Genomic DNA, 144,179 nt, shown 5'->3' on the forward strand with positions numbered 1-144,179 from the left:
CTTCTACAACTTAACTGAGACTTGGTGAGTTGAGGAAGCTCTGATGTCTGAGTATAATAATAGAAAGACTGCCGGCCGCTGTGGCCGAGCGGTTCTAGCTAATAGTCTTAGGCATAGTATAGGAGATGTTAAAAACAAGATGCTTTCTGTTGTGTCTAGGCAAGACAGCCTAGACACAATGAGAGGAAGCCGAAAGGCACGCGCTTAAACTCACGCAGGCTGGCGTGAGGTCTGAAACAGGATACGTAATGAATGCTATAAAGAAAAGTACGTAGCTGCTGGAATACTTAACTTTAATCCATAATTGTAGAACATCGCTCTTGATGATACATGCTTCATAATATTAAGTAGCAATTGAATACGGCGCCTTGCTAGGTCGTAGCAAATGTAGCTAAAGGCTAGGCTAACTATCGTCTCGGCAATTGAGAGCGTAATTGTCAGTGATCCCCTTCTGGCAAAGTCGTCTGTACAACTGGGGCGAGTGCCAGTACGTCTCTCTAGACCTGCCCTGTGGTGGCGCTCGGTCTGCTATCACTGACAGTGGCGACACGCGGGTCCGGCGTATACTAACGGACCGCGGCCGATTTAAAGGCTACCACCTAGCAAGTGTGGTGTCTTGCGGTGACACCACACTTCCTAAATCAGGAATTTATAAATTGACTTGTAAAGACTGTAGCAAAATTTACATCGGGCAAACAGGGAGAAGTTTTAATACCAGATTTAAAGAACATACTACTGGAACAGCACGTAATAAATCACTCTTTGGACAGAATTTAGATATGGAAAAACATGCAGAAATCAATATAAGGGATAATCTGAAGATACTGCATGTAACTCAAAAAGGACCTATGAAGGATATTCTAAAGAGCCTGGAAATTTTTATACATAATAAACGGAATCCGGCAGCGATGCTGAATGAAAAAATAGAGTCACGATAAAAAAGTTTCGAGCTATTCGAGAATAGTATTTGTACACAATGATGCTACTTTTCCTTTTATTATTTCAATAATTTAATTCCTTTGATGGGTACTACAAACGTGTCATAAACTTTTAGCCTATCTTTAGATTTTTTAGGTTATCCTTGATTGTCGATATTTCCATAATCTCAAATAGGTGACAACTTCTCTGTGAATGAAGAGCCATGACATACCTCTACCACGGCAACGGACACCGTGACCAGGGCGAAGATAACACCATATACTCGTCTGCACACCCGCTGCTACCATGACGACGGCGTCCTCGCTGCACAGACTAGAGGGCGCCTGATATACGCTTTGTAATCCATGGCAACGGCGTCCTCACCACAAGGAGTAGAGGGCGTTGTAGTCCATCCGTATTAGCCGTTTTAGTAATTGACTCAAATGTTTTCTACGCACATCTACGAATAGATATATTATAATACAAGACGATACCAGTTTTTGTGTGACACAAATTGTTTTACTTTATATTATGGCACATAATGTAATATACTTTTACGAATTTTACGAGTTGACTTCTGAACATATGTTATTATTTTATGATTAACAGTATAATTGTAACTCTTTTTAAATGTAATGGTTCCGTTTTCTGTTATTTACTGTCACTTAAATGTATGTTAGACCAAGGTGACTAGTATTTACATATAATAAACTGTATTAAATGCAGTTGGTGCTACCAGCTATTCACGTCATCTCAGCACGCTATTAAAGCCCATACGAAGGGTTAGTCTCGCATAGTTTCCTCAATTATGTAGACAGGAGTGACACCACCAGCAGTCGACCAATGGGTAACATGTTTAAAATTTACGTAATTTCAGCTGTTGTATAATGGAGTCTTTCTGGCGGACATCTATAATTTCACGGTGTAGACGCCCAGAAGATGACCCCTACGTATCGGCTTGAAACCGGTTGGCGATATAATAATAATAAAAATAGTAATAAATGCGATTAAGACTGTTTCTGAATAATTGCTTCAGTCTGGAATCGCGCGACCGCTACGGTCGCAGGTTCGAATCCTGCCTCGGGCATGGATGTGTGTGATCTCCTTAGGTTAGTTAGGTTTCACTAATTTTAAGTTCTAGGGGATTGATGACTCAGATGTTAAGTCCCATAGTACCCAGAGCCATTTGAACCATTTTGAATAGAAAGACTGCAGGTCTGATAAATCTGGAAGGTAGTCTGAGGCCTGCTGATACATTTCAGCTGGAGTTTGTTACCCTGCTGAAGAAAGACATAGCTATAATCGAATATATTTGGTTTTTGGCCCATCCCTGATGATAGCACTTCGCAACGTTCTTTTCACTACTGTATACAGACCTGAAACGATCCTTAATGGGGCGAGAGCAGTGTGGCGGAGGGGAATGGAGGGGGACTGGGGTGGGGAGGGAAGGGAAGGGTGAGCGCACGTCTGCTGTAATACGACACCGGAAGAAAAGTACTGACAGATCCTGAGGCAGCGATTTGGCTCGCAGTCCACAGTGATTAAGTGCTAAGGTGCCTGAGTACAGTCTGTTAACGAATGGACGAGCGTATACAATAGATTTCTAGATATGTGAGTGGTAGAAAAATTTCTTAATAACAGAACCTCTTACATTGCACTCGAGAGAGCTTGGCGTGCTGCAGAACATAATCTGACAGACAGTATGAGCTGATGATGGTGTAGTGTACGGGGAGATGTAATTCTTGAGTGACTGTGGGACGGTACAAGTTGACTTACACAAAATTTGTAGATGGTGAGATGAATGGTAGTTGGATCTAAACGTAGAAATACTGGAATACAGCATTAGCAGTCACATCGATGAAATATCTCTGTGTAAGGTTGCAAAGCGATATGAAATGGAATGAGCATTTAAGAATGGAGCAGAGAAGGTGAATGCACGACTTCGAGTGGGAGAATTTTAGGAAACATAGGGTTAATCTGTAGAAGACAGAATATAGGACAATAGTACACCCATTCTTCAGTGCTGTTTGAGTGTTTTGGATCCGCACCAGGTCCTATTAAAGAAAGACATCGAAGCAATTGAGAGGTGTGCAGCTAGATTTGTTACCTGTAGATTCGAACAACACTCACGTGTTGTAGAGATGGTTTGTGAACCCAAATAGGGACCCGTGTAAAGTAGACAATGTTATTTTCGAGGAACACTGCAGAAAAAATTTGGAGAACCGATATTCGTAGCTGACTGCAGAATGATTTCACGGGCATCAACGTCCATTTGGCGCAAGAAGCACTAATACAGAGAAATTATGGTGTCTGTGGGGGCAAATATACAGTCGTTTTTCCCTTGCCGTATTTAATAGCGTAACAGGAGAGGAAATGACTAGTAGTGGTGAAAGGCAGCTTCCGCCATGCACCCTATTGTGACTTCTTGCGAGTATAGGGAGATGTTCATGTACATTTACAACAATGCTCAGCATGCCAGCAAGCGGTGTGTGACGGAGCGTGCTTCCAGCACCCCTAGCTGACAGTCTCTTTAGTGGACTTGTAGCATCTTCTAGGTGCCCTGCAAACAAAACACAGACTTTGGCTCGTCTTCCACTGAAGATTTTCTGCTTGATCGTTCCTATTAAAGTTGGCCCTAATTCTAATCCCTTGGCATTAGCTGAAATGGCTCCCTTTGAATTTGTGTCACTCATCGAGCAAAAGAAATATTACGGAGTCCTTCTAGTTCGTATGTGGGTGACACAAGACTTTTCATTGTTTAAAATCAGCTGCCATGCCGCGCGGGGTTGCTGCACGGTCTGTGGCATCTTGTCACGGTTCGCGCGGCTCCCCCTGTCGGAGGTTCGAGTCCTCCCTCGGGCATTGGTGTGTGTGTTGTCCTTATCATAAGTTAGTTTAAGTTGGGTTAAGTAGTTTGTAAACTTAGGGACCGATCACATCAGCAGTTTGATCGCATAAGCTCTTACCACAAATTTAATTAAAAAAAATTAATGTTCAACTGCCTCTTTGTGTACCGCACCGATAAATTTTCTAAATCATTTTGTTATTGCTTTGATCTTCTGATGACTTTACTAGATGGTAAAAGACAGCATCATCTGCAAACAATGGCTGCTCAGATTGCCTCCTAAATCGTTTTTGTAGATTAGGAACAGCAGAATGCCTACAACACTTCCTTGGGGAAGGGCAGATACCACTTTCGTTTTACTCGATGACTTTTGTGAACTGCTACCAGGCAAACAGGAATACGGGTGTGACCCGGATGAGAGGCGTCACGCCACGCTTCCCGTGGTTTGGCCGTCCTGCGGCAGACTTCCGCTGCGCCCGCCGTCATATTGAGCGCGCGCTCCCTGCGACGCGCACTGCTTCTGTTTGCTCCCCAGTGTCGACAGCGGACAATGCAGCCGGCGGCCGTAATTGCCACAGTGGCAGCTCTGCTTGCAGCAAACGGGACCTACTCGGTGCTGGATTGCGTCTGCTGGCACCTCAACAATGTTACTGACTCTGAACTCAGTTACGTTGAAGATATGTTGCAATGGTTCTACTGTGATGATGAAGGTAAGTGCTTTTTCGTGCAGTACAGACTGACAAGACGTTATCCACAGTGCAGTTTTCACTCACGCACAGGCGCCTTGGCTTTCAAAATGCTCTTATCAAAGGTTATACGTTTTCTCCCTGACAGTGAAGGACTGCCTTGGGGACAAACTGCACTTCATTCTCACCCTTTTCGGTCAATGTACTTTGTAATAACCTTTTGCATGTGAAAAATATCATAAAGTACGATTTGGAAAGACGGTAAATTAAGCATCTATATTTGCGAATTGAGCCCAAAACGTTTTTCATATGTGTGAGAATAGAGAGAAGTAAGATGTTGAGAAATACAACGAGTAGATTCTTTAAAACCAAAGCACCTTCTTGCATAATTTCTGCCGTACCTCGTCATAATAGCACCCTTTACGCATTTTACATAGTTCTGTATTCTACATAATCGTGGACATTGATACTACAATAAAAAACAATTCACAAGGAATATAGTGATGTCAAACGGGTCTTACCTACTTAACGTACAGCGATACATCGATAAGAAAGAGAATGAAATACAAACTAAGAAAACAATTTCGTTCGTTGCTAAGCACAATGAGGAGTGGAAAGTTCCGAGTGACAAGAGAAAATGGTGGGCTGCATTCTGCGCTTCAGAAATTAACATTCGCCGTTGTGTCATCGCTGTGCAGAGGACGTATCCTTAGCGGTACAGCACAGATATCGGTGGCTGATGCCTGACGTGGCTGGGACGGAGTTCACTACCTTGACTGCACTGTTTAATTTCCTAAACTAAGTAAAATATTTTTGTAGTTCTAAAATTACCTTAGAATGAGCCTGACAACGTTCGTAGGGCTGAATCGCCTGTAGACGTAAAGAAAAAGACCATCCTCCTTTCCTTTTTCGTGATGGATCTATGACTCTGTCGTTGAAATTTGGAAACCTGTGAATCGTTTTCTTTGCAATAGATAGCATGGCAAGATGAGACAGCGTATCTTCATCTCTGGTACTACTAAGAAACTGTTTGATCCGCGACAACGTGCGGAAACACGTCTCTGCTTCACAGCTTCTCATGGGACAGCAGCCGCTGATTTCAGCAAATTCCTGACGTCGCCAAAAGGTTCTTGCAGATTATTTTCATTGACAAACTTTATAAGGGCTCCTGCGGTTGAAACCTATTTCGAGAATAAATGGTCTGTAGCTCTGTTTTTAACTGAGCTTTACTTAAAACATTGATAGGACTGCGTAAGAGCAGATAGATCATTTTCAGGACACTAATTTTTCAATGAAAGAAAGAAGCGGTGTTTGAGTAAATTAGAGGGCAACAAGTGGCTGCAGAATTCAAACCTCTGTTTCTTCTGTGATATCATTAACATTGTCTCTAATTTTAAAAATTTCGTTTCGGAATAATGCTGCTGCTTGCTTTATTGAGGCGCGACCAGTGGTATATTTTTGAAATTGGCTGTACTAGATGTTCACGTTGGGCATACATACATATTATAAAAATGGATATATGTATGTATGTGTGTGTGTGTGTCTGTGTGTGTGTGTGTGTGTGTGTGTGTGTGTGTGTGTGTGTGTGTGTGTGTGGTTTGCAGATGTTCCACATCCCCTCCTGAACCGATTTCAACCAAACTTGCTACACACATACCTTACTGCCAGCAATGAATTGCTGTGGGGGTAATAACTACTCACCTATCATAGTTCAGGACACATAACGTCATAAACAGTGAGATGCGCGACAAATTGCCTCATAGTGCATGACGTCTAAATTTACTGCTTCTTCCCTACCACCTCTGTTCGCAGCACATTCTGCACACAGTACCGATGTACACCAGGGAATGTACCTGCAAAGTCGTGTCATTGCATGACGCAAGGACCAGGAGATGTCGCGTCATGAGTGATGAGCTGTGTGAAGAAATGCCGCGTCATGTATGAATTTTTAATACATTTATTCGTTAGAGCTGAGACACACACAGAGTCGAGTCCACTTAAGAGAAATCCCCGATACCTGGCAAAGCTTTCATCATCTTTCAGCTGCGAAGCGCAAATGGCTGTAGGCGAAAACATTAGCCACCTGTAGGGCTGCGAAGAGTCTATGCAGGCGTTTACAGAATCGCGGTCTAGACATGAGAATAAGCTGCGCTTACACTTCTGGAAATTATGCATATTTCGTTTCGTAATTTTAAGTGTTTTCATGAATACATATAAATGAAATTTTTTCGATATTACAGAAAAACACAGTTCAATTTTTGTTTTCATTTCTCATAGCAAATTGCCAAATGAATACCTGTACATTGCTGGGTTTGTCAGCTAGTTATTTTTATAAAATATCCCTAGCCGAAAGGAAATTTTTGTGTGATAGAGTTTTATGCTTAGACCACATGTTTGATTTACATTTGTTGTCTGGCTGCTGATATCTTCAATGTGTTTAAGACATTCTGGAGTGTCCTCTCTATTCACATTAACTGTGAGCACTTTTCACGATTTAAAGTTCCATGTAATGGCTGATCCGTGTGGGATTCTTTGTTTCACAACTGCATCTGGGACAGCCACTTTTCGAGGTGAATGACATAAAAGTATTGCTACCTCCGCAGTAGTTCTGAAAAACGGTTTCATTTGTTTGTTTCGACTTGTCGCTTGGGCAAAAATTAAGTTCAGTGAGTGTTCATAACAATGTACGTAGTACACGAAATGAAATGAAATGTCTTGTGACGAGGGCCTCCCGTCGGGTAGACCGTTCGTCTGGTGCAAGTCTTTCGATTTGACGCCACTTCGGCGACTTGCGCGTCGATGGGGATGAAATGATGATGATTAGGACAACCCAAGTCCCTGAGCGGAGAAAATCTCCGACCCAGCCGGGAATCGAACCCGGGCCCTTTGAATTGACAGTCTGTCGCGCTGACCACTCAGCTACCGGGGGCGGACATACACGAAATTATGCCCTTATATTACAGTTGATTGGATTTCTGTATGATGGTCACGCATGACGCTGGCGCCATCATAAATTTGAGATATTACGTTTTCTTTTGTTTCTTGGACAACATGGGCGAGTACATCTTTAATTGAATCAGCCAAGGAGGTACCACTGATAAGCGATTGATTTGAAAACATGCAAAATCTTTCAACCGGCTCTTCAGCAGATAACAGAAAACGAAATACTACCAGTAACTGAAATTTAGAAGCTACATCAGATGTTTCATCTGCTAACAGAGACACAAAATCTGTATTCGCTAGTTCTGCATTATCTTCGTCCTGACACACATGTAACGTACAGTCCAATAAATTCTTCTGTATACCACTGAGTGCACCTAAAAGACAGCAGAATTGTTCACGTGCTCTTTCACATCCGCAGCTGACGCGGAAGTGAAATTTACCCGTTCCCTAAGTATTCTAGGACTGTTAGATTGTACTGTTTCATCATGTACACGTAGCGCAAGTTCAGACTCACTGCAGAACTTTATCTTGGAAAGAACATTGCGAGTTTGTCTTATATCGCCGTTCTGTCTTTCTGTATTTTGCCTGAAAGCTAAGATGTTGCATAATTTCTGTTTTTCCGAGGAGTGATAAAGCTAAAAAAGTATTCTTATGTCCAATAGATTCCCCACGCTTCTTAAACGTCTCTGTTAGATGACTTACAAGGAAACTGTTAAGTGCGACGTCGCAGGAACAGTCTTTAGTAAGGCTTATTCGAAAGTGAAAATTATGGCCAGAAAAATATTAACTGGTGATGACACACCATATCCACGGAAAACGAGAGTCTGGGATGCGCAGAGATCAACCTTCTGTGGGGTGCATGTATTACACCTCACAAAATGGACATCGTCGACATCCAAGAAATGTTAGAAACAAACCATTAACTAGGACCATGGAAACCGAATGAAAATGGCGCGTCTCAGTGATCACAAAGGTTCGCACCATCGAGATCAAAGACGAGCTCCTTGGTAGCTACGAAGCGTGCAAGGCATCCAGTCTTGAAGAATGCATACAGAAATCACATTGGAGTAACAGGGTGACGAGAACTGATGGAAAGTGATGGCGTGCAACCGAATGCGAAACAGCATGTCGTGGAGCGTATCGTGAAACTGGCTGTCCTTTAAGGCGTTGATGCAGATAGCGCAATAATATGTTTTATACGCACAGAAAAGACAAACATGTGGAGGTTGAATTCATCTGGTGGTTCCAGGTGGTATGAACTGCAATGTCACACACTTTCCAGGCGCGATAGTTTGTTCTTTAGGAGTATGACTTTTATACGCAGACTACGAATGAAACAAAAGCAACTTATTTTGACGAGCTATTAGCCAATGTTCATACCATAGTTGAAGTTATCTAACGCCCGTTCTCCCACTCTTGCTTGCTATGATGTAAATATCCCCTACTGCCCTTGCCAAAATCACTCACATGAGAAAGAATGAAGGGGCGCAAAGCACCTCTTAGTTCCTGCAGAGCAATGAATAGCGTTCCAGCATATTTACCATCCGGTTAAAGAGTCAGTTAATTGCATACGAACTGATATTCCATGATCTTGATAGAATTCTCTTGATACCTTTAATTTCCAGGGTCCCTTTCATATGTGTTTCCTCTTCAAACGCAGATTGGTTGCAGTTGAAAACAAATTCCTTACTCTACGATAAGATAAGTTTGAATATCTCCCCTACAAATTTCTGGGCCGATTCCGTAGTGTGCTGTGCATCGTCAAGCTTCGTTTGAAATTTCATTATCCTACAATTCTGTAGCACAGTTTGACGTTAAGCAAGCATCCACCGGTTCTCTTGAAATCACTATATGTATGTCGCGCGCAGTTTGATGTGGATAACGTAGTAGGTCACCAGCATCTACATCCTGTAAATTGTATCGAACATCCTCGAAACGCGAAAACATTAGTTTTTGTGACAAGTGCGTCTTGTCTGTTCCATAACCGTAGTTTTTCTTATGCACTAACGGTCATATTTCTGCGAACTTCTTCAAAATACACTACTGGCCATTAAAATTGCTACACCGCGAAGATGACGTGCTACAGACGTGAAATTTAACCGACAGGAAGAAGATGCTGTGATATGCTAATGATTAGCTTTTCAGAGCATTCACACAAGGTTGGCGCCGGTGGCGACACCTACAACGTGCTGACATGAGGATAGATTTCAACCGATTTTCATAGACAAACAGCAGTTGACCGGCGTTGCCTGGTGAAACGTTGTTGTGATGCCTCGTGTAAGGAGGAGAAATGCGTACCATCACGTTTCCAACTTTGATAAAGGTCGGATTGTAGCCTATCGCAATTGCGGTTTATCGTATCGCGACATTGTTGCTCGCGATGGTAGAGATCCAATGACTGTTAACAGAATATGGAATCGGTGGGTTCCGGAGGGTTATACGGAACGCCGTGCTGGATCCCAACGGCCTCGTATCACTAGCAGTCGAGATGACAGGCATGGCTGTAACGGATCGTGCAGCCACGTCTCGATCCCTGAGTCAACAGGTGGGGACGTTTGCAATACAACAACCATCTGCACGAACAGATCGACGACGTTTGCAGCAGCATGGCAAAACTTCATTTTTTCGGATGAATCCAGGTTCTGTTTACAGCATCATGATGGTCGCACACGTGTTTGGCGACATCGCACTGAACGCACATTGGAAGTGTGTATTCGTCATCGCCACACTGGCGTATCACCTGGCGTGATGGAATGGGCTGCCATTGGTTACACGTCTCGGTCACCTCTTGTTCGCATTGACGGCACTTTGAAGAGTGGACGTTACATTTCAGATGTGTTAGTACCAGTGGCTCTGCCCTTCATTCGATGCCTGCGAAACTCTACATTTCAGCAGGATAATGCACGACCGTATGTTGCAGGTCCCATATGGGCCATTCTGGATACAGAAAATGTTCGACTGCTGCCCTGGCCAGCACATTCTCCAGATCTCTCACCAACTGAAAACCTCTGGTCAATGGTGGCCGAGCAACTGGCTCGTCACAATAAGCCAGTCACTACTCTTGATGAACTGTGGTATCGTGTTGAAGCTGCATGGGCAGCTGTACCTGTACACGCCTTCCACGCTCTATTTGACTCGATGCCCAGGCGTATCAAGGCCGTTATTACGGCCAGAGGTGGTTTTTCTGGGTACTGATTTTTCAGGATCTATGCACAGAAATTCCGTGAAAATGTAATCACTGTCAGTTCGAGTATAATCTATTTGTCCAATGAATACCCGTTTATCATCTGCATTTCTTCTTGGTGTAGTAATTTTAATGGCCAGTAGTGTATATTCGTAATTGTTGTTTTCCTACGCCACGGATGATTTTCAAATACAAAATTACGTTTAGTACCAACTCCTAGGACAACGACTGTCCTTCAGTACGTTTCACTGGAAACGGGAACTGGGGTCCCTGTCCGACAGTGTCGATTAACTACACCACACCTGTCTCAGTAAAACTTTCTTTCTATTGCCGTGCACGTATCATCACCACTATACGCCTTTTGTACATTGTTCGCACGACACCACCCATTCCACTGACTCATTTGCAGAAAGGCTAATCCTTCATCCGCCACTTCTTTCTCACTCAGCGAAATTTCTTGGGATTCTTTCTGACGGAATCTCAAATTCGGCTACTGTTACTGAAGATATAACGCAATGTTTGCTTTGTTTATCGTTGCCATTGCTCTGCTTTGTATCAACACCATTAGCACTGTAGCACTATCGTGAGTTACTCGTCGACTAAGCAGTTCAGCTACGCTCCGTAGCCTCGTGCTGTCGACAGCATTTGATACCTTCAGTCCCACCCCCTGTTGGCATCTGCAGCCAGTGTTGTGTTAGCACAGTAGGCAAAATGTGGGTCGTCGAATGACGTTAGATCTGACATGCCAAGGCATATACAGCTTGTGCCTTTACTCTTAGCTAACAGCAAACACGGAAAACTAAATGGGCTATTGGTAGGAGTGAAGCAGGAAATACAAATGTTGCTTTTACGTCCATTTACATTAACACACCTGGAGGATGCCTTTCCTCGGCTTGTTTACGCTTGCCTTAACTCGAGCTGAGGCGGCGGCCTCTGAATTTCATAGTTCCCTTCGAAGCTTTAAGGTGTTTCATCTAGAGAGATAATTTTTGTGTGTCCAGAGACCATGCCGCAAAGTTTCTGGCAGATGAGAACAGATAAGCACTTTTTAGTGCAAAGCCACTCTCTGCCACTCAGTGCCTTCATTGCTGCTTTATTTACGGCGAGGAACCGTATGTCAACCGCACTTGCACATCGGTCGACAATTTCAGTTCGATTATTTCTAAAATGATCTGAACATTTGATGAGTACTTAGCTATTACATTTGTTTTCTCCCTGCTCCGTAAGCGCTGAACGTTCCCACACAAGTACAAAGGGACAGAAGTGCAACTACTGCCTCGGAAGTGTACAGAACAACGAATGGCTGCTACTTACCTAACGAGATACCCTGGGTAAACACGGCTACAGCTAAGAGGAAAATACAGCTCAGAGGCGGATCCCAGAGATTAAAGCGAGAGGAGAGTGGTATGCCGACTACATCATTGGGAATTCCAGCTTTTCAGGCTGCGGTTACTTGACTGTGACGCAGTACTTGGCAGGTAGACTGTGATGAGACAGGCTAAGTGTGCGGCGCTCCAGGAGATGAGAGTACAGAATGCCCGGGGTCGTCATTCACCGCCCAGCCTGGACTGGAGATCTGAAGTCACCAGGAAAGGCTCCCACCGGCTGCCGCTCCAGTCTGGAGCGCCCTGCCGCCTGCAGCCCAGCTGCCTCTCGGCCAGCCTGGAGTCTCCTCTCCAGCCCCGCACTGCCAGCTCTGACACCAACGTAAGACTGTATCTGCTCCGCCGTTCTGCAAAGGTTTATGAGCACGGGTCCATATGTCTTATTCCCAATCTCGCCAATCAAACCAGTTAACGATAAGTGTGATTTTCACTTAAATATTACTGTCTGCGCCTAGCCAGGTACATGGCACGTTCCTGTGGTAGCGGTGCTAACTCTGTCAAGCTGGGGCAGAACAGCATGGCTGACATGCGACATTAATTTATTTTGTTGAAAGGATGTCGAAAATATCGCAAGCGAGCTGTCTCAAGGACTCAGAAATGTAACAGCTGCGATCAGTGTAACCAATTACGTATGGTATACCGAGTGGCTCCCCGTGAGATGGGCGAGAGTGCAACGTGGCATTCTCCGCTCTGCTCAGGGCCTCGATGCACGGATCTTCCACACCGATGCTGCAGACAGAACTTCGGCTCATACGGAATGACGGCACAGTGTCCAGTGTTGTACTGTCGGCGCAGCTCTTCCCGCTTCCTCGTCAAGGGGAGCCGCAGCAGTGGCCGCCGTGCTGACAGTCGGCTGACTTGTTGACCTTTTGCTTGTAAAAGTGTGCAGCACACCTCACGCCGTGTCCATTATCGTTCGCTGCAGCTCTCTTAGTGTTTCACTTTCAGTAGCTGCTGGTACTGATGTGCATATGAGTAGCCCGTGGAAGCTCGTGAGTCAGAGTGCAGACCTCGAGGTGACTGACGAACGTTTTGCAGCTTGGTCACCGGGGATCGCAAAGTGCGACAGCCTGGAGCAGCCGTCCCCCGCGTGGTCAGCTGCGCAGCGCCTGGCAGACCGCCTCTGGCACTCCGAACTGCCGCCGCCGCCAGCAGGTGGAGCGGAGGAGGGAGGGGGGTGCGCCGGCGCCCTGGCGCAGCTCCGCCGCCTCTCGTGGCCCGAATCCGTGGATATCCTCGAGGAGCTCGACTGCCGGATCGCTGACGACTGTATCGACTCCCGCTGTGTACCGAGGTATGTAGACCACTCGACGCCATTACTACTAACCGTACAACTAACTCTTTCTCCTATCCTTAAATTTATTCTCAATACTGTCACCTACTTTTCCTATTTTGCGATACTAACTATCAGCCAATAAGCGCACATTTGTGAGACCCAAAGAGAAAGCGCGCTAATACCTTCTGCCGCCGCCTATTCTGTTGACACTTTCCACCGAGCAGTCAATGGAATGTGCCTCGTGGCATACGTCTCTCTCCGCTCGTTGTCTCCTCATATCGCTACAGCAGACAGTAAATCATCTGATGATGACAGTCAAAGACTGAAAGCGGTAACTAACAATAAAAGCCTTTCATCCAGACTGCTTGCCTTACTAAAATTGAATTTATATTCCTATTTCCCAACCGTATTATCAAAAATCAATAAAAGTACAGCGTCGTTTGAGTTGACAACAGCTGTAGCTCGATATCGTTGTTAGTTGTAAATTAGTTCAAAAGTAAACAATAAACACTGCAAGTGGCTAAATTAATTACTTTTCGAAAGAAGCAATTATAGAGTCAACACCCTGCACCACCAGATTACAGTAATACTCCACAACATTTTCTGTATATACGTAATTAAAATCTCTAACATGGCAGCAGTCAGCAACAGTAAAATTATGGAAGCCATAGGAATCGTACAGCCAACCAGTGGCACGTCAGATGTTTATTCACACTTTTACCTTGCTTTACTGTTCATTAAGCCATGTGGCTATACCTTAGCATTTATATGGTATATGGGTCATTTTAGTGTTGACTGAGCTTTATGACCTGTTTTCTCTTTTCACACAATAAATTTACACACGTTACTACTTCTTCCAAGAAAGAAAGGTTTATATCTGTTTAAAACTAGGTAAGGATTCGAATAAACTTGTGAAGTACAACTAGCTGGTGCATGATTCCCATTCTTTCCATACATCATTAACTTATAGTAAGACAGTCACATTCAAGCCAACTTTTGCTTCAAGGATCATGAAATGGCATTACGGTATTACCGCCTCTAGCCTCGAAGACTTCGTCAACTCGGCGGGGAAGAGAGTTCCGAAAGTTTCTTCAGATACGCAGCATCTGACCGAGGCCTCCCAGTGACGCATCAGATCCCACAGAGCTACCAGTGTGTGGGGACGTCGGCTGCCACGTCTCGGCTGATGTTCCAGACAGTACCGTGCAACGTCTGCGGCTCTGAGACCAGGTAGTCTAGTGGTCGCATCGATGTGCTGTAGCGCGCCTGAGTGTTCGTGAAACCGGGAGTGTATGCACGCAGCCCCGGGAACACGACTGTGTGTGTCATCTTCAACAACGCAAGTGTCCTGAGAATAGGGCAACACTTCGTCACCGACAATGTTGAAATAAACGTGCTGGTTCAGGTTCACACTGACCGTAGTGACTGAATCCAAGTCGCGGTGATAGAAACACTCCTATGACACCATGGAACCACCAGTGGCTTGAACTGAATCCTCTATAGGCCGTCGTCCCATCGCCACCTCCACAATTTCAGAAGAGGCGAAATCGCGCGACTCGTGTGACGCACCTCCACCCAGCCACTGTCCGTCTCTGTGTGGTTTGGCCCACTCAAGCCGCGCAGCTGTGTGTGTCTGTGTGAGCGGCGGTCGCTGACTCCAAATGTCGAGTCTGTGCAGCCGCCTTCCGAACGATTGCTAGGCAGTTGGTTCAGATGGAGCTGCTTTGCCAGGCAATGGCAATTTGCGTCTGGTTTGAAACCGATCGCCAGTCACTTGGAGTGACACTCGTCAACAGCCCTGTCGGCTAGGATCTTTTTACGCCACTGCCTCACATCAGTACGAGTGGTTCACCATTCGTTGCAGATACTTGGACAGTCCACATTGATAGACCAACAGATCGTGTAACTTTACTAGTGGTGTGGTCGTGGACATGACGAAACGCAAAAATTCCTTTCTGCCAATTCTCGACATCTCCACGTCGACGCAGGTGACCGCCCTGATCCCACGCCAGCGACTGGCACGTACACACCGCGATTGTCACCTCACCGTCACCACTGACGTCAGCGGTGGAGCGTCACGTGACCTCCTGGTTCCTCCCCTGCAGCTCGGCATCCAGCCCTCCAAAGCGACCTCTGTGCTCAATTAAGTGGAGGCATAGCATTTGGTCTGATGACATTAGTTCATGCTTTCCAGAAGCTCTGCGTTTTGTACACTTTTAGCCAACACTTAATTCGTCTATGATAAGCATCAGTTGGCAAATAACTTTGTAGTTGGCGACTTCAAGCACACTTTGTTCGTTTTTAATTTCACTCATAAATGGTGTACCATAATCGGCGGATTACTTTCTTTCTACAAAAGACATACCGTTTTACGATCGCCACCCAAGTGTTGTTATTGCTGTTAGAGGCATATGTGTACTGTTCACTGAACATACATAAATTTCCAGTCTTAGTTCCTCATTTGCATATAATGCCATTTTAATATCATAAAGGAAAACGTTCCTGATGTTCTGTAACTACTATTTACATAATCATGGACTAGAATTTATGTTCTTATGCTGAGATATGATGGGTTGTGATTAAATTCGTAACATCTGCACAACATTGGGAAAATGTTTCCGTTGTGATATTATTTTCGTGCTCTGTCGATCATCGAACGATAATTCATTTACTTAGTTTCATTTTCTGTCAAATATGGTAATGTCTCCGTCATACACACATCAAAAAAAGTTTTGCATCACCCCAGTTCCCAGAACTGCTGAAGATAGACGTTGATTATGGATATTGTATCACAGTTACAGTCCCTTCGACTGTTCAGAGATGTCACTAAACCCGCCCAAAGACGTAAACAACCGTGCATGAGCAGCGCTTATTAGACGGAAGGGGTCCTACAGTTCCAGTCGTTCCACCAGGAAGGAGGTACACGGCTGGTGTTGTCTGTAGTTCAACCATGCCTAGACGGTCAATACCGCAGTTCGATCGCGTCCGCATTGTTACTTCGTGCCAGGAAGGGCTCTGAACAGGAGAAGTGTCCAGGCTTCTCGGAGTGAACCAAAGCGATGTTGTTCGGACATGGAGGAGATACAGAGAGACAGGAACTGCAATTCACAGGCCTCGCTCAGGCCGCCCAAGGGCTACTACTACTTCAGTGGATAACCGCTACCTACGGATTATGGCTCGGAGAAACCCTGACAGCAACGCCACTATGTTGAATAACGCTTTTCGTGCAGCCACAGGACGTCCTGTTACAACTGAAACTGTGCGCAGTCGGCTGCATAATGCGCAACTTCACTCCCGACGTCCGTGGCGAAGTCCATCTTTGGAACCACGACACGGTGCAGCGCGGTACGTGACCCACCAACCAATCTGAGGGATCTACGCCGATTCGCCGTTGAGGAGTGAGACAATCTGGACCAACAGTGCCTTGAAGAACTTGTGGATAGCACGCCACGACGAATACAGGCATGTATCAATGCCAGAGGACGTGCTACTGGGTATTAGAGGTACCAGTGTGTACAGCATCTGGACCACCACCTCTGAAGGTCTCGCTGTATGGTGGAACAACGTGCAACGTGTGGTTTTCATGAGCAATAAAAAGGGCGGAAATGACGTTTATGTTGATATCTATTCGAATTTTCTGTACAGGTTCGGGAACTCTCGGAACTGATGTGATGCAATCTATTTTTTGATGTGTGTATTAAGTAGTGAAATTCATCTCAACATATCCATTTCTTACTAAGCAAGCTAATAAGACTGCTGAAACGTTGACCTGTCACACTCAAAAGGGTAATTAGATTAGGAAGGAACACTCTAAAGCAGTAGATGAATTGTCCTATTCAGGCAGCAACATAATTATTTGCAGCCGAAGTAGACAGGATATAAAATTGGCTAGGGCTTGGAAAACATCTTTGGAAAAGTGTAATTTTCTTGCTGTTTAACATAAGTTTGACCTTTAGGCAGTCATTTCTTAAGGTACTTGTCACGAGTGTAGTCTTGCATGGAGTGAAACATGGATGGTAAGCAGCTGACACAAGAAGAGAATATGAGTTACTGAGATGTAGTGCTAGAGCGAACTGCTGAAGAATAGGTGTTTAGATGATTTAATTAATGAGAAGATACTGAATCGAATTAGAGACAGTAAAAAATATGCCACAACTTGACTGACAGAAGGGATCAGTTGACAGAACACCTCCTGGGACGTCAGCGAATCGTCAGTTTGGTAATGGAGAAGTAGTGTGTGGAGAAAAACTTGTAGAGGGACACCGAGTGATGAGTACAGCAAACAGGTTCAGATGAATGCAGGCTGCAGTAGTGGAGGGGCTCGCACAGGATACTGTAGCATGGAGAGCGGCATCAAACCGGTCTCCGAACTAACAATGACAACGACAAATAACTACGACAATTGTAATTATAACAGAAATAACGTTATTTCTCACTAATCTGAAATCTGAATCTTGCTGACAGATGAAACTGTGTGTCAGGCCGGCACTCAAACCCAGTCCTCCTCCTTTTGTGGACACTTCTCACACCGACTGTAGTACCGAGATATGAACAACAATGTGGGCATTGTCGGTCCGCCTTGATGCAAAATATTTTTGTTGTACATTTATTTATTCAATGCCCATGTTGGTTTCAGAGACAAATATCGCCATCAATGTAAAACATGCAGAAAATAGCACAGTTATAAAACGCTGTAAAACGTTATACATGTTTACTGTTTCTTTTTAAATATTGTGTTCTGTGGGTATTTTCATAATAGCTTATTTTTTATACTTTACAGCGTGGTTTTAAGATTCTTGTTGGTGTTTGGGGCATATTTTTTGTGTTTTTCTGTTGCCGTTTTTCTCAAAATAAATCATGTCATTTGCAACTGTGTGAGCGACTATTAGTAAACAAATACGAAAACGTGAACTTATGTATGTCAGCGTTATGCAGTTGGGACTACGGTAGTGTTGTGGATACAGTTTTGGAGTGTACTAGGCTGTTACATAGTTTCTCGTGTACTCATGTTCGCTGGACGGCTTGCAGCTAGTTCTATACACAGAAAAACATAAGCGTCGCACTTCTTTCATAATGCATAACGTTACGCCAACTTGCCGCTGGCGTGTCTCGTGAGAAATGTATCACACGTTGCAAGAAGGTTATGAAAATTTAAGCACGAGTTCTGACGACTTCCGTTCCTCATTTATGTGTCTCTGTCTGATGGGCGAGTGGTTCTTTTGCAAGTATGTGCTTTCTGTTGTGTGTCGTGCGTCAGTTCTCCCAGAGCAGTGAAGATTGTGTCGTTGAAAAGTGTTGTTTCTTCGATTATTACGTTTTTCCCTTCCACTATTGCTTTTTGTATGTAATAATTTTCTTCTGTTGTTGTTGGTGTAGACAGAAAAACTTCTTGAATAGAATAAAATGACCAACCTAAGTGATTATCCAACACAAAGATATCAAAGGAACCCAAAGGCATTAATAAAAAGCATCACACGCATCCTCACACAGAACGAGACAAAAAGAATGATACAAAGGAATCCTAAAGCTCCACTCTTAACAGGCCTCCCAAAGGTCCACAAACTTCTCATTCTAGTCAGGCCAGCGGTGGACTTCAGAGAGACACATGTACACATTCCTAGAGAAAACATACACATACCCAAACTTCAAAACGCCAGAAGACATAATAGAGAAAATTAAGAACATCCCCCCAACAGCAAAACTTGTATCTTCTGACATTACATCCATGTACACACACATACTCACAGAAGAAACTATAAACACTATAGAACAACAGCTAAAGTACAAGAAATTCCCAGAAAGACAAATAAATGAAATCTCATCCACTTCACTTTCAGCAACAACTTGTGTTTGCAAAAAGAGGGGCTAGCCATGGGATATCCCCTCAGTGGGAAATTAGTAGGCATATTCTTGGATCGTATAGAGAACACAATATTCAACAACTTTTTAAAACAAGATGAGTACAAAATAATTGACTGGTACCGATACGAGGATGACATAATTGTCTTATAGATGAAACACAAAACAGTTGAAGAGCTACACAGTAACATCAACACAGTACTACCTCAGTCCCACTTCGCAAATGAAAGAGAAAAAAAAAAAAAATCTGAAATTCTTGAATCTTACAGTTACAAGAAACAAGCACCAACATTATTTTTCCATCTTCAGAAAACCCACATCCACAACCGCTGCTACCCCTATCTCATCCAACCACCATACATTCAGTAAATATGCCAGCTTTGCACCGATGCTCCACAGGATAAACAGAACACGTCTTAAACTGAAGAGTACACACAGGAACTAAATATAATCAAACACAGCCGGCCGGAGTGGCCGAGCGTTTCTAGGCGCTACAGTCTGGAACCACGCGACCGCTACGGCCGCAGGTTCGAATCCTGCATCGGGCATGGAAGTGTGTAATGTCCTTAGGTTAGTTAGGTTTACGTAGTTCTAAGTTCTAGGGGACTGATGACCACAGCAGTTAATTCCCATAGTGCTCAGAGCCATTTGAACCATTTATAATCAAACTGCTGTTGAAAATGACTACAAAACAGATATCATAAACAAGCTCAACAGCAAGGTAAATATGAAACATAAAAATAGTGGCCACCCACTCAAAAGCACAAGCAAAGAATCTGAAAACCCACAGGCCAAACACACAGACAACACAGCAGGCCACATCACTTCAGGAAACGGAAACATATGGTACACACTGACATACAGTAAAAAAATATCACATAGAACTGGAAACATCTTGAAAAAGCAAGGCATCCCAATAATATTCTATACAAACAACATAATTCATAAAAGGCTAAGACCAGACAAAAGAATCTCAGAAAAATTCAGCATGCTGGAATATACCAGCTCTCATGTAACTGCTATCAGGCCTAACCCACGGGAGAAACAATCAAAAATATCCGAACGAAGTACACAGAGTCCTAAAAAGTGACAGCACACATTCCACTTTCGCAAGACACCCAATGAACAAAAACTGTACCTCTACTAACATCGAAAGTGAACAGAAGTCGTGAGAAATGGTTCAAATGGCTCTGAGCACTTAAAGCGACTTAACTGCTGTGGTCATCAGTCCCCTAGAACTTAGAACTACTTAAACCTAACTAACCTAAGGACATCACACACATCCATGCCCGAGGCAGGATTCGAACCTGCGACCGTAGCGGTCACACTGCTCCAGACTGTAGCGCCTAGAACCGCACGGCCACTCCGGCCGGCGAAGTCGTCAGAACTTCCGATACAATTTTCATAGCGTCCTTGTAACATGCGATACTTTTCTCGCGACACATGCTAATGGCAAGATGGCGTAATGTTTTGGATTATGAACGAAGTGCGAAACTTACGTTTTTCTGTGTGTAAAATTAGCTGAAAGCCGTGCCGCGAACGTAAGTACACGAGAAACTATGTAACAACCGAGTACACATCAAAACTCTATCCACAACACTACGGCAATCCCAACTGTATAACGCTGACATACATAAGTTAATGTTTATGTATTTGTTTAGTAATAGCCGCTCATATAGTTGCAGATGACATAACCTATGCAGCGAAAAACGGAAACAGAGGCACACAGAAAATATGCCCCAAACACCAACAACAATCTTAAAACCATGCTGTACTGCATAATAAATAAGGTATTATGAAAGTACTCACGGAAAACAGGATTTATAAAACAAACAGTACACATATAATAATGTTTTACAGTGTTTTATAACTGTGCTATTCTCTGCATGTTTTAGATGTAAAGACCCCATGACCCATTAATGATGGCGACATTTGTCACTGAAACTACACTCCTGGAAATTGAAATAAGAACACCGTGAATTCATTGTCCCAGGAAGGGGAAACTTTATTGACACATTCCTGGGGTCAGATACATCACATGATCACACTGACAGAACCACAGGCACATAGACACAGGCAACAGAGCGTGCACAATGTCGGCACTAGTACAGTGTATATCCACCTTTCGCAGCAATGCAGGCTGCTATTCTCCCATGGAGACGATCGTAGAGATGCTGGATGTAGTCCTGTGGAACGGCTTGCCATGCCATTTCCACCTGGCGCCTCAGTTGGACCAGCGTTCGTGCTGGACGTGCAGACCGCGTGAGACGACGCTTCACCCAGTCCCAAACATGCTCAATGGGGGACAGATCCGGAGATCTTGCTGGCCAGGGTAGTTGACTTACACCTTCTAGAGCACGTTGGGTGGCACGGGATACATGCGGACGTGCATTGTCCTGTTGGAACAGCAAGTTCCCTTGCCGGTCTAGGAATGGTAGAACGATGGGTTCGATGACGGTTTGGATGTACCGTGCACTATTCAGTGTCCCCTCGACGATCACCAGTGGTGTACGGCCAGTGTAGGAGATCGCTCCCCACACCATGATGCCGGGTGTTGGCCCTGTGTGCCTCGGTCGTATGCAGTCCTGATTGTGGCGCTCACCTGCACGGCGCCAAACACGCATACGACCATCATTGGCACCAAGGCATAAGCGACTCTCATCGCTGAAGACGACACGTCTCCATTCGTCCCTCCATTCACGCCTGTCGCGACACCACTGGAGGCGGGCTGCACGATGTTGGGGCGTGAGCGGAAGACGGCCTAACGGTGTGCGGGACCGTAGCCCAGCTTCATGGAGACGGTTGCGAATGGTCCTCGCCGATACCCCAGGAGCAACAGTGTCCCTAATTTGCTGGGAAGTGGCGGTGTGGTCCCCTACGGCACTGCGTAGGATCCTACGGTCTTGGCGTGCATCCGTGCGTCGCTGCGGTCCGGTCCCAGGTCGACGGGCACGTGCACCCTCCGCCGAGCACTGGCGACAACATCGATGTACTGTGGAGACCTCACGCCCCACGTGTTGAGCAATTCGGCGGTACGTCCACCCGGCCTCCCGCATGCCCACTATACGCCCTCGCTCAAAGTCCGTCAACTGCACATACGGTTCACGTCCACGCTGTCGCGGCATGCTACCAGTGTTAAAGACTGCGATGGAGCTCCGTATGCCACGGCAAACTGGCTGACACTGACGGCGGCGGTGCACAAATGCTGCACAGCTAGCGCCATTCGACGGCCAACACCGCGGTTCCTGGTGTGTCCGCTGTGCCGTGCGTGTGATCATTGCTTGTACAGCCCTCTCGCAGTGTCCGGAGCAAGTATGGTGGGTCTGACACACCGATGTCAATGTGTTCTTTTTTCCATTTCCAGGAGTGTATATTGGGGAATAACTAAACAAAAAGTCGTTTTGCATCCAGAAGGACTCACAGTTCCCTTTCTTTGTATGCAAACACCATCTGGAAGAGTTCCAAATAAAATTATTCTATGGAGACATGACTCACGACTTGTACTCACAGCTTCAGTTTTGACATTTTCTTTTCTCCGGCACCTCGTTCTCGGAATGATAAGATGTCAGCCACGGCATTTTGGTATGCATGTTCCTGTCTTGGAAGAGGCGTATGAAGAGCTGGAAAGAAGACAGGACGACAGGCAACTCCTACGGATAGCTAAAGCAAGAGATAAGGCGACCAAGGACATAACATCAGTGATGCCGATAAAGGATAAATCAGGTGTAGTATCATACGACCTTGAGAAAATCCTGAATAGGTGGTGGGAGTACTTTTAAAGCCTATTGAATGAGGGCCGGTCGGAGTGGCCGAGCGGTTCTAGGCACTACAGTCTGGACCCGCGCGACCGCTACGGTCGCAGGTTCGAATCCTGTCTCGGGCATGGATGTGCGTGATGTCCTTAGGTTAGTTAGGTTTAAGTAGTTCTAAGTTATAGGGGACTGATGACCTCAGAAGTTAAGTCCCATAGTGCTCAGAGCCATTTCAACATATTGTATGAGGAAAATGTATAAGAGAAGTATAAGTATGGAGATACAAATGAAAGAATGACCCAAAGTATAAGTAGGAAAGAAGTCCAACATGCGATGAAGAAAATGAAAAATGGGAGGCCCTAGGAGCTGACCAAATACCAATAGAAGCATGGAGAAGCCTGGAAGAACAGGGTACTGATATTCTCTGGGATCTAATGTAGAAGATCTGGAAAGGAGAAAGAACGCCGCATGTGTGGAGAAGCAGTATACTTCTATATAAGGGCAATTAAAGAACGCCGCATGTGTGGAGAAGCAGTATACTTCTATATAAGGGCAATTATAGAGGGATAAAAGTGATGTCCCACACAATGAAGATCTTGGAAAAGATATTCGAGAACAGGGTGCGTCTAGAAACCGACGTGTGTAAAGAACAGTTTGGATTTATGCCGGGAAGAGGAAGAACCAACAAAGGATGCGAAAAATCTATATGTTAACCTGGAAGGAGAACAACTAATGATCAAGAAATTTAAATACCTAGGCTCTTACATGAAAAGTAATGGAGGACTGGAGGTCGAAATACAGCAAAGGATAAATAGTTATGGATGAACTGGAGGAAACTGAGCTGAGTACTGTGTGATAAGAAGGTTAGCTGCAGAATGAAAGGAAAGTTTTACAAGTCTGTGGTGAGGCCTGCGATGCTGTACAGTGCAAAAACTTGCCCAATTACAAAAGTCCAAGAGAAAAAGATGGAAGTGGCTGAAATGAGAATGATAAGGTGGATGAGTGGGGTGACACGAAAGGATAGACTAAGGAAAGTGTACACCAGGGGAACAGTGAAAGTGGAGCCCATAGGGAAGAAGATCCAAGGAAGTAGTTTGAGATGGTATTTACACGTGCAGAGAAGAGGGGAGTACTATGCGGGGAGAAGAGTTGAAGACCTAGAAATCGAAATATCAAGGAGAAGTGGAAGACCGAAACTGAGCTGGAAAGACAAGGTAGCAGGAGACCCATGGGAGAAAAGATGGCTCAGAGAAGAAGCACTGGATAGGAATTTATGGAAGAGAAGGATCCGGCAAAACAACGCCGACCCCACATGATGCGGGAAAAGGCTGATATGACGATTATGAGGATGACAATGATGTTCCTGTCATTTCTGTGGAATGATTTGGGCAAACAGTAGCAAGCGTAAGTCACAATAGACGGATCAGGTATCCTTGTTTGACAAACAGTTTACGAGCTTTTCAAATCGCTGCTTCTAACACTCTGACCTTGTATACAGGATGATACTGGCTGTGTAATTCCCACCAGATGTTGTGATTATGTTACTTCGTGATCTTCCTAAATTACTTCAGCCAAATACCCAGATGATTCCTTCCATGACCTCACGGCCAACTGTCTGCTCATCCTCGTTAAACTAGACTTACGGGTGTCCACATGCCTCTATATACATGTTTTCAGTTGTCAACCTGTGCAGCAACCGATGCCCAATTTTCGTCAAAGATGGATCCTCGAAGGAATAAAATTGCACTACACCTGCTACACGAACCGGGACGAGGGTGCTCAGACCGGCTGATGGTGTCAGTACCCTCTCCACACACGTCACGTGAGCTCGCGAGGACCGCCTTCCAGGACTGTGGCAGTACAGGCCCGAGGAGCGACGGCTCGGCCAGTGTGTGGGCAGCACGACGAGGGTCACGGGCAGGCGCGTCCCGGGGGAGCTGCGGGGCTCCTGCTGCACATGTCGAACATTAATGATCTGGCAGACGCAGTTAACAGTCACTGCACAGACGGTGTAGTTGTCTGTAACAAAGTGAACATGGTCAGGGAAGGAGGGGAAAATTTGGATTCTGCTCGCGACGACAACGTACAGGAGGTCGCGCAGTCAGGATTTATAAGTGGGCATCCGAGGCTGCCGTCGAATGACAGTACAGGAAAATAGCTAAAATAAAGAGAATATATTTCAGTGCACACTGTGCAAGGAGCGCGCCCAGAGACGGAAGTTTCCAAGTTTAGGCCATTCTAGGAGGCCAAACTACTAATTGAAGATGGCAACGGAAGGGGAGGCGATTCACATTAACTGATGTTGGTGGCCGTTCGTGGAACGTCTCCCAAGAAAGACGTCTGTTCTGCTCGAGGTCTGGATCACGAGAGAGAGAAGTAACCGTGTTCTGCATTGCGGAGTGCTCCAGTGTCCACACACGCGACCTGTATCCCACACACGCTACTGGGTAAAACCGATGGCGTGAATCCACTAGCAGTCTCAGCACAGGGCTCAAGGCGTCCCTTGTCAGCGGCTTCAACTGGACAGAACTGCCACAGACAGGCAACTTCTGTCACGTAGGCACAGCGTAAGTTGCTCTGGGAGAAAACTTGTAAAGATTTCATTGGGCCTTTGAAGTAAATTCTTTAAACCATTTCACTAAAATATTCCTTTACTGGCTATCAGCACGTCCAAAAGTACTACCTCAAAGCAAAAGCACCCCATGTACCTAATCACATCTGGATAAGATCTTAACCTTCGAGCTGGACAGTGTCATTTATCACAAATTTCTTTCTATATGCATTGTTAACTGTCTTACGCATTTTCGAGACTACTTGAAACTTTTCACATGTAAGCGCTGTTCTCCCATGCCTTTTGCTAAAGAAAGCTGTGGTCTCAGCTGCAACTTAAGGTGGTAGAGGAGCTTTTCCTTTTTCTCTCGTCCACATGTCACACACCGTCCTCTTTTCTTGGTGGCAGGCTACCCAATTGTTTCAACCCACGGATCTTTTAATTTCTCTAGGAAAGTTGCTACGTCGACAGGAACTGAAGCAACCTCATCTGTTTTGACTAGCTGAAGCCTCGCAAGGGAAAATGCTTTCAAGAAAAATGCTCCTTTTCTGGATTTACCTCACTTGTGTCGAAAATGATTTGCGCTCTTGTTCCAGCTATATCCATTACAGAATAGGACACGACCAGTGGCCATCTTCTTGTGACTCCTGCTATGGAATACGCTCTTCCCATTTGATCGACTATGTAGACCCCTCCATTCGTCACAGTGTAATAACTGCCTTATTGCAACAAGTTTATCAGTTGCTCTCCCTTCTTGTCTTGAGCTTTTGTCGTCAAAACGGATGCAACGTAAAAGGAACAGCAGTCTTCCATATCTCATCACATCTCCCGTAATCTCCATATTTCTGCCATCTGCTTTCCACAGTTCGACAACATTAGTGTGGCTGGCTTGCGTAATCCCTAAGATCTGGCTCTGAGCACTATGGGACTTAACATCTATGGTCATCAGTCCCCTAGAACTTAGAGCTACTTAAACCCAACTAACCTAAGGACATCACACAACACCCAGTCATCACGAGGCATAGAAAATCCCTAACCCCGCCGGGAATCGAACCCGGGAACCCGGGCGTGGAAAGCGAGAACGAATCCCAAAGAGGTAAAGCAATCCCAGTAATGCCATTATTTCTTATTCTGTAGTGTTTTTAGCATCCCTTTCTCTTGAAAACTGTACACTTTCTTTCTTAGACTGAGTACAGAAGAGTGTGTACTTAATATTTTGTCAATCGTTTCCAGGCTAAGTACTGTCCATTTCATTTATGACCTTTCTGGATACACTTTCTGACCCAGGAAATATATTTACAATATTCTTTCTTCTTGTTTTTATAACTAGATTAGCGCATAATTGATTCCATTTTCATTTTTCTCTTTCCTAATAAAAATATAAACAGCGGAGAGCGACTGTTTGCGGTCATCATCTGAATTGTGTTCCCGTTCGGGATCCGAACCTCGGTCACGTCGTGTGGCAAACTGTTCCTCTTCTTCCTCAGCGTCATCGCCAATTTTCTTGCCTGATTCGGTGTCGAACCCTGGATCCTCTGTCGAGTGGCCACGCAGCCTCCTCGTTGTCGGCCAGCTTTGTTGTGGCCTGTACAGGGTGGCAGGGCCCGCTTGTGGACGAAAGGTAACGAGATGAGAGTGAAAGGAACGCCACTTACACGACTGGGCGCGTTGTGTACCTTGTATTCTAAGACGGCACACGCGTTGTTTATTTTACGTTTCTGCTGCTCACTTGGACGTATGACAACACAACTTACCACTGAGCTAGCTGAAGCTATAATGAAGGTATAGGTACGGCTGGCAATTTTATAACATCAATGCAAATTTTTTATTTATTATGCAGAGAATTGGACAAGCAATGCCATTTGCGGTTGGCGCATTTTATGCATAGTCGTGCTCAATCGAGAGTTAAACTGCAGTGAAGACTGAAAACTTCCTTTACTTGTTTGTAAACGTAAAACTGTGCACTTAAAAAATAAGCAGATAATAGTTATCCTACACCTACCATACCAGTGAGTAATATTTGGAATCAGTCGGTTTACAGAAACACGTAGATGTGTACAGGTACGAAACACAGAAACCTGTACAGGCAGTCGCAAATATTTCTCTTAAAGCCTACCTGTAAATAAAAGTTATTTGAAAACGTCCTGCCTTCAACAAAACACAGTTTCTTCTTTTCACCCATACATGTTTCGGCGAAGCTTTACCGTTATGAGAGGTTCCCTTCATTTTTCTGCCGAACAAAGAATGTATTCAAACTTCCTGGCAGATTAAAACTGTGTGCCGGACCGAGACTCGAACTCGGGACATTCGCCTTTCGCAGGTAAGAGCTCTACCAACTCAGCTACCCAAGCACGACTCACACCCTGTCCTCACAGCTTTAATTCCGCCAGTACCTCGTTGAGTCGTGTTTGGGTAGCTCATTTTGTAGAGCGCTTGCCCGCGAAAGGCGAAGGTCCCGAGTTCGACTCTTTGTCCGGCACACAGTTTTAATCTGCCAGGAAGTTTCATATCAGCGCACGCTCCGGACTAAAGTGAAAATTTCGCTCTAGAAACATCCCCCTGGCTGTGGCTAAGCCATGTCTCCGCAATATCCTTTCTTCCAGGAGTGCTAGTTTCTGCAAGGTTCGCAGGAGAGCTTCTGTGAAGTCTGGAAGGTAGGAGACGAGGTACGGGCGGAATTAAAGCTGTGAGGACGGGGCGTGAGTCGCGCTTGGGTAGCTCAGTTCGCGTGGCCAGCAGTCTGGCTTTAAGCTGTCGCCGCGGTCGCACGCTCCTCAAGTTTGCTCCGTGAACGTTCAGTGTTTACGCCAGTGTTTTCGTGTTTCGTGACTGTTTATTGGCTTTTTGCACGTGAATTAAGTGTTATAAATTGAGCTATTGGTCTTCGTTCATGTCGTCTTTCTACGTAGTCCTATTGGGATTTCGGCGTTTTCCGAAATTTCTTCGCTGCAGAACACCATGGCAAACTCCGTGAGAAAAAACACCGTGATTTTCACCTTCGACAAGTACACCCGTCCAGTACAGCCCTCTCCACTTGAAATACACGACTGGATTACCGAAATATTTGGGCTTCATCCTGAATGTGTTCATACCATGCAGCTAGACTCTGATGAATACTGCATTTTTGTAAAGTTTAACGATTCCGTGAGTGTTGACCGCATTCTGGAAAAATTTGGTTATGAAACGGAATTTATACAGCGTGATGGTACTAAAAGTACTGTAAAACTCAGGAATTCCGAGTCTGTAATTAGAAATGTTAGGTTTTTGAATATTCCCATAGAAGTAGACAACTCGAATATTAAAGATATCCTTTCAAAGTGTGGGGTTGTCAGGCAAATAGTCAACGATAGGTGGGCTTCGCATTTCAAGCTGCAGTGCTTTAACGGCATTCGCTCCTTGGAGATGGAAGTGAAGGCAAACATTCCCTCCCACATCGTTGTTGACGGGCACAAGGCGCATGTTATTTACTCAGGGCAAACCCCTACATGTCATGTATGTAACGAATCTGGTCACCTCCGTCAGGACTGCCCTCGCCGTGTTTTTGTGCTAACAAATAACCTTACGCAACGCCGGAAATTAACACTCAACGATTTGTTGCCGGCCAGTAATACAACAGAGGCGGCGGCTGTCGTGGATCCTGTTACTACCTCTGAAAATGTTGCACTTAATGGTAATGACTTTCCGTCTTTAAAACCTGCATTAACTGCTGAAATTCCGTCCCGTGACAGCGAGACTCCCACTAAAAAGCGTCCTCTAGAGGACACTGAAAAAAATGTTGATGAGGACTCTTCCTGTGAAACACCCGTTGCCAGGAAGCCGAAGCCAAGTCCTGTTGGAAGTGGTAAAAGGAGATGAAATGCAGGTCGACGTGGCTCCCACTTCCGCACAACGAATTATATCGCCACGAACAGATAGTGACGCAGCTCGTAGTGACCTTTCACAGAAATGTGACCCTGAGCCTGAGGTCACAGCTGCAATAACCGCATCGAGTGCACAGCCCATACAGTGCGAACAGTACGAGGAAGTACCAAGTAAACAACCTGCTGGCTCCGAAGCGCAACACCGCGCCGAAGGAGGAAATAAACAAGCATCACCGCCTCGCCAGCAAGACATGGCAACCGACAACACCCCGGAGCCAAAAAAAAAATGGCTCTGAGCACTATGGGACTCAACTGCTGAGGTCATTAGTCCCCTAGAACTTAGAACTACTTAAAGCTAACTAACCTAAGGACATCACAAACATCCATGCCCGAGGCAGGATTCGAACCTGCGACCGTAGCGGTCTTGCGGTTCCAGACTGCAGCGCCTTTAACCGCACGGCCACTTCGGCCGGCCCCCGGAGCCAAATATTGACGACTCACAATCCACCGCCGTTGCGCAAGACGGCCACCGTCGGAGGCTGCGACCGAAACCAGGTCTTGCTGTCACGCGTCATCAAGCGAAAGCCACACCAGAGAAGAAAGACGTCAAGAAAAAGAATATTAAATATGAAGTCATCAGGGCCAACACTGACGAGGAGAAAGAGAAGGACCACAGTGACTTATAGCAATGCATTGTCAGGATTTCAGGATAATTTTCTTTTCGAGCACTTTGTTTAAAAGCAGTAAAAATTTTTCTATGAAGTTAGTGCATGTAATGGGCATACAGCTTGTAAAGATCGTGACTTGGAGAGAAGCTCGTTGCTGCTATAATCATACCTACCAAATAGCTTCTTCTGGTATGTCTGTGATGCAAGTTTATAGCACTACTACTATTAACATTAATAAAATACAGTCACCCGTGAAATTGGCAGAATCAGAAGAATTCTTCTACCAGTCTGGGACAGATATCGCATTGCTACAAGAAGTTGCGATGACGGCATTTCGGATCCCAGGCTTTTTTGAAATTGTTAAGGGGAGTTGGAATGCCCTATCTCGCCAATGTTAAATTTGCTAACTTTGTGTACCTTTTTCTTTGGAACTATTATCTTCAGAACTTTGAAATTCTGGCAGAGGTTTTCAGCATATATTGTGAGCCCACTGAACTAGAACCAATGTTTTCTTTTTGTTGGTATAGTATTTATGAATTTTTTACCATTAAGCCATTTTTTATTGGAAAAAGTATAACATAAACTTCCCTAGTTCAGAGAATAAGCCAGTTCTTGTCATGATTCTAGTTCAGTGGCCTCTTTGAACTGTTTTGCAGCATTTCTGAAAATTTGAATGTTGTTGGTTGAGTGGTTTATGAGATAAAGGTACATGTAACACTAAAAATGTCAAATGCCAGAAAATGCGATTAAAGTAATTTATTATGAAAATTCACAAATACCTTTTATTCTATTATCAAAAGTGTCCAGCAGAGTAATCAGGGTCATCTTCTAGTTCTTCTTCTTCACCTAGAAGCTTTCTTCTCCTTGCTGCCCTTGCTTTTTTTGTATTAAATTCAGCTGCATACTGAGCCTTCCTTACTCGCACGCTGTCCAGAAGCTGAAGACCTCTGATGGTGTTGATACCAGGAGCAATGCCGAGCCTTGCCATGACCTTTAGCCTACCCATATGACCATCATTGAATGAAATAACAGCATCACTGACTCCCCATTTCAATGTTTTTATCCCAACAAATACATTCTTAGGTACACGAGTCCAAATGAGGTTGTTGAACGACTCGGTTTGATTCTGGGTACAACCATGAAGACATTTTCGCAGAAGATCAGGATGCCCCAAGTCTCTATATATTGGTTTAATTACTTCCATAACAGCCAATGGAATATAATTTTTATGGTGATAAGGATCCCCAGTAGCTTGAGATTTTCTATAATTGCACCATGACTGAGGACCATCTGGACAAGCAAAATGTTGAGGATTATCATCAGTTGATGATCGATGTAAATATGTGGCCCATACAGCTTGTCTCATTTCCTGCAAATTATTTGCATTATTTCTTATTGCCATACCATAGTATTGTTGTAATTCATTTATAATTTTATCTGACAGGCGACCTCTAATGGTTTTACCATCTGACAAAATTTTGTCCTTCAGATTCTGTTTCAGTTTCCTTAGACGAGTGCCCATTCGTTTCTGAACATGACCGACACATTCTAGTTTAGTTATTGTCTTATTGACATATGGCATGGATTCTGTAACACTTTTGTATGCCTTGGAGTCCCCATCTCCAAGGAATTTTGTGTAAAATACTCCCCGTTCTTTTTCTGATCTGCTAAACATTTTCACAGCAGCGGCAGCCTCCATGCCTCCACTCGTACCTTCATAATTCTTGCTACATATGTGAGCTGCTTCTATCTTACCAGATGCACAATGGTAACAATGTTTAGTGAGCACTTCATAGTCCAAAACTTTACCGCTGTCCACACTAGTAACAGTAGCAACAGCATTTTTGGATGTGTGACCCCTTTTCTGCCAGGTTCCATCAAAAGCAACAGGGATATCTGGGTTTCCTTCATTTATATATTTTGCTTCACTGGCAGCAGCTTTCATTGATAAATCTGCTACAGACTGAACAGCATCTCCTATCACTTCAGTGTAATTGTCAATTTTAGCAGGTGGAGGTGGAAGATTCATTATGGCACAAAATGTTTGAGCAGCAGTATGTCCTTTACCAATTGCTCTCATTGCATACATTAGCCTGATATTACTCTCAAACAAATTGCTACTGCATGTTTTAGAGCTCCAAAAACAGGTCTCATTTTCACAACTGGCACAAACTATAGCAATTTTGCAGGAAAGTCCTATAGATTTTGTTATGTTCATATCAAAAGAACCTCCACAAAGATTACAACACAAACATTTCTTCATAAACTCAGTAAAAACAGGAAAGTCGACTAAAACATATTGTTCATTAGAAGCTTCATCTGTAATTTCACTTGCACAGTTTGATAACTTCTTTTTTGATGCACTGGTGGGCGTGTCTCCTTCACACATCTCAGCTGTACAAACGTCAGAACTTTCACCAGCATCAACAGGTGCTGAAGCAGAATCACTTGAACAAACGTTATTTGTAAATCTATTACCGCGAAACTTTCGCTTTTTAAATAATGATGCACTCCTAGGCATCGTAGAAACTACGCACTCACCACTGAAAGTCAAAACAAGACAGATAACAAACTCCAAATGAGCGACAAACTAAACTCGAGGCTCAAAACAAACACTCACAGATCAAAAACTGAACAATAAACACAGCTAGTCGTAAAAACAATGGTACCTATGGAAGGATCAAAGATTCTACAACTGAAGAGTGAAATCCACAGCCTTCTATATGTAATGTTTTCGGAAATGCGAAGATTTAAATGTGTACAAATCACAAGATGGGTAACTTTGCTGGGCGCACATGTAATTTTGAAAAATTAAATAAAAATACTTCCAATTGGAATTTCTTAACAAATTTTGCACCATTTTAAGCAGAAAATTTCAAATTAAGTTATAAGGTTAAAAACTGAAAATGTGAATTTTTTCCATTTTCCGGCATTCCAACTCCCCTTAATGTTTCTACGGAAGCCATATCGGTACAGCCATTCTTATAAGGGAAGGCACTCCAGTGGCTGAAATCGAACGACTAGAATCAGGAAGAACCGTAGGCGTAAAAATTTTCGATATGACCTTGCTTAACCTTTACGCCCCATCAGGAAATTCCCATAAATTGGATGGTGCGATGTTTTTTCAAGATGAACTAATTTATTTATTGAGGAAAAATCAGGATTCTCTTATATTAGGTCGACATATTAACTGTGTTTTAAACCAGAAAGATCAACAACCCAATTTCAACTACTCGCCACAGTTAAAAAAGTTAGTAAGTGATCTACAACTCAAAGATGTATAGGAACTTCAGCACCCGACATCAGTCGAGTTCACGTATATAACCAGCCACTGCCGCAGCAGACTAGATAGAATTTACGTGCCACCAAATATGGAAATTTTTTTATTAAACGTTGAAACAGTTCCCGTGTATTTTAGCGATCACAGTACACTTTTAACTTGCTTTAATTTAAGTGTACAGTCAACCCGTCGATTCAGAGGGCAATGGAGTTTGAATATATCTGTCTTAACTGACGAAGAACTGGAAGAGGAAATAAGAGTAGGAATTTGAATATATCTGTTTTAACTGACGAAGAACTGGAACAGGAAATAAGAGTAGCGTGGACTATGGGCCTCCGCACCACAGCAGACAAGCACCCAACAGTCATTGACTGGTGGACTAGGAGGGCTAAACCAAGGCTGCTGAAAGTTGTCTTGCAGTATAGTGTAGCGAGGCGCAGGGAGCTGAGGAATACAATGGAGTTTTATTATAAAGTTTTAAGAGACTTATATCAAGAGGCACATGATGACGCAATTCTTGTGAATGATATCAAAAAATAAAAGCCAAGTTATTAAGCATTAAACAGCAACAGATGGAGGGACTAAAAATTAAATCGAAAGCCACATCAGTAGTAGCTGATGAAACTGCTTCTCTGTATCACTTGGTGCGGCATGCTAAAAACAGACGCCAAGCTTTTATTGCTGAAGTCCAGATGCATACTGGTACAAGGCTCACATGCCAGAAAGAAATACTGGACCAAGTCCACAGGTACTATGACAACTTATATGCCCCTACCACAGTGGACGATGCAGCTCTCGAGGACTTTCTCACAATTTTATGTCCACAGTTGTCGGGAACAGAAAACGCTGACATCCTGTCACCTATTACTAAAGATGAAGTGCATGAGGCAGTGCTGCAATGGAGAACATCCATCGAACTGTGGACCAGGTGCAAAATGTCAGATTCATTAACTCCTGCATTTTGTCTAAAGCGTATTTCATTGCACAGGTATTTCCAATCCCCAAACTAGTAGCGAAAGGGATCATGTCCACTGTTACCAATTATTTATGGCGAGGAGACATATTCAGGGTTGGTGCGACTACCGTTATACTGGATGTCAGAAACGGGGGCCTCGGTTTGGTGGACATTCGAAATAGAGCATCTGCTCTGTTCCTCAAACGGGCTTTCCTTATACTCAGAGAACTTCCACAATGTATAACCGCAAAGCTCTTTGAGGCTGTGACACCCCATAGTCTACAAGCACCGATTGATGTGCGAAGGATTAATGCCCGTCTGCAGTATGTGAGGAACTTTTTCCTCGAAGCAAGTTACCTTAGTGACGAAATCAGAAGCAACACATGTATCACAGCGCGCGACATCATACTTGAAAGGAAGTTAAATGAGGGCAGAAACAAAACTGAAAAGAAATTCCCTAATTGTGGCTGGAAAGCTGTATGGCGGAACATCAACTATGCCGGGCTATCTGCAGACGCTATTTCCGCATGGTACAAAACAGTTAACAATGTCATCAGCACCAACGAGAGACTGTATGGGATCGGTTTAAACCAGACACACCTTTGTGGAAAACGCAATCTGGTGGATACACTCATCCACAGATTCACCTGTGGCGGCAGTGTGAATAACTGGAATTGGATCAGGCAACAAAGGGCCTTTCTCACCGATCCTCGACCGAATATATAACGCCATCGCTCCTCCTGAGACCAGACATGACATACATTCCGAAATTAAAAACCAACGCCATTAGCTGGTTACTGGGAAAATGTGTTAGTTATGTCATCAACAAACTTGGGTCGGACAACGAGATAGAATACCGCGTTTACATGAAGTGTGAATACGCAAAAATCAGCACGTATCGCAACCACAAGAAGCACTACGGCAACATGCTGGAGATCATTTTTGAAAGAATGCGTGTCGGTTAAATATGTGGCACCACTACAACACCTTGAACGAGAACGAACAGAAGAAAATTAAAAGTCACTTGTGTTCTTATTGTTATTTATTTCTATTTTACACGAAGAGTTTTTTCAAAATTTTCAGAATTACTAGTGTTCGACTTCCAAAGTATTTGTGTGATTCAAGAAGAATTGTTAAGTTTTTGTCAGTGATCAGTTTCTACTCAGAGAAGAGGTTTCTTTGTCTTTCTTACATCGGAGAATGGGAATTTTGTGTTAAGATTTCTGCACACTTAGTGCTATGACCCTACTGGGGACATGAAAAAAGGGGTGGGAGGGGTTTGGGCCTCGACGCACCGGCATTGCCGTGAAGAGACCCCACTGCTAGTGCGGAGTGTACCACGCCCTGTGACCTTCCTAAAAGAAATAAAAAAAAGTAGAAAAAAAGTTGATAGAGCACTTGCCCGCGAAAGGCAAAAGTCCCGAGTTCGAGTCTCGGTCCGGCACACAGTTTTACTCCGCCAGGAAGTTTCATATCAGCGCACACTCGGCTGTAGAGTGAAAATTTCATTCTAGAAACATCCCCCAGGCTGTGGGTAAGCCATGTCTCAGAAATATTCTTTCTTCCAGGAGTGCTAGTTCTGCAAGGTTCGCAGGAGAGCTTCTGTGCAGTTCGGAAGGTAGGAGACGAGGTACTGGCGGAATTAAAGCTGTGAGGACGGGGCGCGGGTCGTCCTTTGATAGCTCAGTTGGTAGAGCACTTGCCTGCGAAAGGCAAAGGTTTCATATCAGCGCACACTCGGCTGTAGAGTGAAAATTTCATTCTAGAAACATCCCCCAGGCTGTGGGTAAGCCATGTCTCAGAAATATTCTTTCTTCCAGGAGTGCTAGTTCTGCAAGGTTCGCAGGAGAGCTTCTGTGAAGTTCGGAAGGTAGGAGACGAGGTACTGGCGGAATTAAAGCTGTGAGGACGGGGCGCGGGTCGTCCTTTGATAGCTCAGTTGGTAGAGCACTTGCCTGCGAAAGGCAAAGGTCGCGAGTTCGAGTTTTAATGTGCCAGGAAGTTTCATATCAGCGCACACTCCGCTGTAGAGAGAAAATTTGAGTCTAGAAAGAATATATTGTTACACGGGGAAACGTATAATTTTAGAATTGTACATTTGCATTGGAAACGTATTAGAAGTATGTATGCGTTAATGGCACATGCTGTTGCTGATGTCCGTGTCTGCTATTTCCAGTTTGGCTGGTATCTCGGTATTGCAGATGACGTGCAGCGACATGAACAACTGCATGTGCTACTATGGTTTACATGTCTGTTATAACGTTCTGAGCAAAAATAACACATTCCCAAAAATATGCCTATCCCAATGCGATATTTTACTCTTTACTCTGCAGAAGAATAAAGGAAACCCGCTGGTGATAATGAAATATGGTTTAAATACATATCGGTAAAAAGAGAAGAAACCGTGTTTTTTCAAGGTTGAATCTTTTCAAATTTTTGTTCTTAAATCAATGACGAGATTTAAAAAAATGAGATTTCATGTAGAGAAATCACCTCAAGATGAATACCTACTCATAACATTCCAAGAAGCCGTATGAAGCGAAGAATCGGAGAATACAAGACGGACGCCTGGCTGTCGCTCTCGTAGGGCCGGCAAAGACGAGGTCACACTAATTACAGGGCGCACAGGAGCGAAGTGGCCGGGGAGACGGTCCAGTATGTGCTACTGCAGGAAAAACCCTCTACCTCGCACTTCGCAGGGGTTTGTGGAGTATGGAAGTGGAAGTTGATTAGGATATTTCCAACATGTTATGTTTACAGCCTTATGACTGAATATTTACTTTCGCACAGGAAAAAATAAATTTCACTAGCTAGGTGACTGACGCAAAAGCGGTAGTGCATGATATAGAAAAATATACTGTCCCAAATAATTTATGATCTCAAGCACATGCACTCTTATTTATTCTGTAATAACTGCTTCCATTTCCTTACAGTTTGCATCCTTCAGCTTTACCTTTAGTTTCCAACATTAAAAATGGTGTAACAAGCAATTTGAGTGAGTGAGGCGCAGGAGTTTGAACTTTCTTCGACGTACAAGACTTTATTATTTAAACGTTTGCAAATCCCGTTAACGTTAGTAACGTCTTCACACTACGACATTCAGTAAACAGATAACCGAGAATTTCCGTTGCTCGCCTGCCGTTGTCCTCGTTATATACCAGCTGGCCGGCCGAAGTGGCCGTGCGGTTCTAGGCGCTGCAGTCTGGAACCGCAAGACCGCTACGGTCGCAGGTTCGAATCCTGCCTCGGACATGGATGTGTGTGATGTCCTTAGGTTAGTTAGGTTTAACTAGTTCTAAGTTCTAGGGGACTAATGACCTCAGCAGTTGAGTCCCATAGTGCTCAGAGCCATTTGAACCACATATACCAGCTTATTTTAATGTTATTCTCAGATATGTACTCACACAGCTGATACAATCAGCTGGTCTAATGACATTTCTCAATATATTGCAGTGTTCGCTGTGATTATCTCTAGTTGATGGCTCTTGATACTGCTGTATTCCTTGGTAATATTATGCTTTTAATATGTGTTATTCTGATGCATTGTGTTTTACACGCTTGCTGTTTGTCACTTGTAAAAATGGACATCTTTTTTCTGGAATATATGAAACGAACATACATCCGGCCTTCTAGTTAACAGTCAAGGCCAGGAGCTTCAGGAGGAATTAAGTGCAGCGTACCAGCTCACAAGTTTTGTGAAAACAAATGCTAGGGAGATGAGGTAATTACAGTTGGAGCAGCACGAAACAGCCTGTGGTATGAATCCAAGGTGTACTATTGCGAGAGACTTGGATGAAACAGGAACATGAACTGGCCACACAAATGTGGTGTCTGTGGAGGTCTTTCAGCGCCATGTTCGGTCCTGCGTGAACACTGCTGTAAGGCGTGTTAACACTCTGGCTTGCTATCTGAAGTAGTGGAGGAACGGGATGTTCCAGATACCCCCAAAACCTCACACGCGCGATGTTCCGGTTGACACTACTGGTAGGTGAGGACACACTACGCATGGCCTGCACCTAAATAGGAAGGGGGAAGATAAGTCAGCTCCTCTATTAGCAGACACTGTAAGGGGGAGCCTCAGTCACACGAGGGTGACCCCTGTGGTTAATGGGACCAGGTAGACAGGTTTCTTATGTCAAGGTCAAAGTCCAAACAGGCAACACTCAAGAAAAATAGAATAACAGAAGCTTCATGTAAAGTAAATAGGGATGATGCTAAGGGTAGTATCAACTGACTTCATCAGAATATCAGGGGAATAAAAAATAAAGTTCAAAAATGGTTCAAATTGCTCTGAGCACTATGGGACTCAACTGCTGTGGTCATAAGTCCCCTAGAACTTAGAACTACTTAAACCTAACTAACCTAAGGACAGCACACAACACCCAGCCATCACGAGGTAGAGAAAAGCCCTGACCCCGCCGGGAATCGAACCCGGGAACCCGGGCGTGGGAAGCGAGAACGCTACCGCACGACCACGAGATGCGGGCAAAAAATAAAGTAGATGATCTGCTAGCATATGTAGATGACCTATTACGCTGTCTGTCAGACAATAACAGGAATTTGTTAATCTGTGATGATTTCTATGTAAACTTTCTAACCAGTTCAGATCGGAAAAGTGAAAGTGTTATTAATTGCATATAACATAGAATCAGCTATCAATTTCCCTACACGTATAGCTCAAGGCAGTAGCGCTCTAATAGATAATGTATTTGTAAAGCAAGAGGGTGTAAAACTAACACATGCTTTTCCATTGATAAATGGATTATCAGCCCATGATGTACAATTGATTAAATTAGAAAACACAGCAAAGTGTACAGTTCAGAAACCATGAAATAAAACTGTAAAGTTGCTCAACCCAGTGTTTATTGAGCACTTCAGAGAAAATTTAATAAATGTTAATTGGGGAGATGTAAATAATGGGCCAAATGCACTTGTGCCTGGGCATGGCCCGTGAGCCAATGTCTTGGCCACCCCATTTCTACACTCCCCGTTTCTTTTGTGATTCCTACAAACACTAACACCCGTACTCGTACTGATAACTAATTTAAATACAACCTACTGGTGAATTTTGCTTAATGGGTATTAGGCCACTGTCCATGGCTTATTTGTGTGCCTAAGTCTTCGTCTCCTAAATGTGGAGGCACCACCAGAGACACCACCAGAGGCAATAAACAATGACACAACACTAACTTGTGGAAAGACACCTATCCGAGATTTCAATTCTGATGTATTCTAGAGCTTCCAGCAGATAAGGGCAACGCTACAATGCTCATGAAATAATGAACCCACTGCAGAAAAACTTGTGTTGTATTGTAACCAAGAAGGTACAGTGAGATTAAAAGCAATCTCCCAAGATCAGTACTTAGGGTAACGGATCAGCTAGTAAAAGCCTCTTTGATTTTTCTCACCAACTAGAAGTGTCTTACTAAATCAGAACTGGTCCCATCAAGATTGTGTGGTATACCAAAAATTCACAAACCCGTCATTCCATTAAGACCAGTTGTTAGCGCTATGGACTGTTCGACAAGCGTGACTGCCAAATACCAGGACAGTCTTCTACAGACCTCTGTAGCAAAAAAAGACGTATAAAAGGTTCAGTTCATTATAAAAAAATAGAATCCCTCATGTCCATCAGATATTAGCCCATTTAGACATTCTATTACTGCTTACTATAGTTACTCTTAATAAAACGATGTCACATATGGAAATTACACTCTTAGACAAAAAAAGGAACACTCCGTGAAGGAAATATTCGAAAGATACAGAAAGTAGTAGTTGTGCTGTACATGAGCAGACAAACGAGTGGATGACTTATTCAAGAGGGAAGCTTAACAAGTTAAGTAAGTCAATAATGCGTCCTTATGTAAGCAATTTTTCATCTTGACATTGATTGACAGAGTTGTTGGATGCCTCCCTGAGGAACATCATGCCATATTATGTCCAAATGCTGCGGTAGATCGTCAAAATCCCGACCTGGTAGGACGTCCCTGCCTATATCGCTCCAATTATTCTCAATTGCGAAGAAGTCTGGCAACCTTGCTGGCCAAGGTAGGGTTTGGCAAGTCTAAAAACAAATAGTAAAAACTCTCCCCATATGCGAGAGGGCATTATTTTGCAAAAAAAGGTTAGCCAAGAATGGCTTACCTTGAATGCAGCAAAACGGGGTGTAGAACAGCACAGACGAACTGCTGTGCTGTAAGGGTACCACAGATTAATACCAAAGAAGTCCTGCTGTGAAAAAAAAATGACACCCCACACCATCACTCGAGGTTGTCAGACCATATGGCGGACGACAGTAAGATTGGTATACCATGACCATCCAGGCAGAAATGCAAGTCCTGAGGGATGAAATAGACAGGATGGGTAGGAAAGCTAAGACGAAATGCCTGCCTGAAAAATGTGAAGAAATCGAAAAAGAAATGATTGTTGGAAGGACTGAGTGAGCGCATAAGAATGTTAAAGCAACCTTGAGTGAAATTGTTAGCAAAGGGTGGTAACATGAAGAGTGCAGTGGGAATTTCACCGTCAAAAAAGGAGGAGGAAGTGGATATATGGAAAGCGTACATTGAAGGCCTCCATGAGGAGGGAAGATTTGTCTGATGTGATAGAAGAAGAAAGAAGAGTCGATTTAGAAGATCCAGTAACAGAATCAGAATTTAAAAGAGCTTTGGATGACTTAATACCAAATAAGGCAGAAGGGATAGATAATTTTCCATCAGGATGTCTAAAATCATTGGGGGGAACTGGCGACAAAGCGACTATTCATGTTGGTGTGTAAAATGTATGAGTCCGCCGACATATCATCTAGTTTTCGGAAAAATATCATCCACACAATTTCTAAGACTGCAAGAGCTGACAAGTGCGACAATTATCGAACAGCCTGCTTAACGAAATTGGAGAATACATCCAGCAAATAACTGAGGACGTAGGTCGCAAGTGCTGCACTGAGATGAAGAGGTTGGCATAGGAGAGGAATTCGTGGTGGACCACATCAAAAGAATCAGAAGACTTATGACTCAAAAAAAAAAAAAAAAATAAAACAACGAAAGGTCTCTAACGTTTCGTCTCCAAATGCTGGAGATATCTTCAGAGGCTATAAAGGCTCAGGCAGCAGTTTGAAACTTCTATAAACTCTACAAGCTGAACTGTTTGTTCGGATCCCTGCCACAGTCGGGCTGTGACGTCATCAGACGGCTGCTTAAGAGCATAGAGTCACGAGTGCGTGTGTTGTCGAGCTTCTGCTGGGGAACACTTGGCGCTGGTTTCTGTATTCAGCACTGAGGCCAGCAACTAGTCTAATTTCTCTCATCCTTCTTTCTGTTAAAGTTGTTGTATTCCTGAATTTCCCTGAACATTTTTGAACTTCCCTCTTTCATCATGGGTAATAATATTTTAATTGAAATGGTTTCTTCGCAGTTGCTTTCTTTGTACCTATGTTTTTCTTTCCAACTTTTGTTATTGTCATTTTCAGAGATATCCATTCCTCTTCAAGTGGACTGCCTACTGGGATATTCCTTGTTGCTGTATCCATAGCCTTGAAGATCTTCAAGAGTATCTCGTCATTCCTTAGTACTTCTGTAACTGACACATTTGCGTTTAGATTCTTTCTGACTTATCTCTTAAACTGCAGCGTACTGTTTATCATTACTACATTGTGATATGAGTCTATATCTGCTCCTGCGTATGCCTTAAATCCACTATATCCTTTCGGAAGCTCTGTCGGACCATGATGTAATCTAACTGTAGTTCCCCATATCACCCAGCCTTTTCCAATTATACATCCTCCTCTTGCGATTAAGAGTATTCGCTTTTACTAGCCGAAATGTATATCAGGGCTGAGTTAGTCTTTCTTCTCTCTCATTCCCTATCCCAACCCCAAATTCTCCAGTAACCATTTCTTCCACGTTTTCCCCTACAACTGTATTCCAGTCTCCCACGAGCAATGGAGATTCATCTCCCTTTATGTCCTGCATTACCCTTTCAATACCTTCATATACTTTTTCTGTATCTTCATCCTAAGCTTCCGACGTCGGCATGTACTATCTGAACTATCGTTGTCGGTGTTGGTTTACTGTCGATTGTGATAAGCGTAACTGTATCACTGAACTGTTCACTGTAACACACTCTCTGCTCTACCTTCCTAAAGAATCCTACTCCCGTTATACTGTTTCCTGCTACTGTTGATATTACCATAATAGTAGCCCAAAATACGACAGTCCCGCCCCACAGCAGAACCCATGGATAGAGAGCTGCACCGGTGCCTGGTCACCTACACAGCCTTGTACGACGATCCCCAGTCGACATTCGAAACCTGTACTCGCCGGTGAACACAAGCCCACTCCACTGATCCAAGTTCTGTTTCACGTGTCCCCTTAGCCAATTTCTTCGCACTTCAAGGTCCCAGGTAGTTGTTTATTGTTGCTCGTATTGGTCGCCTAGTGACCACATTCATCTAGTGGAACTGGCTACTTACTGACTGTGTCGACGAGCCCCCATGTTGACATCAAACAGAGGGAGTACTTTCAGAAATAGAGACTCCTGCAAAACACAAGCGGAACTGAGCCCACAGAGTTCTACCTCCATGATACAGAGGCACACAGGCAGTCATATGTGCCCCTGGATAGGACCAAAATTTCCTGCAGCTACTTCCTTAATTACCTTGGTGTCCTGTCACTGTCATTTATGCAGCACTGCACGGACCTGTGAAAGTCGTTAGGTTCTATTCTAAATCAACTGCACTACATTCCTGCAAAAAACTGTGGAGCAAATGTAGACAAACAAAACAACGCTGCAATTTCTCTTGGTTATTGAGCTGTCGCATATTGTGCTAAAGCGTGGGAGAATGGCACTCATACAGTTAAGACGTAAGGACCCATGTTGACTATTAATGACATTGCTACAACAGCTCCCACTTAGGGGTTGCATGTTCTGTCAAATTTTGTCCCTGTTAATCTCACAATCAAGGATGCCAAGGTGCTAATTCCTAAGACAGAGTGCTATAAGAATTCAGTCCAACCGAGTAAGGTAGCGCAGTATGGTCTTTCTTGTCACGAAAGATTAAGATTCAACCTCATCCAAACGGCACAAGAGAGACATGGCAACGTCTTGAAAACGTAGTATTATAGTGGAAGTGCTGCTCGTGATTATGGCGCCAAGGAGCAGACGGTGAGCCATGTTGTGGGGGAGTGCCCACTCCACGCCTTTGAAGGCGGTCTGCTGTGCTTGTCCAATCATAATTCTGGCTGCATGTTTGTATGTGAGTTCTTGTATTTCATCAGAAACGATCATTTCGCCAGAATATGTTAGCAGACTCGCATACCAGCCGTAATGTACGCCATAATTCCTGACACCTCGTTTCGTCTCTAATGGGCTGGCGACCTCTATCAAGGGGAAACGTGAAAGCTGGAGAAGTGCAAGTTGAGTTTAGTTTTCACTATTCTATTCTACAAAATACAGTCAAGTTTCATAATATCATCTGTCACATAAGCTGACTCCATTTTATTTTGAAAGGTTGAACAACATGGAATGGAACATGACAACGCTGCAAACGGATGATCTGAGGCATCACATCCTGTCCCAGTCAGTGCATGCTGTTCGACGCATCACAAAAGCCATGGCCAGCAGAGCGAAGTGTGAGGGGTGGCGTTATGTTCAGTTTGAGTGGAGGGATAAACCTGGTGAGTATATTATTTGGAAGTTCGTTATTGTTAAATAAAGCGTAATGTGCTCATTTAGGTTTTCTATAAAATCTCTCGTCGAAGTTAATCAACACATGGTGATGGAGTTGCACCACATTTGAAAATTCTGTCCTAATTAAAGTGCACAGAAATAAAAACATAAGAACTAAATAATAATCACACTGAAGAAAAGAAACAGTTACCTAATCACAACCGATTGCATCTAACAAGAGAAGATTGCCAACCTGGTCTCATATACGAAACGCACACTTGCAAGGTGTGAGCCCCGGCTGCCTATGTCGCGAGGAGATTTGGACCATGATTATGACTGTACGCAGTTAAGACCTTCTGAACACATAGCTTTTCAACGCTCGTGTACCACTTGTTTCAGGCACGCTCCGCTGCGTTCGCCCATTGTCGGAGCTCGAACTACTGTGCGGTACGGTGAGTAAGAGGTTCGTGTTTATAGTGCCGGTCAACCGACAAGCGACAGTGTGGCACCTCCAGGAGCAGTATACAGTGACGGTCAAATTGCCACGTTTAAACGTCAAAGCTCGCGACAGTTGTGACCGGCAAGCGTCGTTATATGTGGCTATTCGACTAACTCTTACACGAGGCAAAAGAAACTCTATGAGCGGTTCTTTGTGCTACTATTTGTACCTTGCGATTTAGTTGCCGCAGTCATACAGAAGACCCGTTCAATGGAGAGAAGAATAGTTGATTGACGTTAAACTATTCTTTATGAGAGGATGGTGGTGACAATGATGACGATACCCTTTCACCACGATCATTTTCGTCAAACAACTTCATTGGCACAACGCGACGGAGACGTAAAATCACGAACTGACTATTTAGGAAGCTTGCTTTGAAGAACTAATATTGTCAGGTTTCACCTTGCCTCTGTCCGTAACAGAGATCGGTGTGTGTGTGTGTGTGTGTGTGTGTGTGTGTGTGTGTGTGTGTGTGTGTGTGTGTTTGTGTGAGTGTGGTGAGTGTGTCTGTGTGTGTGTGTGTGTGTGTGTGTGTGTGTGTGTGTGTGTGTGTGTGCGCGCGCGCGCGTGTGTGTGTTTTATATAAAACTGCTGCAGAATTTGTCCTAAGATATTGCTCAATAGTGTTGACCATATATGCGCATGGCATTGACATACTATCTGCTCATATTGCTTACCCGTTTTTCATGTTAAATAACATGTGTTCTACTTGAAGAACAAACTTTCGAAACACATGGGGCAGACGTGACCGGCCCCACACACGTCTTCCCACACTTGCGACATGAAGCGGGTATGAGGGCTCTGGACGTCTCCCCGCTGCACAGTACTCTGCACTCGTGCATCGGGCAGCTGCAGTGGGGCGGAGCCAGTGGCGGGCAACCTGCACCTACAGAACTTTAAAAACTCTGCATTCAAGACGTCTAAAATGAGTATTATCATAAGTATGGCCATTTATTTTAAGAGGGGGCGGGTGTTTGGTATCTAGGATTGAGATCTCGCAAGTGTACGTTTTTCTCCTTACAAAACAAGGTCGAGTTAGTTATGTTTATGTGGAAGTTTACAAGTAATAAACGTGAAGGTTGAGGACAGATTTCATTCGATGTCACATAATGAGAGATCATGCTGACACATCAGTAGAGCACACCGCCTCTAGCCCTGACAAGGGTCTGAGTTGGCCGACAAGGAGAGTCCACGAGTCTCTCCAGTTGTGTCGTGTTCAGCTGACGTCACTCAACAGGTCCCGTAGAGCCGCCAGATCGCAGGGACGTTGAGACCGCCGCTGTCCACACGCTGGAGCCAGACATCTGCTGTGAGGCTGAGACCGGATGGCTTAGCGGGCATGTCGGGATGTGGCAGGACGGCTGAGTGGTCGGTCGTCCAGCCAGGAGCGTGTCCACGCGGTCTGTGAACACGGCTGCTGTCTTGGGAGCGTCCCCAGGATACTCAGGACGAAGGTAGCGCACAGGTCCGGATTAAAAATCACTATGCGATGTGATGCGATCTAGACTGCTCGCTCACTAAACTTCAGCACAGATCTCTTACACGTGACGTTTTAAGACTCCCGTTCATTGTCGTTGCGATAAAAGTGACAGTGCAGGAAAGTACTGTAACTTTTACGAAATTTTTAGACCTTTAATGCCATACGCTACTGAGCGTATGGGGATCCACTACACGATGCCAACCCCAGCAGAACAGACACTAAGAATCGCAAGAAACGACAGAGCCCGTGTCCTTAGAAATAGTGTAAAGTGCGTTATAAAAAGTAGCGGAATTTGGCACATTGGGTACATTTATTTACTTCTTTATGCGTTTATTCCACCTGATAAAATTAAGGCATTCGTGCACTCTCTTATATATAACCTGACATCTCAATGTGTCAACATTACGACATGCGAAGTACACAGGCAGCACACGGTAGTGATAATTATACTACTTCTGCTAATAACAACAACAACAACAATGGAGACACATAAGAACACACGTTTCTCTTGATGGGGCATGCACAACTGTTGATACACATCCCAGTGATAAAATCAACTGCTGATGTACAATTTTGCAACTGTAGCAGGTATTATCACTGATGACAGAAACTAATGTATGGGGTTTCATAAATTCCACATGTTATGCTTTATATCAGAATACACATACTACAAAAATTGTAGCTCTGCCTCTTTAAGTTGACTCAGATGTAAAACAGTGTAAGTGTTTCAAACTGTGGATGCATTAATTTTGCATATTTGTTCGCCTTTCTTTTAACAAATTACATGATAAAAATATCAAAACTTTACGTACTGCTATTACATAACATTATTGCTTCAGTGCAAACAGTCATGATTGCATACGACGTTTGACCTTGGAGCGGAGTGGAAGAGAAGGGAGTCCCTTTCTCTTTCCCTCTGTCGCTCTTTGTTTTAACTCGCAACCGTCGGTAGCTATAGAAAACTCTCGCTTCCCCACGGGAGGTACGCTTTGAAAAGGGTCGAGGCAACTGATCGGTAAATGTAGAAGGTGCAGAAACGTTCAGAGGAACACAGGAATACAGCAGTGTAAGTCACTTGGGGACGAAGTAACTAGGGGTAGATGTGAAACCAAAGCGAAATGGCTGTTGGAAAAATGTGAAGAGAAAGAATAACACATGGTCGTCTGAAAGATTCATTCATTGTACAGATTATTCAAAGAACATTTGACGTAATCTTTAAGAGTGCATCAGGAATTCCACTGTCAAATGCAGAGGAGAGTGCAGGTAGGTGGAGAGAGTAAACTGAAGGCATCTACGAGGGGAAAGACCCGTCTGATGACTTGACAGAAGAAGAAATGAGAATCACAACGCAAGACACTGGAGATCCCACATAAGAGTCAGAGCTTAACACAGCTTTGGAAGGCAGAAGCGAAAGGAACATACCTTCCGAGTTTCCGAAATCATTGGCAAAAGTGTCAACCAAAAACTGCTGAAGTTGGCGTCTAGAATATACGAGAATGGCGCTATACCATTAGATACAACGCTGAAGATATAAGCAGATACTTGCGAGGCCTATCACACAATGCGCTTAACACCTCATGTCGACAGGAATAATATATATAGAGGATTGGAAAAGATAATAGAGGATATGATAGATGTCGATCATTTTGACTGTCAGAAGGCTAATAGCACGCGAGAGCGGCACGTCTGACATTGTAACTGATGAGGGAAGCAAAACTTGGAAAATAAAATGGACACACTCATAGGCCATGTAGACCTAGAAAAAGCAACCGGAAATGTAAAATTCTGCAAAATGTTCGAAATATGGAGAAAAATAAGAGTAAGTTGCAAAGAAAGACGGGTAATACGTACAAGAACCAAGAGGGAACAATAAGGTTGCATGACCAAGAATAAAATGCTGTCCCACCGTCCTACCAAAGTATTTGGTATGTTCCATTCTTGACTGATTCTGCTGAGAACCTCATCACTTCTTTATCAGTCAATCTAATTTTCGACATTGTTCTCTAGCACCACATATCAAACGCTTCAGTTCTCTTCTGTCCCGGTTTTCCCACTGTCAATGATTCACTTTCATAGATTACTGTGCTCCAAACTTACACTATGAGTTACTCGTCCTCCAACTAAAACCGACATTTAATTGGATGGATAAAAAAAACTGCTCACCAAGCGGCAGCAGAGCACACACATGAAAGACTGTTGTGATAGAAAAGCTTTCTAGCCAGTGGCTCCTTCTTTAGGTAGGAGGGTTGAAAGGGAAGGAAAAAGGGTGAAGGAAAAGGACTGAAGAGGTCTAGGAAAAGGGGTACATTTTGGGAAAGTCACCCAGAACCTCAGGTCAGGGGAGACTTACCGTACGAGATGAGAAGGGAAGACTAATTGTTGGGGACTGCATCGGACGAGATTTGAAAACCTAAGAGCTTAAAGGTAGAAGACGAGGTGATATGTACGACAGAGATTACTGCTAAGATATTTATCATAAGTTATAAAGAGTAAGAAGCTAAGTGCATTGTACATAACAGAGGTGGGATGGGGCGGTGAAAAATAGATGGGAAAGACAATGAAAGATGCAGGAAACTGAAATGGAGTGAAGCAAAGAGCAGTTACACTGATAAAAAGCTGAGCGGCGAGAACCAAGGACATGTTGTAGAGCTAATTCCCAACTACGGAGTTGTGGGAAACTGGTGTCTGGGGGAAGATCCAGATGGTGAAACAGGCACCGAGGTCACGGATGTCATGCTGTAAAGCACGCTCTGCCACAGGATATTGTGGCAGTGTATACCCTCACCCTATACCCGTTCATCCTAACTGATAATCTGATGGTAGTCATGCCTATGTAGAGGGCTGAACAGTGTTATAATAGCTGGTATATGACTTGTGTCGTTTCGCACCTGGCTCTCCCTTTGATAGAATATGTTTTGCCAGTTACAGGGCTATTATAGGTGGTGATAGGAGGACACACTATTATTAACTTGTGATCACTGTTTTAGCAGTAATCTCTGTCTTGCATGTTACCCTGTGTTCCACCTTTAAGCTCTCAGGTTTCCAAATCCTGTCCGATGCAGTCCCCAACAATCAGTCCTTCCTTCTCATCTTGTACGGTAAGACCCCCTGACCCGCTGTTCTGGGTGACTTTCCCAAATTCTACCCCTTTTCCTAGACTTCTTCAGTCCTTTTCCTTCACCCTTCTTCTTTCCCCTTCAACCCTTCTGCCTGAAGAAGGTGCCACTGGTTCCAAAAGCTTGCCAATCACAACAGTCTTTCATGTGTGTTCTGCCGCTGCTTCGTGAGTTGATTCTTTTATCTATCCTATTAAATAATTTTATCAATAATTGTTTTCGTTGTTACAAAACTGACATTTGATGTTAGTTGACTTCGTTTGGCCAGGAACATCCGCTTTGAATGTTCTTCTCTACTTTTTATGTTCTCTTTAACTTGTCCATTATGAGTTACTTTATTCTCAAGGTACCAGAATTCTTTCAGTTGGTCTAGATCCTCGTCTACAGTTCTGACCTTAAGTTGAACACTGATCCCATTTCTGCTAGAGTTCATTAATTTAGTCTTTCTTCGGTTTAGTCTTAATTCATAGAGTGTATCCTCTCATTGATAGCCTTTCAACACGAATTTTAATTCCATTTCTGAACCTCTCATTCCTACTTCGATGTACAGATTGAATGGTAGGGGCGATTACATGTATGTCTTTCACCTTTCCTAATTTGAGCTGTTATTGGTCTTCCTGTTTAATCCTCTTGTTTGATGTACCTATTGCACGTAACCCTTCTTTTGCTAGAGGTTACACCCATTTTCCTGAGAGTTTCGGAAATCCTGCATCATTTTAAAGTATCGTGGGATTTTTATCTAACTACAAATCCTACGGACGTTTCTAGATTTGTCCCTAAGTCTCCCTTTAATCATCAATCGCCAACCCACAAGTCCTTCTCTGATGCCTTTACCTTTCCTAAAACCAAATTGATCGTAATCTAACACTTCCTCAATCTTTTTTTTCCTCTTATACACATATTCTTGTCAGCAACTTGAGTGTGAGAGCTCTTTAGGTATTTGTGCGGATGTCCTCGCACTTATGTGCCCTTGCAACATACGGAACTATGTGAATGATATTTTCCAGAGATACTGATTGTTTATCTCGAGAACCAATTTGAATAATAATTTGGCTTCCAAATTTCTCAAGAATTTTCGAAATTCCTAAGAACTGTTCCACATGCCTTTCACATGATTTGATCGCGAGTCTTCCTAACCCCCGTTTGTTTCTGTGGGCTGGAGAGGTAGGCATCTCGACGACCGCTGCTTCCCGTGATGTCTCACGAGGCCACCTGAGGACAGAGCAGCGTCGACCTGACCACCACAGGCAAAAGCGGCTCCCGCCGCTGAACACCACAGAACGCCCTACGCTATGCTGCTTGTGGTGTGGTGTCAGTGGTAGCCACAGATCTCAACCCAGGTTACATCGGTCTGTCTGTGATGGCTGGTGAACTTCTCAGCTCTCTGTTGTCTCCACCCCAACCCGTGGCTACACATTCTGCAGTCGTTGCCCTACAGCCAGATGCCAGTGTAATGTGTCGGTACGATGCTCTCAAGTCCCTCATGCCGATGATTCGTTTTTTTACAGAGACATAAAGATGCACCTTCTTTGGACTTTCTCTTTTGCGATTTGCCGCTGAGTAATCCCAATAGCATTAGGAACACAATAAACATCGTGTACACACATCATTCTCCATCTGTAGCAATGTCTTTTCTGTACTGAAAATAAGCTCGCATAAGGACGAAATGCGAAAAATTTCGCACAGGCATAAAAATAATGCAGTATATTTCTTAAAGACGTCGTATCTGCCATTAACTGTAACATTATTTGTTTCCACGACTACAGTTTCGATCCTATGCCCTTTATGCAGGTATACAGCAATAACCGAAAAGTGAAGGGCAGATGGCATGTATAGAACGCCACTATCATCCCATACATGAGGCAGTTATATTACAACAAATGCTATAAACTGTACGTCACTTGCATTGGGCCACTGGAGATGTCAAAATTTACGAATCTTCTGACGTGTGTATATCTCACTGTTGTCTCTGTATGTTCAGTCTCCTAACTCCGAGTGTACATCAACTTTAGATTAGCGTAAGGATCATAGTTATGCCATAAGGTAAATTTATTGTTACTGATGTTAACTTCACTAACATGAATCCCCTCAAATCACTGTTCATGTTACTTATATGGCAGCTGAGGCGGTTGGTGGGGAACATATTCACAAGTCGTTTCTTCTTTGTTCTTAGCAGTGATTATACATCCCACAGTAAACGTTTTATATCAGAGTATCTTAACAGTGTGTTTACATTCGTTTACAGAATTTGCCACTCTGTTTACGATACAATCATTTGATGTAAAGAAATAAGATAAGACACTTCTTTATTATGATGTGGCGTAATAGTACATATGGTATCCATCGTCAAAGGCTTACAGTAGCTTGGCTGCTCATGAAACCATGGCAGTAATAATCATATATATATATATATATATATATATATATATATATATATATATATATATATATATATATAATTTTACATATGTATTCTTTGTACCATAATAACATCACAAAGGCATAAATCGCCTTCACAACAACTTTCGTACATGAATTGATCTACTGGACAAATAAAAAGAAAAAGGAGTACAAAAATGAGATAAAAACATGTGATTGGATACTTGTCACAAATTACAGAACATTATGTGTATCACCATGTAATTGCGAAATGTACTGTTAATATGTAAGGTATTGTACCAGTACAAATATAGTCGTACATTTCCATGGTCCTTAGTACGTTTAGGCCGAGAATGGCTTTTTCAGCTACACTTGCAAAACACCTTATTCATTTTTTTACTGAATTATTAAAATGTATTACTTATGTTAAAATAAATACACCCTAATTATAAAAACGTGTATGAGTGAACGTAATTCTTCCTCATTTCCATACATATCATACAACTCACGGGAAACGTCGTGAAGACTACTCATATTATAAAACCAGCATAGACACAATCCTGTGCAAATCGTTACGTCCTGTGCTTCTCAGTAAGTCAAAGTCAAACAGCCAAACTATTCATCCTCATTAATGTTACTTTCTATTATTAGCACATAAAACTGACTGGATTTTATCTCAAGATCTCTTATTTCTGAAATCTGTCTTATTGTTGGGCAAGCCATGTGGGTGATTTTTGAAATAGTTGTATATTTCCACTTCTTCAGGTATTTTGATACTTCTACCCTTAGGTTAATTTTTATTACTGGATCTACGTTAGGTGATGGTACTCCTCTCTCTTTGCGTCATGTGCTCTTTAAATTTGTCGCTGGAATATGAGCGTTGTAAAGTTCGGTCAAGGTGTCCATGCTGTAACTCATACGATTACTGACATTGTATATTGATCTAGTTTCAAAAGGTAAATGCTCTACCTGTATACACTTTGTGGGTGCAGAAAGTGAAAGTTGTGCTTCCTACAGAAGTCTGATCCACTAGCTTGTTCACCAGTCCGTCGTCTCCCGTCTTATGCAGAACTGCAGGCCCAGGCGGCTGTTTTCCGGGAACGACTCTCCAGCTACTGGCGGGACTTGGCGCTGCTGCTCTCACTCGATGCGACGCACGCCTCGCAGCTGTTGGTTCCCCTCGCATTCGAACGTATGGTAAGTGGAGTTTTCTTCCTCCTCTTATAAACTGTATTGTACGTACAGGGGGTGACGAAATGACACACACCACCTGGTCAGTTCTTGGAGAGTGTTCCCCAGTTTACCTTCTTCACACTGTAGCTATCTTTGGCTCTCCAGTTCTAATACTAACCATCTGGAAGAATTCTGAACCAACGTCTACTTCTGTGAGCCATTTGGGGCTATGATACGCTAAGCTCGGAATGGTTAGAGATCGAAGAAAATCGTCTGTATCTTTCTTTTCTCGTATTTGCTAGCTACTTCTTTAACAGATTCAGATAACTTTGCATCCTGCTTTACAAGCTGAAGCATGTTAGCTTCATATTTAGTGGAGAGTGAAGTCTCAGTGTGGCATTTCAAGTCTCCATCAGCATCTTCTCTTCCTAAGAATCTCTACTCCATATGGAAGGCCTATAAAATTACTTCTCTCAACATGGAGGTTCGTCAACTTCAAATCTCGTAACGAACCTGTATACATACCACATAATTTATACAGTTCGTTACAACTGCTCAAACTCTTCCCACCTTAACATTCACGTGACCATTTCCCAGGACTCCATGACCAGACGATAGCGCAGCTGACACTTGTGGCTCGACGCCATTGGTGGCCCCCTGTGCTCACCACTGCCAGCCAGCACTGTCCGTGTGACACGGCAATGCCCCAGCCGCCGCAGCCACAGAGGACGCGCGTCAATAACGAAAACCTGCGGTTGAGGTCCACCAGTTAGCGTGTGTTGCGTCTGCGAGTGTCTTTGTTAAATGCACTGTGCTACTTCAGTCACAAGTGGAATATCTAGTGACTGCGTCAAGGCCAATGAAAATCTGTGCCAGACTGACGTGAAACCGGATGCTGCTTTCTGAGAGCATTCATCTCAGTCGTTAGCCTTTCTGCACGTGTCTCGTGGCCTAACTCGAACCATTATCGAATCTGAATTCTCTGTCTATGATTTATGAACACTACCACCAGTGATTTTCCCACTACCAAGAATAAGAGCTATGTGATCTTAACACATACACTGGACTCGCATTCGGGAGGACGACGGTTCAGTCCCGTGTCCGGCCATTCTGATTTAGGGCATGGCCGACTTCCTTCCCCACCCTTCCCTAATCCGATGAGATCGATGACCTCGCTGTCTGGTCTCCTTCCCCAAACAACCCAACCTTAACACATAGAATGGCCACTGTGCATTATGACTGTTTGGATTCTGACAGTAGTATACATGGAAAGCAAAAGGACGCAGTATGATCTGTGTCTTTGTGTAGCTTTTTGTGGCGTATGTAGCAACGTGGCAATCCCTAAAGTGTCGTGTGAGCCTCATTTTGGATCCTTTGAGAAGAGAATTAGGCGATACCTGTTTTAGTGAACTGAAAAGGTTCTGGGTACATTAAATCTTTTTCCTATAAATATTACGGATGTTTTCTGGATGGTAATTTCAAAGACTGATAGTTGCGGGTTCCGTATTTAAGAATGGTTTCTGCAGACATCGTATCATGTCCTGTCATTGCATCTAGTTTTCGTTACCATCATCCATGCATTTCACTGCAGCAAAGGCAATTTACCTGATACGCATCCAATATTTTGTAGGGTTAGTACCTCACAGCTTGCGAGAATGTTTAAAGGCCGACTTCTTTATTACATTTGCGGTGCAGCTACGCTTCGTTGATCATACACTGCACCTGTTTAAGATAAGTGTAATTGTGAAAAGTTATTCAGTGAAACCAATGTTGTACAGATAGTTTCGATTTAAAGACACACTTTGCTTCCTGAATGAAACTTAAGTCTTCAGACAGCTGCAGCAGTCTTGAGGTTTTCGTATTCGAGATAATTCCTCTCGTGGTTCTTCACTACAGCCCTGCAGAGTAGTATGGCAAAGCGTGCCGTTGCCCAGGTAGCGACGCAGCTTACGATTTTGACCCTGTGCCCCTGGTAACTGGGCTCTCACATAATACTGTGTACAAATATGTATGTATGTATGGTCAGAATAGTTCAAATGGCTCTGAGCACTATGGGACTCAAATTCTGAGGTCATCAGTCCCCTAGAACTTAGAACTACTTAAACCTAACTAACCTAAGGACATCACTCACATCCATGCCAGAGGCAGGATTCGAACCTGTGACCGTAGCAGTCGCGCGGTTCCAGACTGAAGCGCCTAGAACCGCTCAGTCACACCGGCCGGCATAGATTAGGTCGAGATGGCAGAAAGCCCAGTGGCGCCATCGCAAGAACGACGGATTCAACGTTTTGGAAGGTGCCGATTCAAAAGTGTGCACCACCTTCCAATTCACTGCTCCTGCACAACGAGGGAAATTCTGAATTTTATTTTTCGTTTTCTGTACTGCTTATCGACGTACGGGTAAGAGTCGACTGCAGCCACGTGTCACCACTGCAGTGAGTTTGGGTTTGTCCGTGCGCTGCACCCCCTACTGCGTGGACTCGGCCCGTGTCGCTCGCTGGCCTCCCTCGCCCTGTGTTGTTGTGACGCCCACAGCCGGGCTGTCGGAAGTGGGAAGCGGCTCAGATCACAAACGGGATGTTAGCTGCCCGCTGACCGCTAACCGCATGCTGTCACAGCGAGGACGTGACGCACGTCCCACACACACACACACACACACACACACACACACACACCTAAACGCGTGCAGTATTCCGGGCGCACATGCGCAAAGCTCTACTTTCGCAAATACGAATTGGAGGCGATAAATCGCTATCCCGCCTGGAACCGGTCGGCTATGTATGTATGTATGTAAATTTAAAAAATACTGTATTCGAAAAGGATTTCTTTTTTCTCTGCCACCTGCCATCAATATAAAACTGATAAAGGAGGTATTTCATTCAAAAAATATGAAAAAGAAGAACAACTGTATTGTGAAAACAACTGAAAGCTTTTTAATTTCCATTTTTTCTCGTATTTGTGATATACGTAACAGTTTTGTTATTTCGTAATTGATTCATTACAATATACACATTCTTTTGTGAATAAGGTAATTTTTTTATTTCCAATGTCTATTAAACACTTATTAGTAACTCAGAGAGAGAGAGAAGTTTTCAGTGTGTACATACTTAGAACAGCAACAGCAATGGAAGCTTAAAAACAACACACACACAGACACACACACACACACACACACACACACACACACACACACACACACACACGCACCATAAACATATAAAATACCTTCTTTACACGGATGCATATTGTACATGTTCCACACGAAATATATACTCTGTCTCTCTCTCTCTCTCTCTCTTTCTCTCACTCTCTCTCACACACACACACACACACACACACACACACACACACACACACACGCACACACACATGGACGCACGCAGTGTGCAATGAAACATTCATAATCTCAAACATGCAGTCAGAACTGTGACAAACAGCTCATCAAACTATTCCACACACACCCAGTCAAGTGGAACACCTTTAACCTTTTTACTAACAAATAAACCCACCCAGACACATCAGTAAATAGTCTGGGTGCAGCAGATTTCCACACCTATGCCCCCCGATGAACCACTTGTGATCGTGATAGGACACCCCTGCTTCCAGCTGGAACTGCAGTATATACCTCAGTATATAACCTCGGTCGAAAGGTCTCCTGATAAGCATTTGTGGTGCAGCGTCAATGCCCTAGAGGAGGCACCTGTTGACGTCCCTGAACGTGAAAGTCTTTCAGGCTGAGCAAATCGCCGTCTCTGTCATGCAGACTTGTGGGATAGTCCAGCTCTACCTGTAGGACATATCCCTCAACAGCATCAGCAGCCACATATTTGATCTCTTTCCCCAGTCTGGTCATTTCCCCTTTGGACATCCATGAGAGCCCTTGAAAAGAGAGACTTTGTTGCATGGTTTGCCTTTAGAGACAGTTTAAATCCAGTTACAGTATGAAACTGAAATCGTCAGACAACCTGTACTCCCCATCGATTATTTGCAAGTTATTTGCCTTGGCATACCTGCGCACACATTGGCAAAGTCACTCGTGGACCGCATGTTTCAGGAAGACATGCATCTCAACGTTGGTCAAGAATTCGATGCTGGCTTGTGTCTTTCTTAACATGGCATCCCACGAAATCTCAGCCATATGCTACAGAACTTCTCGAAGATGTTGGCGGTCAGATGTACATTGGTGTTCGTCATTTTACATGTTCTGATAAATCAGAGATGCCGAAGTCCTGCTGTTCATTCACCAAGTGCCCGTTCTTTCCATTCATTATGGAAATGCCTCTTAGTTTACTAGAGATTCCAGATATTCGTATGGAAAGACCCCTTCTCCGTCACAAGTTGAAACTCTTGAAACTCTACATCATCGAGATAAGTGGCTCCCTTTGCTAAGAATATCTCCAGAACGCGTTGGTTCAACAAATTTCTAAAGAGACGTAAGCATGAAGCGTTGTGAATTCAGGAAGTGGTGTGATCCTCTTTGAAGCGGCATGTATTTGTCAACGGTGTCAGCAATGACACTGATCTTATCATCCTACTACCCAGACTCGTCAAAGTGCTGAACTAGAAAGTGGGCATCATGCTCACTGAAATTGTGGAAAAGATGGCTGTGTGCTGTGGCAGTTGGTACTTAAAGTTACATGGGTTGTCAGCTGCACTCTGGGACTTCCCCGTTACGTGGCAACAGACTCTACAGGGAGCTTCCTCACCTCTGTCCAGTCACAGTCCACAGATATAACGATCAGCTGCCTGCTTGTACAATGCATCATTCTCCTTCACGTTGGTCATGAGGACGTTTTCACTATAAATGTTATAAACATCCCGTACAAGACTTTCAAGCTCAGTGAGCAACCATCTCGCACTATTCCCTTGACATAAGATTTTAATTTTAGGACCACCTAATTTACGCTCGACTTCTTTGTCGATATGCCACACAGCGTGTTAATGTTTGTCTTCTTCTTATGGCTTTCCTACATTCGGCCATAAACAAGAAATTGGAACATCACTGGACATCTGGTGTTTGTTGTGTATCTGCATGCCCTGTATTTTTTGGTTTATTTCTATCACTAATGAGAAGCAACCATGGAAATCAATTTAAATTTCTCTCGTCATGATTCTGGGCATTAGGACATGCTTTTTGTTAGCAGTATATACTTTTGAAGAGAGATGTAACTGGACCCCACAATAAGTTGATCAAAATCTTATGAATATAAATCAAGGTAGAGCATACAGCTGAGTGTCTTACACGACCCCCTTTCCTGCACCTCAGAAAAGTGACTCAGTATGAACACTCTGGTATCGACTCACCCCATGATGTCACGACAGCTCTCCCCCTAACTTGGACAATGCTCTTCCCCTCAACAACACGTCGAACTCCTAATAACTCTGCACACGAGAAGGAGAAAGAGACGCAGTTGATAAGTATCTAAGGAAGGAGAAATAAAAATCCGCATTCGTATAATAATAATAATAAATTCTGAGTACTTACAAGTAAAACTGTTGTTGTGTTCATTACTGGAATACACTTCCAGCAACTCATCATCAGTGGGCATGTTTGTCATTAAGGGCATATCCAGCATGGGTACTAGAGGAGGTGTATGACGTCGGCAGGGGAATGTGTCTGAAAGAATATGGACAAACCCAAACGAAAACACAGGTGCAAAAGAACTAGTAGCTGGTGGTCGTGTCAAAACACCGAAATTCGCATTGAGAACATCTACAAACTAGAGCATCTCAAAAATAACAAACAAAACATTTTATACTGTAGAATAAGCGATATCTGCCTCTGAACAATCGAAGTCGTTCCCCAGAGATCATCATCATCGTCACCATCATTATCAGCTGCTGGGTTCAGATCCCACAGCGGGTAGCGCCTGCTCACAGCTAGAAAAGAAGAAGTAGAACCCACAAGAATCACTTACACTACTAGCCATTAAAATTGCTACACCAAGAAGAAATGCAGATGATAAACGGGTATTCATTGGACAAACATATTATTCTAGAACTGACAGTGATTACATTTTCATGGAATTTCGGTGCGTAGATCCTGAGAAATCAGTACCCAGAACAACCACCTCTGGCCGTAATAACGGCCTTGATACGTCTGGGCATTGAGTCAAACAGAGCTTTGATGGCGTGTACAGGTACAGCTGCCCATGCAGCCTCAACACGATACCGCAGTTCATCATGAGTAGTGACTGGCGTATTGTGACGAGCCAGTTGCTCGGCCACCATTGACCAGACGTTTTCAATTGGGGAGAGATCTGGAGAATGTGCTGGCCATGGCAGCAGTCGAACATTTTCTGTATCCAGAAAGGCCCGTACAGGACCTGCAACATGCGGTCGTACATTATCCTGCTGAAATGTAGGATTTCGCAGAGAAAGGGTAGAGCCACGGGTCGTCAGACATCTGCAATGTAACGTCCACTGTTCAAAGTGCCGTCATTGCGAACAAGAGGTGACCGAGACGTGTAACCAATGGCACCCCATACCATCACCCCGGGTGATACGCCAGTATGGCGATGACGAATACACGCTTCCAATGTGCGTTCACCGCGATGTCGCCAAACACGGATGCGACCATCGTGATGCTGTAAACAGAACCTGGATTCATCCGATAAAAATGACGTTTTGCCATTCGCCCAACCAGGTTCGTCGTTGAGTACACCATCGCAGGCGCTCCTGTCTGTGATGCAGCGTCAAGGGTAACCGCAGCCACAGTCTCCAAGCTGATAGTTCATGCTGCTGCAAGCGTCGTCGAACTGTTCGTGCAGATGATTGTTGTCTTGCAAATGTCCCCATCTGTAGACTCAGGGATCGAGATGTGGCTGCACGATCCATTACAGCTACGCGGATAAGATGCCTGTCATCTCGACTGCTAGTGATACGGGGCACTTGGGATCCAGCACGGCCTTCCGTAGTACCTTCCTGAACCCACCGTTTCTATAGTCTGCTAACAGTCATTGAATCTCGACCAAAGCGAGCAGCAATGTCGCGATACGATAAACCGCAATCGCGATAGGCTACAATCCGACCTTTATCAAAGTCGGAGACGTGATGGTACGCATTTCTCCTCATTGCACGAGGCATCATATCAACGTTTCATCAGGCAACGCCGGTCAACTGCTGTTTGTGTATGAGAAATCGGTTGGAAACTTTCCTCATGTCAGCACGTTGTAGGTGTCGCCACCGGCGCCAACATTCTGTGAATGCTCTGAAAAGCTGATCATTTGCATATGACAGCATCTTCTTCCTGTCGGTTAAATTTCGCATCTGTAGCACGTCATCTTCGTGGTGTAGCAATTTTAATGGCCAGTAGCGTATAAACAAAAACACTGTAGAAAATATGTATACTTGCTTTCATCCTCAGCCGAGGTGACCATGATGAATGACATCACACCGTCGTTGGTAAACAGTGACAACAGTGCGGCGTCATCATTGTTATCCAACGTGCATGGCCATGACTGCAGTCACCATCGTCGTCACGGATACCGCACGAGCGCTTGACTCCGATATCAGTGCTGGCTGGCAGTCGGAGAGAGAGAAAGACTCGGGTCTCCCTCCGCAGTGCTGTTTACAAACCCCTTCAGCAACGCAGCGTGCGCTGGTCAGCAATTCAAGTCGCAATTCATCACGCTTCTTCTCTCCCCACTAACATTACTTACACATAGCGCATTGCGACAGTGCCCAGCGTGTTGGTACACATTTGAACATGCCTCTCTCAACTTGCAACTGCTCTCATTACTTACCAAGCGTGGACGCAAGGCAGAACAAACGGGTTTATTTCTCGTAAGAAAAGAACTTCCACATATTAAACGAGTGGGATTGTGCTGTGACAGAAATGCGCGAAATGGAATATGCTGGCTGCAAATAGCTGCTGATCGGTTACGTTTTGAGTGACACATTGTAGAAACTTGGGAAATCATCTCGACAGTTCTTCAAAAAGTGTGTAGATGTCGCCTGGTAAATAAACATGGCTGACAAAAGAACTGTAAAAAATGAGCTCGGGAGTATTTAAATAAGTACAAAAATTTTATTAAGAAAATAAATTTTGCACATATCTGCAACACAAGTAAATCCGTTTTTCTCTCCACCACCGTACACTTGCCTAAGGTGTCGGACTGACATACAGTTGAATGATTCCAAATTCAGGATGGCAGTGTTCTTGAAAATATCCCACATTCATACCACCACCTCACGACCTTTGACGTGCATGACGCTCTCTCTGTGATCACAGTTTCGGAGTGATGTCAGCATATCCTCATAGGTCATTCCTGTATCGTGGCGGCTACTGCGATAGTGGAATCGAGTCAATCACGCTACTGTCTTCCAAGACATGTCACACTTCGTTGTTCTGAGCAGCTGGGCAGAAGTGACAACTGTGTAGAAACTTGTCGAAACGCAGACTGAGTCGATGTGTGTGACAACAGCTACATCTTTAATCATCTTTAAACATGAAGCGGCCGCATTGGTCGTGGAGGCCTCGCCCGTGAGCAATAATGTTGTACCAGGAGGCGGGCAGCTTGGACCCTGGCAAGCAGGTCTTCAGCTGTATCTACAGGTGTTTCGTACACCTACATCTTGGCATAACCTCAGAGAATAAAGTCGAGGGTTGTAAGATCCAGCGATCGCAATGGTCATCAGAGAGGACCCCCCTTTCCAGTCCTACAATGAGTGTGAGTATTCTTCAGGTGCTTGGTGCTTTCAAACATTAACATCAAAGTGGAATGATCTTGGATAATGCCCTAAAATACCGTGACTGAGAATCTTTGCTGTTGGCCTCCGATATGGGTGGCGTGGGTGTTGTCCTCATTCTAGATCTGCCTGTTTGGCTTTTGAAAACAACATCACGGATGAGGCCTCATCCACAAACAATACAAACTGTATGAAGTTGGAAAGTACAGCGCTGTGAACGATACTGGATTGACACAAGCAGACATAGGGCTCAAAATCCGTTCGTCCCAGTGCTTGCACATTTCACCTTTGATTCCTCATTGTGCACTGTACACAGCAACACACCTCACCATGAACACGACACAAGCTATCTGATGCAATGGACAGCTGACAGCAGGGTCAGTGGTGTGCTTGCGTCACAGGTTAATGCGCCACTGCGATGCTTGAGTGCTACGGGCCTAGTTGTGCACAGTAGGTCCGTTTGGTGGTCTGGTGTGTACACTGTTTATCAGCTGCTACTGTTCGAGTGCACAACGGACACCCGAGATCTTTGCAAGAGTGTGAAGAACTGCAGGCATCATTGCAATACATGCATTCAGACTGACAGTCGTTGCTTTGAAGAATTACTATGAACTACATTGTTGTTAGGTGGTGTATGCTGTGTATGCCCTTAACAAAATAAATATGCACTTTCGAGTATTGGTTCCCTATCTCAATATAATCTATTGTGGAACCACTGTCACCTGTTTCAGTGTGACCCAAAAGGATTGGGGACTCCACGTACAGAGAACAAGAGCAGTTCCGTCCCACTTCCCTCAGACTCTCCCGACGGCACCCATGTCTGTGGTGAGCACTCACCTTCCAGAACAACATACTGGTTGATGCTAGGGTAGATAGAAGAAAGGAAAACAGAATGGGCAAGTGCGAGAGGGACTCACGCACTAAGGGTTCTGTACAAACTCCCCATCCTGGGAATCGAGATTCCCAATGATTTTTGTCTGTTATCGACACTTTGTAACTTTACTGGCAAGATACTGGTCCCAGCTATACCAAGATCGATTCAGAAATTCTATGTTATTTCCTCAGCCCAAACAAACAAGAACAAGCAAGCAGAGGACTTTAGTTTATGTATGTAGGGAGACAAGATTTAATAACACATTTCTGTTTACGTACTAAATCATGAATACAACATACAATTTATTTTTGGATGCAGTAATGTTCGTATGTTATACTTTCAACAGGTCATGAATACAATGTATGTCCAAATCGAAAACGACATTTTTATGTGATATAATTAAAAGTTAACAAGTTTCAGATTTTTTACTTTACTTGTACCGGAAAACTTAGTTGTTGCCAAATCTCACGATTCCAAGTCAATGGAGGGCACCCTATAGGTTTCGATGAGTGAGTTTTCGATTATCAAAACACGAGACATAAACGGCCGTCCGTATCTGTTGACTGGAGTGAATTATAAGCTTACAGTTTTTACGCCGCCAAGGGTCCACATACCTTTGTATGTGACATAATTTGAACATGATACCCAGAGAAAAAGATTCCCAACAGATGGACAGACAAATAGACAAACTGATACAAAATAATACAAAAAGTATTTTCTAGAGTTATATAGTTACCAATTTCGGATTTTAAGATTTTTTTCCTTTATTTGCACTGTGAAATCTGGCTTCTTTCAAAATGTGATGATTCTAAATCAACAGGGAGCACCTTATAGAATTTTGTGAGTGATTTTTCAAGTATGAAAATATGCCATTTAAATGGCCATGTCTTTATTGCAGTGACTTAGAAACCTACAATGTGTACAACGTCAAAGGAGCATAGACCTTAATATGTGACATAAATGTGAACTTCGTACCCGAAAATGGTCCAGAAAAAATGATCTTAACACTCGGACAGTCAATACATTCCTTCAAATCTGCAATATTCGAGACGTGTTCAGATACAGACGACATCGTGTTAGATGACGAGCAACAAACGCAAATTCTCGGCAAAAGCGATCAGCCAGGCAACAGACAAACGCTACAAAATTTTGAGTCAAACTGACATTTCGTGTGTGCACAATTAACTCAGATAATGTTTCAGATATGGAGCGGTTGATGTCTATCATTGCGTTTGTAGAAGGTCATAACATGTGTTCAAGTTTCTTACAGCGTTGGTAACGAGTAGGATTTTGACGGATCTGTCAACAGTCTGGCCATTCAATTTTCGAAAATCGTTCAAAAGTTTGAATAGAACCTCCTCAGAGTTCCAGCCCCGCCATGTGGCTTTACACGTAGGAACTCGACTCTGCTGGCAGCTCCAGAACATTTCAGTTGGATACATCGTCACGAGAGTATACATTCATACATTGAGACGTCTGTAATGTCAACTACCAAGAAATATCTGCACCTCTCTTATCTGATGTCACAGTTTGAGAAATGTATTTATTTAATAAAACCCCACTAGGCATCTGCTGTGCATTAATGTTTTTATGCCTTTACAAAACTCAATGTACTACACTCATGCGCTGGCAGTAATTTCAGTGTCATGTAATAGTGCTACATGCAACTGTATATTAAGACAGGCTGCTGCTTATGCATGTTATGAAAGTAATTTGAACTATTTTCTGTGTGTCTCAGGGTAACCACGCAAGTGATCAGCAACTCCACAGTTGGATTAAGGACATGGAACGTGTGAAAGATATGCTGCGCACGAAATTAACCGGATGGGTACATGACATGCAATTAGCCAGCAAACAGGTGGAGCACTACGAGGTGGAAGAAGACAAGGACGGGCCATGGGACTCGACACTCAGGTATAAACCAGTGTACACTCAAATGTCTGTCGTACTCACTATGGTTTATTGGAGTTTATCTCACTTTTATCCATGGAAGTATTCATTAAAGTTATAGAAAACACAGGGATCATTTAATTCAGAATGGAGTAAAGAACTAGCACTAATAGACAGTAGTGAAGGACAAGGTTACAGAAACTCGTGATTTACAACGGCTTTTTACTCCGTTTAGCCTTCAATATTTTGATTCGTATTGTGTCTTAAAATGTTCCACGTATTACGTAACAGACCAGCGGAGAAAACAGACACAAAAAAACGATGTTACTGCATTTACTAGAGAAAATATTGATGGTTACAGATACTTCCGAAGTTTTCATAATTTGTGGAAACAATGATGTGGAACCTGACACGGAAAGTGAGCGTGTCCTCGTCTTATTCTGGACCAAAAAAATACAAAAAAAACACTTCGGGAGAAATTACGGTAATACCATGTAGTAGCGACTCTAGTCCAGATACTGGCATCCAGTCGGTGAGGAAAAGAGGCCATAAGTCATGTTCATCTCAATAGATGGAGGAAAAATCTAAGCAGCGATGAGGGAAGATGGGAAGACGTCAGCAGAGGGCAGGAAGCGGATAGCCATCGTTCTTATATTTTGGCCTGTGGTTGGTGTGTTTAAATCAGTCCGTAGCATAGAGCGTAAATACTGGAGGTTGCGAGCGAGAGGAAAGCGGAATAGTCTCTCGAGTGGTTGACATATGGGGCCGTGGAATGGAGTATTGTAGGAGATATGTTGGCACTATGGAGGGTGACCAGGTGGCTTCCTATGTGGAAATGGGTAAGCACCCAGCAGGCACCGCAGGTCTTGTGGCGGTGTTGTTGGACTCTATCAGGTGGCTTATTGTGGGGTAGCTATGGAGGTGGAGAACATGGATTAGGATGGACAGTTAGACTCAGTCGTGATTGCTATCAATTGGATGAAAGACTTCTGCAGTTATATCTGAAGCGGTTGGTAGGGGAGTCACTTTGGGATGAGTGTGTCTGGGAAATGGACTAGGTCTTCTGAAACGAAGGTGATCAACCGACCTCCACAGTTAAGTTCATCATGAGAATTGATGTGGATAAACAGCTGTGGAGAGGCAGTGGTCAGTGTGAGGAACGAAATTATGTGCTATAGGATGATGACAGAGACAGGCAGTAGTACAGATCACGGCCAGGGTGGTAAAATACATACTCAGGATAAAGTATTATGCAGGATGATTTAACATGATTTGTAGCCAACTGGAGCTGTTTATGAGGAACGGTATTGTTACTCCACAATGTTTATTGTGTGGGGATTTTTGGTTTGCTACTCCACATCTGTCATCAGAATTGTGAGTGGGTTACTGGATCACTGTGTACGGACACATGCAGATAGTGTGACGGGATAAAACTATCGATATTGTGTCAGGCAGTGGGAATGAAGGTAACAGTGGTTGGGAAGGTGAACTGAAAATCGGAGATGGGTAGATTTCAAGACAGGGGTGCACTACACAAAGGAAGCAGCTAATCGGATAGCAGAGTACTTGTGGAGTGCACATGGGGGGTTTCAGGCTAGCCGGTAGTTTGAGGTACTCTCATGAACACTCGCCAGTTGGTACACATTTAGGAAATCAGATAGCTTCCAGAGTAAAGTTAGTTTGACTCTGAAACTATTATCAGTCAACTTTCGAAGTATTTGTAACATAGTTCCCAAATTTACTCTCCTCCATGAACGTTCTCAGCCTCAAATTATTCTTGAATTGAGACCCAAAGTAAAAAAACTCTGATATATTTAGCGAGTCTTGGAATGTTTATCGGAAAGACATATTCGACGCCGTAGGAGGGGAAGTGTTCATTGCAGTTCAAAAAAAATATTCTCTTTACTGAGGTTGAATTTGAGTGCAATAGGGAAGTTACGTGGTCGCACATAACAGGACAAGGTGAAACCATATCAGTTGTTGGATGTTTTTACCACGCACCCGACTCCGCTGGGACGGATGTGGAGCCATTCAAAGAAGGTAAATAGTCAGCATTGCATTAATATCCAGATCACGCGACACTAGCTGGCGGTGACCTTAACATACCGAGTACAGACTGGGACGTCTGTGGATTCACTGCAGGTCGAGCACACAGACAGTCTTGTGAAGGACTTTTGAACACGTTTTCCGAAAACTGTGTTGAGCAGCTAGTTCGGCAGCCAGCACAAACAGGCAGGACCTTATCGATGGCGTCAGCATAGAGATGGGGATTAGTGATCATGATGTTATCATAGTGACTATGGTTACAAAAGTCAGTAAATCAGTCGAGAACGCTAGGAGAGTTGATATGCAGTTGTCAGCGTCTCACTTAGACAATAAAATACAATCATTTAATTCCAGAATTATGGCCATAGAGGAATTATGGCTAAACTTTAAAAAAAATGTAAATCGTGATCCGGAAAAGTATGCGCCTACTTAGTGGAGTACGGGCGGAAAAGGCTCATCGTGCATTAATAACAAAATTCGGAAAATGCTGAGGAAGGAAAGGCTGTTACATTCTCGGTTCAAAAGAGAACGCGCAAATGAGGACAGCAAGATTTGTAGACATTCGTGCGTCTGTGAAAAGATCATACAACAGCTACCACCGGAGAACCGGAAAAAGTTTTGCTCCTCTGCAAAATCGTTAAGCGGATCCAACGCTTCTATTCAGTCACACGTTGACCAGTCTGCTTTGGCGCTAGAATATTCCAAAAGGAAGGCCGAAGTTAAAAATTCCTCGTTTAAGAAATCGTTCACGTAGGAGAATGGTACAGACGTGCCGTCGTTTGACCATCGCACAGAGTCCCGATTGGAAATCATAGTAATGAGTACCCCTGGCGTAGAGAAACAGCTGAAAATAAATAAGTGGCAATGCCTAGATGGAATGCCAGTTTGGTTTTACAAAGAGTAGTGTACGGCATTGGCCCCTTACTTAGCTTGCATTTACCGCGAATCTTGCGATCAGCGCTAAGAACCAAGCGAGTGGAAAAAATTGCAAGTGACTCTAGTGTATAAGAAAGGTAAAAGAACAGACCCACAAAATTAAAGACCAATATCCCTAACACCTGTTTGCTGCAGAATCCTTGAACATATTCTCAGTTCGGACATTATCAACTTTCTTCAGACTAAGGAGCTTATGTGCACAAATCAACACGGTTTTGGTAAGCATCGCTTCTGTGAAACTCACCTTTTCCTTTTCTCGCATGATGCACTGAGAGCTACGGATGAAGGGCAACTGGCAGATTCCATATTTCTAGATTTCTCGAAAGCATTTGACACGGTGTCCCATTGCGGGGTGATAACGGAAGAACGAGCATATGGAATAAGTTGAGTGACTGCAGGTTGACACAAGATGACGTCGACAAAATTTCTAGTTGGTGTGATGAATGGCAGGTGGCTCTTGCTGTAGAAGAAAGCAAAAACGAACCCGTAATATCCGGATACGGCATTCCAAGTGTCCTGCTTACCACAGTCACTTCGTTTAAATACCTGGGCGTAATGTTGCGAAGCGAGATGAAATGGAATAAACGTGTGAGGATTCTGGTAGGAAAGGCGAACGGTTGACTTGGGTTTATTGGGAGAGTTTTGTGAAAGTGTGGTTCGTGTGTAAGGGAGACCCCGTATAGGACGCCAGAGCGACTTCTTGTTCAGCATTGCTCGACTCTTTGGGATCTGCACCACGTCGGATAGAAAGAAGACATCGAAATACTTCAGGGGGAGCAGGTAGATTTCTTACCGGAGTTTCGATCAGCATGCAAGTGTTACGTATATGCTTCGGGAGCTAAGCAGGGAATTGTTGGAGGGAAGAAGACACTCATTTCGAAGAAAACAACTGAGAAAGTTTAGAGAATCGGCACTTGAAGCTGGCTGCAGAACGATCCTAATGACGCCAGCATACATTTCTGGTAGGGACCACGAAGACAAGATACGAGGAATTACGGCTCCTAAGGAGGCATATAGACAGGCGTCTGTCCCTCGCTCTGTCAGCGAGCGGAACAGGAAAGGAAACGATTAGTTGTGGAACAGGGTACCCTCCACCACGCACCGCACGGTGGCTTGCGGATTATGTACGTAGATGTAGATACAAAGGACGATAGTTGAGAGGAATTATTAGTTTCATGTCCGTAAATTTAGTGAAATCATTTTTGGCTTGGTTTCATTTTGAATCGTGAGGTTTTATCTATTCTATTTCATTTGTTTGGTCTTATGACTGCATGCATGAGGCTTGTGGTGTAATAGGTGGCCCCATTTGTGTGTAGATAAGGACATTGACAGGAGTTTATGACGGCGGTGACGAAGCTACAGTGGTGGTGGATGTGGTTGGAACTTCTGGCTCCGGCAGTGGTGAGGGCGATGGGGCGGGCCGCGGTTTGGGGCTGGCGACGGTGTTGGCGACAGAGGCAGCGACGCTGCTGGAGAGGGAGTCGACGGTGGCGCAGGTGGCGTCGACGGTGGTGGAGCATTTGACGCAGGCAGTGGCGAAGGGGCTGCCAGACTACGGCTCTCTGTGAGTGGTGAAGCAATGAAGACGACGGCGAAGGGTGGGAGATGATCGGCGAAGAACCACTAGCAGAGTCCATGTGAGAGCTGAGGTGCTGGCGAAGTATAGTGGGGCGTGTCAGTAAAACGGAGGATATACTTCGTACTGGAAATTTTGGTTCACATGAGTAACGCGAGTCAGAGAATATACTCCAGCCGAGAATGTGCTCATCGCGAGTAAAAGGGTGAGGGATGTTGCTCAAAACAAAGAACGTTCTCCGAATTCGTGTGAACAAAACTAGAGGAGCCTCTCACAACCGGAAAATATTGAAGCGAGATCTGTAGCATTCTTCGGGCTGAGTAAGTTCTGTTAAGTTTTACCTACATTTTGCCAATGATGGCAGAATTCATATTGCTTGGGAGGCAGAAAAAGAAATATATAGCCCAACGAAGTGCTGAATTGAGGAGCTGTAGAAGTTTATATCGCTTTGACAATAATACCATTATCTGCGGACGACCTCTCAAAAGAAGTGAAAATTGAAACATTTTTATTGCTATTTAGTAGACCCAAGTTTTCAGACTGACGTACGAGAACATTTAGCTGTAGGCCTACACCAAACAACCGTGTCGCTGACATTTCGAGACGTTCACCTTCATGTCTTCTCACAGCATAAGTCTTATATAGTGTGATGTTAGAAATAAGTAGGGTTACCAGAAAAATTAATCTGGTTTATTGCAAACCTAGCGACCTGTTACTCGTAAGGAACGCATGGTTGGGCGCTTATGTGCTTGCCACGCTAGCAGACAGTTGTGCGCCGTATTTAGCCAAAATTATCTCGTGTTGGAGAACTGTGACAGAGTTCCGATTTGGTGTCATTTAATCTTATGATTTCGTTCGCATAATGTGTTCACCTAACATCTATAACTGAAAAGTTTTCCACATGTTGTAAATTCCGTAACATCGCAAGTGAATACATTTTCGTAAACTGTACGTAGTTGTCTTAATAATTTGTTGCCGCACATAAAATAAACAAAATGAAACGTAGTGCAACTCTGCCTGAACACACTGATGCCGGTTCCAGACATGTCGCCCGTTTGAGCGAGCTGAATGACACGTGACACTGCGCGTGCTTTCTGTGCCGGACACGGCAGACCACACACACCGAGAACTCAGCAGGGAGCAGAGGTAGTGAGAAAAAGGAACCCTCTCGACACAGATTATGGCTTCGAATGTTTTGCTCGTAAGAGCTTTCTCAGAGGATGTCCTTTTGCTCCGAGAATCTTCTCCGGAGAACGTCGTCTTGTTTATTCACACGACCCAGCGTGTTTACCTTCTGTTGGATGTCAGTATAAAGTCGAAAACCGGTGATGCAAGAGGGGAGGGGGTCACAGAGCTCCAGCGGCAGTGGTGCAGCTTAGGTACCGCCCTCCTAGTTCAGGCAGCGCACCATTTCGTGTCTCTTCTGTAGTTCACGAATCGCCATTTACAGTCGGTCATTTCTAAATTCCTCCACTTCATTACTGGACACGCATGATACCTTTAGTAACGGCTCCAGCACTACGGGCCAAAGCCGCCTATAGCACACTGCCCTTGCCTCTGTGCCCTAATTGACGACGATTGCCTTCCGTGTTAGCGGCCTGCCTCGCTCATCGACACTCCACGTCCCTGTGGCGAGTATTGATTGCGTCTTCTGTGGATTCGCCACTCTGTGTGCCAACGCACGTTCCCCCAAAATGAATATGGCAGTCAGTATTGCAGTATTACTGCTGTGTAGTACATAGGCAAATTGTCCAGAAGTTTCCGGGCTTTCTTTATCATTTTAGTGGAGATTGTATGTTCACCTCAAATGGTTCAAATGGCTCTGAGCAGTATGGGACTTAACATCTGAGGTCATCTGTCCCCTAGAACTTAGAACTACTTAAACCTAAGGACATCACACACATCCATGCCAGAGGCAGGATTCGAACCTGCGACCGTAGCAGCTGCGCGGTTCCAGACTGAAGCGGTTAGAACCGCTCGGCCACACCGGCCGTATGTTTACCTCCTTCCTCCACTTAAATACTTTCTTTGGTCGCCTTATGAAATGAACGGTTCCATAGCGTTAAAAACAGCCCTTTCCCGAAATTCTTTGCCAAAAAAATCTCAGTATAATGATTATTCAGATCATTGTCAGTATGCATCTACTTCCTGGATCTGTGGCATGCAAACGATACATTTTATCACGGCACGGATTCTGAGTCCCAGCTTGTCAGTGGAGTAGGTGTGGTACTGTACCTCCAAGCAGAACAGCGAGCTGCTGTACGCAGCGTGGAAATGATTTGCCAGCCTTAGCTCCATGGCACCACATGCCTTATGGGAGGGACAGCTTTCCGGTCAAACTGGGGACCCAGACATCACACGGAACTCATTATGATGCAGCTTCATGCTTTAACTGACAACATCGTTTTCAAGTAACAGTGATAACCAAGGACCATACTACAAGGAGTAGAGGGAGTAATGATTGTTCTGCATTGTATCTGGCAGTATGGAAACTTTCCATCGTTGATGGGCTATAGGGAATGCAGTCGTAGATTAATCAGGAAAAAAATTGCCTCATACCCGATTCTGAGGGCTCCATTCTCATCATAAGATGTACCTGACACAGATGCATCGAATCGATGTACGGAACACTGACCTTAGGACAAATTTTTACGGCCAACAATTTCTGCATGATAATTTCTACTGCCAAACGAGAGACCCGCACCAACCACTCACAAAACGAGACCGAGCGAATGCTTCAGAGCCAAGTAAACAAACATTTGTATGCAATAGTCAAGCGTCATTTTGTCAAGTTTTTCGTCAGCAGACATGTACTACTGCACGTCAGGCACACAAGTGTGAGATGGTGGGATGCACACTGCCGGATGTAAGCGGAAACATTATAAAAATGCCACAACTGGTAAGGGTATAATGAGTAAAGTAAAACACGTATTGTGAAATAAAAATACATGTTTGGTATTTGCAAAGACGGATGTGAAATAGTTTAACTCATCGTATCGCGCTGTCCTTAGCCGTTGGATTAGGTGGAAAGGACTGAATAAGTGGACCTGCTTCACGTTTGTCCATTGAACTCATCTTCCTGTGTCATACAGTCTTTACGGAAAATTATCGCAGATGTCACATCACCTAATGCAGATAGGAAACTCACTGGCAGGTCAGAGCCGTGTGTCGGATCCGCGACGTGCACTCTCCACTGCAGAGTGAGGATTCGTCCAGGAAGCAACTCCCGAGGCCTCTGGTCACTGCAGTGCCCATCCTTCCGGGAGCGCTGGTCCCGCCGGCCGTGCAGGGGAGCTTCTGTGACGGCTGGAAGGCAGCGGCTGAGGTACTGGCGGAAGTAAGGCTGTGACGGCGGCTCTCGGTTCGTGCCTGCCCAGCTCGATGTCATATTCGCCATTGACTATAAAAATTGTTTTACAATTGCAGTTTCGGACTTTTGAGCCATTTTCAAGTGGTAATGTGGAAGATTTTGCTTCAGCTCGTGACAGACATGTCTACATGTCAAATTTGAACAAGTCATTCATATCCTTAACATAAATATCACATGTTCACTCTCTTGCAATGCATACGAAATTCTTCTTTAAAGAAAAGAGGTATTCTGCGGGAAGCGCTGCAGCTCTGCTGTTTGATGTGCCTGAAACCAGTCAAAACGATATAGCAGCACAAAACGGAGTGGATGACCTGCAAGAAATAGTTATAATCGGTGTCTCACTCAAGTGCTCCGAAATCTAAAGATGAAATCTCGATGCGCTAAAATGCTAAAAAGACCAATGGATTTGCGATTGTTTGCTGTGTTACTATGCATCCTTTAAAGAATGAAAAAGTTCCAGGTTTGTGCCCCAGTCTGGCACACAGTACTCATCTGCCAGGAAGTTTCTAATCCACTACTGAGTGGAAATCCGTTCTGAATACTTGTACGTTCTTGCATAAACTATACATGCTAGGTTTTCAACTTTTAACCTGGCAGCTTGTGTGCTACAGGCGGCCGCTGTTGAGTGAACGCCTGCTGCGCTATCAGCCGTGGAGCCTCTCCTCTGACAACGACTTCAGTGCGCTGTGCAAGGAGCGGCAGCCAGAGGCGTCGCAAATGTTCAGTCTCGCTGAAGAACTGTCCGCCCTCCATCGTGTCTACTGGGTCACTGCAGCTGACTACATCGATTCATTCTACGATGATGGTTTCAAGATTGTAGGTAAGTTTAATACTGGGACCCGGCCACTTCATGGCTATGCGCTGACAACTGTTCAGTTGTTCGAGGAATGAGATTCAAATATCCTTCTGAATATATGTTTTTAGCTCTTGCGTGATTTTGCACGCCACGCATCATCTCTGGTGCTCTTTCCAAAGTCAGTTTTTCGATTCCTTGGCAACTCTCCGTCTGGATCTATGTCAAGCTAGTTACTTCATTTCGATGTATTATTGACTTCTTCATTATGCAGGGACTAAAAAAGACTACGTAGACAAAATTTTGGAGCGTTTAGAGAAGATTAAAAAGAACAAATTTTATGTGACACAAATGTCACAGGTGTGATGTTTTAGAGACGTTACTCAAGTGTCAGCTGGGTGCTAACGGTTGTGTAACACACTCGAAACAAGTGGTTTGTGTCACAAATAATGTTTGCAGCCTCAGCCTAACAGGCAACCACCTCACCTGGGGTGTCTGCCAGTGTCTGGTACACTGAACAACTCGTCTCCCTCCCGTAGGAGGCACGCAACACCTCTAAAACAGTGCCCATCCCACAGAACTTTGAACACCGTCTCTGAACGCCAGTGCAGATAAGACCCTCATACATGCGCGACACGTGCCTCATATAAAAAAGTGTTCCTTTTTATCTTCTATAAACACTCTAAAATTCTGTACATGTAGTTTCTTCAGACCTAGTCTAAGGCTTTTTAAAAATGGCGAATGGTCTCTGCAACATAACGGCTACAGACAAGCTAATTTTCTGTCAATACTGTAACTGGTGTAGTGTTCTACATTTATCATCTATGATCCTAGCACGATACTGTTCGTATTTACTAATTTTCTTTGACGAACAATATTTCGATTTGTAACTGAACAGTTAATTGTATCAGATACACTGTTAATATTATCCTTAGAAGTATTAATACTATGAACAGTAGTAGGACTGAGGAAACACAGCTATCGCACCTGTCTGCTAAACAACTCTATTTGTTCGAATCACTATATTTTTTAAATTTATTATTTTATTCTCGTTGCTGGTCTTTATCTCTTACTCGATCATCTATCTATCGTGCACCAGACATAAAACGAGTTGTAATCGTTTAATTCTCTCTTTGTACCTCCCTTATAGCTACTTGTTCGGTAGGGAGTAACTCCATTTAAATGAGAGGAAGGGAGGACAGTGGGCTTGTGCTCTCTCAGCGGAAAAATTATTTATGCCTGCCGTTGTCACTCTTGACCGCCTCAGGCAATCGAGCTTGCAGGGTTTTCATTGGTAGTAAGCCGACAAATTAAGAAACTAAGGTGGTCGAAAAGGGTTACAACAGATAAGGGAGTAAGTTATCATAAGAAAATCCGTATATTAGAACCAGGAACTGTAATACTGAGAAAAAAGGCCTTTCCAAAATTTCGGCCGTCGCCGATAATTTACTGCAGACAACCATAAGAATAATACTGGCACATAAAAGGAAATACGCATTGTTACAAAGTTACCAAAGAAGCAGACTCTTACCCCACCTGTTGCTAGACTGAGCTGCACTCTGCAGCATGTCTATAATTATGACTGAAACTGTTATGGACACCGAGAACAAACGTGTGAGCTGTAGTTGATGTTTCAATTCCTCACGAATGGCGACAAGATATTAAAGAATGAGCAGCGACAAAACCTTACAGAGTTGTGGACCACTAGCTGTTTGTCTGGAAGCTAACTTTAAGCCCGACATTGAAGATATCTTCAGGGGCCGGCCGGTGTGGCCGTACAGTTCTAGGCGTCTGGAACCGCGTGACCGCTACGGTCGCAGGTTCGAATCCTGCCCCGGGCATGGATGTGTGTGATGTCCTTAGGTTAGTTACGTTTCAATAGTTCTAAGCTCTAGGGGACTGATGACCTCAGATGTTAAGCCCCATCGTGCTCAGAGCCATTTTATCTTCAGGGAAAGTTGTCGTGATAATCTAGAGAGATGGGAGAGGTCGTGGCAGTTCGGTCGAGATAGGGAGGGGGAGGGGGGGAGAGAGGGAGAGAAGAAACGGGTGCGAATCTCTTCTGAGCACGTGGCGATGTTGGAGATGGCTTGCGACATCCAGCAGGCTGCTACAACGGCCCTGTCTGAAAGAGTTGCCCTCGCCACTATTAAAACCGTGGCGCTTCTCTACCGGCTTCTTTACGCATCACTGTCCAGCAGAACTAGATGCTTGCCCACAACAGACCAACGAGATCTTCATCACTCACATGTTATCTCAATGCTACAACTATACTTTAATGAAAATTGTTACAGTCACGTAACACAGTCCCAGTCATTCTACACTCCACAAAGCACAGATAATTGCTACAACATACAATCAGATGGTACTGCCAATAGGTGCTTGTGAGATATCCTGATACCAGCACCTCATTCTGCAGACCAGAAACCCTGGGATTGGTGATACACATGAACAAAAACACTGCCACATTTTCCATAAACTGAACAATCTATTGAAAAAGGATTCATTCTCCTCTCATCCATAACAACCACACGTTACCAAACAACCTCAACAACCCAGACTCAGTGTTCATATCTCAAAGATATACTCACTGTATCTAATGACTGCTCGACAATTCGGTACATATTTTTTAATGACTGCTCGACAATTCGGTACATACAATGTCACACAAATACGACCACCATATCTCTTGGTCCCAGTTTAAAATACCTGTCTATAACGCCACAAAACGAATTAAATATAGCATTTACAACACAAGACTATAAAGCCACACATTTTGTGAGCGTGTGGGCTGGTGCTATTCTGTCATTCTGCGCAACAGATTATTCTGAGATGTACCCTTTACCCTTTGGCACCTGCAAGATGCAATTTCCACCCCCACACTACTACAGAAGTCAGACGGACACTCCTAACGTTCTAAAGAGAAATGCCTGAAAGACTTTCAGCAATAAATACCTTCTGGAGTCGTCCACTGTAAGGAAATGACACAAAAATTCACAAAATGTGTTACGTAACTAGTGGGATACTTGGGTACTGGAGTAGTGTTAGTTAGCATAAGAAAAACATGAAAGTAACGAAAATTATTATTTATTTTGCAAAAATTCTGAGAAATCACAATAGCACTTTTAGTTATGAATTGAACACATTATTTGTGGGTTCTTTCAGAATGTGAAGTTACCTCTTAAGGATAGGATTCGGTAATGAAATTTCTATACAAAGTTTAAGATTGTTATTGACTTGGCAGAATGTCTGAGAGCCGCACCTACTCAGCTTGAATAATTATCACTTAGAATGTTGCTAGGTACTGTCAAGGCTGTCACATGTGAAATGCAGTGAAGGGTACTGTTGTGGAGGAAATGTGGGGGTCGCAAGAGCTGTAGCTGTGATGACTGCTGTCTGCGCTGCTCGCTGCCGACAAATAAGATAACTCTCGTTCTATCTGGATTGACCTTCGCCAATCAAACTCTCCCTACGCCTTGATGAAGTCAAGGACTCCTATTCGCCCCTAGTCTATTGGTGTGGTACACCGATCAGATAACCAGTCCACCACGATGCCACTCAAAAATTCGCTCGCAGGCGTTTAACTATTACTCAGTCCGTTCACACCGCACAATAAGTGTGGCGGCCAACACAGTGAACAAAGCTTAATCGCAAGGACTCAATATACAGTTGCACTTCGATTGGCTCTCGACAGAGATGCTCTCCCAGTGAAGTACTGAGGAGAGACTTGTTCCTCACTCTTTGAGTACATGTATGAGCGCGCACGCTCTCGTTACGTGTTCTCGCTCCAAGAGCGGCAACGGAACGGCCCCTCTGCACACCAGACGTGAAGGGGTATATCTTTCGATCTCTTCCATTACTCCTTCAGCTCAAGGCGTCAGAAATATCGTCTGCCAATCAGCATTGCTCTTCTAGGGAGAATGACGCTTTGTTTAAGGCGATCCATCCGAAAATCTGTAGTATCGGTGTTTGGCGTTTGCTGCCTCTCTGTGAAAATCTCTGAAACTGCGTGCTATGTGTAAAGAATGCGTAGGCTAACCACTCCCACCCAATGTAGCGGAATTTGCTTTTAAGCGGAACACGGGGTCGTCCTTTCACTCGGGCTAACGCTGTCTGCTCTACAGGCGGCGGTCACTGGCCGACGTAGATAGCTTGGGACCGGCCTCCTGGGGTGCAGTTGCCTCTCTCGAGCTAAATGATCCTGTGACCGTCGTGTCTGGAATGTATGTGTGTACGCTAGCCTCGAATATTTCAACCACGGTGCGCACTTGCGATTTATTAGTTATTTGCATATCGCTTACATGAATTCATACAATACTGACTTTATCTTATCGAGTTTGGGCTCGAATGAAGCGCCTTGATGTGCAGAATATGATTGTGAGGGCGGAATATGTAAGCAATGAAGGAGACCATGACGTCTTACAATTTCAGGAAATTCTTATGAGAGGCTGCTCATGACTCCATTACTTTCGACCTCCTTCAAAAAAACAACTCTTATTTCCTACTAGCTCTAGTCAAGTTGTGTGATATCATACTGTATGCAAGTTTATATCCCACGGCACACCTATGATTTAAGGGTAGTGTCTTTGTATACTAATCAAAACGTCATGGGACCTAGGTTCGAACCTCGCTACTGCTAAAATTTAGGATAAAAATCATCAGTAATGATGGATGGGCGGATAGAGCTTCAAGGCACTTTTTTCCCCTCCTCCTAAAACCGTGAAGAGTCAGCAGTGCTCAAAGGCATGAGAATGCAGAAGGTAATGGGAACCACTGGTGTCTGTCCACAGGACATGTGGCCTATAATTGAAAAGTGGTATGATGACTTCTCCACTGGCGAAATATTCCGCAATAGTCGCACATTCGGATCTCTGGGGGGAAACTGGCAAGAGCCAGGTGTCCCAATGAATTATGTTTACTGTATAGCTCCTTGTCTGGCACACCATGCTTCTTTTGTTACTGTAAATCTTACTCAACAGCATATCTCCATCTGCCTCGATAACTTCATCTCTCGGTGTAGCCTCTGCTACATCAAAATCACTTATGTTAAAAACCCAAGGAATTACTACAATAAATACCACCAATCATTTCTCTCTCCCTAACTTCCACCATGGCACACATAAACATGACTGTGTGGTGGTACACTCTTCAAAGGTAAGCTGGTTCGAATCCAGGTGATGGAAGAAATTTGCATTGCTGGTATTTCCCCAGTAATGGGAGGGGGAATTGTAGCATACAGTTTCTCATCACCAGACCTCGTGTCAGTGTTCTACATTAAATTACCTCTCCTCAGTGTATCATGATACACTGATGCCTGTGACACTGATGAGGGTGACACATGTGGTGTCGACGATAATCGCCTGCAGCAAATTGTCAATCGACCACCGCAGAGATGCTGTACACGTAAGCAGCATCGCCACCGCCTATGAGAAAGAAGTAGTAAGCCACTCCTCCTGTAGCTTCGAGGCGCCACACACGACAAGTATTTCCAGCTCTGCCAGTGCCTGGTACGAGTTCTGCCAGAGTCCAGCCTGAGTTCTGTTCTGTCTACGAGGGTATCAACAGTTCCATGACGACTGCAGAGAAGCGACGAATTTCTGCCTTCAGAGTGCAGTGTCGGCGTAACGTCACTCAGTCAAGCCTAGGCCAAGCATGCACGTACAGAGAGTCGAGGGCCAACAACAGACACATATTTGACACAGTTGTAGTAAACGTTCAGTGCCCATCATGTGCAGACTTGCACTGTAACGCCGCTCAGTGTTTTCAGCAGCTCCTGTGTATTTGGACCCCAATTAATACCACACGTGCTCCCGCAGTCACAGTCGCGAGGAGCTAAAGATAAGTGTATTGCTTTCCAAACAATAAGGCGTTCTGATCATTGACTGTTTCATTTATCTACTTGTAAATTTATTAAAAGCATGACACAACATGTGTGTCAGATGTAGATGTTAAGCTCTTAACGCATCCATTACAGAGATAACTCCGAGTCACAGTTCTCTCACAATGCAAGGACAGTGCCCAATTACGTGGAGGAAGATAAGCGCTTGCAGTAAGGCGGTGGACCTGTTGCTACATTCCTCTCTGCTGACATGGGCAGAGGACTCTCACTTTCTCATATCTTGGAATAATCACGCATCCCCAGCTTGCAACAAACTCAAATTAAGAAGACAGGAGGAAACTCTACAATGTGGGGATTCCATCATTCAGCCATCCTCTGTACTTGGGTAAAACCCACTGAACAAGGCGATGCTGTGGTAAGCTGTTGGCTCCAAACTTGATTTTCGACCATATTTAGTTTCTCTGCGATGTCCCTACGCAGCTTAAGGGGAATGACACGACGGTTCCTATGGATGGACGCAGCTGTCCTGCTTCCCCATTCTTCCCAATTCTGGGTTATGCTCTAATAGCTGTTTCACCAACAGGACGTTAACCCCTGATCTTATTTCTTCCTTCGTCTTTTCAAAAGCCTTAGTGGCCCCAATGTTACTTTCGCCAATGTAGCTTGGATCTCAAAAATTTACTATTCCTTACAGTCTTAGAACACCTTACACTCTGTATCATATTTGCCATCTCAGACGCAACCTCTATCAGCTGATTACATTGCCCTCTCTTCTGAAGTTCCTCAGACTTTGTCACAAATTGTAAACGTTCCATAAACGTGGGGAGCAAAAGCAATTTTTCTCGCCTATCCTCTGGATACCTAGGCTTCTGGTGCGCCTATACCAACATGTCATATCCACCCTCCACTTGCCACCCTTCTGTATCCTATTCGAGCGGAACTTCAGGTGGCTGGTTCTTCCTGTTCCAGAATAGTATGTAGACACTTACTCCTCCAACCAGCTATAATCCTAGCGTCTACGCCTCTTCAATATGTAGATGATCCCGCTTCCAGCCTCCTGACCACTGTCATCCCTCCCTCACACCTCCCTCTACCCACATCAACTTGTCAATCATACTACCCAGCCCACTCCAACACCTTGAATACATACACCCTTTCTGGCCGGCACCTGCATCATACTGTATTACCCTTGTAGTAGTTATTGGGAACTGACTGCCAGTGACTTGCCAGAAGCACGAGCCTTATCTTCACCATAGCACCATCATCAGCTTCAATGTACATGTGTTTATGTAGAGACGCTATGGCTTTTATTTTTTTGAAACCATTCATTTTATTCATTCTCCCATAAAAGCTATACTGGCCTAACTTCGATAGGCTGAAGAGCAGCAAAGTGTCCGAAGCTTGCGCACAACACGATAATGTGGTGGGAGTGGAATGAATAACAAAGAAAATGGAGTGTTTACGACAAAGTCGTGCATTCGGCCTTTCACAGAATGTGCCTGTGTATAAGAATCTTTCAGAACTTATTCGTCTTACTGGGTATACATTTGCGCTCAACGCGCCAATGAACTATGTACATTGGATGATGTATAGCATATCAGTATCATTTTCCTTTGATTTGTACTCCGAACAGGAATAGTGCTCGAGGAAAACGACCATCAGGACTTCTCAGAGTGCAGTAGGTAAAGCCGTCATCAAGCTGAAGCCTGGTTTGGTCACCACAGTGCTTCGCGAGCCATTGTCCTACTGCAGGTTGTGGTCACTCGCCGTCTTCCTACTTTTGAACTAACTTACCCAGTTAATAATTGTGGAACAAAGTTAATTATTGGGTCTCCGAACAATTCTACAGTTCCAAAATTTTCGATTTCCATAAATCAATGTCAGAGGTGAATGAAGAGATAAGTGACAGAAGGAATCTCGGGAGCAATGCCTGAATCCCAAATCTCTGGACTTGTAATCCCACATTGATCCACTCAGCAGCTGAGGCATATATGTCCCAATTGCATTTATTGCTGCATTATTATCATTACACAAGGTACGAGTGAGACGAAGTAATTACATTTTTCTGCTGGTTTTTGAATGTATGCAAACAGAGTATTAACAGCAAATCGTTCATTGTGGTAAAGGTACTTCCAAAATCGTCAGTCACTGTATTTTGTTGTGCTTTTTCTCGACAATCTCGTGCTAACGAAACAAACAGGTGACAAATATGCTCCATCACTTTTTTTTACGCTGCATGATGGGGTCACTAAGTTCAAGGAGGAAAGTGAAATATCACAAAGACAAGAAGTCAGCCTGCATCCTATTTCTTTGTACAGGACGCCTATGGAGTTATGTCAAAAGAGTATATTCTATATGGACGTAGTTAGATATAAAAACAAATACGTATCCAACGGATCAGTGTATGGACGATCACACCTTCCTCAGATATCTATGTGTCTCGCTGTCCCCCTTGCTTTATTGCGGATCGTTCTAGTAATTCTGCTTAGAAAGACTTCCTCAACACTTGTGTCAATTTTTCATTAATCTTTCAACGTTGAGCCACAAGAGGTTTTATTATTCTTCTTATTCAGTTATTTGCGTGGTAAGATCAAACGTTTGTCATGACGATTTCAAAGGTTGTTGAGGTGGTAATGTTGGGATTTCGTGGTAATCATTTTAATGTGGCTTTAAATGCTGCAGAACCAAATAGAATCCGAGAATAAGTTGTTCATTAAGAAACCCACACATCTGAACAACAAAACGAGACTCAAGCTCCTTCCTTCCACAACCACACAAGATCCGTGACTGCCTTGTCATGGAGCTGAGATACTGAAAACTTCTGTTGTACGGAGAAACGGAAGTTCTCATTCATGCAAGCTTCAAAAGAATGTGGTCCTAACAGGTAATCTGATCACACAATGGCCCACATAAGGTGAGGTAGGTTCCTTTCCAACTCTTGCTGATAATGGGTACTTTCCTTAGACAAGAAAACAATATTTTTCCTGAGCAAACAGTGGTATATGGCACATTTATAAGTAAACAACACTCTTGAGCGAGACATGGCACAAGTCGCCACAACGAAGTACGGTAGGTTACAAATCGTAGCTCCACACCACTGTCAGATAATTTAGTAACAAACATGGTCCTAAATCCTTTCGTATTCATATTTTTTCAGTGTGGTCGTACATTGTTGAAGAAGATGCTTTAAGTCGAACTGCTCTTTTGCAAATGGTTTTCATTGGAGACTGCTCACCTAGTTAAGAGTGGGTGACACACGTTTCCTCTGACTTTTTATTTCTTCCAATGCGTGGCCTGTCTTTCAGACAGCCTGAAAATACAGGACATTTACCTCAATCAGGCATGGCTACTTTACGAGGTGGACTGAGGCAAATGGTCTCATCACGCGTTACATAGTTTTTCCTATCTGCGGATGTTCATGCACCCACAAATCGGCCACTAAACTCTCCTTTACAGGATGGATTCGGAACTCAAAGACTGCAGTGCTGAAACAAAAATATAATTCTGATAACATTGTTTTTATGCCTTCTTCAGTGCAGGACTATCAATAAAACCTATTTACTTCCTCATTTTTACTATGTCAAGAGCGATACAGGGACTTGTTGGACACCCTGTAGATGAAATAGACGTGCATAGTAACATGATATCTGTCTTTGTTAGTACTCTTACTTTGTGTTGACATGCCGCCTTACATAGCTCTGGGTAACTGAACCTGGGTAATGTGGGTAAACAACGCCCAGGCTCGTCATCCAGAGAAGACTTTGGATTCAGCTGCCTGCAGTGTACGGCCACCACCTACTTGCTGTCGTTTTCTTGCAGACGAGGAGTGGCAGCTGGAGGACAGAAGCCACGATACGCTCTCCGTGAACACTGACTGCGTGCAGCTGTTGGTGAACGCCCTGGACCACCCCACGTGTCCGCTGGAAGACCTGCCACTGGAAGCCGTGAAGCAGCGCGAGCAGTGCCGCGAGCAGCTGTGGGACGACGTGGTGCAGAGGTCGCCCCACATACCCGTCACCAGCTACCTGGCCTACACGCAGAGGATAAACGTCAACCTCTGTCTGCTGGCCTGGATGGCGGTCAACTCGTACGGCATTTGTCAGGACGTCCCGTTTAGTATGATACAGTCCGTGCACGATGCTCGCTGCTATTTCGATAGTCCCGACGATCAATCATGTCTGCAGTCGAACGCTACAGACGCCATCTGCTCTGTTTCCAGAGCTATTCTGTTGCTAAAGTGTCGCGACTTTTCCTCCATTAGGACTTACCTGAATTGTACGTTCATGAGCTTCGCAAATAAATTATTCCGTAATAGTAGCAGTGTACTGTATCAAAAGCTAACAGGAGAAACACTGAACTACAAAAACGGTTTAAACAACGCCACCTTGAAATACAAGGATTTCAAAGTCGACAGCTTGAAGCCTTTAGAAATCTCATTTATACTGGTAAATATCATTTTCCGTTTTTCGACTGTCGGAGTATACATGTACCTTCCCCAGTTACGTAATTTGCCTGGAAAGATATTCTTGTCCTTTCAGATCACGTGCATAACCCAGATCCTGTGTTCTGAGGTCGTGTATCGTATGGCAGGCGTCCCTGACTTACCTACAGCAGTGCTGATAGACAGCGCCCTCACACTTCTCAGCTGTTTCTGGCTGAACTCATTCTGCTACCAGATGTATTCTTGTGTTCGCCATCTCAGGCTTCCTAACCAGCTACTACCTGCTGAAGTAAGCCAGTTATTCCGTCGTGAGGTGCTGTGTGTGCTTATACCGTGGAGTACAGTATGTGTGGCAGCTGTTGCTTTGGAAAAGACGAGTAAATATTACCTTATCCACAGTCGCATAGTAGTCCTTGCAGGGATTTCAGTGTCTGTGGCATTCAACTTGGTTTGTCTCGGACTGATTGGATACATGTACCTACGTACTCGGTGCTCCATGCGGCAACTCAAAATTGTTGATAACAACAAATTTGCCTCCAAGAAGCAATGTCTTTTTATGTCAGTTAAAGCCATTATATTAAGTGGAATAGGAATTATCATTAGAATTGGGTTCCACCAGGCTCAGGGAATAGCGCAGTTTGTGTACTATATGCATCTAGTTACGATGCTGCAAGGACCAGTGCTCTTCGTCTGTTTCGTTTGCAATGGAACGACGCTCCCCATACTGAAGAACAGGATACTTCTTTGGTGGAACCCAACCAACATCCCTACAGATCTAGAGCTGTGTTCGGCAGCCGAGAGGAATCTGGCCAGGAGAAACAATGAACAGTCTCCCTTTTCAGAATCCTCGCTGTAGCCTCCTTCAGTATTTTTCGCAAATAACTGTCTCCACACTACACTGCATTAAACCCAGAAATAAAAATGGACTCTACCTGGTATGACAATATTAAATGTCATTAAATCTCATATCGTACAGCCAGTACTTCTCTTTCCTAACGTCTCCTTCATTTATAACTGTGTGCTTATTTGTGAGTGGTAGCCTCTGTCTACCTATTCTAATGCACTGAGACTACTTACTAAAATTGTTGGGAAATGCTTTGTGTATACAATAGGCTGCGTCAATCACACGGCCTGTTGTATACAAGGAAAACGCAGCACGTTGTCGGAGGAGTTCCCGTTCGTCAGTGTCATCAACCGTGGCGATGGTGCATTTCTGGACACATGTTCGTAGGACGTTTTTTCTCCGGTTTCCTTCGAGGATCTGTCTTTGCAGTTTGCCGGTTTTATTAATGTATAATGTATGATATTAGTATATAACATTATGTCTGCAACAAGGAAATTTTCCATGTGTGTGTGAAAGATGTACTTTTACATGATTTGTAATTCAAGTACCATGACAAGAGACATTCAGATACTTATAAAATCAAAAGAGAGGGGCCAATGACTGAAGTGGTGTGTGCATGAAAGTGTAAATGGGTTTGTTGAGCTTATTAGTGGTTCGATTACATAGAGTGGCTCAAACAGGTATAGTAATGAAGTAACAGATGACTTGTTGTGTGAAATGTGGCTTGAAGTGAGCGCAAAATGTCGAATGACAGAGTTATATGAGATTAGCATTATTGGGTTTGTGAGACAAGATGGTGGTTTGTTAAGCTAGAGGTTTGTAAGGGTACTATGGCAGATGTTAAAAGTTAATGTTCCATGTGCCACTCTTGAGCAAGGAAGAACATTACTGAAAGGCGTATTTACAGGAACAGTACTGTGGAAGGACAAACTTGTGCCAGTACTGTGAGTCCTGGAAAACATGTGCCATAGTAGCTTCACTAGAAGCACACAGTACGCCGAAATTGTTGTGATTCGTAATCAATAGACGATCTCCCATTTGTTCAAATAAAACCTGAGAGAGCAAAGTAAAGGAGTGTCTGTGTGAATTTAGTATCCAGCCCAACTGAAAATCCTGTGATAAATAGAACTACGTGGAGTGATTTTCGTGAATTGTGAAAGTACAGCCATCATCGCCCACTTAGCAGGCACCCGCTGTGTTACCCGCGATTTTCGTACTGGACGCAGTGGAACCAGAGGTCGCAGCGCCACGAGGGAGGCAGGTGCCGGGTGCAGCCCGCCTGGCCGCAGGGGGGCGCCCGCAGCTCAACACATTCTGTGAAACCGTTTGACGAAGATTTGCAGGCCGTGTGCCTCGATTCTGTCAGCGCAGCGCCAGGCCAACCCTGGCCCGGTCTGCGTGACGCCACAAGAGCGCGCCGCGGCCTTCTCTTTAGGTGGTGGTGGCCAGAGCCGACACGGGGCGCACTGGGGGCGCTTAGCGGCCCACCCAGACAAGCGTCCTGCACCACCGGTACACGCGTAAAGTCAGTCCGACACAGTGCTCGCCAGCTGAGCCTCGACCCGCTGGAAAGTATCGAACCTCATCGCTCGAAAGCCAGTAGTTAACGGCCCTCGTGCTACCTACTTACCCCCAGGCAAGATCCCGAGTTCCGACCGCAGTACTGGGAACATTCACAGCCAAGTCCAGGAAATTACTTTCGACTGGCTGTACGAAATACACAGTTCTAACTCAAGAGGATGACGGTCACTCAAAAAACATTACTCCCAGATTTGGATAACAAACTGAGATTATCGCTATCCAATTACCCCAGCCAAGTCAGTCTGAGTCGGAGGACCACTACCACTTAGCTAACATCACCGAGTTTTCCCTGAGCTACAATTCGCCGTAAACGCCCACACTAATTACTATGCAACATTCGCAGATAACGACAGGAAAGTTCTTAAGCGGTAATGGATGCGCGCAAACGAGAACGCGTTTGGAAACTCGTGAACACTGTACGTCGCGAAACAGAACTCCGCTCCAGAGCGCCCGCGACCCGCCACGTCGGCCACACGGGCGCCGACGGCCAGCTTTCGATTCCCCGAGCTCCGAGCCTCACCACGAAATCATTCTACACGTGGGCCTTTGAGCCAATCGGGAGCAGCAGAGGACTGCAAGCCCCACCACTGGCCACTCCCTGCTGCTGCTTACAGCCACTGCTGTCACGTTCTGGTCTTCAAAAAGGCGAACCAGCGAGCAGATATGGGTGGTCGGGGAATCACCTGTTACAACCTTTGACTCGTGGGTTTCAAGCATTAACTTCTGCAACCGATATACCTATTAAGGGCTTTCCTCTGATATACCTGGAGACAAGCATTCTTGAACTGTTGTTACTTGTACGTAGTTGTTCGACAGCACACGTGTTACTCAGACGATGTCCCCTGCAAAGTGCATCATGCGTAACTCGCGCCACTGTCGTCAAAGGCAGCATTGTGAGAGCGATTCAGACTTGGGATCAGCAGTCTGCACAACCGCCACACTTTGAGACAGGGACGACCAACTCGCATCTGCCGAGGCTAAAGGCACAGAACTCAATGCTGACTGCGAGCGTTCTCAAGCAGGGCGTGGGGACTATGGATCGTCCTGTTTCCGATATGCAACAACAGTTTTCAGCGCACCAGACAGAAGTAGAGAGCTCTGTCTCCACCAGATCTCCAGAAACGCAACGCTACGCGAACTAGCCGAAAACCCGGACAAAAATCCCGAAGTAAACAGGCAAAGCCGCCACAAACACGATACTCCAATTACAAAAAGTTTACACTCATCCAAATACATCTCTCGAAGAACAAGGTTTACAACTGGTTGGATGCAGATGGAATTAAAGCACATCTAACACAACTTATGGCACTTTAGCAAACCCTTCAATAAACTATAAACTAAGAAGGTGGCAAAGAAACCGCCAAATCATTGTAACTGCACTAAAACAGTTGCCTGGGCCACCAAGTCATTCACAAAAAAATCCGAAAAAATTTGCCAACATCACTACACACCCATCAGATATCGAAACCCGAGATAACAGTTTGAGTTACTTACCGATCTGAAGCAACAGTAGCAGAAATCACACCGCACGCCAAACACTAAGCAAAAGAGAAACCACACTGACTCACGCTCGCCTTTGTGATAACCAATTTTGACCGTGATACAACAAACGAAAAAACTGAAGGGGACCTAAAGGTACCGGGAAACTAAATCAAAATTCCCCGCTATTCCTTCCAGTCATATATAGTTACAAACAACCAACTAACAACATACTTGTTCACCATTTAAGAATGCACTGTGTACCTCACAAGGTTGGACTATTTAAACACTACCTCCTCAATAACAGCAACGTCCATATTGCAATACTTTCCACTAAGACACGAAAAGCTGCGATATAAATTGAAATGTGAAGAACGGAGTCGAGCACATCCAATCTTTAATTGCAAAATAGACCCGAAACAAGAAGCACCAAAATGCAGGAGCTGCAACACTGATGATGTCAATAGTGATGAGAGTTGCAAAGAAAGACCAAAACAGCCTATCTCAGCAAACAAAACTGAAAACATTAGGCGCATTGATGAAACTATCACGGTCTTCGTCCAAGAATGTCACGAAAACAATCAAACGGAAAATATACTCTGAGTCTTCACTATAGCCCTTCGCAACAAGATATCTGAAAGAAGGGAAATAATAACAACAGCTTCTAAAAAGCTCCTACTACGTTCTTTGGCGAACACGGATCCACGTCTGTATCGCCATATCGATAGACAAGGAGGCCTATGCCCAACCTAGCCTGAGACACCAGGAAACAAGAATTAACCTTCACATTCAAGCCTAAGAAAGATATAGCCACTATCTGCATTGTCAACACACTGGGTTTCTGCTCTAAAAACAAACTCCCTAAAGGCATAGTAAGAGAAAAAGAAGTTGGTATTATAGTCGCACCACATACCTCATGAGCAGGTAGAGAAATCAATCTAGATAAGTGTATCTGTCACCGACCTGATTAACCCAAACCAGACCGTAGTAGAAGCTGAGATAGATGCTTCAGCATCTTTCATATAAAACACAACCACGATGTATCCTGCCGAGGAACTGCCAACTGATCTCGTTAATTACATACCCTCATTTTGCCCAGCTAAAGGAACAGGAGACTCAGTGCTAGATCTACGATATTTTCTGCAAAATTGAACAAGAAAAACATTAAACTTGTTGTAGCCATTTTGAATCACGCCAGACTCAGAAATGACTCGTCGCCTTTTATCAATCACTATGGCACTTGTATCTTAGAACATATACTACGTACAACATAGCTACCCAGATTCTGAAGCTATACTGAATTTGGCGACTGCATATCTAACGAATACCTTCCATTTATTATATGAACTAGTGCTGTGAACCACAAAAATTAGGAAAAAACTTAAAACGATCATAAACTCACGAAATCGGATAGTCGAAAAATTCAGATTGATACGTTTTAACACAAAACCTAACGAATCAACTATTCAAACCACTCCTTATAACATATTGTAATCACCAAATACAAGTGGAAGCAATACAACCTGCTATACCTAAAACTACCCTAAGAAGAAAATAACATAACAAAGAGAAAGACTCCTGACGTACATAAGAAACAAAATTAAACAGTAGGGAAATTCTATAGACCATACGGCACTAACCAAATGCATATGCTACGATTGGTTTGAACGTTTTCAATGACCTAATAAGAAGAGAAACCCACCAAATGATGCGCGAGGTAATCACAAGAATTAGGTCCCACAATAGCAGTAGTTTTTGGAAAAAAGTTCCAACAGGTCATAGCACACCATTTGCGAACAGCCATCCTTAATAGCAGATGAGAATGTCATTCATTACTGACGACCTCAAAGAAGTTCCTCAAAGTGCTAGAAAAACATTCACGGTCATCTATGGTATCCAAAATTCGATGAAACCGACGAAGAAATAATACTCGAAAATCCGAATGCAACCGCTTAACATCCACTACTTTATAAGACTGACGAATATGAAATGGAAAGAAAGCAGCTCAGAGACTGGAGGCACTGGAAGATAACAAAATAAATCACTCCTTTCACAAGACACCTGCCTCAAACACATCAGACGTTTCTTCATCGCGGCCATGAAACTGAAAATAGTCTCTCTAAAATAGAAGCAAGCTAAAATCAAGATGATTTCCCAACCCGAAAGACCAAAAAACACCACCAAATCATAGGTTACGGTGGTCTCAGTGACAGGGAAAGCTTTCGAGACAGACTAAAATTATTCAAGGAATAGAGCAACATAATCGCACAAGAACAAGCCGGGTTCAGCGGCAACCACAGCACAGGTGACCCGGTCCCAGGACTGAGCAGCAGAGCGACGCAGGCTGAACGCAACACGGCAGGCGCAACGGCGGCACGCTTTCTCGTGGACGGCGAACGCGCCTTCCATTGGTTGTGGCATGCTGGGCTGCTCTTTGAAACGTTACTTTTGAACTTCCCACCCCAAAATCTGCAGTTTACTAAAAATGTTGCTGGAAATAGGTAAGTACAAGCGCTGCTTGGTGATCACCATTCGACAAATATTATGCCAGCCGCAGAGACGCCACGTGGGACCGTCACGTCTCCACCGCTACACACCAACAACACGGCTGACATCGCTAAAGGTAGAGGATCGAAACAACAGCCCTGTACACAGATGACACTCCGTACTGTTGTCACGGCCCGACATGCGGCAGAATTAACGAGCAGGTCAACCCCTTCACAAACAAGCAGGAATCATCTCTAAGCAAGTCGAGTAGATTAAAATACAGTGGATCCACGAAATCTATCCTTCAGCACCAACCTGTGATCTTCAACTACCCCTACTTTAAACAAATATGTATTCCTCACGTCATCTTCAGAGGTACTCTGACAGTCAGTTATAAACAATGAAGAAATACACCAACTGGAAAATAAGACGTTATAACACAGAGAGATGTTGTTTAGCCCCTCAGTGTGAAGACTGGTTTTAAAAATAGCTCTCCACTCTACTGTATAACTTGGAGGCCTCTTCATCTCCAAGTACATACTGCAGCCCACATCCATCCCAATCTGCTTACTGTATTCACCACCTGGTCTTCCCCTACGATTTTCACCAACACTTCACTTCAAAACTAAAGTGGTTACCTGTCGACGTCTCGGAACGTGTCCTACCAACCGCCCCTCCATTTGGTCAAGTTGCGCCTCGCATGTTCCCACGTTTCTCGGGAATCCAAACTTATCTTCCCTGAGGTCAGCGTCTACCAGTTTTTTCATTCTTCTGTAAAGAATTTGTGTTAGTATTTTACAACGACCAGTTATTAAACCGATAGTTCAGTAATTTTAACACCTAACTGCAACTGCTTTCTTTGGAATTGATAACATTACATTCTTCTTAAGGTCTGTGGGTACTTCGCGTGTCTCATACGCCGGGCACAACAGGTGGGAGAGCTCCGCCGTGGTCGGCTCTCCCGAGGTTGCCTGTAATCCTGCCAGAAGACTGTTTACTCCCTGGGCCTCGTTTCGACTTAGATAGTTCAGAACACTGTCAAATTTGATCTCGCAGTGTTACATCTCCCACCTCATTTACATCCATGACTACTTCCCTATCTGTAATATTACCTTCAGTGAGATATAACTGACATAACTACATTTGCTGAAAACAAAACCTATGTAATGTCATGACAGCAGAAATTATAAATATGATGTAGCTATGCTATTGACTATACAAAGACATAGATCACTACACCATTCAGACAGCACTTTCTCCCACATAACACAGCACTTACCTCCGACTTACAAAGTTATCTTACAAATCCCTTCGTATCATACTGGAGATTAGTTCCTAAGCATTTGTCTTAAAGACTACCAATACAATGTAACAGGAAACAAAATGCCTTGTGGTGCCACCGCCAGACACCACACTTGCTAAGTGGTAGCCTGTAAATCAGCCGCGGTCCGTTAGTAAACGTCGGACCCGCGTGTCGCCACTGTCAGTGATTGCAGACCGAGCGCCGCCACACGGCAGGTCTAGAGAGATTTCCTAGCACTCGCCCCAGTTGTACAACCGACTTTGCTAGCGATGGTTCACTGACAAAATACCCTCTCATTTGCCGAGACGATAGTTAACATAGCCTTCAGCTATGTCATTTGCTACGACCTAGCAAGGCGCCAATATTCAGTTACTATTGATATTGTAAATAATGTACAGACAAGAGCTACGTTCCACATTAATGGATTAAAGTTAAGTATTCCACCAAGTACCACCTTTTTTCTGAAGTCTAAAATCCTTGTCCTGTTCCAGACCTCACGCCAGCCTGCGTGAGCTTAAACGCGTGCCTTTCGGCTTCCTCCAAACTCCGTGGGTTGGCTCCTGCCAATCCACAACATGCCTTAACGATGGACAAATAAACGCAGGTGCTGCTTTTTTAAAGGAAGGTTTTAACCCACTCATAAGGCGAATGCCAGGACTCAGCTGTAAGAATAACATCGTCCTCCAATCCGCCAGGATTACACGCTGCGTCAAAACCAAATTAAGCACATTTCCGTTCAAAGAGTAACACGTTTAGTAAGCCACATTACTGCTTCTACTAAACCTAAACATTTTCATTTTTACCTCTCCTGTCAACTGTGACTGTAATTGGCATCAGAAAATCAGACACAGACATTTTTTAACAAAGTCACTCTGAAGCAGGCGACGAATGATCTTGACATTAATCACATGTTATTAAGACCTGACTTATCAGGTGCTGGAGATAAGTGATCTTATGTGTTACTAAAAGATTAAAACTAAATTATGAACCCTTTTAATTTTCTTGATCGCAAGAACACATTGCTTTACCATTCATTACACGTTTTGGTTGCCAATCAACTATTGTCAGGCTTGTAAAAGAAACAAGAAACAGGGAAATGCCTTAGATTTAACCAAATTTAATAAAGTTACTTAGTATTGCGTGATGATTTGCCAATCATGGTAAATACTACCTGGCTAAGAATTCTGTAGGCTTGAGCCCCATCATCTAATAGCATTTCCTGGAGCTGTGTAAGTAATTGGAAAGTACCTATCAGGTGAATGTGAATAGTGAACTGTTTTCAGATATTAAAGAAATAAGCAAATAGAAATAATGAAAACATACCATTCTGACTAATGAGCCATGTTTTCTATAGACTGTTGGTTACACCAACGAAGTTACAGAGTGCAACTCACAACATATAGTAACAATCAAAACACACTCTTTCGTTAAAAACAAAGGCTTAAGAAGCGAAAGTAATTTAAGGAAGAGACACTCTCTCTAGTTACTTATATCGAAAATGAGTATGAACTGAAATTAATAAGTGTAGCTGCCTTTTGGGCCCTATCAGCTCTTTACGACACCGCTTGGTGAGAAGCACTTCTTTAGAAATTTACGATTGTGTCGTAAATTTAAGGACTTACTTAACAACATGCTAAGCAATAGATCATTTCATATCTATTCTGACAATGACAGATGCAGGGTACTTAAAACAAATGATAGTTTACTTCAAATGTCTGTTCTGAGTCCACTACCTCTTTGGTAGCTTACCAAAACCTCTTCAAAAAATTGATTTATGCGGATAACATTTGCTTCGTAGCTCATATCTTCAACGTTTCTGATGCTGAAACCTCTTTATCCACTGACATGGACGTCTTGGATGTATACATCAAGAAATAGTGGCTCCACCTAAATCCACAGAAAATAATTGTATCTACATTACGTGTATGCAAGAGACAGTCAGAGTGCACACCAGAAGACAGATTCAGAGACCATGTCTCGTTGTACTGCATTACTCCATAATATCTAGGAACAGCGCTAGATAAAACTCTTGACTTACAAGTAGCACCTAAAGTCAAAACGAGAAACCACTATCTTATGCGGAGCTAATGCTCGTATTTTGAAATCCATAGCTCTAACCCTATCATAGGTGCTCTGTTGCTGAAGATTACTATTCGATCAGGATCAATAGTGCTCATACTAACAACATAGATGCCCAACTGAATCAGGCCTTACGACATGTATTCAGAGTACAATCACCCTAACACTTCCTGTTCTCAGCATCATCCCACCCCCAGCTCTAAGAAACCAGCTCTCCTAAAGGTCTGGAAAAACATTCTGAAGAATCCTCAGCTATCCAGTCATCGAGATGCTGCACAGGCAGAACATCAACACTTGAGATCAAGGAAACCCTCATCATGCACAGCAGAAATCCTTGTTGAGTCCTCTTTGATTGTCAACCATTCACGGAAAATTCAGTGGGATCCCTCATAATAGTCAATAAGCATCTAGTCAAGGACCCACGTCTCCCCAGACATCAGTAGAGGATATTGAAATGGATTAGCAGTGGACCACGCTGATGTGTTTATCTTAAGCATGGGGTGAGTGTTCTATTTACAGACAATTCAATGTCGCTTTCTAAATATTCCAGTTTCAATGGTCTCAGTATTATCATAACAGAAACAGGGTCACATGTTGCAACACGCTTGAGGCAGCTGCATGCCCTGCCCGCTGCTGTGACGTCACATGAGGATCAAATCTAATGCTAACTCCAGAGATCTCTTTATCCTCACACGTGCTGATTCGATTATGTGCATGCTTAATCATCAGGATATGTAATTACCCAGGGGCTGTCTTCTGGATCCTGAGGTGTATGTCATAATTTCATCAAATAATTACAAATGATTTATCAGTTATGCTTCTCCCATGGTCTTGGTCTCTGTATCCTGAAGTGAATTGGACTGTGGATACTGAAATAGTACTTACCGACGACAGTCGCTGCACAGTGTCATTTTCACTATGCCTTCACTGCTTAGAAAGTGTGTTAACTGCCCTGTCGTCGTGCTATATAATTTTTGCATGTTATTGCATTAAGTCTTGGGATTTCGAGGTCATCTATACTGCAGAGAGGTATATAAACCATACACCTCTATGATATTATCAGTTCATTTCAGAATGCTACTATTTACCAGTACATACATGTTAGCTTATGGTTCAAAACACGTAAATGTAGGATTAGCATGAGATTGTGAGTGAAGTTATAGTAGAAACTGAGGATGTCCGTCGTAATGTAAAACACAATTTACAGGTATGAATTAGGACGAGCAATGTTGGCCGATGAAGCACACTGAGAGGTTGATGACAACACACTACGATCCATTTCAACTTCCTGTTGACATGAACATCTGTAGCAATAAGGCAACCATCATCGACCTGTATAAAACTCCTAATTAAAGTTCTCATCGTCAGCAGAGGACTCTACACAGTGTGTTTATTTAAAACTATCAAGTGTCGTGAAGTTGTATTGGTTATGCAGTGCTCTATGCAGTGCAACAGACAAATACGATGGCAACTATATGTGAAAGCGCTATTAAACGATGTTGTATGTTACGTAACTGAATGTTGCATATAAGATGATTTAGAACAATATGTAAATATATGTATGCTTGCAGCACCAAGGCTGCTACTATAATCCCATAAATATTGAAACTGTAGAGCCTGGTTTACAGAGAGAGAACGGAAATACGTCTTTGCTCCTGTTGGTTTGAACACAATGGAAGCAGAATTTATAGCGTGAAAAGAACAGTTATTTAAAGAATAATGTAGGGATATAAGATAGAATGAATAATAAGAAATGTGTCAACAATTATTATTTTATTTGCTGCATGTACAAAACGTAAATAAACAAAGTTATTTACAATGTGTACTTGTCTTTGATTGTAAGAGCACCAGTGCAAAACAAATATTATGCAAGATGTTCACAGATATGATAAACACGTCATAATATTCCGCAAACCCTCAATCATATATACAGTAAATATATTCACTCATTCAGTGAATAGAGCCACTATGGTACACTGTCAATAAATTTCGACGATATAAACACACATTTAAAACAGCTTATAAAGGGTTAAAGTTATTTGCAAATACCCACATACTTAAAACTGATATATGAGCAACCGAAGACGGTATTGACTTTGTAAATGGAGGTCCAATAATACTACCTTCAGGCTTTCTGTTAGGACAATGCTTAGCATTTGATGCTAAAAAGGTTTGCAAATCTGATCTGCCTGTAGATACACGCATCAAAATGTATTACATCACCTCGGTTCCGAGAGATCCAGAACCTGTACAGAAAACTGGAATAGAATCAAGATAAATAACATTTCCGCTCTTTATATTGGTGATGAAAACCACACTTTGCATATTGTTCCACCATACAGCGTGACCTTCAGAGGTGGTGGTCTAGATTTCTGTGCACAACGGTATACGCAGTAGCACGTCCTCTTGCAATGACGCATGCCTGTATTCAACGTGGCATACTATCCACAAGTTCATCGAGGCACTGTTGGTCCAGATTGTCCCACTCCTCAACAGCGATTCGGCGTAGATCCCTCAGAGTGGTTGGTGGGTCACGTCGTCCATAAGCAGCCCTTTTCAGTCTATCCCAGCCATGTTCGATAGGGCTTATGTCTGGAGAACATGCTGGCCGTGAGATACAGGAGGATTCCAGTTACATTACATTACAGTCAGACAGAGGTTCCGAAATCAGGTATTGGATTGTAACGCATACCCAGGAGCAGTTATAGACTCAGCTCACAATTTAATAGTGGTGAAGAGTAGACTGAAGTTTGAAACATTAGTCAGGAAGAAACAATACGCAAAAAAGTGGAATACGTAAGTACTAAGTAATGGAGAGGTAAGCTTAAATGTCTCTGAAGCTACTGATACTGCAATATAGCGCATTAGCCAGTTCAGTAGAATAAGAATGGACACTTCTATAAAGGGTGATCAGAGAGAAACGGTCCAGTAAACGAAATTCTAAAATGCATACCTTATGAGCTATGAGCACTTTTTCACGTTCGATCCTGTGGAACGAGCACTAAATAGTTTACCTCTCACTCTTTTTGACGTGTCAGTCCTGTTGTATTTATTTCTTTGTACCTTACGAATATGTCTATAGTTGTGGAAAAGGGCAGTCACTTGTGTCCTGATAGAACAGTTTAATCATCCTCCACTCGACCGTCATTTCAGCATCGTCAGAGTTCTGAGGTGCAGCGATCATGGTTCATTAAGTTACTTCCTGAGTTTGCACACATACCTGCAAATCCATCGCTATCTTCCGGTGGAAATGATGAAAGTAACTGTGGCTGTTGACATGTATGAACTACACGTGGGCATTATCGAGGCATTTCGAGCCATGGAACAGAGAATAATTTTAGTAACTGGAAAATATTAGAAAATGCTGCTTGTTCCAGATACAGGCACAGAAGCTCAGGACGACTCACGAGAAATATGCTCAGACAGTCCAGTTACGCTGGATTCCCTGAAAAATTACAGTAATCTTAGATAAATAAGGGCATAAATGAGAACTGCGCAAGGGGAAGTGGCACCTCATCTTGGAATGATCAGAAGTAAAAGTCTGCAGTCCTGTGAATGAATTAGGACACAAGCTGGCCAAAGAGCGAGCCCAAGAAAGTGCAACAGGAAACTAGAGCGAAAATTTTGCGTCAGTGAGGAAATGACACATGCAGCGCGAAAGAGAAGTGAGAAAGGGTGGTCTGAAACCATGAAAGAAACTATGACAGCAAATTTTTTTTCAGCTGTTCAACATCGCCATTCTACCATTTACCACTGTCGCCTAGTCTTACCGCTGTGTTGGCTGTGCAGGGGAGATTAAAGGCTCTCTCCAGCTTCCTGGAGTCTGGTGGGCCTGGCGGAGGGGCGCGAGCCCGGAAACCGAGGGGTCACTCGATGAATTCTCCTCGGGTTATCAGCCGAGTGGTGGCGTCGTCTTGTCGCAACGTTTTAATGAGTTTCGTACCCATCATCTTCTAGCGAAGTCACTTTGTCGAATCCCAGCACAGAAATTCTGAGTCTGCCTTCAGTCTGAGCCTCACCTCTTGGGAGTGAACGTTGTGTAGAAGAGGAAAAGAATGCAGCTCGTCAGTCAACAAACCAGTTTTACTAAAACTATCCAAAATGAGAAATCGCATCATTTGTTAAAGGTGGAGAAATCACTGTTATACCTGCAAACCTCATATGGTGTATACAGTAGTTTTTTAAGTACCAATGCTTTCCATATTAATACAGAACAATGTTATAAGCTACATGAAGTGTATGATATATACTGCAATGACAATAGTTGTATGCTGTCGTCCGGAAAATCCTAGTTCATTCTATTTGGTCTTGTTCATCGCGTATCTGGTATAGAAACCGATCCTTGCCATGAAGAACTGACAAATTAACAATGTGATGGAGCGTTTTGCCAAAATAACGAAGCACCTACATCCCTACTCGTCAGACAGCTTTGCGGTGTGCGACGGAGGATGCCTGCGACACCAAGGCCACTGTCGTCCCCACCGTGATGTCAGCCTAGCTGCTGCACATCCCCCCTCCCCCGCCGTGACAGCCAGTACTTTTCTGCAGGTGTGGCCGCACTGCGTCAGCTGCTCGGGGAAGCCCCGGCCTCTGTCGAGCTTCCTGCCGGCAGTAGAGACGGGTCGAACTCGTTCAGTCGCGTGAACTACTTCATTCATTTTACTCTTGCCGTGAAGCGTTCAAATGAAGTAGTTCATTCACGAAGTACGGAAGCCTGGCGAAGTTGCTCAGCCGCGGCTACGCTCGCTTCGTCTCGCTCGTACAACAAAGCTTCGTAATACTTCATAATTTTACCAACAGATGGCCGAACTATGCAGTAACGTGCACGCTACGTTTTACGCTCTTACAGCGTCTGAGTTAACTTAAATAGAGCATGGTCGAAGGGGACAAAGGAAAGATAAACAAAGAAGCCTGTCACATATAAAGAAGGTATTACATTTAATCTTGCTCGGCAGTTTCTCATGAAGCGCCCAAAAAAGTCGTTATGTGCCAAGTGAAACCTTATTTGTTGTGTTCATGGACTGCAAACTAGGGCTACCAATGAAATGCCATCCAATTTTATGTTCCTTTTAAAATTTTATCCAAAATAGAATGAATATGTTTACCACTGTCACAAAGTCTATATACCTACGTTAAAGTAATTATTCAGACGTTTTCCTGTAGATTTTATTTTTGTTGAGAATAATAACCGTCTACATTCAAAACGTAAACTGTCACCTGTAGTCATTGGTACAATTTCAGGTAAAATCCCTTTTTATTTTATTCGGAAAGCAGTTTTTGTGTCTGTTCACTCTTATTCTATGGCTAGCAACTCGCGATCGCGTAAAAGTAGTGAAATTTGGGATTTCTTCACAGATTTAGGTGATGGGAAAGCAAAGTGCAACTGTTGTTCTAAGTGTGTTTCATATAAAGGAGGAATTACATTTAATCTAGTGCTGTACCCAACAGTGTCATTGTCAGTCAGGCGCTTAGCGTCCCCCGCTCCTGCATCTTCCGATATTTCTTGGACAAATAACCCGGACAATCCGGAACCAACACCAGCAATTGTCAGAAGCGAACAGCAGTCGGTGGCAGAAAATAACAGTATCATTTCATTATCAGACAGCAGGCATCAATAACAATCTATTTCTATTCTCTGGCTCGAATTTGATGAAGTGCTTTCCAGGCTGCAGAGTAGTTCACACCCGAGAGCTGCTGCAATGGTGGAAGCGGACAAATACTTACAAGAGCCCCTGCTACAGAGACAAGGCAGTCCACTTCAGGGTGGTCTGAACGGCTGTCAGTATACCCCTCGCTCTTTGAAGTTGCAAAAATACGACTGTGTATTGTTGCAACCTCCACGCCGTGTGAAAGAGTGTTCTCGAAGGCAGGATACCTTATAACTGACAGAAGAAATCACCTGACTGGAAAAAAAGTGGAACAAATCATGTTATCAAACGGAAATCTCTGAACATTCGCCAAATCCGTTGATGTTTATTCATAAATATATATGTATTTTTTAAATATAATTAGTACAATCCTTAAATTGACATTTAGTGTAATTATTTCAATAATGTGTATGAGATAAAACAATCCAACATGAACGATTATCTTTCAAGCGTGGATTCGACTCACACTTCAGTTCCAGACTCAGAAGGTAAGTATTTTACTTTCATATTGGCTGTGCGTGCTCACACAGCCAGACTCTTCGTTTGTATCTTTAATATTCATTTGTCTGCAAGCGCTGCCAACGGTAGGCTACCCGTAGACGCAAAGTATAACTGCACAAATAGTCACGGGTAATGTTGTCAGCCCTGCAGGAAGCAACCCCTTCTAAACCTATCGTTCCCCACAAACACCGCGCGATTCGTCGACAGGCAGTGGAGGGAGGACTGAAGTGAAGGGAGAATGAGTGACGTAGCGCCGATGTAGTGGGAGAGGCAGAGAGGAAGAGAGTGAGTGAACTAGAAAAAAGTGTGGAGTGTGCTATCTGTGAAGAATTTGAAGTACCAGTTCATTGAAATTGAGTGGTTAGTTCACAGTCCACTGGAGTGAAGCGTTCATTTGAACGACTCATTCACGAGCTCCCCATCACTAGCCGGCAGTCCACTGTTTTGCGATGGCGATCTACGTGCCCAGTCGTCAACCGGTCAGACTTTCGTGTCCTGAATGAGACTTCAGCCTTGAACCTTGACCCTAACGTCTTACCGGATGATCAACCCGGCCACATCTAACGACACTGGTCAAAACACATCTAGACGTGCAATGTTTATCTACGCCGTACACTCATCTCTATGTCAAACGGTTCTGTACTGCGCCACGTCGGTTGTAGTTCACTGACGCTTTTAACGGGTTGCCAGAGTACAGACACACTTCTACAACTATGACTGGTGTCGTTTTTACTTTGACTAACGCTTGCCCTAAAAGGTAAATTTATATAGTCAAACTATGCTGTCTACTATTTGTAGAACTTTTGCCCTACTTCGTTTTCTGACGCTAAAGTGTCAATTTTTATGTAAGAGGACTATTCTGAGCAAATCCTTACTTTGCTTTTGCTTCCATTCCATCATCTGGTAGCAAGGTGAGCTGATGCGACGAAAATGACGTCAACAAAGTAACATCCTATGTTCTCCTACATTTTGAAATCACTAAAGGATTCTTTTACACATCAAAATGAGTAAATATATAGAATTGTGAAATTCGCCTGTACTCCGCCTCTCCATAAACTGATGTCAATAGCGTTAGCAGATTTTTGTGAATCGAGCTTACACACTCCATGGTTAGCGGCGCCATCTGGCAGTCGGCGCTTTCGTGTAGTAAAAACATACCCACATATATACATTACATACGCGGCCAGTTCCCTGACGGCCATAGTACAGCCACTCCCTGGTTCCTGCAGCGTTGCGAGTGACGGGCCATACCTACATCCGCACATGGGCTGAGTGATAGTTACCTCTGTCAGAGTCTGTGCATTCCAACACAATAGTGGCATTGTAAGCAGTGGACCTGTATGGCTGACGTTGCACACTGCGTATCCAGTACGACCTACTTTCGGCAAGTTCAGTGCTTGATTTGTGACGGTACGCATAGGTACTCCCCACTGGTGTCTCGGTCTTGGGAAAAAAAGGATCTATACTGCAAATTTTGAGAAATCAAGCACCAGCTGAGGTTAAAGCTGTACTCCACTTACCAAATGCAGTTCATGTCATTATTTTTGTCACGGTATATAAAATTTTTCAGTGTGTGCATGGCCACAAGAGCGATTCAGCTCAACAGATTATGGCGCTGTGTAATGCCTGGTGGCTGATACGTACCAATAGATATTACTACTTGTGTGTGTGAATGGAATTTTAAACATAAAACGTATTATGCTATAGTTGACCTCTTTTATGCTACCTTTTGGTATTTTAGATCTGAAGAAGTCTCATCAATGATCTGAAACTAGTAATCAGTAGAGGAGTTTTAGCGATCTTGTAATACGACTTTTATCCACACATTTTAACATAACAGATCGCGAATCATCCCGTTTGAAAATGGGAAATAATAACGAGAAAAAGTGTAACTTTTGTGCTCAAGGGCATATTTTGCACTGGGTTGGCGCCACCTGCGACCGCAATTCTAATTCGGTCTAAATTTGTTTTAGCAACAGAGAATGCAACTTTGATGGCGCATTGTTGAATGTCTAGTTGCTTAGTTTCATTTTCATGGTTGATTTATAGACTAACCATTATTATTAGCAGTTGTCACAGCCGAGCAAACGTGTTTCTTTCGAGGAAGATTTTCTACAATGAATCATAGAGACCTGAACGAGGCGGAAATTTTCGCTTAACGTCTCATAGACGAACAAGTATCAGAGTTAAGGGATTTCGAGTCGAATTATATAGACATTGAAGAGAATACAAATAAAGAAGATACGGGGAGGGGTGGGGGCAATGAAGAAACAATGCACACGACAACATTCCCAATATGCTACAAGTTCTGGTAGTGTGTATCCAGAAGCAGCTCCAAGAATACGTAAAAGTGGTTCTGCGAACTTGGCCCATAAACCTCAGCGAAGAAGTACAGCTGGGAAAGAAGTATCTGAATCAATCAAAAAAATTTTCACTCCTGAAATGGTTAGGAAAATAACTGACGATACAATTGTATCACGTGAATGCAAAAAATGGATCTCTTGTTAGCGATCCTGAACTATACGCTGTACAGTAACACATACTACAATATACTGCCCTACTTAACGTAATCTGTTACATTAGTTTGCTTTTAACATCTAAGATGTACGTACTCACTTTGCATTTGACGATGTATTCGTTGTGACGCCTGATTTGAAACCAAAAATCTGCAGAAATCGAATGTTTGAAAATAAGAGTTACCTCCCCAAATAAGCAACAAAAAAAACTAACATTGGATCTTACAGCCGAAACATTTGTCCGAAAATGGAATAAAAATACGTAGTTTTTATCGGTAAGTCGCAAAAAGAGACGTCCTAAGGGACTTTATAAATACAGCGTTCATATAGGGCTTAGATGGGACCATTAGATTCCTGTGTTATAGCCTAAATACAGCATTCATGTACGGTTTAGATAGAACCATTAGATTTCGATGTTATAGCCAATAAGTCGTTAAAAGTGATGTCGCCATGAACGGTCTCGACTGAATGTATCCGCAGGACGTGTGGCATGTAATTGAAAAAAACGCGTCTCCTCGAGGCTTTCACGCTTGCAGCGAAATGACCACGACGAGAAAAATTGAGGAATTCCAGCCAATATAAGAGGCCTTGCCGATGAATTGCCCCAACCAGGCGACATTCGCGAGCGGAACAGGAGTAGGCGGGTGACAGTATGAGGAGAAATGTTGTTGAGAATAGGTTCTGGGTTCGAGCCCCAGTCCAACACAAAGCTTCACGTCACGGCATTTCAAATAAGTTACATGTGAAGAAGCAATATTTAACATCTCTCGTAGTTCGTTAACAAGGACAATAGATGCTGGGTAGGAATCCGCGTCCGTTAAAAATGTTTACGTTATGTAATTTATAGTTGATATTTGCTAAATGATACTGTCATAAATCGAGGTATATCATTCTCTGTATGCCTAGTCAGGAATGACTGTTAGTTTCCGTCAGTCACATGATATGGGTTTGATTCCATATGCAGCTAGCTGCTCGTGAATAACTTAAATTTTTAATGTCATTTTGCGTTAAATAATAAGTACGGTATGTTACTTTGAAGAAAAAATCATGAATATGACGAACTTACTACGTGCATTACCTATCCGACGTAACAATGAGAGTGGTAACATTTGAGGTATGTCATTTATTGTAATAAATGTGAGCTTAAAAGCGTTAAGGACAGTTTATATATGATAAGGGGTTCCCTGATATTTGTACTATCGTGGTATTTCTTTACATCTTGAGCTACTGCGATACAGAGCAGTGTTTCCTAGTGGTGACTCGTTGGAACCATTTTCAACAGTCAAACGACTGTACTGAGAGGCTATTAGAGGACCTGCTAAACAGATGCGTTATGCGGGTTGCATGCGAATCAGGCGAAATGCAATTCGATTCGTTCGGATACTTTTGAGCATGACTGTACGTACTTAAGTTGTGTACCAGAAAAGAGTATTATGGGTCCGATACAAGTAGGCTATTCTCACCATTTACGTACGTAATCGTTCATTGCTCACGTAAAGATTCCGGACAGTAACGTACACAGTGTAAGTACTGGCATCAGAGGCGGTACCTTCAGTGTCGGCGCTGTGTGGTCAGGAAGGGGCAAAGTGCAAGCACGTTCTGTGAAAGAAATATTAGGCGCTGCTGTGATTAATAGTAAGGGCACAGAAGTATTATTGTTTGTAAACATTGTCGGGGGTGTTCTTGGAGGCAGAATATCTGTAAAAATATTCCTACGTTATTCATAGAATTCGTAAATACAATATTCTCAACCTATGTGACTAAAAATTTAACTAATTTTTGGCATGACATAAAACCAGCAAGCGGATCGAAACCATGAGTTGAGTCGCTCAGTGACCATACTACCACAGAAGCGGAAGATGACCGACAGAAGGCGAAAAACAGAGCTGCCATGAATCATTCACTCGTTTCCAGAATCCTAAATTTTCGGAAATATTGCTTGTACAAATATGATTGGAGCATGAATATAACAGCAAACTCAGCGAGTTTAAACTGTGCTGACCACCTGACATTAACAATGCAGCGCCTTGCCAAAATGCCGACAAAGCGAGAGAAGAGTTTTCTCGTATTGTAATATGCGGGATGTTTGACCGAATGTGGCAGCTGCAAACGTGTAGGGGGGGGGGGGAGAGGGGGGGTGAACGAGATTTCTGTACGCGGTCCAAAGAAGTCAACAGCAGGCGCAAGCCGCGAACTCTAAACACCGCAGCAAAGTGTGTGGAACACCGTGCGTCGGCGGTCACACATCGAACCGCGCCGTCTGCATTTCTCACAACTATTAAAAGCAGAAGGCTGCGGCCGGCGCCTTCAGACTTGCGCCACAATGCACGGACCGGTTGAGGACGGACATTTCGTCCCCACGCTCATATTCAGCAACGAAGCAACCTTGCATATATCCGAAAATGTTTATCTCCGCAACGTGAGAGTGTGGCGTACTGAGGATCGTTGTAGTTCCTTCACAGAATAAAAACGGCCCATTCAAGCTTTGTCTGTGACACTGGACAGAAAACATTAACCATCTGCGAATCTGGTTCATGCGCCGCAATTTCATGAGGATTTTCAGTAGCCCACACTCATATTGCGGAGATTAAGTTTTTCAGATAAATTCTAGGTTGCTTCGTCGCTGAAGATCAGGATGGATGTTCAGCATGGAGGTTCATCCTCCAGTGATCCTTCCGTTGTGGCGCGAATCTGAAGGCGCCGGCCGCAACCTTCCGGGCTGCAGACGGTACGGTTCGAAGTGTAAAGGCCGGTTCCCACTAGAGCGCGGCAGCGCGGCGTGCGGCAACGGCAGCGGCAAGCGTTTTCCGCGTTGACGCGGCGGCTCGCGGAATTGGCGTTCCCACCTGGAAGCGGCAGACGCTAGCGGTAGCCAATGACGGACAGCCACTGAGGTACGGGCTGGGACCCACCGAAACGACCGGTGTGTTTGAATAACGATATCTTACACCTACATGAAGGAAAGACGAAGTTGGGTGAAGACATACCAATTTTTCATTTTCTGTACAATGTACTCTTTCACATATTTCATTATTCATGTTTTCTCATTTCAACATAAACAGATGTCATGACTACCGTTCATGATTGTTCACTATCCCCTAACATATTGAAACAATGTACGATAAAAGAGATTATTCAGATAGTTAAGCAAGACAAAAATTAAAAATTTGATACGGTAGCAGGTACAGGAAAGCACTAAAAACACAAAGGCTTGGGGGAAGGGATGAAAGTGGAAGCCACCTGATAGAATTTAGCACAGAGCACAATGTAATCATCGCCAGCACCTTGCTTAAGAATCATGAAAGAATAATACATACTTGGAACAAAGTTTTCGAAATCAGATTTTAAATTATAAGATATTTCCTGGTGCAGACGCAAACCTACAATAATTTATTGGTTACGAGCTGCGGTTTACAACTAAAGACACAGTAAACGGTAGCAAATTAAGGAAATGGAACTTGAATAAGTCAAGACCCACAGTTTTTCGATAATCTTAAAGTTACCGTAATGCAACAACTGACTGAAACAGAGAAAGGAATCCGCTAGAATACGAATGGATATCTTTGAGAGAAAAAGTGGTGAATGCAGCAGAGTATGTGAACGGGAAGAAGGTACAGTAGAAATCGTTAGATAAAACGTGATATATTAAATTTGACACGAGGGAAATATATAAAAATGCAGCAAATAAAGTAGGCCATGGGAAATAGAAATGTCTAAACATGACGTTGACAGAAAGTCCAAAATTGCAACGCGATTTTGCACTTGGAAAACAGGGGAATGAAAATGAGAAAGAACAAAGAAAACTTTGCTCAAAGGAGAAGCAACTGCCAAGGACTCATCTGGCAAGCCAGAACTAAGCAAATAAGAGAAGGCTAGAAAGTGGAAGGAATATGTAGAGCGGAGAGGGGGAGGGGTTGTACAAACTAACATAAGCACAATGTTAGATTCCTGTGAAATGTCTGAACACGCAAGGTAATACTGATCCTACCACTTAGTTAAGTAGACACACTGAAGAACTGCGAAACTGTGTTTATAGCATTTGCATGTTTAGAGAAAGATTTTGACAATCTTAATTAAAACATTCTTTGAAGCTCTAAAACATAGGGCCACAAGATTATCTACAACTTGTACAGAAACGAAACTGCATTTCTAAGACTTTAATGACTTGCAAGGGAAGCAGTAATTGAGAAGGCAGAAGTAGAGAGGATATAAAATGAAGACTGTGAATAGCAACAAAAGCGTTCTGAAAAAGAAACTTTGTTCACATCGAATATAAATTCTAATGATTGGGTACAATTTTACAAAGGTATTTGTGTGGAGTGCAGCCTTGTATGTAAGTGAAACGTGGGCTATGAACAGGTCTGTCAAGAAGACAATGGACGCTTTCAAAACGTGGTGATCAATAAGAATGCTGAAGATTAGATATGAGGATCGTGTAACTAAAGAAGAGGAACGGAATTAGAGCAGGAAGAGGAAGAGGAAATTACGGCACAACTTTGACTACAAGAGGGGTACGTTGACAGGACATATTATGAGGCGTCAAAGTGTGAGGACAAAGGGGTTGGGTGATAGTATTCTGATAATAATCATCTGTTGAAATGCTATTCTGCTGTTTTATCGATTAATGTAAGCAGTGAATTTACTATTCCATGCACTTCTCCACGAAACATTTAAACCAGAACTGAAATCAGCTGAACACCAAATCTTTCAACCACTGTCTGACAACTACTGCATTCTCTTTCAACTTTCTATAACTATCACTGGCTAGCCACACACACATAAAGATATGAGGAGGACAGAAATAAACAAACATTAGTTTTCAGCATATAATTCTTTAAATTGGCAACATGCACATAAACAAACCAAACTGGAAGGGACATGAGGTGAACACACTGTAGTTATGACTTCAAATCAGTGTTTTCAGTAAAATGTCTACAGCAAGTGACAGAAGAAAAAAGAGCGAACATGAAAATGTGCTTATGTTCCATAATCTAAGTTTTAGTTCAACCTCCAGCATGTGACCAGGTGAGGGGAAACGCAGATGTCCGCCAAAAACTCGATTCACTGTAAGTAATCAGTTGTTGTTGTTGTGGTCTTCAGTCCTGAGACTGGTTTGATGCAGCTCTCCATGCTACTCTATCCTGTGCAAGCTTCTTCATCTCTCAGTACCTACTGCAGCCTACATCCTTCTGAATCTGCTTAGTGTATTTATCTCTTGGTCTCCCTCTACGAGTTTTACCCTCCACGCTGCCCTCCAATACTAAATTGGTGATCCCTCGATGTCTCAGAACATGTCCTACCAACCGATCCCTTCTTCTAGTCAAGTTGTCCCACAAACTTCTCTTCTCCCCAATTCTATTCAATATCTCCTCATTAGTTATGTGATCTACCCATCTAATCTTCAGCATTCTTCAGTAGCACCACATTTCGAAAGCTTCTATTCTCTTCTTGTCTAAACTATTTATCGTCCACGTTTCACTTCCATACATGGCTACACTCCATACAAGTACTTTCAGAAACGACTTCCTGACATTTAAATCTATGCTCGATGTTAACAAATTTTTCTTCTTCAGAAACGCTTTCCTTGCCATTGCCAGTCTACTTTTATATCATCTCTACTTCGACCATCGTCAGTTATTTTGCTCCCCAAATAGCAAAACTCCTTTACTACCTTAAGTGTCTCATTTCCTAATCTAATTCCATCAGCATCACCCGACTTAATTCGACTACATTCCATTATCCTCGATTTGCTTTTGTTGATGTTCATCTTATATCCTCCTTTCAAGACACTGTCCATTCCGTTCAGAGTAATCAGTTATTCACGTAAAAAAAGATGTGAACTGTTTTATAATCTGCAAGTATCACATATCAAAACAAAACTGAATCATTCTAGATTCCACCGAAGATGCCTTAAAGTAAAAGGCGAAACGCGTCTTGAACCAATAAAGTACACTGGATAAAGAAAAAAACGTTTGTTACTTCCAAAGGAAATAATCAATAGCTGTAGGTAATTAGCAAATTACATCTTATGACATACCAGCAAATTAGTCTCGGTTTAACTTCTCATTACACATGCTATTAAATGCTGTTTAAAAAAATTAATCTTTCCCTTCCGAAAAAACTGTAGTTTCTTTCATATCTTGGTAGTTAAACAGATTTTGGATATTTATCATGCGACGAAATACATGAGTTTTTACAAGTTATCGTTTGCAAAAAAACACGTTTCGATTTCTTGAACCGTTTACGAAATTTGCAGTTGATACAACCACATGGTTTACGACGAGAAGGACGCAGTATCGGTCGCGTCGCGAGCGACCCGCGCCCGGTCACCGCACAGCCCGTCCGCCGACATATCAGTCAATATCTCGAGAACGGTGATAGCTATCGTTCTGCTCTCAGCTTTAAAAACAATTTCGATATGTTGACTAAATTTCATACGCAATAATGTATTACCTAAAATGAACTGTACGCAAAGTCCACGCAATGTGTTTTTACCTCTGCACACTCATTCAAATTTCGTGTAAAGGTTTACGTAAATGCGATACAGCAAGTAACCACGACGAATAACGAAAAGAAATTCGGTCCTTTATCGAGAGAAGATATCAGGCTGTAACATGCCCAAGAATCAAATTTTTCTACCGAATAGTTTCCTTGGAATCGGATGATAAGTATTTCATAGCTGCCGCCGCGTCCGCGCCAGCGGTTCGGCGAAAGTTCGTGTGGCCCGGGGGTCCGTACCTGACGTCACGTTCAGCGCGTTCTGTGATTGGCGGCGCGCACCTGGAGCGCGGCACGCGGCAGCGGAAGCGGTTCGACATGGTCAAACCGCGACGCAGAGCCCGCCGCGCCTTGCCGCTGACGCCGTTTCCATGGCAACCACGCCGCTGACGCGCCGTTTTGACGCGCGGCAGCCCTAGTGGGAACCGGCCTTAACAGCCGACGCACGGTCTTCCACACACCTTGCTGCGGTATTTAGAGTTCGCGGCTTGTCGCTGCTGTTGACTTCTTTGTACAAAAATCTCGCTCACCCTCCTCCACGGCCGAAGCTGCCGTATTTGGTCAAACATCCCGTACTTTCCAACACACGAAAACTCTTCTCTCGCCTTTTCGGCATTTTCGCAAGGCGCTGCATTCTTATTATGAGGTGGTCGGCACAGTCTAAACTCGCTGAGGCGAAAAATATTTCGGAAAATGTAGAATTCTGGAAACCAGTGAACGATTTATTGGTAGCCCTGTATTTCGCCTCCTGTGTCGTCTGAGCGACGCAACTCATGATTTCGATCCCATTGTTATTTTCATATGAAGCCAAAAGTTGTCTTAATTATTAGTCGGAAAGTCGGAAAGTTTGACAATGTTGTATTTACAAATTCTTTTATTTGCACACAAAACCTGCCTCCAAGGATTCTCCTGATAATGTTAAGAATCAAAGTACTTCTGTGCATCTCCAATTAATCACCGCAGCGCCTAATATTTCATTGACAAAATGTACTAGCACTTCTGTACTAACTAATTACACAGTGCCAAAACTATGTAGTGACTTCAATGCTACTACCTATATTGCGTACATTACGATCTGCCATCTTGCTGTAAGCAATCAACGATGACATACGTAAATGGTGAGTATATGCCTGCTTGTATCCGACTTTTATTACTCCTTTCCAGTACACTATTCAGTAAGTACGAACATGGAACCCAACGCAATTTCGCACCTGACTGACGTACTCATAGACCAAGACACAGGTATTGTTAATAGGTAGCGTGTGTTTGAATTCCGTAATTAAATCTAGAACTTCTTTCTCTGCAGCCTCAAGAATGAAAACTTAATACCCCAATAACTTTATTCTTCCTGCAAAACAATGATGAGAAATTTATGTATGATAGTGTTTTCTAACACGTATGGTGAGCTATCAGTGCTGCTATTCATTAACTTTTAATTCATGTCTTACTGACAATTTACTTATAGAATCAGTGACGAGTGGCTCCTTTCCTTACCTGAAATACCGATTACAAGATACATGCCACAGTAACTGTTCTAACTTTCTTTAAAGGGCAGATGGGCCTGTACTATATCGATGACATGTACAGATAATGTACATAATTTTCGTTACCACTCACGAATGATTCTGCGTCCTGTTTATTTTTCATTTAAGGCATACTGAATCTGTAGCTGATTTCACTGTTGCCTTTCATGTAGTATGTAGTGCCCGAACACAGAGCTCCGACGTCATTTGCATGGGAAAATTTAGTCGATAATTTGAAATCTCCAGAGAAAAACCGATCGTGAAGATTTGATATTTTGCACAGAAAGGAATATTCTTTTAAATGGCGGTTAACGTAAGTACTGATCAGCTTTTGAAAGCCACCTAACAACTTGTTTTTGAAAATCGGCAACCGGTAATGGTTTTGTGTAAATAAACTTTGCATATCATATTCGTGGTTGACTGCTCTAATTAAGTTGTAATCTTTATAATTTTACTACAGCCTACTTTCTCATGCTGTTTTCGAGAATGCAGCGATAGCTAGCAGGCACTATATAGTGTGTCTCAAATCAACATGAATATTATTCAAAAGGCCATTAGTAATTGATAGGCGTTACCACTGCATTGGAAAGCACGTTTCCTCATAACATTAGCACTAAAAAGTTCAACTCGATTATCCATTATATCATTCAGAAGACACACTAGACGTTACAGATAACTCGCGTCATAAGCATGCAAGATAATATTCTTCAGATCCATTTGTTCCTTTTTAGGCCACTCGGCCAATGGGTTAACAAAAATTTGAAAGCGCACGAAAGACTAGAACTTAATAGTGCGACGCAGCAAAACAGAACAAACGAAACAAAACCGTGGACGGGACAGCACGGCGTGTATTCGCCTGGGACGTGTTGACTGCCCGCGCCCACGTGTCAACAGGCGTACGAGGCTGGCTGCACCGATGCCTCTTTGTGCAGAGGCTGCGTCCGTCTTGTGCACACGCAAATTTACACAGGTGTAAACGTACGTTTACACTAGCTACGAACTGTGCCCAATGCTGAAAAATACTGAACCTGCCGTTCCAACTGTGTTTCGATCCATGACGACAACAAAACGGACATAAAACACTCGTCGAAATCTAACGTGCATAAAGTATCTGACACAGCAATAATTATCGTTACTGTAACACTCCATTTCTTTGGCTCCGCTAACTGACAACCGTACTGTAACCTGTCAACCCAGCCTAGACCTCGGGCTATGCAACACATCACTTTTCCACCACAACCTATATTAGAAAAAATACGTAATATAGCAGTCATGTAAACATCACCGCGTTCTGTTGTATCCGTAAGTATATATGACGTCACACAGTACATCATTACGCCACGGGGCAATGTTGACGCCCCCTATTGGTATCTGCGACCTGCTCCAGTTTAGACAGTCGCCTGTACTGGGAAGACGGGTATTTGCAGAAACTAACGAGTGTTGACGCTTCAAAAAGGTGAAACAAGACGGAAGTCAGACAACTGCAAACTTTTTTTAACTGGCTAACTACTAAATGGTTTATGACCAAATGGGCCAGAAATGCGACAGCGAAATCTTCGCGAATCGCTTTTTTCTTCAGCAGAGCCATAGAAGTACCGGGTCCTCGTAAGTAAAATGTAGCCACTCACCGAGGTCCATTGTGTTCTGTAATTACCGTATGGCAACGAAACTTGGCAGGTATGCTAAGGCGTTAATGCGAAACCAGTTTGCGCCGGAGGAAATCAGTTCCGATTTTAGTTACCAGGTGCGAATCTATCGCTGTACAACCTCTCGCCGAAGTCTTCTGTGCTCATACTGAACAAATTGTGCAGCTTGCGGTTAATAACAAGATCTACATTCTGCCCTTCTCACTTGTTTGACCCTTCCTGTCCACGTTCCGTTGCCAATCCATTACATATGGAAACATTTCTATACGTCTTTCTTCCGTTGATAGAGCCATTTGGTGGCCAAAATCGAAAATAATTCCTTTCCAGTGTAAATCGGTTTCGCAAGGGGGCTTTCGTACACCAAGTTTCGCTACCATACAATAGTTAAAGTCCACACTGGACCTCTGTGAGTGGCTCAACTTCAGATTATGAGCTCCCAGTGGTAGAGTACCGTTAATGCCAGCCCAAGGATCGTGTGAGACACCACACTGTCAAATATTCTGCTGGTGGACAGAACACGTGAAGAATTAAAAGCACCCAGAAACGTTGTACACATTCGTAAGTCACCAGCGATCTTAATCCGTTATTATGGGCAATCGATGTGTGCCTCAGAGAGCGAATTCCGCACATTCTCGGTTAAATGGCGGCCTTTTTCTGAAACTGTTTTGGCTCCGGCCACTCTTCATCCGTCAACGTCACATTTCCCGACAATTCAGCCAACTGATCTCGCTACTCACGAGACGTTTTGGACAGATCTTCAATACGGTGCTTCAATTGCGTTGCATATTTTGTGACAGACAAGTATAAAAACGGTAACCACCACACACACACACACACACACACACACACACACACACAAACACACACTCTTTAGTGTCACGAAAGTGAGAGCCATTTGGAGCTCAGATTTAGGGCTACGCATTATTCATAAAATTCGTGGAACTTTTGTTTAATCATCCTGTCCCTCACATGTGAAGACAGTCACTCTTATGTGACATCACGCGTCCTGTGCTGCGATTGGATGCGGGGAGCAAACTGGACAGTTGCCGTGCTGACCTACCTGTTTGCGAAGTTAAAGTTAGCAGTTTCACAGCTTTGGTACTCAAATTTGCGTTTTATGACGATATGTAGTCTAAATGATACACGACATCTCAGAAGTCTTCCAGATTTTCAGTACTTTATAATGCTAAAATGTCGGTAAATCTGACGTCAGTGGCTACCGATAATTCCCAAACAGTGACTTACCATCAGTAAAGGGTAAGGCTTCTGTAACAATATCTGCCTAAACGAAATAATATTTGCTATAGGTTTCAGTCAAATATAATTAGCAAATGCCGCCACAAATGTAATTCCGACGTGATTCAGTGATCTGACGGAAACTAATAACAAATCGACCTCGATTCTCGCAAATACTGCACTGGAAATGGCACGAATTAAATATAGATTCTGCCGTCGTTATAGGCCGCATATAAAAATTTACACTGCACTTTAATTGTGTCATTTGAACGTCAGATAAAGAAGTTTTCAAGTGACAGCCAATCACCATCATTCATTCTTTGGTCACGTAAGATACGACTAATGCGCAAGCACGATTGCGACAATTTTTCTGCACAACAAGCCGCAGAGAACACGACGCGTCTCAAAGACCTCTCATGCGCTGCTTTGTCTCTTACCAGGCAAATAATAACACATGACAGCCAGACAAAGCACTGCAGAGGTGGGTTCAAATGGCTCTGAGCACTATGGGATTTAACTTCTGTGGTCATCAGTCCCCTAGAATTTAGAACTACTTAAACCTAGCTAACCTAAGGACATCACACACATCCATGCCCGAGGGAGGATTCGAACCTGCGACCGCAGCGGTCGCGCGGTTCCAGACTGTAGCACCTAGAACCACTCGGCCACTCCGGCCGGCACTGCAGACTTGTATAGAGCAAAGAAATTGTGGTGTGTGATCGCTTCTCTTTGATCAGCAAATCACAAACGAAGCGTGACGTCACCGAACGATAAAAGAGAATAAGAAAATTTTATTTCATGAAACGCAAACATTACGATAAATTTTCAAGAATTCGCCAACAAGCAACCAAATCTTCGCCTCAATCTAACGTAGGTTGGGGAAAGCAACAGATCGCTCGTGCATCACAACCTAAATTCCAGAAAACTCTAAAAATACTGAAATAAACACAAGTGCTGCATTTCATCGTCAGAAACATGTCGGCATGACGCCACGAGTTCTGATTCGTGGGTGGAGTACAGGATTCGGAATGCCTATGCACTAAACAACTTCGGACGTCTGATTACTTTGCAGACGAGTTAATGTCTGTAATATCTGACGTTAAGCATGTAAGCGAGCAAAAGTTTAGGAACGGTTTGAAATTATTCTTGACGTGTGTTCGAAGTCGGCAAGTGCTCAATCTCAAATGGTGGGTGAATAACGTTCGCATATTTCAGCGCCGTGCGTTACGTTACCTCGCGACACGCCGTAAGTTTACAACTGTGATACTTTTCTTACTGTGTGAAAGTCGTAACGTCAGGTTATACCTTTGAATTAGTACCTTACAACATCTTAGATGTTCAAATTCGGCCAAATTAAGCGAAATATTGAAACATAAACTTCTGTCAGCCCTGCAAGCCGCTAGATAGACAATCTGCAGTCGCTCTCGTCTGGCGGTCCAGAATTACAGACGACTACGGCTGCTGGAATCAGTGGCAAAAGACGCCGTGTCGCACTAAAACTCACTCAGTCCGAAGTGATGTTTGATGGTTTTCGCATACTTGCGTCCTCTACGAACATTGGTTATTTCGTTGCAGTGACGTAGCCAGGAACGCGTGGTTTTCGTTTTCAACAACTGTGGTACGAGAAATCTGCAGGAATCGACACTGATACATCGAAACACCGCCCGACTGCATGTGGCGCTATTTTCTGTTCGTTGCACGCTATTCTCGCTCAAGGTATCAGCGATTAAACGACTGTAACAAGGCGATAAATAACGAATAATAAATTATTAAACACTCGACGCGCTAATTTAACACACTATTCGCCATCCCTAATGTTCGTACCGATCCTAATTTTTAAAGTAAGACAATGTATTAAACAAGAGCAGTTCCGTCGTGAGTTACGCGACAAGCCACACAAAAGCGAGCAGAACGACAGCCGCAGCTTCCAAGTAACCCAGTGGAGGCCGGCCGCCCGCCTCACCTGTCTCTGGTGTTCTGGCCGAGAGGCGGGACTGCGTCGCACGCCGCCACACGCCTAGCCGCTCCGCCGCAACTGGGCCACACAGACAGCCGGGCCGCGCGGCTGCCCCATTTCTCCCCCCCACCTCCCCGCCCAAACACCACGCTGACGTCATGAGGCTGAGTTGGTAGCTCGGCCTGCGGCATGCGAAGGAACGGCTGCAGCAGAGCGAGCGAGGCGTCTACGTCCGTGTCGGCACTGCCGGACCGACTGCGTTTACCCACGCCACAGTCCGTTCATCTCGTTCCGTGCTATACAGCTGGTAACAACCCTCCCCCCCTTCCTACATGGGGCTCCCAAAACCGGATTTCGTAAACCGATTTCCCAATACCACTTCTGGTAAACGCAACAATGGAACCAAGACGCTGTATTTTCGTCACAGGATGAGGATAGATGCGAAGATTTTATTCGTACTTACGCATTAGCTATTCACAGTCATATGACACATTTGTAGTCGATGCAACCGACGTGGTTGTGTTGGGTCCCTATGGGACTAAACTGCTGACGTCATCGGTCCCTAGGATTGCACACTACTTAATCCAACTTAAACTAACTTACACTAAGGACAGCACACACACCCATGCCCTAGGGAGGACTCGAACCTCCGAAGGGTTGAGCCGTGCAGATGCAACCGACGCGATGTCTCCGGACTGTTACAGACAACAGTGGGAGGCAGGCGGCAGTTACAACACAGTCTTCGGCGAGCTCACTTTAGTGCGCCCCATTGTCTGTTGGCTGCCGTGTGTAAAACTAACTCGCGGCCCTTAATACGAGGAGAAGAAAGTGTTCTTCCTCTAAAACGATGATAGAAGAGTTCCCTTTCTTGAAGTACACCACGACTATACAAACATACGCTGTGTCGTTCGGTGTTTCTCATTGAACATGGCGGACGTGTCGATAAAACACAACACACAAAGGGACACAAGCACCTGTTGCCAGTTTTTGCAAGAATTTCTAGCAGCGTAACTTTCTTTTCAAGTACGAATAAACTACAAACAGAGGAAGACTTTGGCGTATCAAGTTGAAAATTATGTCACATTCTAGCGTCGATGGCGCGATGGCAGTGGAAAAGGTTTGTGCTTGTGGCTGAAGCCAGGGAAAAGTTACGGCCACTTATCTGACACGCTTGGCAGGCGAAACGACGAGCGGTAAGAATGTCTTTTAGATCTGACGACCAACATGCATCCATACTTTCAACGCATGCAAAAAATTTTTAAACAGGTTTGTACAGTCATCTGGGTTAGAATCGTTTCTTTTGAAAGAGTGTGTTCAAGCATTCCTCATTGCTTCGTGACTGGGCAAACTATAGCGACTTTTGTTCCACGTGTCAGTCTGCAACCACTTGCATATTAAGCACTGCCGATAATTCACTGCCGTCCATCCAGCCCGGGAAACGCACAATGTGCAGATACAGACACCTACTTTAGAAAATGTACACATATTCTGTACTGATCGCGGCCGGCCACGTTCCGTGATACACAGCCGTGACGTCACAACATGGACACACTCGTCCTGTTTATTACGGCCGACTCTGCAGCGCCACATATACAGCCCCTACCATCGACAGAGCTTGGCCTTACAGTCTTCTTACTCACCATGATACGTTTAGTATTGCAAAAGATTGGTCCTATTATTAAGTTTTAGCATCGTGTAATTTTTGTGCTGCTACAGCTTTTATATACTCTGAAAACATATAAATGGCGTACATCTAATCGATCGTTAGGAGAACGATGATCACAAGTGCCAAACGCACAAATTTCCATTTTATTTTCTGCATCGACAATAGAATCGTACTACCTTTGTTGTCAGAGGGTTTTTGTTGGAGTATGCTTCCTCTTCCGCCAGGTAGTGCTGTGATTTCTTACACATTCCAGCCACGTATCAAATCAGCATGAAAGTTGCCCTGATGAGAATAGAGAAGAATTTTATCATTACTAGGTGCTCGTACGAAGTTTGGTGTCCGCTCTCCGACGTGTCCGAAAAGTCCATACTAGGAAACTGTAGTACGAATTGGCACTCATCGTACATGTACCTAATCTTTGAAAACCATGTCCCAATTAGGGCAAACACAGTTGCTAAGCTAAAACCACTGTGTTCTACTAGAATCTTTAATTTGTTTTTAATACACAGACTTTGCATAAACAAGCGTGTCACGTGCTCAGCACATTTCTGTGGATGACAAATACTACTTTTGTTTCGTTCAAGCCGATGCTTCGAAGTAAATGTCGAAACTAGCAGTTACTGTTTTGGAGTTTATCCACATACGGTTCAAGAGGCAGAATTAGCAGCTTTCAGTCTAATCAAGATTTCTAACAAATGAAGCTACGTTGTCTTCTGATCTTAAGAAACTGATAGCACCTCTTAGTTCCGACAGATTATGTTTAACCGTTCCTCTACGTGGACCACAACGTCACACACGCTATGAAAGTGTTGTGGCGCAGGTATATATTGAGACCAGAAAGAAAAAAATACGATGAAATCATAATAAGTAAGTTCCTCCCATTGATTTCTGTGTATGTTATTCAGGTTTCTGTGTATGCAATGCTTTATTTGAGAAGTAAGGATGCGTCTCTAGTTAGTAACGGCAGCAAACTTTTGCCCACAGCTGAAACTCCGGTCGCAAACCAGAGACGCCATGAAATGACGTCGCCCTTACTAACGAGGCGATGAAGCGAGTTGATCAATTCTGGGTTAATTTTCTGTTTTTTAGTTTCATCGCTTGCGGGAATAGACTGAAAGAGCATTGTGTTGTCTCCCTCAACCCACAGAAAATGCGATAAGAAATTTTACGCTCTCCCGATTAAACTACAACTAAGAAAAGCCTTCACCTCATCACCGTAATCGCAATTCCTTCCAGTTCGCGGCTCGGTAGTTCCTCAGTTCATATAATGGTTCAAATGGCTCTGAGCACTATGGGACTTAACATCTATGGTCATCAGTCCCCTAGAACTTAGAACTACTTAAACCTAACTAACCTAAGGACATCACACAACACCCAGCCATCACGAGGCAGAGAAAATCCCTGACCCCGCCGGGAATCGAACCCGGGAACGCGGGCGTGGGAAGCGAGAACGCTACCGCACGACCACGAGATGCGGGCTCCTCAGTTCATATAAACGGACGATTAAAACGGCACGGCGTTTATAATAAACTGCCCCGACACCTGCTGTGGCCAGAAAATTCCGTTACAACTGGGAACGGAGTTGCTCGCGACGGCATTCTTGCGTCAGACGCCGTCCGTGTTCTTGTCGAGTTAAAACTTTAGTAGCAGTTCGACGTTATTTTAAAAAGGTCCATCGCCCTTTTCCTCGGCAACGTATGGCCGCCGTCGTGCTGCCAGGGAACATGTCGGTGGCTGCGACGCTGTTTCCTCACGTAAGGACGTAAATGATTCGACGAATTGGTCTGGAGAAACGCCGCTGTCTCGATTGAAATTACTGTTGCGAAATCTGACCTGTGTGGCCTCTCTGATAACAGAAAACGTTAAGCAATGATTTAAAAAAGTCTGTAGCCCCGGTTTTGCGTTGATAACAGTACTGCAAATATTTTTGTCTGAAACGAAAGTGCGAAACATTATACACAGATAAGTAGAATTTATTTTTTCGTTGACAGAGCTTTGTCACTGCCTCAGCGACTGATTGTTGCTGTTAGCATCGCGGATTGTTGCCACTTGTAACTCTCCCGCGAGTAATGGCTGTTATATGAAGTAAACGAGAACGACAGAGAAATTTGCATGCATGAGTTAATCGTCTTAATAAGAGCGAATCTATATTTGACGTAGAGACTGCATTTTTAAAATGTGCCCACACCACAACCTCGCGTATCCCTCAAGTTGCGAGACGCGTGTCCACTCCCACATATGAGTCACACTGACAGTCGCTGGCCAGTTTTACCATCTTACCGCATCCGCACACTTCCTGTTTCGCACTCGACACATTCATGGACGGCCTTCTGTCTCAGTTGCCTCCAGCTGATGTTATTCTACAGTCCCGAGAAGGAGGCGATTGTGTGAGAAGATCTTCCGGAAAACGTGTAGAAATCGTCAAAAAATACCGTCTAAACGTTTTTATCCAAACCAATTAACGCACGTGATACGTTTATTATACTCACCTGGATGACTTGCGTAGTGAGGAATAGGAATAGCAGTAAGGGGTGGAACGTATTTACAGTCCATGGTTTTGAAGACGTGTAACTGCCTAGCAAAGTCAAGGCGAACTCCTAATCACGTACATAGTATTAGCGGATATGTCACCAGCCACAGTTTGAGAACAAGTAATAATGAAGTTGACAGCATCATCTGTTTTTTATCGATGCGAAGTCTGCCCCCGGTAGCTGAGTGGTCAGCGCGACAGACTGTCAATCCTGAGGGCCCGGGTTCGATTCCCGGCTGGGTCGGAGATTTTCTCCGCTCAGGGACTGGGTGTTGTGTTGTCGTAATCATCATCATTTCATCCCCATCGACGCGCAAGTCGCCGAAGTGGCGTCAAATCAAAAGACTTGCACCAGGCGAGCGGTCTATCCGACGGGAGGCCCTCGTCACACGCCATTTCATTTCATCGATGCGAAATCTAAACCCAAGTGTGAGGCATTGTTTTACTTCGTGGCAATGTATCAGCTGTTCACCTTCTGTTTGTACAAATTGCATTCGTTAAACGGTAACAGATAAAAAACGATTCGTCGAGGGTCTTTACACACTCCACATCAGAGGAGGACGGCCACATTAGAGCCAACAATTAATTTCTCTGAAAAAGCGATGAACAGGGAAGAGCTTTTTTCAGTGGTATTGTCGTGTCGCAGGGCGGCGCCGATCGGGAGAACGAAGATCACCTAAGCTTTATTTTACTGCGCCTGATTGCGTTATAGGGCGCTCGTTGGCGCATGTGAAACTGTGGACTCACACTTTAACGAAATCGTCGTAATGAATTGAATTGATTTGAAATTTCGTTAAAGAAGAATAATAAATTTTATCTTTTGCTTTTAAGTTAATTTTCTTTCGTGCGAACTTTGTTGTACAACCACTCTCTTATTTTCGTGTGGTAATAAAAATTTTTACTTTCTTAAGAATTACATACATTTAAAGAAAAAATAATATTTACGTGAACTCATATGAACTGGTTAAGAATATTAGGTTGAGAATTGAGTCCTTTAAATCATTCGGCCTTGGCATACACTTTCCAGATGCAGTGGGTTTTTTTGTTAAATATTTTTACTGAATTTTATCCCGGCACTAGCCATAGAACACAAGATTACCTCTATTAGCAGAAAATGTTTTAATTATTGCCAAGCCGACATTTATCACTGATCAAACCTACTTCATTACACATTTAAGATATTTTGAAAGAATCAAACTGTTTAAATTTCAATGTTAACTAACATTAGCTATCCGCCTACGAATGCACAAACGTATAATTAATTCAAATTTTATCAGCCACAGGATCTCTGAAAAAGAAGAACAATTTCTTAATTCACCATTGATTTTTATGCATCTGTTCCCGATTTACGGGTTTGCTATTGTTGGTCGCGGCACAGCCCAGCAACACCGCTAAAAAAATGCTGAAAAATTCTTAAAGAAATTTTATAGATGACGTGGGCAAGCTAATTTACATAAATAATTCACACTTTTGATAAACTCTAATATATTTAGATCAAACAACAATACAACTCACATTAATTCGTAACGCATCGTCTAATGGCGGCTAAGTCCAGACAGAGACAAAAGAAGTCTACCCATTCGTAAAAAACTCTTTCACAGTGTCCTACCGCAATGACTTCTGAACAGAGAAGACCAAAGAATACATAATGCATTGTGCTTAAATAGTATTGCTGACTATTAACATTTCTTTGCAAATTGACGATATTATTCTCTTCTGACATTTTATATATCTATGCTATCGCAAATACTGACACATTTTACAATCACATAATAAATACAGAAAAATTCCTATCATAAATACAGAGAAATATTACAACAAAAAATATAAGGAGAATAACAAATGTCTTTTACACCACATTCAGTAATATTTTTGTTCAATAATTACGATATATACAACTTTCCCAGAGCGGCGTATATGGTACAAATAAACTCTTGTTTTTTTTTTCAATAAGGTGAGTTTGCCAGGGAACGTTACATTGCCCCCTGGCAGCATTTGGCAAAGAGTTTTTACACTTTGACACAATGGTGCCAGTAACGTTCTTTACACTTGTATATTTTACGGAATTGCTCTTTTATTTAGTCCCAGGGTTATATAAGTTCATGGCTCCCCCATTTGGGCGTAGGCAAACAGAAAACCTGGGCAAAACTGTGCCGGAGCCCAGCCATCCCAGTTGGTTCATGGTCATTTGAATTAAATGCAGTTCGTCACAAACGGTTACACAATTACACAATATCACAGTCACATACAGTTCGACTGAAGTTTTTTGAGTATGATACTATTATTCGTGTGATACACTACAAGGTCACTTGTCCTACGTAGTAAATGTTCAATGTTTATCGAAATGAAGTCATTGACATGTTATTCAGTTTATGTGAACATAAAAAAAATCAATAATGCTGTATTTGGTGAGCGGTGCGGAGTGATTGTTGAGCGGCGCTCGGCGCGTCGCGCTGACTCCGTGTAGGTCACCGCCCCCGGCGTTGACAGCTACGGCGCGGAGGGGCGTGGCTGTCTGTCTGGTCTGCTACGGGCTGCTGCGACCGCTGCATAGCTGATGTAGCCGGATGCGCGTTGGATATCCGCTCGCCCGTGCGACGTCTTCTTGCAGTGCTCCAGGAAACATGCAACAAGTTCAGAAACAGTGTACTATCCTTATAGGCATTTTTCCTGCTGTGGGAAAGAACGCACACAGTTAGTGGCAGTTATTACTCAGTAGGCCTTCACTAGTCTGGTTTGCACAATGTTTCGTTGTCACAGTAACACGTTTTATGGGCATACAATATTTTTCACCATGTCATGACTTGTCATTAGTCACACGCAAGTTTTCACCTTTGGACAAAATGTATCTCTGTAGTCAATGCGCTTTCCTAGCGTCCCTTGACACACAAAGAGTTAAAGTTTGACACTAGCTTGATCCACCGTCCGTTATCGGTTCACTGTTCGTGTCGTGCTAGTTCCTTGTCCACTTGCACACACGGCGATGATACAGTTTTTTATTACTTATACTCAACTACTCCGTGACGTATTGCTGCAGGTTTAACAGTCACTGTCTGTCTCTGCCGCACAATACTGCACTTTTGTTTAAGTTCCTTTATTTTTATTTACAATGTCCGCTGTGCAATTTTTTTTTTTGTAATAGCACATTCGTAACTCTTTACCAAGGTGTGATATTTGCGTACATGGTAACAAAATATTTAAATTTGGTATTAGTTTGCCCAAAAGTCATCTATATTCGGGCTCGAGTAGATTTTATTTGTGCATTCCAGCCGGATTCAGGCATATTATTCAATAACTCCTTTGAACTCATGTCACACTTTACTATCAACGTCCTACGTAACTACAGTGTAGTCTCTGTAGGCAAAAATTGACTTGGACTGTATCTGGCTAGCTCTTTTTTACTGTTTGAATCTGCACATGCTTCAATTGAAGCTTCTTTGTGCGTAACTTTGCATTACATAAATTTGCAACAAGTTTGCCTCCCGTGGTGCCCTCGGGTCACTACTGGGTGCATTATTTTCTCTAATAACATTGGTGAGATAATAAAGTTCTCAGGGCCTCATATTATTGATATTATTCTGGGTTCGAATCTGTCAATCTGACAACTACACATATATACATACATACACATAATAGAAAAGATTGTGCCAAGAAATATTTCAAATTTGGGCACATAGAAAATTATGTAGTACACTAACTAATCATTACTAAAATGTTCTTTTTGACTGAACTCTGTCACAGCTTAACACTACAAATAATTGCACTAATCAGATTATCTGTGCAAACATTTAGAGCATGTTCTAGATAACACAAATTAAAAGAGTACATAACACAAATATTCATACACATGAGAAAGTCAATCATATTCTTATAACTAAACACTTCTACACTACTACATTATCTCTAAAGATCACACATCATTAATGTTCATTATTTACAAAAGAATGGTGTCCACATATGACTATTAGTCTTTTACTGTAGGAATGCTTTTACATCCTTACACGGATACAGTCCCCGTACTCTCCCTGAGTGGGGATCTGCTAAGAGATAGCTACACTCATGTGGCACACTTACTACTCTAAAAGGTCCATTGTACACCAATTGCCACTTGCTATTCTGTTTCAAGGATGCCGAGGACTTAGGATGATTGCGTAAGAGTACCAAGTCCCCAACACTAAATTTTTGGTTATTCGTCACATGTCGATTATATTTTTCTTCCCTTTTTTGAGCGCACCTGGTAAGGTTGCACCCTGCTTTTCTTAACTTCTGTGCTTATATACAATGTATAACCTGAAAAATTTATTTAACTCTCCAAATGTTCGTAAAAAAAACTTTTTCCTTCTTGGGCCAAGGAATGGAGTATGAGGCTCGACAGTAAGTTTTGTGAGGCTTCACCTCGATATTGTACTGATATCCCTTAACAATTCCTGGTCGTTCAGAAAATACATCTGCATAATTAAATAATAACTGTACCAACTCCTACTGTTGCATAGAGTTCAAATTTTCGGACTGTGATACATTGTTCACTAGTACGTCCACATTTACTTTTAATTGATCACCTTCTACGTCAGGATAATAGAGATTCTGTCCTAGAGAATGATTGTCTAAATGTAGTATCGACTGATTCCTACACTTTATGTTAATAGCATTACAATTAGGTACAGGTACCTCTTCAGATCTGAGCATGGACAATTCTATTCTCCTACCAGCATTCATCAAACTTAATTTTCCCCGAGAAAGGTCGATTATTGCGTCCCTTTCTCTCAAAAAATCTACCCCCAAAATGCAGGCTACTTTTAAACCCTTTACTACCAGGAATGAGCACGCTATGGCTTCATCCCCTAAATACATCTCTACCCGCACTTGGAGTTTAATTATTTGTCGCTGTACACTTATGGCTCCAGTGACTTTACAATTATTCACGGGAAAAGTCAGCATACGCCTTTCCTTTCCCAGTACTTTGAATAAGTCCATACTCATAACACTGACAGTAGCACCTGTATCTACGACCGCTTGCACATCAATATTGTTAATTTTGATCTCTATTATCGCTTGTACTTTGTCTTTGTGCTCCTTTACGCACGTGGATGGTTCAGTTATTAATTCATCTCCCATCTGTACCCCGTCATAATACCTAAGGATACAGATTTTGTTCGGTGTTTTGTTCTGTGTCGGGCTGCTCTCACTCCAAACCTCAGCCGACGATGGAGAGCGTATCTCGGCTGCATCTAGTTTGTTGAATTATTGCTAGTGGATGGGCGTGGCTGCTCTGTGTCACTGACCTCCACTATGTGCACGTTGTGTTGCGTCGGCCGCCACGGTTGCGCAATTGGCGCATTTTGTGGTGGCGGTCGGTTATTGTCATACCTATCACTGTTTTGCCGGTCCGGACTGGGCCTCTGGTTCTGCGGCCAAGTTCGGTTTGCATCATTATAAGTATTAGTGTTGCTCGGCCCCCTGGCATTTTTCCATCTATTATTGCTTGGTGGGCCTGTCTCATACCGGTCGTCGAACCTCCTTTTCCGGTCATTATTCACCGGCGGACTATTGCCGTTCCGGTCTCTACCTCTATTTCCGTTTTGTGCATACTCTTGTCTCCTATTATTACCTCCGCCGTTTCCATTACTTGGTGGAGGCGTGTTATTTCTACCATTTCTATAACCATTTCCGTTACTTCTAGCCTGTTCAGAGGCTGCCTTAACGTCCTCCTGAATCAGGTCAATTGAGTCCAGAACAGACAAGAAATGTTCCATATCATTTTCAGGCACGTGTATAAGCTTTTCCTTTACATGTATCGGCAAGTGTGATTTCAAAAGCCTGATCAAATCCCGGGATGAAATCTGTTCGTCCCAGTAACGGGTCTTATTAATGTACTTCTCGAAATATTTTCGCAAATTGCCTAGTCGTGGAGAATACGGCTCTGGATTATATACCTCCTTCCGTAATCTCTCCTGGATACATGTTGACCAATATTTGGCCAAGAATGCTTTTTCAAATTGCTCATATGTATCACAACTATCAGCTGCTTCGGTTGCCCATAATGCAGCATCTCCTTGTATGTAAGACATAACGAACTGTATTTTCTGGGTATGACTCCAAACGCTAGGCAAAATGTTTCTAAATCCCTTGATAAACACTACAGGGTGAACAGATTTCTTCTCCGTTGTAAAGATCTGAAACTGTCGGTTCCTAATCAGGCTTTCTTCAATCACTACTTTGGAATGACATTTATTTGTTTCGCATACATTGGTTGCCTGTTCTGTCTCGCAGTCGCAATTTTTTACTGCAGTATTTATATGACTATCATTGTTGGACCTGGCTGGCGTGACATACGCCTGCGCCTCGTCATGCCGCAAGCTAAGCTCCATTTCGGCAAGACGACGGTCCACACTTCGCTGCCACAGCGGAATGTCTTTGTGCACTATCTTTTTTAGATCCTGCACATCCGCACTTGAGCCCACATCTCTGGCCTCAATTGCGGCGTGCACTTTCTGATCTATTTCCTTTATGACTTCATTTTCTACTTTGTGCACTTGTTCGATCACTTTGTCCTCAATTATTTGAGTTGTGTCAATTTCCAATTGCTCGACTCTGTTAGTCAGGACACTAATTTCCTCTACGATATTGGCGTTAGCCACTTGAATACTGTCTACTCTTTCGCTTAATTCATGCACTGTTTTGGGTATGGTTTCATATTTTTGTTTCAAACTAACAAGCTCACTTTGCATAACTTCTAAAGTTTGCATCAACTGCAAGTCCCTCTCATGCAGGCGTCGGTCACGCTCTGCTTGTTTAGCATCACGTTCTTTATCACGCTCTGCTTGTTTAGCATCACGTTCTTTATCACGCTCTGCTTGTTTAGCATCACGTTCTTTATCGCGTTCTGCTTGTTTAGCATCACGTTCTTTATCACGCTCTGCTTGTTTAGCATCACGTTCTTTATCACGCTCTGCTTGTTTAGCATCACGTTCTTTATCACGCTCTGCTTGTTTAGCATCACGTTCTTTATCACGCTCTGCTTGTTTAGCATCACGTTCTTTATCGCGTTCTGCTTGTTTGCATGCAAATTCAGCTACCAATCTCTGGTCACGCTCGGCTTGCATATGTACAAATTCAGCTTGGAAATTGAGCATGCGCTCGAACATAACTCTTAATGATTGCACTTCTGACATCACACCACTCTCTGGTCCGTGTCCAGTGCTTGCGGATGGCACAGTATTTCCGCTATCAACTGAATCACTGGATGGCAATGGCAACATTTCTTGCCCTTCTGCCCCCAGATTTTCACATTGTACTTCCTGAACTACGTCACTAACATTACTTTGTGTCCCACTTTCCAACTCGGTATCACTACTTACTGACTGTTGCTCATTATCCATGTTGATATCTTTCTGACTACGCAATCTAACCATAGTAAACAAAAGAAATAAAATCTGAACTAAATATCCTAACACTCAGGTTTCACTGACATAATCACACAAGAAATGGACATTAACTAATACACACTTACTATATACTACAATGACTAACTACCTAAATGTCCTGTTATTTTAAAACAAAGTACTAACAACAAGCACACCACTAATGATCCGAGAACACTGCACTGAGGCTACTTTACTACCCACAGGACAACTACACTGTAGCTTTACCTTTTGGTGATCTATCTTGGGTGCAGCTGCCCCCTGATATTGTGGTAGGTAATTAATTTTTCGAAATATTGAGCTCTCTTCTTCAGCTTGCCTCTGGGTACATAGTGTTCTCATGCAAAAAATCATACACAGGTATTACCACACAATATTGGTTATGCAATACATACAATACATAGAAAAATTATTAAATGTTCTGCAACAAAGTTCGACTATATTAATTCCCTAGTTATCTCACGGGTATTTAGTGGCCACTGCATATTCAAGCCCCACGTTGGGCGCCAATTTAACGAAATCGTCGTAATGAATTGAATTGATTTGAAATTTCGTTAAAGAAGAATAATAAATTTTATCTTTTGCTTTTAAGTTAATTTTCTTTCGTGCGAACTTTGTTGTACAACCACTCTCTTATTTTCGTGTGGTAATAAAAATTTTTACTTTCTTAAGAATTACATACATTTAAAGAAAAAATAATATTTACGTGAACTCATATGAACTGGTTAAGAATATTAGGTTGAGAATTGAGTCCTTTAAATCATTCGACCTTGGCATACACTTTCCAGATGCAGTGGGTTTTTTTGTTAAATATTTTTACTGAATTTTATCCCGGCACTAGCCATAGAACACAAGATTACCTCTATTAGCAGAAAATGTTTTAATTATTGCCAAGCCGACATTTATCACTGATCAAACCTACTTCATTACACATTTAAGATATTTTGAAAGAATCAAACTGTTTAAATTTCAATGTTAACTAACATTAGCTATCCGCCTACGAATGCACAAACGTATAATTAATTCAAATTTTATCAGCCACAGGATCTCTGAAAAAGAAGAACAATTTCTTAATTCACCATTGATTTTTATGCATCTGTTCCCGATTTACGGGTTTGCTATTGTTGGTCGCGGCACAGCCCAGCAACACCGCTAAAAAAATGCTGAAAAATTCTTAAAGAAATTTTATAGATGACGTGGGCAAGCTAATTTACATAAATAATTCACACTTTTGATAAACTCTAATATATTTAGATCAAACAACAATACAACTCACATTAATTCGTAACGCATCGTCTAATGGCGGCTAAGTCCAGACAGAGACAAAAGAAGTCTACCCATTCGTAAAAAACTCTTTCACAGTGTCCTACCGCAATGACTTCTGAACAGAGAAGACCAAAGAATACATAATGCATTGTGCTTAAATAGTATTGCTGACTATTAACATTTCTTTGCAAATTGACGATATTATTCTCTTCTGACATTTTATATATCTATGCTATCGCAAATACTGACACATTTTACAATCACATAATAAATACAGAAAAATTCCTATCCTAAATACAGAGAAATATTACAACAAAAAATATAAGGAGAATAACAAATGTCTTTTACACCACATTCAGTAATATTTTTGTTCAATAATTACGATATATACAACTTGCCCAGAGCGGCGTATATGGTACAAATAAACTCTTGGTTTTTTTTTTTTCAATAACGTGAGTTTGCCAGGGAACGTTACAACACCAAGTTTCATGCGTTCGACCACATATACACGGCGGGTGCATCTATCCTTGCCGTGTTGAGGTTCGGATCCAAATGTATTAGACAGTTACATTATCTACACCTGGAATCAATTACTGATTTCAAAAATGATCTTGTTGTATTAGTGTCACACATGCAGTAATTCAATTAACCTACTTTCTCCAACAGTCGCAATGTTAATGCGACAACTGTCCTTGTTACGTTTGGGCAGGTAGAGCGACAGAAAACGTTTCAAACACTGTCCTGACAATTCTTTATTTAAACAAACGACAGAATTGCAGTAATTTGAGAATTCCTGTTCCTGTTGGACTGTGGCTCATTTAGCTGGCCGCTTCCACGGAAGACTAAATGTCAGTTTCACGGGAAGCACATATTTTTCTGGCCCTTTCCTCAGGACTGCGTGTCATTATGTTTTAATAAGAAACATCCGTAGTGTCCAGTTTTTATACGGAATGAAACGCTATGGCTTCTGATTAATCCAGTACAGATGCCGACACAGTATCGAGATGACGTCACTTGAAGAGTAAATTCATAATAGTGGGTTAGAGAGAAACGTTCTGTCGTGTCAAAAATTTTCGCCATTCGTAGAGTTTTCGATCTGACGACCTACATAGCCTAGATCTCTACATTCTTCCAACCCATGGATTTTGGGAAGTGTTTGCTGCGTAGCTTGTGCTATTCCGTTTTAACATATAAATGGCGTATAACTAACAGCTCGTTTGGAACAGTGTGGGCTACACGTGCCAAACGCACAAATTTCCAGCGGTTTCATCTCTGTCTCGACAATCGAAACGCGCAACTTCTGTTGCCAAAGTCTTAACGTTGTAGTTGCATCTTTCTCTACAAAGTAATTCTGCGACATCTTACACACTCCGGCCACGTATCACATCAGCATCAAAGATGCCTTGATGACAAGAGAGAATAAATTTATGATTAATATCTGCTTCTACCAAATGTGCTGTGCACTCTCCGTCGTGTTTAAATAGTCCTTACTAGAAAACTGTAGTAGAAATTGGCGCGAATCGTACATGTGCATAACCTTTGAAAACCGTGACCCAATTACGGGAAACACAGTTGCTGTACTTGAATACGGTGTACTACTAGAATTTTTAATTTGTCATTGATACACTGACTTTGACATAACAAGGCGTGTGTTGTACTCTGAAGATTTCCATGAATAACGCACACTAAAGCCCTCGTCATCTAGGGCGGCGCTTCCTCATACAGACGCGGAGCGGAAAGGAATGGAGGGCTGGGGGGGTGGGGGGGGGGTGAGAACTGCGCACGTGCCAGCAGCAGAGAGCGGGCAAACAAAGTCCACGTGGCCGAACTGCATTGCTAGGGACAACATTCAGGCTCGTTTGCCTATGGTACATCGTATTATAGGTTCAAATCTACGAGGGAAATAGTAAATATTCGAGAACAGCTGACACAGTTTTGTGAAGAAGTGAAGTACCATTTTTCTCAAAACGTCATTGAAACTGCTTGCAATAATTACCATTTATTGCGATTTGAACTGCTTTATGAGTAGAAATTTAATACACTACAAAATTTACTTCGAGCACAAACCGAAATCATTATATCTGCTTGACAACTGCTTCTGCTCTGTGTCTAAGGTGTGTCTGTGTGTGTGTGTGTGTGTGTGTGTGTGTGTGTGTGTGTGTGTGTGTGTGTGTGTTTGTGTTTGACGGTAGTTGAGTGTAATCACTGCGTGTAAAAAAAGAATTAGTGGTAGAAAAGACTAATGTAAAAGACTACCGTAAGAATGGTCAGTAAGTTGTCATATTTTTCTTTGTTAACGGGCATTGTGAGTGTAAACTAACACGTTCGATGTTACAGTGAGAGACCGGATTGATAATCGATTGAAGAAGCAAAAAATTAAGCACCACCTGCGAATAACTCCAGGGAATCTGACCGATAACATCGAAAACTACCGATATGTCGACAGGTAACCATCATTGTCATTTTAGAGCCCTGTGCAGTAAGTGCCTTGAAAATGACAGAGGTTTACAATACGGTGGGAGAAGCTTAACTTCTCCTTGGGCAATATATTTGTAGTCTGCATAATTAAAAGGATACAAGTCCTAATCAGAAAGGCTAGGAAGTTCTCATTATTATGTATGCAACTGATCTGTTGACAAACACATTTTTAAGCCGTGAGTCTTTAAAACTAAGAAATATTACTTTGTTGCAAAGTCTACATTCTAATACCATCTTCACTTGTGTTTGAGTCTGTTTCCGAACAATCTGGTATTAAATTTATGATGACAGGTTCAAGTCTTATATCAATCATCGTTTCCCTGTCAATTTCTTCTTCCTAAAGCTTCTCAGCATGCCACACAGACTATGCCCACACTACAGGTGGGATGTTGTCTGTTGCCTCGTTGCTTATTGCCTCATGTACAAGCGATTCACTGTATGTTACCTTGAATGTTTTGTTTCTTTTTCTTCCATATAGTGTTAACACCCTTTGCCCAAACTAATTCCATGTAGCTACAATGACAGTGACACGTGAGTAAACGCAAAATGGTGTGACCGCATTCATGTGCAAGGAAGTCGTGTGTGAACGTTCTGTCACGTGACTGGTACAGTATAAATTAACGAGCTGCAGAAGATCGACACGAGTCCAGATTATACGATGCTTACTATTTTTATTTTTAAGCTGGGGAAAAATATCCACATTTCAGGTGTTTGTACTTGATGTACTTTCTATAACAGTTTAATTATAACTGGCAATGACCGACTTCGAAGCGAGGTATGACAAGAATTGTGAATCACATCACGAGACTGGCAGCGTTCATCCAGAATGGTAGTCACGGCTGTTTTATTTGCACGTAAATACAAGTTTATTCTCAGAAATAAAACAAGAAGAGTCAGACTGCATAATAATTGTCCGAGAACCTATACCTATGAGAAATTTAAAACTGACAGTACCATCAATAATTTTCTGGCATATCTTCTTGGAATCATTACAACTGACCCATGTATCATCGAGGTAATACACTGCTGACCTACCTGCTTCTCTTGTATCGTGAATCTTTATATGGGATGTAGTTCGTGCTGCACCTATATCATTTGTTTGAACTAAAAACTCTCTTCTTAGCGTATCTGGAACCAATGTCTTTGAAAATACTTTACCTTGACGAAGCGCTTACCATTGAAGCCTGCGTAATTGTAACATGTTTTTGTTACGTCAGGCATTCATCATTCACATGGATCTCTTTAAAACATCATTGTTAAAATTATCCATTTGTGTTACTGGTTCTTTGCGATTTCGATGCTTTCCGGCGACACGAAACCAACTGTTTCTACAGTTTCGACAGTCTTGACACTTCCCTTTACAATTCGCTTTAACAGTTCTTTGCCGACTCCACATGGTTCTGCGGGCCATTGTTGTGCTTTCAAATATCAACCGTAGGAGACTCGCTTTTAAATTCACGTTTGGAAAAGTTATAAATGAGGTAAATAATCCGCCTCGCCTGCTTGTGATGCACTTCACGTTTATTGCCGTCATATGACTTTTTTTTTAATCGCTCTTAAACATTTACAAGATACAGATTCACAGCTGTACTGCTGCAAGAAAATAAAAGAAAGAGAGAAATTGATAGTTGGATGGACAGTTCGGTTGTGGCGAAGTGCGGCAACAGTGCTGCACGTAGGAGCGAGATTCTCGCTCTCTGCTGGAACTCGCTGCTAGCCTCTCGGAAAGAGCAAGAATATTAGTGGCCGCCAGTGGCTAGTGGAGGGGGATGAGGAGAACAGCTGAAAATTGGGCCGCCTTCTTACGTGACACAGACAGTAGGACTCTTCTGATTCGTCCAGACCGATGCTTCGACGTAAATATCGAAATTTCCAGCTACTATTAAAGTTTTGGAGCCAGTGCAGATACGGTTCTGGAGGAAGTATTTAGGTGCTTTCAGTTTATTCAGAATCGGTAACATATTGGTAGTATATGAAGCTACGCTGTCTTCTGGTCAGAAGAAAGTGATAGCACCTCTTTGTTTCGACAGATTATACTTCACCGTAGCTGCACGTACCACCACCGTGCCACACACAGTATGTTCCTCTTGTGCCGTAGGTTTATAGCGAGACCAGAAAAAAAAGAAACCTGATATCAGTATATTTAACGAAGTCATTCATTACCGTGTATGTTACTCACCTCTAGGTGTGTGCACTGCTCTATTTGGGAGCTGAGGAAGCGTCGATAGCAGACTCTTCTCAATGGCTGAATCTGGAGGTCGTCCGTACTAGCGATACGATGAAGCGATTTCTCCACTCGGGGCAAATCTGTCTTTTAGTTTCATTGCTTAGGGGACAGACTGAAACGGCATAGCGTTGTCTCCCTTAATCCACAGAAAACACGGTAAGAAATGTTATGTTCTTTCGATTAAATTACTGCTAAGAAAAGCCTTGGGATTATCATCGTAATCGCAGTTCTTTCTACTTCACCGCCCTGTAATCCGTCACGGTCACGTAAACGGACAATTAAAATGGCCCGGTGTTTACAATAAATTGCTGCGAAAACAGCTGTAGGCCGGAAAATTCCGTTACAGCTGGGAACGGTGTTTCTCGCGACGGCATTCTTGTGCCACGTCCGTGCTATTGTCGAGATAAACTTTAGTAGCAGTTCAGGATTAATTCAGAAAGGTCCATCGCCTTTTTTTCCGTCTCCGCATCACTATCGCCGTGCTGCCAGACAAGGTGTTGACGTCTGCGACGCTGTTCCCCCAAGGCGGGAAGCAGATGATTCGACGAACTGCTGTCCAGAATAGCCACTGTACAGGTTGAAATCATGTTTGCGAAATCTAATCTGTGCGGCTCTATGATGACAGAAAAAGTAAAGCCCTTTTCTTATAGAAAGGAATCTGTGTATTCCTCGATATTACGTTTTAACAGTACTCCAAATAGTTTTGCGTACAACGCTTAGCGAAATATTACGCTCAGATTAGGCAAGTATCAAACGAGCGAAAATGTTAGAAATATGGCGGGCTTCCCAGAATCAACTGTCCCCTTCACTTCTGATCCTCTATCCCTGCCTGCATCTTGATGCAGGTATTCCTTAAATACCCTGTTCCTACCCTCACCCATTCCCCACCCTCTCACAATGAATAAATCAAAATCAGAGGAGTAGCGGTTGCGTTGTCGGAGGAGCCAGCAGGCGCATGTATAAGAAATTAAGAACTAAGAAGCAAATGGTGCCAGCCCCAAGCATGCGTGACGTCATAACATCGACACTCGCGACTCACTCATTATGAACGACCCTGCCCTGACAAACGCGCCAAGCCTGTAATCAAGTGACCCTGCTAAAAAAGCTTTTTTTTTTCATTTTTGCTCTAGTTTACGCCTAATACACCTTGAAAACGCAAACGGCGGACATCTTTCCGCCTGGTTTTAGCTCTCCTGGCTACAGATACCAACTATATAATTATTAATCGCTCTGTCTCCTGATTCAGCAAAAGGATCGCTTGAACCGTGTGGACGACATGTTTACATCGCTGCGACATCTTCTTTCCCGATATGGTGCTGTGGTCTCCTGCACTTTCCGGTCGTATTTAAAAACAGGCCCGTACTTGGCTTGTTGACAATGTGGAAACACGTAAAGTTATCATTTTTGTAACCTCTTGTCAAGTATGCCGTCCATTCTCCATCGTGTTTGAATAGTCTATACCACAAAGCCGCAAAACAAATAGCTGCGCAACTTATATCTGCACTTAATTCACAACCGTGCACCAGTAAGCTTAACTTTGGACGCTCAGTATAGCACCTTCCAACACTTTAACGGACGTGGGTAGTACTTTTGAGCATGCCATTACGTGCAATCTCCTCCTTCCCCTCTTCCTTATATTTTCACTGGCGTACGTAAGAAATGCATACCCACCAATAATTGTTAATGTCTCCTCTCCATATTAGGAAAACACCAATAAGTTCGCTGTACCAAGGACAGTTGCATTGCAGAGACGATACTCGTAAAAATTATGAATCTCGTAATAAGGACTAGCAAAACCTGTCAAGGTTTAATATGTAAACATAAGTAGGGAAAAACGGTTTCCGAAATTTTCGCCTTCTGAATGTTGTGTCCGGTGTAAACGTCGTATCTGTCGTACAGTTCACCTTGCCTGCTCAGTAAATAGGCTACGTGGAAAATCGCAGCAAATATTGAATTCTGGTCGACGTCTGCGTGGTACCTTAGGTCATTCCCCATATGTTTTAGGTGCATACAGAGATACAAAAAGAAATTAATATCACCGTATTTAACAGTCTCTCCTTCATCACTACTGAATCACAGACGATATTAAAAAATACCGTCTTTACGTATGGTGATAGGGTCGATGTGAGCGAATCAGTTAATAGTTTTGTTTCGTTTTCAGAGCTTTGGCAATCGACCAGCGGTGCACAGTCTTTGCTATCAATAATACCGATTCCGTAGGGTCTCATGTGTTGCCCCATAACAGCATGACTGACACTCGTGTCACGACGTTTACACATTTACTACTTTACTAGAGGACTTTTTGTATTATACGAGGGCAGTTCAATAAGTAATGCAACACACTTTTTTTCTCGGCCAATTTTGGTTGAAAAAACCGGAAATTTCTTGTGGAATATTTTCAAACATTCCCGCTTCGCCTCGTATAGTTTCATTGACTTCCGACAGGTGGAAGCGCTGTACGGAGCTGTTAAAATGGCGTCTGTAACGGATGTGCGTTGCAAACAACGGGCAGTGATCGAGTTTCTTTTGGCGGAAAACCAGGGCATCTCAGATATTCATAGGCGCTTGCAGAATGTCTACGGTGATCTGGCAGTGGACAAAACCACGGTGAGTCGTTGGGCAAAGCGTGTGTCATCATCGCCGCAAGGTCAAGCAAGACTGTCTGATCTCCCGCGTGCGGGCCGGCCGTGCACAGCTGTGACTCCTGCAATGGCGGAGTGTGCGAACACACTCGTTCGAGATGATCGACGGATCACCATCAAACAACTCAGTGCTCAACTTGACATCTCTGTTGGTAGTGCTGTCACAATTGTTCACCAGTTGGGATATTCAAAGGTTTGTTCCCGCTGGGTCCCTCGTTGTCTAACCGAACACCATAAAGAGCAAAGGAGAACCATCTGTGCGGAATTGCTTGCTCGTCATGTGGCTGAGGGTGATAATTTCTTGTCAAAGATTGTTACAGGCGATGAAACATGGGTTCATCACTTCGAACCTGAAACAAAACGGCAATCAATGGAGTGGCGCCACACCCACTCCCCTACCAAGAAAAAGTTTAAAGCCATACCCTCAGCCGGTAAAGTCATGGTTACAGTCTCCTGGGACGCTGAAGGGGTTATTCTGTTCGATGTCCTTCCCCATGGTCAAACGATCAACTCTGAAGTGTATTGTGCTAGTCTTCAAAAATTGAAGAAACGACTTCAGCGTGTTCGTAGGCACAAAAATCTGAACGAACTTCTCCTTCTTCATGACAACACAAGACCTCACACAAGTCTTCGCACCCGAGAGGAGCTCACAAAACTTCAGTGGGCTGTTCTTCCTCATGCACCCCACAGCCCTGATCTCGCACCGTCGGATTTCCATATGTTTGGCCCAATGAAGGACGCAATCCGTGGGAGGCACTACGCGGATGATTAAGAAGTTATTGATGCAGTACGACGTTGGCTCCGACATCGACCAGTGGAATGGTACCGTGCAGGCATACAGGCCCTCATTTCAAGGTGGCGTAAGGCCGTAGCACTGAATGGAGATTGCGTTGAAAAATAGTGTTGTGTAGCTGAAAGATTGGGGAATAACCTGGTGTATTTCAATGCTGAATAAAACAACCCCTGTTTCAGAAAAAAAAGTGTTGCATTACTTATTGAACTGCCCTCGTACATCTATTTTCTTAGCGTCTTTGTCAAACGTATGATACTTATTGTGTGCTTAATTTTAAAGTTACTGATCGCTACCAACGCAACCGTCATTTTGCCTTTGTTAGCACTCTCCACCAAAGGTTAGGTGTACTTGACTCCTGAGCATTTGACCAACATTCTGTCACGCATTGTCTGTCCCATACAGGGTGCGGAACCACAATTTGACCAAAAGCCAAAGCATCAAGTGAAGGAATGTAGAGGTCGCAGTTGAGTATTTAAGGCGCTATGCCAGCATGAACCGTGGTCAGTTGGAACATTTGCTCCACATAATTTTGTTAATTAACTGGTGGCTTATGTTTCGTTCCTTTTGGCCCTTTTAAGGCGTATTGAAAAATGAAACATGGACATGTTATTTCTTCATTTCTGTAACAATGCTGTCTAGCATGCGTCAGCTAAATCTGATACAGGTGAAAGTGATAATTTAAATTTACCTTTTTCTCATTGTGACGATTGGTTAGTCCAAATATTGTGTTTACGTATACATTTTCTGTAAATTACCAGTCATTTGAGTGAAGACATTCGTATGTCAGATTTCAATTACGTTCCTGTAGCCCAGAAAATATGCAGCTACGATCCTTAGTGGCCATACACAAAATACTATGTCTCATGCCATCTTTCCCCCTGCACTTTTTCCGCGCCCAGGATAACGGCGCTGGATAGCAAACCTGTCTCAACCAGCCCTGTTCAAATAATTCACTTTTTACGCACGCTACACACAGCTCACTGAATGACTCCCAGCCCAGTCGTCCGCCTATATTTCGCCACGACACTGGAAAGCCAGCGCGCGAGCCTCAAAGTCATGAACGCAGCATCAGATTCTCATAGTGACACTGTACTGATCGTGAGCAACCTCAGACATTGATCGCAAATGCAGATCATAGTAATGTAGAAGCTGAGTTTATCTTTCCGTTTGTTCTCCGTCTCCTGCAGACCAGAGAGCTCTGTCGCTGCATCAGCGGTCGATTACTGGTGTTGGCGCCACGGAACGATGGCAGTTAAATTGTGATTCTATTAAAGGAATAAAAACAGAAAGAAGTAAAGAACGCGGCATCTAGCAGTCAAGCAGCACGTTTCTGGTAGTTTAATGCGATGACGAATTTAAACGTAGTGGGACTGAGTTAACAGCTATTACATAAAGCCAGATTTAAAGCTACGCACTACAGGGACAAACTCACTAAAGATATCGTCGTTGCCACACTTTATTTTACACACAATTGAATCAGACCACTTCTTATGAACTACACTTAACTATGCCTGTAATTCATGGCGAAGCTGACCATTACTGCTACTATTGTGGTATTTTTCTTAGGTAAAGACTGAGCAAAATGCTCACACGATATAGCAGTCTTACGTCTGTCATGTAATTGTCCAGGAAGCAACTGCTCCAGTCCAAGCCATTCCTGTTGCGACTAACCTTATAAACTGAATACTTAGTAAACGGCGAGCCGAATTACTTACTGCATTATGTGCATGAATGCTGCAATTTTCTCGGCAACAACGATAAACAAGCACGAAAGAGAAAGATTTAGCTACAGATGTCTGCCATCATAAGGTTGTCGTGACAGCTAAGTCATTAATGAAATCTTGCGAGGTGCCGAGTGGAGAAGAATTTGTACCTCTTTAATTATGACGAATTTTGTATGAGAACGAGACATGCACTCGACCCCCTCCTTATCTACCAGCTAATTAATTATGCGCACAATGGTAATGGAAGAAAATGATGGTGGCCCCTGCTAGTTAGTTAAATAAGGAGTGCACACTGACAATAATTTAATAAGAATAGTAATCTACTCAGAAAAAAAGAGAACTTTATCATATTAAACAACAGGAAATGGGATTCTGCATATCTCTACGACAAGATATACGGATTAAATATGAGAATGAGATTTATTATGCATCAGTAAATTCACATGATTATCGACACAGACACTTCGTTAAGGAATAGGGTTACTGAAATATTATGAGAATAAGAGTTGGCTCGAGAACAAGGGGCTCCTACTGTCTGTGATGCAATAGACTGACGATAATGACTGGAGGTCCTAATGAATCAAATATTAATCTCCCGACTATACAGCAGTATCGCAATTAGCAGTGAGAGGGGATCACATGGAGAAACAAACAAGGTGGACTTGTAACAATGTGAGCATGCTTGCTGCTGAGTGATTCAGTGTTGATAAGGACCTACAATGCTGGAGCCTCACAATGCTGTACCGGTACTGAAATCTGCACCACGTCGTCGGTAGGCGGCGTCCTGGTGATGTAGGGGCCGACTTGTGCCGTGCAGCGACTCTGTGTCAACCCCTGGCAGCGAAGGCTGTCTGAGAATTATAAGCAAGAGCGAAGCCAGCATTGCTGAACTCTCTACTCTCCTCGGAAACCGCTGACTCCAAAATTCCCCCACACTGTCTCGGAACATCATTCGCGCCAATAACGTCCGTTCCCTCCAATTCCGAGCAGGGCTTTATGACGTCAACTAGCCTCAGTTTAAGTTGACCAGTCATGCCTCTGCTGTTCAGCTGCCGTTTGACTGGCTACAAAAACAACCTGCCTAGACCACGGGCCATCTGGTGCCAGACAGTCGCACCCAGACTTGTGGACACAAGTATTGTCAGAATCAAGAGGAGAATACAGTCAGTCGGTGCCAGGAATCTCCGTTCCGGACGCGCCGGAATGGTAAACACATAAACTGCGGCGACACTCAGACGTCTCGCAGGTCGTTCCACCAGGGGCTTAAGCCTATTGTACGAACCCCTCAGATTCAGGGAAGTGCAGCCCCCAACCGGAAATGCAATGTGCCACGGCCTCCGACGGTTGCCTCGCACAAGCCACCCAGGGAAGTAACCCAACATGTATAGGAATCAAGTGAACATTATTTTTTGAGCACTCAGTACAAATACTCTCATTACAATAACTTTATTCGGTCTGTTACTACCGTGCAATGGCATAGAACACTAATAAAATTGATTAAAATGAGAGAAGACATGCAAAAGAGGGCACAGAACCTCTCATTCCCCCCCCCCCCCCCACCCCCACCTCCAGTCAATTTAGATTATTTTTGGTAGTGGATGACTCACTTGACAAATGTAGTGTGTCAATCACTCAGAAAGAATCGGTCCAGTTTCCAAAATGTCACAACGAACTGGCAGATTAAATTGGAAATTGATGATAAAATGAATGGTGGAATATTTCTTATGGCTTCGCCAACATCTTACTCACATTGACGAATAAGTCACACGCAACACAGATTCACCCTCAGGGAGCCCACTGTCATGCATGGACATACTCACACAGTCATACAAATGTTGAACACATGCTAAGTTCGAAGCTGCAGTAAAATGTTGACCTAATGGACCTGCAAGCTTCTCATTAAAGTAACATTTATGAATTAGCTCCTGGTGCCCAACTGAAACACACACATACTTCAGCATTAAGCCAAAAAGACAAACAATATCTCTATGCTTCATGGTTGAAACGTTTAACCACTCTCACGCCGTTTCCCTGAACAGAAAGGATGATAAATACACTCCTGGAAATGGAAAAAAGAACACATTGACACCGGTGTGTCAGACCCACCATACTTGCTCCTGACACTGCGAGAGCGCTGTACAAGCAATGATCACACGCACGGCACAGCGGACACACCAGGAACCGCGGTGTTGGCCGTCGAATGGCGCTAGCTGCGCAGCATTTGTGCACCGCCGCCGTCAGTGTCAGCCAGTTTGCCGTGGCATACGGAGCTCCATCGCAGTCTTTAACACTGGTAGCATGCTGCGACAGCGTGGACGTGACCCGTATGTGCAGTTGACGGACTTTGAGCGAGGGCGTATAGTGGGCATGCGGGAGGCCGGGTGGACGTACCGCCGAATTGCTCAACACGTGGGGCGTGAGGTCTCCACAGTACATCGATGTTGTCGCCAGTGGTCGGTGGAAGGTGCACGTGCCCGTCGACCTGGGACCGGACCGCAGCGACGCACGGATGCTCGCCAAGACCGTAGGATCCTATGCAGTGCCGTAGGGGACCCCACCGCCACTTCCCAGCAAATTAGGGACACTGTTGCTCCTGGGGTATCGGCGAGGACCATTCGCAACCGTCTCCATGAAGCTGGGCTACGGTCCCGCACACCGTTAGGCCGTCTTCCGCTCACGCCCCAACATCGTGCAGCCCGCCTCCAGTGGTGTCGCGACAGGCGTGAATGGAGGGACGAATGGAGACGTGTCGTCTTCAGCGATGAGAGTCGCTTCTGCCTTGGTGCCAATGATGGTCGTATGCGTGTTTGGCGCCGTGCAGGTGAGCGCCACAATCAGGACTGCATACGACCGAGGCACACAGGGCCAACACCCGGCATCATGGTGTGGGGAGCGATCTCCTACACTGGCCGTACACCACTGATGATCGTCGAGGGGACACTGAATAGTGCACGGTACATCCAAACCGTCATCGAACCCATCGTTCTACCATTCCTAGACCGGCAAGGGAACTTGCTGTTCCAACAGGACAATGCACGTCCGTATGTATCCCGTGCCACCCAACGTGCTCTAGAAGGTATAAGTCAACTACCCTGGCCAGCAAGATCTCCGGATCTGTCCCCCATTGAGCATGTTTGGGACTGGATGAAGCGTCGTCTCACGCGGTCTGCACGTCCAGCACGAACGCTGGTCCAACTGAGGCGCCAGGTGGAAATGGCATGGCAAGCCGTTCCACAGGACTACATCCAGTATCTCTACGATCGTCTCCATGGGAGAATAGCAGCCTGCATTGCTGCGAAAGGTGGATATACACTGTACTAGTGCCGACATTGTGCATGCTCTGTTGCCTGTGTCTATGTGCCTGTGGTTCTGTCAGTGTGATCATGTGATGTATCTGACCCCAGGAATGTGTCAATAAAGTTTCCCCTTCCTGGGACAATGAATTCACGGTGTTCTTATTTCAATTTCCAGGAGTGTATTTTACAGTGATTGATTGGCTGATGGTCCATGCACCATTAACCAGAATTGTAACCACAGATATTCCGCTCACATAAACAAACAAAAATACTCTCGTGTAACAGTAGCATATTATTGTATAACATTTTGTAACTATTGAAATTTGTACACATAGTGACAATTGACAGGCATCAACATAAGTGAGATAGAGAGATATAGTGTACATGAAAAGACAGAAATTTCGTAAGAGTGATCAAAGATCATGTAACATAGTGTGCATCACCAAAAAAAATTGTTCCAAACTGACATGATCATAGGGAACCAGGATATCTTTAACATGAACATGTACATATAAAAAAATAAGACTGAAAGCTATAAAGCAAAAAGATATACATGTATTTGACATTGAATTTCCAATCTCTAGTGTCCGAAGTAAAGTTTGGGGGGGGGGGGGGGCGGGAAACAATGTTTTCACTAAAAGCACAAATGTTACTGTGTTCACGCAGATGTCTGAGCAAGAAAAGAAAAAAGAAAACAGTTGACCGTAACGTCCTTCGCATGCTAACGTCACACAACGAATCACTCAACACACGAATATTGCGACACTCGTCTGGGGAGCGGGATGGTGGTTCCTGGCGTGGAGAAAGCGGCGCCAGCTGGAAGCAGTGCGACTGGTGGTGTGGGCCACCAATCTAATGATTCTGGGAACCAGGCGCGGCATCCGGAAGTTGCTCCATTCATCCTCCACTCTCTGTAGCGGCACTGTCCATCGACAAGAAGCTCGTGGGGTGGTACGACAGCCTATTGTTGATGTGCAGCACAGTGCGGTACGGTGGCCAGCACACGTACGGGCTCTGATTGTATTGAGGACCGCAAGAATCGGGACAGAGCCGTAGGACAGGTAGTTGGCCGTCCTAAGACAGTAACACTTGGTCTTATCTAGACCGAAAAATTGCAATACGGGGTTCTACTCTTAGAGTGATTGCAACACTCGTGGATTCATGTGATGGAGGCTGAAACCAGGATAGCAGATCGACCAACGTGGCCGATTGCTCGGAACTGCTCTCTGTAGGAGAGAACATAATCACGACAAACTGCAGTCCATCAATACCCGGCACAGAACTGCTTTGGGCGTGCAGTCCGGCCTATTATAGTGATTTATGCAAACTGGTGCAGGAACTGTAAACGGCGTCCGTCATAAGTGCGCCTCAAGAGATCTCTCCGACTCTCCGTGCTGCCACTGTTAGAGTACGCCCTCGTCGTCTGGCACCTCTTCTGCATTTGAATCCCCTTATCTAGTGGAGTCCCCATTTCTAGTGGAGTCCCCATTTCTAGTGGAGTCCCCATTTCTAGTGGAGTCCCCATTTCTGCGTCACCGCTGAGCGGTGCCGTGCTGTTTCCTCGACCAGCCGCCAACGGGGTCGCCCGTCCCGGTGGGGTCCCGGGGTTGTGTCCGCCTTCAGCTGGCCGGAAGCTGTCGGCCAGGTGAGCCGCCGCCTCGCTGAGCAGGTGGGCGGCACGCGCCTCTTAGCCGTCGCGGAGGGGCGGGGCGTGTCGTGACTGACAGCCGCCTCGCTCAGGCGTCTCCCTGCCGCTCGGCCTCCATTTACTCCACACCGACCACCGTGCAGCGTCACTTCTCGTCCAGCAGTCACTCGCTGTTCGCAGTACCTGCGCAATACTTACGACCTTTCATAAAGAGTGCCTCCTCAAAACTTTTTACTAAAACAGCACTCAGAATTTGTAAAGATCGTATTTTGTATATTCCATAAAACAAATTAATAGAGACGAATATTTATATGAATAGAACTGTTACACTAATACAACACAAAATTCTTATACTCTGCTGAGAGACTTTATAATTAATGCTTATTGTAAAGAATAGTGACTCAACCTATGGGCCCATTGTTAGTACCAGGGTACGATTCATTAAGATACAGAGAAGCTCAAGTACTCCACCCGTAACTCTAAAATACTGTACGTAATCCCACCTATGACATACCCGTCACTGGAGCATGCTCACAACTACTGCTGACTCTTCAACTTCACTAACTACGCTATCTACAGGCGCCACTGCACGTCCCTCGCCGTCTCGGATCCCAGAGGCCTCGATGGATCCCTGAAACTGCTCAAGACATGGCGGACGCACACAAATAAACAATGAACACCTATTACACGAGATATAATTAGCTGCAATCGCCTTAGTAATGGAAATTAATAAAAATACTATATGTAACTTATCGGCTACACCCGTTTACCATACGTACTTCCCCGTCCTGCCCCGCTGAGACAACTCGGTGGATGTTGCTGTCTCTGGCGTGGCCGATCGCTGAGTCGGTCGCTACTCATCTGAGATGGAACTGGATGTACACAAACTTACGGTGGAAAATTTACACACACACACACACACACACACACACACACACACAAAAAAAAAAAAAAAAAAAAAAAGCACGGCAGACTTCGCAAGTTACAATGCAAGGACTCTACCTCTGTACACAATTTCTTGTAAATATCATACTTTTATTCTCGTGTGTGCTAGGTCTCACACCGAGACACCAGTTACCGGACTTGTTCAGGAATTCCATACCTTCGGCATTACACCGCTCACGCGATAAATCCCGACGACCGCTCACGTTCAGAGACGTGACGTACCATCGTACGAGAAACTGGCCACACTCCAGAAAGGTGCAACGCGCTGTGGCGTGCCCAACACGCCAACGAAGAGAAAAGTCTCACTGAAAATAGGTGCAACATCGCAATTGTATGCCCATGACACCAGTGACAAATACCGCGCAAACAAACAAGCGGTGCAACGCTGGAAGGCGTGCCCAGAACACTGTTGGTATGCATCCAGTAGCTCTTCCTCAACAAAGACACAGTAATTGGTACGGTGTAAAGACAAAACACACTTGAAGATGGACTGTGTGTTACCAATTACTCGGGAGAGTGGTGGCTCCCCTATGAAATGGAAAGTACAGAAAAGTGAGTTAGACCGACCCTTCGTTTTCGGAGTTAACAAAGAATGCGGAAGCTCCATATGTCGCCTCGTAGCCCCTACAAGTTACACATGTAAATGTTAAAGAATATAAATAAAAACAAATTACCGCACTTAATGTCTAATACGTACACAACAGAAAGATGTTTTCTAAGTAAGTCTATTTTACAAATGTTTCCCTTTTGTTTCACACACAGGCAACACTTCTTTTCTGTACAAAAACTACGTTCTTGTGCTCCTCCCATTTGAACATATGTAAACGGCTCTGTCCGAGTATTTGTGCGGATTTTCCCCGAGCCGAAACCGCACGGTCCTGGCTTCAATCTCGCCCTCCATTTCTGTTTCGGTGATTGGAACTGGGGTTAGGACCACGTATTTCGATTCACTCGTCCCGCTCTCCATGTGAATCTCTGCGCCTCCAGCTCGTGTCGTACTGGCGGGTATCGTTTTGTCTCTGCAAGTTACTCTGCCGTCCCAATTTTGTCTCTTATAGTCCTGCCTCCACGCTGATGGATGTTGTTATTGCGCGGTGCTCCACGAAAGTCGCCATTGTAATAGTTATTTTGCCCTTTCCTTCGAAAATTAACTCCAACTCGCGCAGAAGGCTTTTCAATGTTTAGATATTCGCTCCGTACTTTCCTACAAGCGCTAGCTGGTAGTTGCTCGGCAGTTTCGCGAAACAGAACTTCATTATTTCACCATCACAATGTGGCACATCAAGAAACTGCTTCTTTCTAATTAAAGCC

The 144,179-nt window shown here is 43.6% G+C and overlaps 1 protein-coding gene across 1 annotated transcript; it reads left to right on the forward strand.

The window, feature by feature from the left end:
- The first annotated feature begins 4,300 nt into the window (after positions 1-4,300).
- On the forward strand, positions 4,301-84,834 carry LOC126426769 (uncharacterized). Its single transcript, XM_050088757.1, has 7 exons — positions 4,301-4,473; positions 13,000-13,255; positions 43,673-43,839; positions 52,375-52,502; positions 63,782-63,957; positions 72,473-72,681; positions 82,313-84,834. The coding sequence occupies exons 1-7, from the start codon at positions 4,314-4,316 to the stop codon at positions 83,788-83,790; spliced, it is 2,574 nt and encodes an 857-aa protein (XP_049944714.1). The 5' UTR covers positions 4,301-4,313; the 3' UTR covers positions 83,791-84,834.
- Positions 84,835-144,179: the final 59,345 nt, after the last annotated feature.

Source organism: Schistocerca serialis, chromosome 11 (assembly GCF_023864345.2).
Source record: "Schistocerca serialis cubense isolate TAMUIC-IGC-003099 chromosome 11, iqSchSeri2.2, whole genome shotgun sequence".
Taxonomy (NCBI): domain Eukaryota; kingdom Metazoa; phylum Arthropoda; class Insecta; order Orthoptera; family Acrididae; genus Schistocerca; species Schistocerca serialis.

What these genes read in the sequence shown, in the direction of transcription:
- LOC126426769 (XM_050088757.1), top strand. Translation starts at nt 4,314, where the DNA reads ATGCAGCCGGCGGCCGTAATTGCCACAGTGGCAGCTCTGCTTGCAGCA. An exon ending in CCCTCGCATTCGAACGTATG is followed by an intron (nt 52,503 to 63,781) that starts GTAAGTGGAGTT and finishes TGTGTGTCTCAG; the next exon opens with GGTAACCACGCAAGTGATCA. An exon ending in TGATGGTTTCAAGATTGTAG is followed by an intron (nt 72,682 to 82,312) that starts GTAAGTTTAATA and finishes GTTTTCTTGCAG; the next exon opens with ACGAGGAGTGGCAGCTGGAG.